The sequence below is a fragment of the Felis catus genome, chromosome A2 (assembly GCF_018350175.1).
Source record: "Felis catus isolate Fca126 chromosome A2, F.catus_Fca126_mat1.0, whole genome shotgun sequence".
Lineage (NCBI taxonomy): Eukaryota > Metazoa > Chordata > Mammalia > Carnivora > Felidae > Felis > Felis catus.
This window is the reverse complement of record NC_058369.1, coordinates 151,306,067-151,450,245: the sequence shown is the minus strand read 5'-3', so window position 1 is coordinate 151,450,245 and position 144,179 is coordinate 151,306,067. Positions and strand designations below refer to the sequence as shown.

At 41.1% G+C, this 144,179-nt stretch overlaps 1 protein-coding gene and 1 long non-coding RNA gene across 2 annotated transcripts; one reads left to right on the top strand and one right to left on the bottom strand.

The window, feature by feature from the left end:
• The first annotated feature begins 45,313 nt into the window (after positions 1-45,313).
• Positions 45,314-103,278, top strand: MTPN (myotrophin). Its single transcript, XM_003983086.6, has 4 exons — positions 45,314-45,671; positions 80,268-80,381; positions 81,232-81,315; positions 101,036-103,278. Exons 1-4 carry the CDS (start codon positions 45,600-45,602, stop codon positions 101,120-101,122), a joined length of 357 nt encoding a protein of 118 aa, XP_003983135.1. The 5' UTR covers positions 45,314-45,599; the 3' UTR covers positions 101,123-103,278.
• Positions 103,279-108,097: 4,819 nt separating this feature from the next.
• LOC123384046 lies at positions 108,098-118,223 on the bottom strand. Its single transcript, XR_006594615.1, has 2 exons — positions 117,952-118,223; positions 108,098-109,701 (listed from the first exon to the last, which is right to left on the bottom strand). It is a non-coding gene; the product is annotated as an uncharacterized LOC123384046 (long non-coding RNA).
• Positions 118,224-144,179: the final 25,956 nt, after the last annotated feature.

Genomic DNA, 144,179 nt, shown 5'->3' with positions numbered 1-144,179 from the left:
AATTACAAAAAAAATAAATAAATAAATAAAATTGACAGAGTTTTCTGGTAGACCACACGTGGGGGAGAAGAAAAAGGAAGGAATCAGTATTACTTTTAGAATTCTTCTTGAAGTAACTGAGAGGATGGCAAGGCCATTTACTGAGATGAAGAAGATTTGCTGGAGGTACCAAGCATCCATTTTCAACCTGTAAATTTTTCCATATATCTGTGTTACATTCAGGTGGAAACGTTAAGGAAGCTGCTAGATCTATAGTTCAGTCTGCAGTTGAGATGAGCAACCAGGGCCAGAGACATCAATTTGGTTTCCAACACTGAATTAGTGTTTGAATCCCTAAAAATGGGTGAGATCCATCTAGAAAGACAATTTGGAAAGGAAAGGCGGTCCTTAAGACACTCTCCACCCCCAAAAAACAAAAACCCAACCATTTAGAGGACTAGTTGAGGAGGGAAGCCAGCAAGGAAGTCCACGAAAAGGTAACGAGTAGAGTAGGAGGAGTAGAGTAGGGTTCAAGAAAGGGTAATGAGTAGAATAGGATGAGAGCTGGAGTGAGAAGCACTAAGAGAAGGAAATGCCCTTCCTTCCAGCTCTAAATATCATGCTCTTAGAAGCCTTGGAGTCCATTGGCCTGTGAAGTCCATTGGCCTCAGGCACATCTATTTGTCATTGCCCCCAGTGTTGATTTGACTTAAAGCATATCCTAAGTCAATGCTTTCCAACCTTTAACATGAAGACCTGTGGGAAATGATAACATGTCTCATTCCATAGTGGGCAAAATGGAGGGTCTCTGGAGCCCTGCAGAGGCTGCTCATGGCCTGGGGTGACCAGCTACGGAATCCCAAACCACAGCAACGTGATGCTGTTGGCTTAGTCTGTGATTAGACCCATGGATCGGTTAGAACTCTCTCGGTTAAAGATGTAGAAAACAACCTGAGCTAACTTAAGCAAAAATGTGGAGAATTTAATGACTCAGGGGTAACTCAAGGGACCCAGGACGGGAATTTGCCAGGCCCGGGGAAGGGCTGGAATGGAGAAACGGAAAGCATCTGTCATTGCTGTTTCTCTCAGTAGCCTGCTTTGTTAACTTTTTTGGCAGAGTAGCCCTCTCTGCTACTCTGTGTTTGTGGCATGCAGGCATCCCTCCCAAGTTCAGAGATTCCTTCTCTACATCTTAATTTCAGATTCCTGGGGAAGGGACTCTGGCCCAGCATGAACCGGGGGTGCATGCCAGTTCTGATCAGCTGAAGCTGGAGGAGGGTGTTACGGTGTGTCAAATGGCTGCAGGGGAGCACTGTGAGCTGAGCACACAATTCCAAAAAGCTATCGCTTTGTCCAACATGCAACTTTCACTTGTCTTGATTGTCATATTATAGTCCCTTGATTCTAAGACACCATCCATTGTAAAAAGCATCAATTGACTGACAACTTCTCCAGAAAAAGCAAAGACCATATTAAACACACATACATTGAAAAGCCTACGGAAGCTTGTGTTTGTTCATTCCAGCACATCCCACTTTCTCCTATCGTTACGACCATCAAAACTTGACTCTAAGTTTCTTTTACAAAGTATAAAAAGAAGTCTGAGCCACTTTCAGACCATAAAGTTATTCTAATTTTCATTACCCACGTCCATTGTCTTGACAGATAGCGACTTTTGGATTAGTAATATAACTGAAAAGCATATCAAAGAATCTGGAATTTTGTCTCCATTTCTGCTTTGATTATGCTTACAGGATTTTTAATTGAATTACATATCTCTGGAATTCAACATGCTTTTCTTGAAAGTCAGCTAGAGGCTTTTATCTGATGTTCTGAGCTTGAGTGATAGACCTTCACAAAATTAGTTAGACGCACCTTTCTCCTAGCTTTGAAAATTCAATAACGTATTCTGAAAAACTTGGCCTTCTCTGATGTCTTTAATTGCATCACATAGCGTGTGATAGGCGGTCTTTGCTGCATGCACAGTAACTTTTTGTTTGGTGCTGTACAATGATGTAGGCTTGTTTTAAGATATTTTTGTCGATTTTTACAATTCCACTCCTAAATTTAATTTAAACGCTGTAGACATGTAGTGCCACCCACAGAACTAACTCAGCTGAGGTGAACGCCTACCTTCTTGGCCCACCAAAGCGGGCACATGAACACGGGGAAGCAATGGTAACTTGGGGTCTCTGGCTACCGCCTAGAGAGTCTCTTTGGAAAGATTTTAAGACACATCCTGATCTGAGAAATGTCAAAATATGGAAAATGTGTATCTTGCAATCAAGCAAATATATAGTTTTCTTTCACTGAGACTGGATACGTGACAGGCCTTTTTAAACTAAGTGATTCAGGCACCTGGGTGGCTTAGCCGTTTAAGCGTCAGACTCTTGATTTCAGCTCAGGTCACGATCTCGCCATTCACGAGCTCGAGCCCCTCGTCGGGCTCTGCGCTGATAGTGTGGAGCTTGCTTGGGATCCCCTGTCTTCCTCTCTGCCCCTCCCCCCCCCCCACAATAAGTAAACATTTAAAAATAAACAAATAAAGTAATTCACATGGTTTAACTCACTTAATCCACATGACAATCTAGCAAGCTATAGCTCTTAGGCCCATTTTATAAATGAGGAAACTGAGGTTGTCAGAATAGGTAATTTCCCCAAGACCACCCAGCCAGTAAATAACTGAGCCAGGACTGGAGGCCAGCCTGACTCCAAATCCCATGTTTAGTGAGTGTATCAAAAGGCTTCCTCATTAATTTTGTGGTAGTCAGCAAGAGTTATTAAGATAAGATTAATTGACAAGATTAATTATAAGATTAATTAATAGCATGAATTTATCCATCTTGCTATTATTCAATTAACTGAGCTGTTTTTCCAAGAAATGTGGACAAGACTACTAAGTAGCTGTTATATGTTTCAATATCATTTCTGGTATAAGTTGGATGAATCACTATTCACATATCCTTGATTTGCTCATCATTAAATTCATGGAACTATTTTAAGTAATAATAATCATAGTGAGTGGGAAACAACCTGCAGCTAGGGTTCTCTGAGATGCTCAGCTCCTACCCCCACCTGCCCTAGGCCAGGTGTCCACAGCAGAGAACTGTTGAGCAGCTAGCTGCCTGAGCCTTGCCATAACTTGCAGAGGCAAGGAGACGGGGCAAATGAACATAGAAAGTGCCCTGTTCTGGCAGGTTCCTGATCCTCTCACATTAGAATTCTGCCTCTGGGAATGGTACCAAGGGGTGGTGTGCGGGACAGCAAGGTGTCACCTCAAAAGTCTTAAAGGACATCCAGTCGGCCAACAGACACATGAAAGGCTGCTCACTATCACTCATCATCAAGAAAATGCAAATCAAAACCACAGTGAGATATCAGCTCACACCTCTGAGGATGGCTAAAATCAAGGACAAAAAAATAACAGGTGTTGGTGAGGATGTGGAGAAAAAGGAACCCTCCTGCGCTGTTGGTGGGAATGTAAGTTGGTGCAGCCACCATGGAAAACAGTATGGAGTTTCCTCAAAAAATGAAAAATAGAAATATCATATTAACCCATAATTCCTCTACTGGGGGTTTATCCAGGAGAAATAAAAACACTAACTTGAAAAGATACATGCACTCCTATGTTCACTGCAGCACTATTTACAACAGTCAAGACATAGAAGCAACCCAAGTGTCCATCAAGAGACAAATGGATGAGGAAAAAAAATATATATATATATATATATGATACATATTTAATGGAATATTACATGTCATAAAAAGGGATGAGATCATGCCATTTGAGACAACATGAATGGGCTTAGAGGATATTATGCTAAGTGAAATATGTCAGACTAAGAAAGACAAATACCGTATAATTCCATTTATAAATGGAATCTGAAAAAAATGAGTAAACAAACAGAAGAATCAGAACTATAAATACAGAGGGGCGCCTGGGTGGCTCAGTCGGTTAAGCGTCTGACTTCGGCTCAGGTCACGATCTCACGGTCCGTGAGTTCGAGCCCCGCGTCGGGCTCTGTGCTGACGGCTCAGAGCCTGGAGCCTGTTTCAGATTCTGTGTCTCCCTCTCTCTCTGCCCCTCCCCTGTTCATGCTCTGTCTCTCTCTGTCTCAAAAATAAATAAACGTTAAAAAAAATTAAAAAAAAAAAAAGAACTATAAATACAGAGAACAAACCGATGGTTGCCAGAGGGAAGGAGGCGAGGGTTGGGCAAAATGGGAGAAGAGGGGAGGGAGATACAAGCTTCCAGATATGGAATGAATGAGAGCCATGGGAATAAAAGGCACAGCATAAGGAATACAGTCAATGATACTGTGCTAGGGATGTAATGGGACAGATGGTAGCTATACTCGAGGTGAACACAGCATAATGTTTACACTTGTCAAATCACTAAGCGGTATACCTGAAACCGAAGTAACATTGTGTGGCAACTATACCCACACTATGTATATAAAATAAAATGGACATGGGGGGGGGGGGAAACGTATTAAACGTGTAGATTTTCTTAGGAACCCTGGTACCATCTGAGAGCATATTTCCTTTGCTTGTTAGGAAACAGCGATGCTGTTTCAACCTAACCTGCCAGGATTTGGTGAAGAGGGTTTTCTTCTAGCCACAGCCAGTAGCAAACTTCTTGCCTATCGAGTACAAGTAAATAAGTAAAGCTCACAGTGAATATTATAATAAATCACATATTATAATTACAGTGCATATTAGAGATGATAATATTATACTATAATTACAGCATAAGGAACATTGAATCTGAGCATAGTAACGCATTCATGGCACTGGTGCCTCATGGGACTTCCTTCCCTAATGCTGGGAAACCCACCCTGAAAAGCTTCATCAACTTTCCAAGGACTGTGGTTGGGGTTTACTTGATAGATTGTTCAATGAACTGCAGACAACACCCATTTCTATTGTTAGAGAACTAAACAGAGGACACAAAAATCTTTATGTGCGGGTTTCAAACGTGTTTTTAACTTGTTTCTCATTTCCTTCTATTATTTTCAGGCTCACAGTTTGCTCGAATTCGCCATCTTTATGATTTCCTCCCCCCGCACCTTATTACCAGTTGTCTATTAGTCATGCTCATCTAAGTGGCTTTTCAGTTAAAACCAAACCTTCCAGTTGATTTATCTTTTCTTTCATTCATTCACTTTCATTCATTTGTGCTGCAAATACTGAGTGCCTACTCTGTTTTAAGTCCTATATGTATATCCATGTGACTAATTCACTGGGAACATTGAAATCAGTTCAAACAGACATGAGCTATATTTAATAACCGATAGAAAATTCAGTTTTACTCTTCCCTAGAATCTTGTTGGTTTCTGAGTTCCCTGTGGGGCATCTTTAGATTAAAAGCTAGATCTTCCCCTTCCTATATCATCATCTCTGCTGTTGAAGGGGAAGCTCAGCAGGCAGAGGCTTGTGGATTTGGGCATTTGGCAAATCTGGTCCAAATTCTGTATCACTTACCAGGTATGAAACCAGAAACAAGTTTGATAAGTTCCCTCAAGTCTTGATTTCCTCATTTACTAAATGGGACAGTCACATCTAACTTCAGGGTAGTTCAAAATCTCAAACACATTATTGTAAGTAAAGTAATGCAGGGTGCCTGGGTGTCTCAGTCGGTTGAGCACCCAACTTCAGCTCAGGTCATGATCTCACAGTTCGTGGGTTCGGGCTCCGTGTTGAGCTCTATGCTGACAGCTCAGAGCTTGGAGCCTGCTTCGGATTCTGTGCCTCCTTCTCTCTCTACCTCTCTCTCTCTCTCTCTCAAAAAGAAATATCAAAAAACAAAAAATTTTAAAAAAATAAGTAAAGTGATGCAAAGAAGTAGTCAATAAATGTTACTTCTCCAATGCCACACCCCTTTCTTACCTATGTCTTCTTTACATTCTGTTACAGATTCAGTCTTTATCCAGTTAGCAACTCTTATGTGCCCTGAACAATGCTATTTTTCTTCTAAACTGGGCTCGAGAAGTTCTAAAAAAGGAAGAGCTTACAGTCGATCTGGATGGAATGGAGACTTGCCGCAGGCTATATTTGCAGAGCAAGCTAGCTTTGTACTAAGAATTTATGTGCAGGGGCAGAGAGCGGGGTTAGTGGGAGTGCTGATGGCAGTTATGCCTCTGCCTACCTGCACCGGCCAACTGTCCCAGAGAGAAGACCGCTTCCCTTGAGGCCTCAGTGATCTGGGCTACCGCAAACCTTCTCCATGCACTGCTGTGTCCTAGGTGCCCTCACTTACAAAGCAGGTGCAAAGAAAGCGCCCCTGCTTCCCGTGTCCTTGATCAGGGCCCCCAACTCTCTTTCCAAACTGGCTCTCAGGCAGGCAACTAATTTCTCTGCTGAGTAAGCTTTTCTGCCCTGACTCTGGATGAGAGACCTCTTCAGCCAGCTTCCTTCTAGCTTAGTCACTGGATTATTTTCCTTCTGCTCACGCTTCCATTGCTTATTTATTATTTATTTCCAGTTCTTCATTCAGTATTGGTGACAAAACCTCTTTCTTCCTTATTTCTTTTGTGTTGAATTTTCTAATTTGGAAGGAAAATATTTTTAGGGGCATATAGTGACTGTTTAGTATTTTTTTTTAGGCTACATCGCACACACGTCATCGCATTTACCTCTTACAACAACCCTGAGATGTAGGCATTACGACCCCTCCTATTTTGAAGGTTAAGAAATCCAGTCTTAGAAAGACTGATATGTGGGAAGGGTCTTCAACTCTATATGCTCTTCCCATTACCCCAATTCGAAGAGTTATTACAAATACTTTGCAAACAAATTCACAAATATAATAGACTATAAAAACAGCGTCTGCAATTGTCGACCGACGTGCATATGAAATTGCCTTTGTTTTTCATTAGCTAGGTCTTCAGTCCTAAACACCTGGGTGTCTTCTGGTCTAAGTTTTGATATTAATCAATTGATATTAATTGATATCAATTGATATTAATTGATATTAATCAATTAATATTTCAACTAATTCATCCATTTCAATGGACTATTTAATAGTATATTTTCTAAGGTATCAGTAAGCAAGAGGACTACTGATAATAGAGTACAATTATTACCATATACATCAATTCTTTGTGTCTGCATTGTATTTATTTACTGACAAAGCCTTTTACCCCCAGTGTCAGCACTATGTCATTAATATAGCTTTAAAAGAGAATTGTATTCTCTTCTGACCCATATATCACTAACAAAATTATTAGCAAAGATCCAATTCTCAATGACAAGCACAAAATAGTCCTAGATTTTAGCATATATCAAGCTGGCGTAGTTCAACAACTATTCTCTGACATTGATGTATTTCATCAGGACAGTCTGTGTCATTAGAAGACTTCGCAAGTTTCCCCAGTATCATATTATCAGGTTGTATTTTTCTTTTGGCTCTTCCAATTTTGCCTTCACATCATAAAATCAGTAATGACCAGTTTTAAAATGTTTTTTATCAATGTTTTTTATTTATTTATTTTTTTTAGAGAGAGAGCGTGCAAGCAGGGGAGGAGACACAGGATCTGAAGCAGGCTCCAGGCACTGAGCTGTCAGCACAGAGCCCGACACGGGGCTCGAACTCAAGAACCATGAGATCATGACCTGAGCCGAAGTCAGACACTTAAACAGCTGAGCCACCGAAGCACCCCAGTAGTGACCAGTGTTAAAGCAGACTTATAAAGGCATGTGTAACTTTGAAATTGACACCTCACTATCAAGGTGGGAAAACCTTAGCAAACTTGGCCAAGAAAAATCCCCTAATTTCATCAGCCAGGTTTTCTGGGGCAACCAGCCTACTTCTTTTTTTTTTTTTTAAACGTTTATTTATTTTTGGGACAGAGAGAGACAGAGCATGAACGAGGGAGGGGCAGAGAGAGAGGTAGACACAGAATCGGAAACAGGCTCCAGGCTCTGAGCCATCAGCCCAGAGCCCGATGCAGGGCTCGAACTCACAGACCGCGAGATCGTGACCTGGCTGAAGTCGGACGCTTAACCGACTGCGCCACCCAGGCGCCCCCAACCAGCCTACTTCTTTACTCTCTTCCACACTAATGTATATCCAACAATATAGCTTATCCTAAACATCACAACATAAAGGTTTGTCTCAGTCGGCTTGGGCTGCTGTAACAAAACACCGTAGATTGGACGGCTGAAACAACACACGTGGGGAAGTCCATGATCAAGTGCCAGCGTGGTCAGGTTCTGCTGAGGGCTCTCTTGCTGGTTTACAGATGGCCACCTTCTTGTTGTATCCTGATGTGGCAGAGAGAGAGGGCGCAAGACCTCTGGTCTCGGGGAGCCTGGATGGCTCATTTGTTGAGCATCTGACTTCGGCTTGGTCATGATCTCACAGTTCGTGAGTTCAAGCCCCATGTTGAGCTCACTGCTGTCAGCACAGAGCCCACATCTGATCCTCTGTCCCCCCCCTCTCTGCCCTTCCCTGCTTGCACTCTCTCTACAAAAAAAAAAAAAAATCTCTGGTCTCTTTATATGGGCACTAATTTTGTCATGAGGACCCCACCTTCATGAATTCATCTAAGCCTAATTATTTCCCAAAGGCCCACCTCCAAATACCATGCATGAAGTTGGGGATTAGGGCTTCAGTATACGAATTTTGGGAGGGGTACATAAACATACAGTTTATAACAGTGCCCTCATCATTTATGATATAATCTGTCTAAAAAGTTTTAAATTGCTGATATTATCACTGGCTCGTGTACAACCCTAACCAGGCCTGAGTAGAGGAAGGGAATAAGGATAATAAAAGAGAATACACAAGTACGAGTCCAGGGACCTGGGATCCCATACAAACTCTGCCACTAATTCTTTGATCTTAAACCACGTCTTGTCCTGGGGCTGTACCTTGCTTAGCAGAAAAATGAGTGAGGCACAATGATCTCCCAAGTATCACCAGCTTTAATGAATAAGTAAAGATTCTGTGACTGTATGAATAACATATGCCCTGGGATCCGTGAGAAAACCCAACATAAGCGTCATTGAGAAAAACTTCACAAAGAATGAATGTGAACAAAGCAGATGACTGAAATCGTCACTTTTCTACCCCACATCTTCATTTCTAGAGGGAATGAACCTACGCGAGATCAACAAAGCTTTCCTATTTAGAACAGATAAAGGCTTTATAAAATCTGAATGGTGATCTGCAATATAAACTGCTTGCCATTTGCTAGACGATTCTACATGCCAACCATTTTAGATACTTAACTCATACAATCCTTAAACCGCCCTGCAAAGCAGACAGCATCCTTTCCATCTTCCATGCACTCCAATACACCAGACCTCTAACAGCCCTTCAGAATCCCCATGCTCACTCCTACATCACCTGGCCCAACACTCATCTGACTTCTCATCATTTGGGTCTCATCTCAAATGTTGCATATTTTCGAAGAGTGTTTCCCTCGTTGCTCTGGATAACATACCAACTCTGTTCTTACCCCAGTCACTTTCCATCCCATTGTCCTGTATTCTCCATGCTACTTATCACTGTGTGATATACTTTATGTGTGTTTTCTCCCTCTCCACTCTCCATCTTAACTACAAGGTGAGCTTTACGAAGGCAGGTAATTAGCTTACTCAAAGCTAGATCCTGAGCAATTGGAACAGTGCCAGCTTAGTTAATATCTGGTGAAGAAAAGACTGTCACCCCCACCTCACAAATATATACAGATGAGGCTCAAACAAGGTTGATGGCTTTCCCAAGGCCACATGCTGAACTGATAGAGCTAAGATTCAAGCCCAAGGTTGTCTAGCTCCAACATCCATGTTCTTTCCAGTATCTCAAAAATTCACAGGCATCAAATACTCTCCATAAGAGTTGTTTTCATTTTGTGTTTTTGTTTGTACAACAATCTAAGACAGAAAAGTGAACATAGTCAACATGATATGGAATGTCACCTTATCACCTCATAAATGAACACTGTTCCACAATTTTAAGTCCTGCCTTTGCATTTGGATTCGCCACTAAGTTAACACTGTCTAAGCAAGTACTAACCAAAGCCTAAGTGATATCATGATATAATATAGGAAATAAAAGATTAATAGTACTTCAAATAGATCAGGAAATAAGAGCTTTACGATATTTCAACAGAACAAAATAGTGGGAGAATATACTCATCATCTTCCTTACAGCGATTGAAACATATCAAATTCAAATGAACATGTATCAGCATCTAGAATAATGACACAAGTAGCATTGTCTGAAGATGGTCCTAAGATCTCACTCTGGATCACCTGTATTATAAAGCAGTTGGCCCTACACCAGACCCAGTTTGGTGGCTACCTTCCCCTAACAAGAAAGTCTGCACCAAAACACGACTCCACATGGGTCCCCAATGTCCCCAAGTAACTGCGTTTCCCAGATGACTCTTCTTTTTTTATTAATTTAAAAAAAATCTAATATTTATTTTTGAGACAGAGAGCACAAGCAGCAAGGGGCAGAGAGAAAGAGACACACAGAATTGGAAGCAGGTTCCAGGTTCTGAGCTGTCAGCACAGAGTCTGACATGGGGCTCGAACTCACAAATGGTGAGATCATGACCTGAGCCCAAGTTGGACGCTTACCCAACTGAGCCACCCAGGCGCCCCTCCCAGACAACACTTTTAAACAATGGATTCCAAATCCAGATATCCCAAGAGTTTGATCAGTCTATTTGTCTCAGTTTTAACATGGCAACTTTGTTGGGTTTATACTATAAAAAGGTAAATAAATAGGGGGCAAAGAATCTTCACTCAAACACCTATAGCATGTCTGGCAAAGTTTGCTAACTCCAACCCATTTCCTTCCAGAGGCAACCAAATGTCTTTCTTCTTAGTGACCCTTACCTTGTAAAAGTAAAGCCTATTTTCTATTCATTCTGGCTGGCAGTGTGAAATTACTTTTGAGCTCTACTACAAGACAGATAGTGATCATGAAAGGAGCCATCTTGAATACCACAAAGAGAGTCACCCTGCACAAGTACCATATTCACACAATGAAAGGTAACATTGTTTTTAACAAACCAGTATTAAATAAATGTTGTAGATTGGATTCTACTGGTTTTATGGGTTGCATGTAATTAGTTTGTAAATTTGATTTATGGTAGCTATATGAGAGCTATAAGCACAAAGCGTTTGTATCTGGTTCCGTATTTATTCATACTTAACCAATATTTTAACAAAGTAATTTAAATCAATACTTCTGCTTGGAATACATTGTTATGTTTGTGAATTCTGGGCTCTGCTCAAGCCCAGGTGAGTAACTCCAAGACTTTAGTAAGCACATTTTTGTTTTCCCACAGGAAGAACTACCTAAGAAGGGACATCTGGTTAAAAACAACTTTCGAGTGTACCACTGTGGCTATTACCTACGTAGCATTCTGAACATTTGGGTACGAGGAAGCCTGAGTGAGAAGGATGTTACTCACCCCTAAGTATTGGAAAATATACTTTGGGCTGACTTCCCCTCCAGTCACAAGTTATACTGAGTTGAACATGCTCATTTTGTTCTCCTAGAGACTGATGGGAGAATCCCTTGATAGAGAACTTTTTTTAGCCCTATACTACTCAGGCAATTTCTGACCTTACAAAAATTAAAGACTCACCTGGAGTTTGGGAAGGGAACAGATATATTGAGATACTCTAGCCTTACTGGAAGACTGAAAATATTCCCTTGAGTTTCCATGTGTAATCAAGCAGTACCAGTCTTTTGTTTTTTTTTAGTTCAAAATTCTTTATTTTTTAAATTTAGATTCAAGTTCGTTAACATATAGTATAATATTGGTTTCAGGAGTAGAATTTAGTGATTCATCACTTACACATAACACCCAGTGCTCATCCCAACAAGTGCCCCCCTTAATGTCCATTACCCACGTAGCCCATCCCCTACCCATCTCCCCTCCAGAAACCCTCAGTTTGTTATCTATATTTAAGTGTCTCTCATGGTTTGGCTCCCTCTCTGTTTTCATCTTGTTTTATTTTTCCTTCCCTTTCCCTATGTTTATCTGCATTTCTTAAATTCCACATATGAGTAAAATCATATGGTATTTGTCTTTCTCTGACTGACTTATTTTGCTTAGCATAATACACTCTAGTTCCATCCATATCATTGCGAATGGCAGGATTCCATTCTATTTGATACTCCATTGTATATATATGCACCACATCTGTTTTATACATTCATCAGTCAATGGACATTTGGGCTCTTTCCATAATTTGGCTATTGTTGATAGTGCTGCTATAAATTTTGGAGTGTGTTTGCCCCTTCAAACCAGTATTTTTGTACCTTTGGGGGAATACCTTGTAATGCGATTGTTGGGTCTTAGGGTAGTTTTATTTTTAATTTCTTGAGGAACCTCCGTACTGTGTTCCAGAGTGGTCGCACCAGTTTGCGTTCCCACCAGCAGTGCAAAAGGGTTCCCCTTTTCCACATCCTTGCCAACATCTATGGTTTCCTGAGTTGTTAGTTTTAATCATTCTGACAGGTGTGAGGTGGTATCTCATTGGGGTTTTGATTTGTATTTCCCCGATGATGAGTGATCTTTTCATGTGTCCATTAGCCACCTGTATGTCTTCTTTGGAAAAGTGTCTACTCATGTCCTCCAAGCAGTCCCGATCTTACTCTGTGATACTAACATTGAGGTTGCCTTAAGAAACTTACAATAGTGAGAGTTATATCAGACACCAGAACAAAACCAAGTAGTATAAAAGTGAAGAATAAAGTCTCTGGACACCCTGGAGTTTGTTTAGCAAATCTACAACCCTGGGGCGCCTGTGTGGCTCAGTCGGTTGAGTGCCAAACTTCACTCAGGTCGTGATCTCACGGTTCATGGATTCAAGCCCCGCATGGGGCTCTGTGCTGACAGCTCAGAGCCTGAAGCCTGCTTTAGATTCTGTGTCTCCCTGTCTCTGCCCCTCCCCAGCTCATGCTCTCTCTCTCTCTCTCTCTCTCAAAAATAAATAAATAAACTTAAAAAAATTAAAAAGTAAAAAAAAAAAAAATCTACAACCCTAAGTCCCATTTTCACCTCTCCCCCTGCCTTTAAAGAGCTCTTGACAAAGATATGGAAATTGAATCATACTGGAAATTAAGCTATAATGACTGCATCTCTAGTCAAGTTAAAGTGGATTCTTCTCTCGTTTGTTTTTCCATAAACCATTTGAGCTTTTGAGTTTTCCAACAAGCATAATTTACAAATTCATTTGCTATTGGGGTTCTCATTATAACCTTGAATGTAATCTTTAATGAACTGGCTTATAGCAATATTCTGAACATATCAAATCTCACTATTGATTCTATCCTAGCATGCTGTGGTCACTCTGTCACCTACCTCTATATTCATTCTCCAGAGAATTAACTTATGAACTGAAAATTTTAGGAGAGGACATTTAACCCCACTACTGGTTGTAAGTTGAAACAAATGCATTAATTGGTTTTACATAGAGATGTAGCATCCAGCTGTAATATTAACGTGTAACATCATCAAAATGCGTAAGATGTCAAATGCTATTTTAATATCCTGATTATAACTACTTAATTAAATGATCCAGATAGTATCAAATACATTAATATTTACACATATTTTAAATCAAGCATGTGTTTTGCACTCTTTTAGGAAAGGGTTTGCATAAGTGATTTCCTGTTTTGTATCGAATCGGATAACTGGATGGGTAGAAAGCTCGTAGGAACTGTTGAGACACGTAGGTAAGAGCTAAAAAATAGAACTATACTTTTTAGTGGTGATTTAAAAAAATATTCCCACAAGGTATTTGAAGGGAATCATTTGAAGCAGCACAGCAGTTTAGTTGTTCCAGAAATGATGCTGCATTAAAGAGGAAAAAACAAGATGATACCAAAGAAATGGAACTTAAAAGGAAACTTGGAATTAAATTTGAAAACGTGATATCATGTCACGGTTCATGCGAAGTCTTAAGACTTCTGCTCAAGTCCTAGCCATGACTGAAACTGAGGTACCAGCCTTCTGATGACCACACTCTTCTCCCCCACAGCAACCCATCACAAGCGTCCCTCCCTGCCCACACTCTTCATTTGCGGGGCCCATGGGAGAAAACTCTGCCTTCACCCCTCCTTTAAGAGAGCGACAGGTCCAGGAACACCCAGGTGCGTTTGTGAAGATTTTATTTCTAAGTGCCCAATGAGCTGCGTGAAAGAAATGACGATGTAACATGTTACAGTTAGGGAAGAGAAAAAGACAAAGGCTTTTTGTGCCAGACAGAAAAAAAACAACTCACCCAGAGAATCATTTTAAATATTGCCTAGAGGGGATAAACACACACACACACACACACACACACACACACACACACACACACACGGATATGAATGTATATGGATATATATAATTGGTGTATCGATATAGATGAATATACCATACATCCATGTGTGTGTACATGAAGAAAGAGAATGCATGCTTTCTTCCAAAAGATTCTGTTCAGTTCTAGTTTGATCTTTCCGTGCATAGCTATTTATATATTTATTGCATATTTTATTTATTTATTCATTTATTTGAGATAGAGAGAGAGTGATAGAGCACGCAGGTGGGGGGAGAGGGGCAGGGGGAGAGAGAGAGAATCCCAAGCAGACTACATGCTCAGCACAAAGCCCCACATGGGACTCGATCCCATGACCCTGGGATCATGACCTGAGCCAAAATCAAGAGGCAGATGCTCAACTGACTGAGCCACCCAGGGGCCCCTGTTGCATATTTTAAAAGAACATCTATATAGATAGGGATACAGCTATAAATGTGTTACAGCAACTGAAATATTCAGCAACTGAAATATTCATTAGCAACTGAAATATTTTTTAAACACCAAGGAATAAATTGAACTAGAAATGAGCAGAACCTTCCTGAAGAATATGTTATATCTCTACTAAGGTCCATAAAAGAGAACTAATAAATCACATACCCTCTTCTTGGATCAAAACCATAAACTTGTAAAGATGCCAATTCCATTTAGTTTAACCTATAAATTTAGTAAGATCCAAATACAAATACTGGAAAGGTTTTTAACCTTGTGAAATTAGAGTTTTTTTTCCTTTTGTACAATTTTATTGGCTAATTATTTCAAATTATTTCATTGTCTCATTTTTTATTTTTTTCATTTTATTTCATTGTCTTGTTTTTTATTTTTACTTGAAATACTTGTCACCATTAGGAGTTAGGCCAGCACTGGATGATATAACACACACACACCGGAATGTTTTAGTTACCTGACATAAACTCAACACTTCTCTATTTTCATTGTACTGAACTTCTTAAAAGGAGTCAATAGAGCTTCTCTCTCTTTCCACTCTTTTCTTGTGGCTTCTAATGCTGCCATCCGCTCCTGCCTTTCCTTCACGACTGTCCTTTTCTGTCTATGCCACTTTAATCTGACATCGAAATATTGCAGATGCCTCAGAGCTTCTCTATCTAAACACCTGCCCATGTGATCTCATTGGGTCCATCTATAGAATCCTAAACTAAAAGAGCCAACCTCAGCGTTCTCCCAAGCTCCTTCTTCATGTCCAACTACCTCATTGACACCTCTATTTGCATGTGAAACAGGCATCATACAATTTACCATGCCCAAATAGAACTCTTACTCTCTCTGCCCCCAAAACTATTACTCAGCTCACATTCCCTGTCTTGGTAAATACCACAACCGAACAGTTGCCTAAGTCAAAAGCTGAATTATTCTTGGTCCTTTCTTCTTAATTTTTTTTTTAATTTTTTTTTCAACGTTTATTTATTTTTGGGACAGAGAAAGACAGAGCTTGAACAGGGGAGGGGCAGAGAGAGGGAGACACAGAATCGGAAACAGGCTCCAGGCTCCGAGCCATCAGCCCAGAGCCTGATGCGGGGCTCGAACTCACGGACCGCGAGATCGTGACCTGGCTGAAGTCGGACGCTTAACCGACTGCGCCACCCAGGCGCCCCATCTTCTTAATTTTTTTTAATGTTCATTTATTTTTTGAGAGAGAAGGCGACAGAGCATGAGTGGGTGAGGGCAGGGAGAAAAGGAGAAGCAGGCCCCAGGCTCTGAGCTGTCAGCAGAGAGCCCGACGCAGGGCTCAAACTCACGAACCGCGAGATCATGACCGGAGCCGAAGTCGGGCGCTTAACCGACTTAGCCACCCAGGTGCCCCAATTCTTGGTCCTTTCTTTTCCCTCATCCCCCATATCCATTTTATTGTCCAGCCCAAAATATCTGAAATCCATTCCTTTCTCTCTCTCTGCTATCACCATCCCGATGATACAAGCCACCATCATTTCCAACCTGGACCATCATGCTGGCCTCCTAGCAGGTCTCCCTGTTTCCACCCTGGGGGTAACCCCCACAGCCCATTCTTCATGCACCGGCCACAATGATTATTTTATAGCACAGGTCACATCTGGTCACTCCTCCGCTTAAAGTCCTTTAAAGTCTTCCCTTTGAAAATAGCAGAAAGTCTAAATTCTGCTCACCACAGCCAACAAATCTCTCCTGGTAGGACTCCTACTTACTTCTCCAATATCAACACGCCACATTCTCCTTTCCACTACAGGCTCCAACCCTCTGCCCTGAGATCTTTACACTTGTTACACTCTTTGTCTTGGTTACCCTCCTTTTCCCGCTCTGTTTCCCATTCTCACACAGAAAATAATTGCCATAAAGAGCCAAATGACAAAAATTTAAAAACAGAGGTCTCATTACCATAGTTGAAGACTATTAAAAAGGTCTTTTAACATATTTTCATGCAATGCTTTTTTAATATATAAGATCCTTATCTTGCTGTGGAAGACTGAAAAGAATAAATAATTATGCACTTTTAATTTCTGCAGAAATCCCAAAGAACTAAGTGTGCGTTGTTTGGGGGGTGGGGGTGGGGATAACGAGTTAGAGTAACCAAGATAATTTTAAAACTAGAGCAGGTGAAAGACATCAGCTTTATCAGATGCTAAGACGTATTTTGGACCTCCAATAATTTAAAACATTAAATAAGGGGTATAACTTTAGAAAAGTAAGGGACAAACATTTGCAAATGATAGGACTGTATACCGAGAGAGCCCCCAAAGAATAAGCCAGATATGTTTTTTTAAATGAGAATTTGGTTGGAACACTGACACTACTCAACCCCAAGCCTTACTACAAAGCTACAATAATCAGGACAGTGCGGTATGGATGAAAGAACAGATTAATAGATCAATACTATAGAACAGAAAGCCCAGAAATAGACCCATATGTATACAGTGAACTGATCTTTGACACAGGAGCAAAGGTAATACAATGGAGAAAAGATTGTCTTCTCCACAAATGGTGGTGTAAAATTGGACATCCACATGCAAAAACAAGATCTAAACACAGACTTACACTCTTCACCAACATTCATGTAAAGCAGATCATAGACCTTAAGGAAAAGACACGGAAGAACCTTAAATGCATCCTTAGATGAAAGACGCCAATCTGAAAGGAATATATACTGGATGATACCAATTATGTGACATCCTGGAAAAGGCAGAACTATGGAGAGAACAAAAATTCACTGGTTGAAGGTGTTGGGGAGACGGGGAAATGAACAGGTGAAGCACAGAGGAATTTCAAGGCGGTGAAACTACGATGGTCCCTTGACTTAAAATTTCTCGACTTTATGATGGTGCTAAAGCAATACGCATTCAGTAGAAACCAAACTCGAAATTTGGAATTTGGATCTCATCCCAGGCGAGCAGCATCTCAGGATGCTGGTCAGCAGCAGGGAGTGGCTGCCATGTGATCACGAGGGTCAACGACGATACACTCACAACCATTCTGTTTTTCACTTTCAGTTCAGTGCTCAACAAATTACATGAGATATTCAACATTTTACTATCAAGTAGGCTTTATGTTAGATGATTTTGCCCAACTGGAGGCTAATGTAAGTGTTCTGAGCACATCTAAAGTAGGCCAGGCTGAACTATGATGTTCGGTAGGTTAGGTCTATTAAGTGCATTTTCGACTTACAATATTTTCAACTTACAATGGGTTATTAGGGCATCACCCTATCATTAATCAAGGAAGACCTGTGTTTACATTTGTCAAAACTCATAAAATGTACAACACCAAGAGGGAGCCCTAACGTAAACCATGGACTTTGGGTGCCAATGATGTGTCAATGTACATTTATCACTTTTAACAAATGTGCCACTCTAGTGGGAGTGTTGACAATAGGGAAGACCACGCATGTATAGGAGCAGAGTGGGTATATGGGTTTATGGGAAATCTGTACTTTCTTCCATTTTCTTATGAACCTAACACTGCTCTAAAAAAATAAAGTGTATTGGAGCACCTGGGTTGCTCAGTTGGTTGAGCTTTCAACACCTGATTTCAGCTCAGGCCATGATTCTACGGTCATGGGATTAAGCCCCATGTCAGGCTCTGGGCTGGGTGTGCAGCCTATTTAAGAGTCTCTCTCTCTCTCTCTTGCTCTGCCCCTCTCCCCTGCTTGGGTGCTTTCTCATTCTAAAAGTAAAAAAAAAAAAAATTAATTTAAATAGAGTCTATTTTTTTAAAAACGAGAGTTTAGTAAAATTACAAAAAAATACAGAAACCAATGAAACATAGAGGAAACTATACTTTTAAAACTAATTCTAAGTAGTAACATATAAGAATGACATGTGTAACATATAGAAATATAACATTAAATGAATAAACAGACCTGCTTTGACTGGTGGTAGGAAGACAACACTACAGAAATATAAATTCTTCCTAATTATCCTCTAAATTCTAAGTAATCTCATTCAAAATTATTTTAAGGCTAATCTGGAAGAATAAACATGTGAAGAAAACCCAGGAAAATTCTTAAAAAGGAATGTAAGGAAAAAGGCCCTAAATTACCACATGGTAAAATGCATCACAAAACGACAGGTCAATTGAGGGAAAACAAAGTTTAAAACATACAAAGTCCTTCACTGTGTGATAAAGGCATTTCAAATCCCTTGGTAAAAGAAGAATCAGAGTGTTTAGTCAACTGACTAGTCATTCAAAAATAAATAGAAACACACAGTCAAATATAAATAAAGCTGGGGAAATGTGATTAAGATTGATGGGTTGTATTAATGTCAATATCCTAGCTGTGATATTATACTGTTGGCTTTTGCAATGTTACCTTTGGGGGAAACTGGGTAAAGTATGCCAGGAATCTTATTACAACTGTATGTGAATCTACAATTATTTCAATAAAAACTTCAATGAGAGAGATCAAAGATTCTGTAACTACAGCAAAATATTTTCAGATGGCTGTTGTATTTAAATATACATATTTTTTATTAAATGTAATTTCCATATCAATAATTTTTTCTCAATTCTACTGTTTATATTCAGTCTTTTTCAATGTAAAGAAATAATGTTTTAGTTTTTTTTTAATTTGAGAGAGAGAAAGCAGGGAGAGGGGCAGAGGAAGAGAGAGAGAAAATCTTAAGTAGGCTTCTTGCTCAGCACGGAGTCCCACAAGGGGCTCCATCCCAAGGCCCTGGGATCATGACCTGAGCCGAAATCAAGAGTCCGATGCGCAATCGACTGAGCCACCCAGGCAGCCCAAAGAAATTAAATTCTAAAGGAGTCCTTTATTTTATCTGTTACCATGTATTTATTCTTAGCTAATACTATATTTAAACAATTCTTGCCCTTGGCACCAAATCTAAACTCCCTTCCAGCGCTTATATTCCACACTTCCCCACCCCGTCAAGTGTACAAAATAATTTTGTTGAAATGAGCTTTCATTTAGTGAAACAAGCAGATAAAAGAAAAACGACATGTTGAATAAAAGAGTAATTCTGCTCTACAAACCAATATTTCTGCTAAATTCTGCGCATGTGCAGCTGTGCTTAGAGGATTCCTTTCAAGGACTGTCATCCAACGGAAGAGAGTTAACCATGGAGCAGTAGGGGTCTTGCCTCCCTTGTCTTACTTCTTTCTTTATTCCCTGCCCTTCATGTTTCCTCTCCTTCTGCCCTTTTTTTTTTTTTTGTTAAGACTTCATTTTAAGTAATTTCCATACCCCAGATGGGCCTCAAAATTACAACCCCTAGCTCAAGAGTTGCACAGTCCACGGATGAGCCATCCAGGGGTGCCTCCTGTTCTTGAGGACAGGAAGCATCAGGACTTATTTTTTAATGCTCCTTGGGTGATTCCCATATGCAGCCCACTTTGAAAACCCCTGGCATAGACACTTGATGGTTGCAAAGGCCTCCTCCTGTGGGCTTTTGATGAGAGAGGTGTTCCTAATGAGTGAAGGAACCAGGAGCCCTCCTGGTTGGTGGCCCTACTTCCAGATACTTTTCAACCCTGTGACTATTTCCTCCGTTCCCTGCCGAAGAACACCCCCCACCCACGCTCCAAATGCTTCCGTCTCCTCACTCAGATGGCAGTCTCCAAGCTGCCGGGGCCCAGTACCCCATCTCACCGTGTTCTCACCTCCTGATGGAAGCTGCTGCCTGCGTCTCTTCCACCCTGTCTCCCTCCCAGAGTGTGGTGGCAGTGTTTTGCCTTCTGAGAAAGTCATTCCCACTTGCGAGGCCCGGGGAACCCAGAGCCGAGCAGCAGAAGAAACACTCAGACGTCGATTACAGACCCCTGGGTGGAAGCGAGCACATGGAATGAAACACAGGCAGAAGACAGGTGTACAAGCAACTCTAAGAACTGAGAGGTTAGTTCCAGACTGAGCGTGGGTGCAAGCACGTGTGTGTGTTAAACTGTGTAAAAAGTGTTAGTGTAACAAGTGTTAGCGGCTTTCATTTTGAATAACTAATGAAAAGAAAACCTGGAACATTTTTGTCTTGATTTTGTAGAAAGGAATACCTAGTAATTGTCACGAATTGTTTATCATTTATGTAATTATCAGGCAGCATGCAGATTGGATATGTATATATAATTTTGTGCTACATGAATATACGTATGTATATATTAGACAAACGTGTGAATTTCACTTTACAGTGATGCTTACTGCTGCTTGTACTACTCATATCACAGGTTATAGGTTTGTAAGATCATTTCAGAAATTTTGGCACATGAGGTTGTTTTGAAGTCCATTGTTTGATCTGTAACATATCCAATCACTGCAAACAGAGTCCTATTCTACCCAGTGCTTCTTCACAGAGGTTTTTACAATATTCTGCCCAACAAGGTGCCATGGTTTTTCTATGACCTGGTCTAAACACAGTCATGATTAATTTTCAGTACACGGTGCATTAACTACAGAGCGTATACAATATTCAATCTTCCAGCAGGGGGCTCTCTCACTATTAGAAGCATAGATGGGAAAAGAAAAAATGATCCACCCCGTTGTTCATTCAATTCATTTACTCACTCAGCAGAATATCACTGAGTTCCTGCGATCTGCCAAATTCTGTTACTTTCCAAGGACACAGTAGGGAGTACTTCATTCTCATGGAACTTAGAATCTAGTGTCTAATTTTTAGCTACCTCTACTGGACACAATCATTGCTTCCCAAGTAAAAGCTGTTATTACTGGGACATTTATGTGGGGAGGAGGTGATCCTGCTGCTGAGAAAGTAAGTACTTTGGAAAAGAGTTTGAGTACACATTACTCAAACTGAGTCTCTTCCACCCCGTCCTCCTCCCAGAGTGTGTTGGCAGTGTTTTGCTTTCTGAGAAAGTCACTCCCACGTCCGAGGCCCTTTGATTGGCTCTCCTCCGTGCTCTGAGGTGTATTCCCTCCTTCAACTAGGAGAGAAATGACCTCTGTTCCTACCATACCCTCTCCTGAGATCCAGCCACTGCTGTATTCTGAGAAAAAAAAAAAAAAGACTAATCTAGTGGGAGAAACTTTCTATGCCAACAACGTCAAATTTCTGATCTTAGTATCCATTATTCTAAGAGCAATGAGGGAATTAGAAACGATATTCAGGGTGCAGACATCATCAACACCATCTAGAGCAATGGTAGTCAAATCGTTTTGTACAAAGACCAATTCAGAAAAACTTAAGATTTTTCAGGTTACATTTTTGTCTTCCTTCCAAATGAAAATTATATCATTGCATCTTACAGGGGAAAAATCATTCTTACAACTTGAATTACCCACTTGAATGAATCTTTTCAATGTGAAAGAGAAGATTGGAACGGCTTTATGGACCACTAAGATCGTAACCTCTGAACATCGCCAAGAAGTAGAACATGGTGGCAGCTTCTAATCTTTCTTCTTAACAATTTAGGCTGGATGCATCCCAAGGACCAAGGAGTGTACATTTTTTATCTAGTGTCCAACCATCTTCTTTTGCTGATTAAGGATCTAGAGCCCAGAGGAGGCAGGACTTATACATGCCACACAGTGAGTTCTCAGGGCATCTTTTTTCCGAATTCATTCTTAAAGATTGTGAAATCATAGCATCTTAAAGTTAAACATTAAAAAAAAAAAGATTCGTTTTATTTATTTTTGAGAGAAAGTGAGCACAAGCAGGGGGGGGGGGGGGGCGGAGGGAGACAGAGGATCCAAGCAGGCTCCACACTGTCAGCAGAGCTCCAGGTGGGGCTCGAACTCAGAAACTGTGAGATCATGACCTGCGCCGAAGTCAGACGCCTCGCCGATTCAGCCACCCAGGCGCCCCGAAGTTAAAATGAATCTTAGGAAGTCAATCAATCCAACCTTCTGCCCCAAGGGAAAGCCACTTTGATAGCACCCCTAAAACAACATCATCCAAGCAGTGACAGATTGCTAATAGTGTTCTACCTCTCAAAGGGGCTCATTCCATTCTGAATTTTCTCATCATATAAAAATCATACATGGGGCCCAAAGATAACTTCTTGTCATCAGTTCTAGCTTTGTTGTCTGCTTCTGTACAAAGAATTGTACCACAGTTGCTCAAGGACAATGATCATAACTCCAGTTCCCTTCTCTGAGCAAAACATATCTATGCTTCAGCCATTTTCCATATGCTGTAGTTTCTCCTGACCTTCACTCAAATCCCAACTAGCCCCTAAAATGTGATGCCAGACGTGAAACTTTTTCAGATGAATCTGACAAGCCATGAGAACAGTGGGATGAACAAAGATACAAAGTGTGTCCGTTTCCCAGAAAACATATTTTATCTATGCAGAGAATAAAGAGTACTACTCACAACTATTCCTTTTCTTTTTTTTTTTTTAATTTTTTTTAACGTTTATTTATTTTTGAGACAGAGAGAGACAGAGCATGAACGGGGGAGGGTCAGAGAGAGGGAGACACAGAATCTGAAACAGGCTCCAGGCTCTGAGCTGTCAGCACAGAGCCCGACGCGGGGCTCGAACTGGCGGACCGCGAGATCATGACCTGAGCTGAAGTCGGCCGCTTAACTGACTGAGCCACTCAGGTGCCCCTATTCCTTTTCTAGAAGAAAAACTGCCTTGTGTGCCATTTCAACCCATGGAAGGCTTTTCCAGTTTAGCCAGTTCTCCAGGGTAAGAAAAAATGAGTTTATTTAGGGGAAAAAAAATCAAAACGTTTCATGCAGATGATACAAATAAAAGTTCAATGCGGAAATTCCAAATACCACTCCCTCCATCCAAAAGTCCCAGGGCCTGAGCTCCAAGTTAACTGGGTGTAAATGGATAGTGAATGCCTAAAGGTTCAGTCCTTCCTTAAAGATACCACATTTTCATGAAGCACATACTCTCCAGGATCTAGAGGTATAACTATAAGAGGTTTTGGGGTTCAAACAATAAGCATATCAAAAACCCACTAGGTAATCAACAATGCAAATCTCTTCTATTAGTAAATAATATATGGATGTGTTGACGCAAATCAGTGAGTACAAAATACTCCTTGCAACGATTTCCAGACTCATTTTCCAACATTTCCTAAAACCAGTTTCAGCTATTTAACCATGGTGGAAACCAATCTACTGCCCTCAATCTTTCTGAAACTCTTTATGGTATTTTCAGCAACTCAGCAGTCACTCAAAAATGGTCCCAGACGATGCCAAAGAGTCAATATTGGCAAATGCCCAGAATTTCATACTAGCCTCCAACAACTTACATGAATTGTCTTCTGTATCTTTTCATCCCCAAACCAACCACCTGCTCACCTTGTGGTCAGTGCCGCAGGGGAAAATTTCAGAGGCTTACAGTGACCATATTCATTGGGTTAAAAATATGATGACTTATGGCAACAATGGAACAAAATATTTTAATTAGTATCTTCAGAAAATTTAGAAGGCACGGTACTAATACCTCTCCCCATGTGGACTTGGGCCATGTTCAGTTTTACCGAGATCATGTCCTCATGTGTAAGCCATGAGAATATTTTGCATATGCTCCATTCACTCTCATTGGAGAAATTTTAGTCCCCAAACGCACGACATGAAGATAATAGCTAATGATGTACTTACTGCAATTTGTTGGGTATCTAACAGAAATTATTTTACCTTCATAAAAAAACTTTTCATGCATGTATCTGCTTCTTCCACGTTCTGCAGATAGGGAAGCTGGGCTTTAGAAGAGTGAACTCACTCGTCTAAGGTGGCTTAGGTGGGGAGGTGAGAAAACTGAGCCTGGATCCCAGGTCTGCCTCCAGAGTTTACGCAAAGTAGCACCATTCAAGAGAAGGCTTCTCACTGAGGAAGGGAGGATCTGGATCATGGCTGAGGATCTTCGACCTGGAAACAGTAAGAAGTACCTGGGCTGGGAAGGACTCATTTCACTTCTGACAATTATCTTAAACATCAAACCAAATAGCTATACCTACTTCCTAAACACTTATTTTTGAAAACCCTAAAACCATCTTCACCCCCATTTTGAGCCCCAAGTCTATCAGTTCTTTCTTTCCCCCCATTAGGAGGACAGCTTCGTGTAATGCAAAATCGCAGAGTTGGAAGTCAGGAAACTGGGTTCTAATTCCAACCTCACCATCCTCAATCGTGGGTAAGCCATTCCCTGGAATCTATTCTCTCAACCCTAAAATGAAAATAGCAGTGTTACCAACTTCCTAGAGCTGCTTCTGAGTATTAAATAAGAATATTGTACGTTAAAAAAAAATGTTTCTCAAAATCCTGTACACGCATTATAATTACTATTGTGCTTTGCACTTGTTGATAACGATTTCTACTCTCTTCGTAGATGGAGCCATCTGGGATATTTTCCTATTTCCCCTTTGATTGTAGTTAAATGAGAGCGAGCTGTCAACAGAGTGAAGGAATTTTCAAACGTTAATTTTCATAGGCCGTCAAACATACAATGATAATGCTTAAACTCGAATTTCCTTAACACTTCATCTTACTTGTTCTAACAAGTACACAGAACAATGAATGTAGCTAACAGCGATTCCCCATTACCTCCCTACCATAAAGCACTCAACTTTTATAATTTGTGTGGAGCGAGTAATAAGCGCAGAGATGAGCAATTGCTTTTTAAGAAGTATTTGTTTTCAGCTTACATTTCAGAGTAATGTGGAGGACTAAATTATTTTCTTTTGAATGGCCTTTTGTCAGGTAGCACTCTCAGTATCACTAATAGATTATGAACCGGCAGCATAGTCATGGGAAAAGGAAAATGAATTTTTAAAAGCGTTAGACCCTAAACGCTTATCAGTATTCATAAACCATAGTGAAGACCACAACAGTCTATTATGGAACTAATATTATCAATCATGTTTTATAAAATTTCTGTAGATAGTTAGACACTGTTATTGTAACAATTTTCAGTGTAGATTTTTTTCATCCAAGACACTCTTTCTCATAATCAAGGAATATAACGCGTGCGTGTCCATCTTGATGCTAACTTATAATTGAATTTCTTTCATCCTGTATCTGCTTATCTTTATGTCTGAAAAAAAATGTTTAGGAAATGCTGTTCAATTTGTACCTTCAGGGGCCTCCCCAGACCTATTGTCTGACCCACGGGTCAGTATGTGACACAAGCATTTCCTCTGCCTTTACCCTCGTCCTGAACTATATTCTGAGAATTTCCTGGCTCGAAGCCTATGATCCTCCTGCCAGATTTTATCTTCTTCTGGCTGCATCCAGCTGTTTGCTTTGGACATCCAGTCATCTGCAGGCCAAACTGCTCCCTTCGTGGGAGCGATGAAAGGTCAGCAGACAGGATATCGGCAATCCTCATCCTCAAAAGAAAAGTCCGGCTTTGGAAACAATCCTGGAATACTCCCTGACCCAAAGCAGAGATGCCAGGTGGTCCTCCGAACAATTATCCGTGCTCAAGTGCATTCGTTTAGAGATCATATAACAAAGCGGAAAAAGGATCGGCGCTAGAACAACATTGCTTCCCCAGCTCTACCACTTATTAGCTGTGTGACCTTGGATGAGTTCCTTAACCCTTCCGTGTGTCAGTGTCTCCATCTAGAAAATGTGGAAAGTAATTGTACCTACCTCAGAGTTACTGCAAGAAGTGATTGAGTTAATAAGTGTACGATACTTAAACGTGCCTGGTGCGGGGCACATGCCTGATATGTTTCCTATTAGCATTACCACCGCCTTCTGGTTTTATTCATTCATTAAATACTTATTGGTCTCTGCAGGTGCTGTGACATCAGGCATCGTAATACAAGCCTGAGCAAAGCAAACAACAAACAGCCCGCGTGGCATCTATAGCAACAGACATAAATCAAATAACCTCGTACGTATGTAATAGTAAACATGATATAAATACACGAGACATGACTGCACCCCTGGAAATCGTGGGCTTCTCTACCAGGTTTCTTAACGTCTGCAGGTCCTCTACTTTTTCCAGGTGCCTGCTCGCTCCCGTGGTCTGTGAGCCAGTACTGACCTGCTTGTCCGGTTCCTTCGAGCCCTGCTTCTGGGAGGAGGCCCGGTTCCCACCCTTGCACTTCTTGGGTTTTTTTTTGCATGGCTCTGTTCGACAGTACCGTCCACATCTCAGTAGCTCAGGGCTGCCCCCTTGAAACTCAGCCCAGGCCCGGATTCTATTTAAATCAGCAGCCTCCCGGAGTCTGCCACTTGGATGGCAGGTGAGTCGTATTGTTTGGCGTATTTGCTCCAGCTTCCCCTGATTGTTCGCATTCCTGCTACCTTCGACACACGCTTTACAGCACCCAGATCCGGGGCGCCTGCGTGGCTTAACGCGTTAAGCCTCTGACTTTGGCTCAGGTCGTGATCTCAAGGGTTGGTGAGCTCGAGCCCAGCATGGGGTGAGCCCTGAGCCCTGCTTCAGATGAACATAAGCCCTACTTCAAGTGAGCCCCTTTTGTCTCTCTCTCTCTCTCTCTCTCTGCCCCTCGAGGGAATCTCTGGCTTGCGCCCTTTCTCTCTCTCTCTCAAAAAAAAAAAGAAAAAAAATACGATACTTGAATCTGGTATCAAATGCTGGCTTTATACTTGTTACTCTGTGAATTCTACTAAATTTGTCAACCTTTCTTGGCCTTTGTAGTCTCACTGGGAAAAGAAGAGTAGAAGTATCCACACCGTAGACTTGAGTGGCTTAAATAAGATAAGACGTCTTACACAACCTTTAGGGTTTAACACTCAGCAAATAAATTCATCCATACAACAGACACTTATCCCCAGATGCTGAGGATATTTATTCAACAAGGACTCATCCCCAAGCACTGAGGATACACGAGGGAAAAAAAGACCTAAGTGAGTTTCTTCATTTGTGAAGATTATATTCTACCGGGAAAGGCAGCTAAAAAGTAAAATAATGTAAATTTTAAGTTCTGTCCAACCTGCCCTTGAGGAGACAGGATAATTCAAGTGGGTGAATACCAGGAGGCAGAGCTCATGGGGGGCCATTTTGGCCAAATGTTACTATTACTACTACCAAATTTTGTGTTGAAAACAGATTTTCTGCTGTTACTGCTATTAATGTGGTTCTTACAAATTAATAGGGTTCTTACAAGTTAGTGACTGGATGGCTGAGGGTTCTTAGTTGCAGGCAGCGAAAACCAGCTCCAGCTGACTTAAGCAGGAAGCGGGGATTATGAAACAGTCAGGAGTGGCTCCCAGAATCATTGGAGGAACTAAAGAATTGGCATGGGACTGAGCAGCTGGCAACACTAGCCAGAATCGTGAGGCAAAACCTATCTGGTAAGACCCCTGCCCCCTCTGTCTCCACTACTCGGAACCTCAGATGTGATGGCCTGCATCACCAACACTCCCGGTCCCAGATGCTGCAGAGGCCCAGCTGTCCTAAGAAACCGAGTCTCCCTCAGCTCCTACCCCCATAGCACTCGGGTCTCAGAGCCCCCACATCACCTGTTCTGGGCTCTCAGCGGGCACCACGTGACTGATGGAGGCTAAGTCTGAGACATAGGTCAAATGAGTAAGGATTTGGCATTTGCTTCCTCTATGGTTGCAAATAGGCCTGCTTCTTTCCAAGATTCATTAGAAGGAGAGTTCCCCAAACAGAAGATGAGCATTCCATTGCTGGACAGCCAAAATAACTTCTAAAAGCAAGGTCCACTAAAGTGGTCATTAATGATTTCTCTACGGTGAGCATGATTTTTTAATCCATGCATTAAAAATTCAGTGAGTTCCTGCAGGGAAGTTCTCTCAAGAATTTCTATCCCTCATTATATTCCTTTCTAAGTTGAAATGATATTCTTGGAGCTAAAATATTGGTCAAAACACTACATCTTTGACTGATTTACTTGTATTATTATTTTTTCACCAATGGATTTTTCCAGAAAATCATTAATTGTACATTATAGTCTCCACCAAGACTTGTGCCCTTTCAGCACTCGGAAGCCGTGATATCACAAGCCTCTTGCCCTAGAAAAAGTAAGATGTCTCTATTCATGACCACCTTGGAAGAAGTTCAACTTCTCATTGTTTGTTGTATTTTAACTGCATTTTTCTAGAAGACAGTCATGAGAGTTTCTCTCATCAGAAATGTCAGATTAGGTGATTCTGAGCCCTTGCGATTCAGCACCAGTGAACTTGATATGTGGTAGAGGCTCCCCCACATGCCAGAGAGGGAGCCTCTGACACCAAGGCCAAGGCCAGATGGTCCTCCAAAAAAGATTGTACCATGTCACATGCCTAGAAACAGCTTAAAGCTGCTGCAAAAGAAAGAGACTCAGGAAATTTCTGCTTTGGGTAATGTTCTACTTCCATTATCTCAAGAATCTAGAATTTTTCTCTAGTCTTTTACCTTAAGGCCATAATTTCCCCCTTTTTTATTTTTCCCTGATAGTACACATCTGTAGAAGTTTGCCCAGGAAGCATACATCTGGCAAGTTGATAATATTGCTTTAAAAATACTTCACAATAGTGTGAGGGGAAAAAAAAATAGAGATGCAATCCATGTGCAGGTTGGTTAATTTGAAGTTTAAATCTTAGTTCCCTAATTCAGCTTGATTCATTTTAAATAATGTTTCTCAACCAGGGGTGACTTGGCCCCCTAGCGAACGTTTGGAAGTGTCTAGAGACATTTTGGTAGTCACAGCTGGGGATGGGGAGGGGTGATACGACTGACGTCCATTGGGTAGCAACCAAGGATGTTGCTAAATACCCTACAATGCACAAGGCGGCTTCCTACAACAAAAAAATTCTCCCACCCAAGATGTCAATCATGCTGAGGTTGAGAAATCCTTATGCGAACCCAGTGACTTTCATAGGTGTTTCCAGTTTCCCTTCCTTACACCATAATTCTGACCCTTCCTGGCATAGAGATACCTCTTCCAGTTCTCAGGTCTTTAAAGAGGCAAGATTCTTCCTGAGTGGTCGCTCCAGATCTCATCCTCAAGCCTGAACTGTGGAAGCTCTACCTTGATCTCCCATTCTGAAAATTCTTTGAGCAAATTTACCTTGGTGAAAACTCCTTGGTTTTCTGAAACACTTCTACTCAATTACGTGTATTTGAACCTGGGACTTGAACCAACTCAACTCCTGCTCTTATCACATTGTGCACGTCCAACCTTAGTTTTTCTAAACATTATCGGTCTAAAGCCCTGACGGGCATCCACCCTCTCCTCCTACAGTCTATGTGGCCTTGGAAAGTCACGTAAGCTCTCACCACTGTATTTTCACGTCTGCAAAATAATATAATACAACTAACTTCACAGGATATTTTGGTCAGATGACATAATATAAAAGCCTTTAATAATCAATAAGACAGGAGAAAGTTTGCTTTTACCATTATTATTCTTTTTCTCTCCACCTCCTTTCCATACCATGCTCGCCTACAGTTAATAATGTATAGAGCTCTCTGAGAAGGATGTCACATAGTGTACCAGTCAGGCATTTACTTTTAGCAACAAAACCAGTATAGCTATAACATGCACTTTTATTACATTTGCTCCTACCCATAAAGACAGTAAACTACATACTCACATGCTCTGGAGAATAGAGAACGCATTGTACTGCCATTAGACCCTTCCCCAATTTAGCAGAAAAAACTATTCCAGACGGGTCAGGATTTTTACTGCATGGTGCCTGGGAATAGAAAATAAAATGAAATATCATAAAATATCATATTTTTTCATAAGAACAATCATGATTTGTGGTTAGAAAAAATGGCATCAAAAAATCAAAGAAAGAACAAACAATAAGTAAACTTCTCTAATCTCTGAAAAAGAAATACTCCACGCCATAGAAAACAAACATAAATGTGTTGCACACATTGACACGTAATATTTTTGTTAGTTTTAACATTTATAGGACTTTTTATTGATGACTTGGGTAGTTTGTTTTATAAAAACACAACTCATGGAAGTTTGAATTGTTGTCTTCTCTATCTCTTAGTAAATTTCTCTGAACTTAGCAGAAAAAAATCAGCCCTTTTCCATCTACCTTGGAGAATTTGACCCATTGAGATCATTATTCAGAGTCACTGCAAGATCTGAGCATTTAAATCTTCCCCAAAGAACTTTAGTTCCCAATTACCTCTATCCTCCAGCATCGGAAGGGAACACAAACCACATAAGGAAACCTGTAACGAACTAAGTGACGAAAAGAATGAGTATAGTGCATTGGCTGTGAGCACTGGAAGATATTAATGAGGTGCCTATTGATGAAACACAGAGCTTTTTGAGGGTTGGACCATGGAGACATAGTCATCTCTCCTCCTCTTGCCACTCCCCTGGTTTTCTGCCCAGAGCCAGTAGCATGAATTACAACTTCAGAGATTGTGCAATGAGTGAGTCTATTCACAACAAAGTGAATTACAGGTGTTAATTACCCGGTTATACACACTAGTATCTATTTGTCTATATCCCCTAGTAACCTTTCAGTTTTATAAAACACGATTCCTTCAACCCACATGTATTCTTTAGTAAGTCTATACAAAGGAAAACATTTCAGAATTATGATACTCGGGAATGTTATAAATGCAGACATTTTGATGTGTGTGTCTTGAATCAAAAATCAATTTCCCGCCAGCTACAAGCATGTTTCTGGGAGTTATTTCTGATGCATATGATCAGACTTTATACAGTCTCCACAACGTTATCTTAATCAGCACTGGCAATTTACCGATGCCTGCTCTTGTAGGCAGATTGTTGTTTAAGGATCCAGTGAGATTTCAATTCTTCCTTCAAGAAGTCTTCAGTTGCATCACAGACTCAAGTCAATGTGGCAGACTTTGCAAGCTCTATCTCTGCCTCCTAATCCATCCAGTCTAGTGAAGTTCCCTAAGGGTCCATTTCAGCAATTGCTGTCACTTGTGGCAGTGTGACATTTGCCTTTCCTATTAGGTTCAGGATTGCAAAGTTAAAACTTCAGAGACTATTCCTGTCAACCCAGGGATGCACCAAGAATCCATGTATTGCCAAAGGTGAGTAGTGGTGCCCAGCCCAGGAATCCGCATAGGTATGGAGTAATAAAATGAAAAACAGCATACTTTTCAATTGATTGTGTTTTGTCCCAACAATGCATGTGTTTCCATAACCAAGAAAATAACAAAAGTTGTCCTGTAATCATTGAATATAAAAAATGACACATAATTCAGAACCAAGAAATGCAAAAGTCTTAGAAGAGTAAGTGTTTACAAATAACAGTCTACACAGTAAGTCTAAGCTCCCTTATCTCAACTAAATGTCTCTTTTTGGTCAAGTTGACTTACCATCTTCCTAAAATAGTGCATCTCCTCTCAGCTAAGCCAGTCAGAGTCTGAGTCTGCTGTTGCCACCATGATCCTGTCCTTGGAAGGGACTTTCTGAAGGATCAGAGCTATAATTTCTGGGCCCCTGATGTTCATCACCATCCACATTGAGGTCACTTAAGCCTCAGCTCTAAAAATGGGTCTAGATCCTTTGAAGCAGAAGGACCTAGGCAGCTCTAGCATCACACTCAATCACTCTGGTTGTGTGTCCATTCCAAATACAGCGGCCTCCCAGATTCATGGCCACACACACAACATGGCCAGGATGCTGGTCCTCTGACCCAGCTCTGGTCTTGGACTATTGCCCACTGACTCATCTGCACTTGCTGCCTGGAACTCAGTGCTGATACCATCCATTTATTTTAGAGGGCTTAATCAGGACACGTTGAAGCACAGGGTTCCTTGAATCTTCATCTTGAAAGTGTTTAAACTGTAAGGGTCCTAACTGTTCATGACACTGAATCTGCATGAGGCACATGACCTAAAGGAGAGCTTGAGAGAAGCAAGAGAAGCAGGAAACTGAATTTTATGCTCAGGTAGACACTCTGTGTGAGGCTAAAGTCATTTTAGTGCTGTGTTGTTCTTCAGCACTGCATTTTCACATTTGAAAAGTATCGGGAAGAAAGCAAGAAATCAACCATACTCCCACAACTCGGAGAATGACACGATTAATATTTGATTCCTTCTAGTATATTTTTCGAAGTGTGGGTATATACATAGACATATACATATATGTGTATGCACATACACACATAATTAAGGGTTCTGCACCCAATTCCACCATTTGTGTGTCATATGGAGTTTGGGGTGGAGGGGTGCTCTCTGTACCAACGAGAAATGTTTGGACACCAGCTAGATGTCCTACCATTCAACTCAATTCGGACACTGTCTACCCAGAAATGGCATCAGATTCCACACGTTAAGGGTTTAGTCCTACAAAACTGTCCCCCCAACACACACGTACAACTTCAGACTCCAGTGCAAGCCCAGGGGGTCACTTGTGCATCTGACTGGCTATAAATTGGAAGGTCCCACGACCCCCTCCTTTGGTTCAATTAATTTGCTAGAATGGCTCAGAGAACTCAGAGAAACGTTCTACTCTAGATTACTAGTTTGTTATAAAATAAGAAAACTCTGGAATAGCCAGCTGGTAGAGCTGCAGGAAACAGAAAGGGGAAAAGACATAGAGCCTCCATGCCCTCTCCAGGTGTACAACCCTCCCAGCACCTCTGGGAGGTTCTCGTCCTCATACTCACCAGCCCAGAAGTTCACCAATCAAGTTCTTTTGGGCTTTTCTGGAGGCTCATTACACAAGTATGGTTGACTAAATCATTAACCATTGGCCATTGATTCAACCTTCAACCCCTCTTGTCTCCCCAGAGGTCAGAGGGTGGTTGGTTCTCTCAGCCACAAGTCCCATCCCTCAGTGGGGTCCCCAAATCACCTCGTTAATGTAACAAAGGACACCTTTATAGCTCTCATCCCTTGGGAAATTCCAAGGGTTTTAGGAACTCTGTGACAGAAACAGACAAAAACCAAATACATACTTCTTATAAGTCACAATATCCTAATAATACTCTCACAGATCCATTTTTACTGTCTCAAATTAAAGGTGCATACTATAGGGGCACCTGGGTGGCTCAAAGTCAGTTAAGTGTCCCACTTTGGCTCAGGTCATGATTTACAGTACATGGGTTTGAACCTCGCATCGAGTTCTGTGCTGACAGCTCAGAGCCTGGAGCCTGCTTCAGATTCTGTGTCTCCCTCTCTTTCTGCCCCTCGCCCCTCCACTTGTTCTCTCTCTTTCTCTCCCTCTCTCTCTCTCAAAAATAAATGAACATTTAAAACAATTGCATACTATAGTTCACTATTTCTGCAGAACACTATTGGTGGTAATCTACAGGAAGTTAAGAGGTGTGGTTTATGGGGCGCCTGGGTGGCTCAGTCGGTTAAGCGTCCGACTTCAGCCAGGTCACTATCTCGCGGTCTGTGAGTTCGAGCCCCGCGTCTGAGCTGATGGCTCAGAGCCTGGAGCCTGCTTCCAATTCTGTGTCTCCCTCTCTCTCTGCCCCTCCCCCGTTCATGCTCTGTCTCTCTCTGTCTCAAAAATAAATAAACGTTAAAAAAAAATTAAAAAAAAAAAAAGGTGTGGTTTAAGAGAGAGATCACGGACTGCAAGAAAAGGTATTTTCACATTTTACTCCACATACCATGATGCTTTCTTAAAAATTTAAAAATAAACACGCATTTGTGTATTGCTTTTGTAATACGAAAATAAAAGGACATGGTCCCGGTTAAAATTGTCATGGCCCTCTTCAAGATTATGATTTTGCGTGTGTATGTTGAAGCAGGTCTCAAATTCTTTTAAAAAACTATTCAGACCCTGTTTACATGCGTTGTCTTGGCTCACCACCATGAAAAAGTGAGATGAGTATCTATTCAGGCATGAATCTTGGTTGTTAGTTAAGGTTCTGAATTATACTAAGACAATTAACCCATACGATAATTCAAGAAATATTTTGAGCACCTGCTAAGAGTCAGTGTAGTGATAAATATTCAGTATATAACTTAGAGCAAGATAGACAAGGTTCTTGTCCTCATTAAGCCTATCTTCTAATGCAACAGGCAAACAATAAATTGGTGTTCTATTCAGAATATGCTAGATTATTCTGTAATGATATACAATCCCCCAAATCCTAGTGGCCCAAAACAAAAGGTTTATTTCTCACATGCCACATGTCTATCACAGCTTGGCAGAGGAATTTGCTTCTAACAGATACTCAAAACCCAGGTGGAGGGTTGCCTGTTGGAAAAAAAAATACATGGGAGGAGGTCAAAATGGCATTTAAATGCTTAAAAGTTCTGACCTAGAAGTGATTTCATATCATTCATGTTCATAACTCATTTGCCAGAACTAGTCACATGGGCCCATCTAACTGCTAGGGGGACAGAAAGTGCTCCAGTGTGGGAAGCATGCGCAGATGAGACTAGTGACAGCGGCCTGCCCTTCTGATCATTCTTCCCATGTGCAAAATATATGCATACCCTCTGCAGGGAAATAACCCCAAAAGGTTTATCACAGTGTCAAGCTCAAAGTCCAAGATCTCACAGTACTCGGGCCTAGACGTATCTTCTCTTGATCTGGAGACATATCCACTAAATAAAATGTCTGCACCATTATTCCCACCTCCCCACGCCTCCCACCCCACCCCATCCTATTCGGAATAGGATAACCATCATAAATACTCCATCTGAAAGCAAGAAGATGATTATAGCCATCGTTAGTCCATGGCAGTTGTGGAATTCTGCCAGGCAGACATTGAGGTCCTAGACACTAGGGTGAGGAATGTTCCTTGGTGAAGCACCAATTCTGATCCATGGTAGTCTTTCGTCTCCCATTGCCTTGTCTCCTGTGGTCGTTAGTTCCACCTTCCACCTTCTAGAAGCCTTCTTTTCCATTACCCTCCATGTCCTTAGATTAAGTAAGCATTGGATGGGGCGCCTGGGTGGCTCAGTCAATTACGCGTCTGTCTTTGGCTCAGGTCATGATCTCACAGTTCGCGAGTTTGAGCCCCGCATTGGGCTCTCTGCTGACGGGTCAGAGCCTGGAGCCTGCTTCCGAATCTGTGTCTCCCTCTTTCTCTACCCTGACCCCATTTGTGCTCTCTCTCTCTCTCTCAAAAATAAATTTAAAAAAATTTTTTTTAAAGATTAAGTGAGCATTGGAGAATATGTCCTTCTTGGTTTTTGAACAGCTTTCTCAGACTACTTCCAGCCCACAGAAAGTTGAGGCCCAAGGGTCATTTAAAGTCTCATTTACAGTTTCCTTTAGCACTCGCTGCTCGATATTTCGGCACCACCCTAAAAATTGTGGTCAATTCCTCCTACATTTGATTCAAGTCCCTTCCATGTGCTATCATCACAGCCACTGTGCTTTCTGAGACACAAATTTTTCTCTTGTTTAATTTTTCTATTTATTTGGGTAGCTTGAACCCATCAGGCTTTGTCAGTGAGAGGCCCTGTGCCGTTTTATTCAAATGAAAGGCTTTACTGGGTACCACTTTAATCTACTCAGAGGCTTTCGTCATGAGTGTGACTGTCATATCCTTGATTTGATCCTTGCCACAAGGCTGAGGTCTAATCGGCCTTTTTGCTCTTCTCAGTTTTAGATGAGAACCATTTGTATCTTCCAAATGCAAGCTTCCAGATCTCTGGACGCTATGATCTCTTTCAGTTGTAATTGAAAGCTGGACAATTACTTCTGTTTCATGTCTTCCTGTAGTATCTTATGTATTCAGGAGTACCAACACCCAAATGGACCTATCAGACACATGCAGAATATCCCATCTGGCAGCTGTAGGATATGCATTCTCATCAAGTGCACATGAAACATTTTTTAGGATAGATCCTACATTAGGCAACGAAACAAGTTTCAACAAATTCAAGAAGATATGAATTATATGAGATATCTTTTCCAACCATAGAATGCTTTTTTTATTCATTTCTGAGAGACAGAGAGAGACCGAGCATGAGTGGGGGAGGAGCAGAGAGAGGGAGGGAGACACAGAATCTGAAGCAGGCTCCAGGCTCTGAGCTGTCAGCACAGCGCCCGATGCGGAGCTCGAACCCACCGACCGTGAGATCATGGCCTGCACCGAAGCTGGACGCTTAACTGAATGAGCCACCCAGGTGCCCCTAAACAACACATTCTTGAACAACCGATGGATGAAAGGAGAAATCAAAAGGGAAATTAAAAATAATCTGAGACAGGGGCACCAGGGTGTCTCAGTCGGTTAAAAGTCCTACTTCAGCTCGGGTCATGATCTCACGGTCCGTGAGTTTGAGCCCTGCATCGGGCTCTGTGCTGACAGCTCAGAGCCTGGAGCCTGCTTCAAATTCTGTGTCTTCTTCTATCTCTGCCCCTCTCCTGCTCACTCTCTCTCTCTCAAAAATAATGAATAAACATTAAAAAATTCTGAGACAGATGAAAAGGGGAACACAACATACCAAAACTTATGAGATGCCACAAAATCAGTTCTAACAGGAATGTTTATAGCTATAAATACATAAATTAAGAAAAAAGAAAGATATGTGGCACCTGGGTGGCTCAGTCAGTTAAGCGTCCCTCTTCAGCTCAGGTCATGATCTCGTGGTTCTTGAGTTCGAGCTCCACATCCGGCTCTGTGCTGACAGCTCAGAGCCTGGAGCCTGCTTCCGATTCTGTGTCTCCCTCTCTCTCTGCTCCTCCCCACTCGTGCTCTGTCTCTCTTTCTCTCTCAAAAATAAATAAACATTAAAAAATTAAAAGAGAAAAAAGAAAGATCTCAAATAAGCCGGACATTATACCTCAAGGAACTAGAAAAGAAGAACAAACTAAGCCCAACATTAGAAGGAAGGAAATAATAAAGACTAGAGCATAAATAAATTGAAAACAATAGAAAAGATTAACAAAATAAGAGCTAACTCTTTGAAAAGATAAACAATTTGTGGGTCATAAATACATACAAAGGGCCATAAGAGACTATTACGAACAATTACATGCATAGGTTGTTCTAGGACAACTTACAAGAGTGGATAAATTCCTAGAAATATACAACCTACCAATACTGAATCATGAAGAAATAGAATATCTAAACAGACCAATAATAGGTAGGAAAGTAAGAGATTGAAGTAAGAGATTTGATAACTTATCAAAAACCTCCCAACAAAGTTTAGGACCAGACGATTTCAGTGGTAAATTCTACCAAACACTGAAAAGATTAATTACAATCCTTCCCAAGCTCTTAAAAAACAAAGAAATGAAGAGGAGGGAGTATTCGCAAACTCATTTTACAAGGCCAGAATTACCTGGACACGAAAGCCAAATGAGCACACTAGTAGAAAAGGCAGCTACAGGCCAATATCCCTGATAAATATAGATGCAAAATTTCTCAACAAAGGACTAGCAAACTGATTCAACAGAACGTTAAAAGGCTCATACACCATGATCAAGTGGTATTTATCTCTGGGTTACAAGGATGGTCCAACATACACAAATCAGTAAATGGGAAACATCACATTAGGAGAATGAAAGATAAAGATCCTGATCATCTCAATCGATGCAGGTGAAGCACAAAATTCAACATCTTTTCATAATAAAACTCTCAACAATTGGGTATTACAAGAATGTGCCTCAACATAATAAAAGTATATATGACAAGCCCACAGCTAACATCACAGTCAAGGGTGAAAGATTGAAAACTTTTCCTTTAAGATCAGGAACCAAAACAAGGATGCCCACTTTCACCAGCCAGAAAACTCAGGCAAGAAAAAGAAATAAATACAAGACATCCAAATTGGAAAGGAAGAATTGCAAGTGTCTCTGGGTGCATATGGCATGATCTTAGATATAGAAAACCCTAAAGACTCTACCAAAAATGGTTAAAACTAATGAATTCAGTAAAGTTGCAGGGTGCAAAATCAACATATAAAAATCAGTTGCATTTCTACACATTTAACAATGAGCTGTCTGAATAAGAAATAAAACAATCCTATTCCCAATAACATCAAAAATTATATAATACTTAGGAATAAATTTAACCAAGGAGGTGAAAGATATGTATATTGAAAACTAGATGACATTGGTAAAAGAAATTGAAGAAGATACAAACAAATGCAATGATGCCCATGTTCATGGATTAGAAGAATTAATACTGTCAAAGTGTCTATACTACTCAAAGCAACCTTTACATTTAATGCAACTCCTATAAAAATTCCAATGGCATTTTTTACAGAAATAGAAAAAAAATCCTAAGATTAGTATGGAAACACAAAAGACCTCAAATAGCCAAAGCAATCCTGAGGAAGAAGAACAAAGCTGAAGGTATCACACTTCATGATTTCAACAATATTACACAACTATAGTAATCAAGACTGTATCATACTGGCATAAAAACAGACACGTAGAACAGAATAGAGAGCCCAGAAATCAACCCACACATGTACAGTCACCTAACATTTTAAAAGGGATCCAAGAAGACGAACTGGGGAAAAGATAGTCTCTTCAATTAGTGGTGTTGGGAAAACTGGACAACCACATGCAAAAGAGTGAAATTAGACCACTATCTTACACCACTTAAAAAGTAACTTGGAATGGGGCGCCTGGGTGGCTCAGTCGCTCGAGTGTCTGACTTCGGCTCAGGTCAGGATCTCGCAGTTTGTGAGTTCGAGCCCCGCATCAGGCTCTGTGCTGACAGCTCAGAGCCTGGAGCCTGTTTCAGATTCTGTGTCTCCCTCTCTCTGCTCCTTCCCCGCTCATGCTCTGTCTCTCTCTGTCTCTCAAAAATGAATGAGCGTTACAAAAAAAAAAATTAACTTGGAATGGATAAAAGACTTAAATGTAAGACTTGAAACCATAAAGCTCCTAAAAGAAAACATAGAAAAAATGCTTCTTGACATTTGTCTTGGCAATGATTTTTTGGATATGATACCCAAAACACAGGGAGCAAAAGTAAAAATAAACAAGTGGGATTACATCAAACTAAAGAGCTTCTGCACAGAGAAAGAAACAATCAACAAAATTAAAAGACAATCTACAGAATTAGAGAAAATATTTGCACATAATAGGGGCTGATATCCAAAACATAAATGGAACTCATACAACTTTATAGCAAAATAACAAATATCCAACTTAAAAATGGGCAAAAGACTTGAATAGGCATTTTTCTAAAAAATATATACAAATGGTCAGCAGTTACGTTGACCAACGTTGAAAAGGTGCTCAACATCATTAACCATCAGAGAAACGCAAGTCAAAACCACAGTGAGCTCACACCTCACACCTGTTAGAATGGCCATTTTGAAAAAGACAAGAGAGATAATAAATGATGGCAAGAATGTGGAGAAAAGGGAGTCCTTGTATACTGTTGCCGGGAATGTAAATTGGTGCAGCCACTTGGAAAACAGCATGGGGGTTCTTCCAAAAATTACAGATAGAACTACCATATGATTCAGCAATTCCACTTCTGGGTTTATAGCCAAAGGAGACAAAATCACTATCCTAAGCTGACATCTGCAGCCCCATCTTACTGCAGCATTAACTAGAATAGTCAAGAGATGGAAACAACCTAAGCGTCCATTGACAGATGAACAGATAAAGAAAATGTGGTATATGCACCCAACAGATATTATTCAGCCATGAAAAAGGAAATCCTGCCATTTGAGACAACATGGATGAATTTGAAACATATTATGCTAACTGAAATAAGTCAGACAGAGGAAGACAAAAACTGCGAGGTCTTCATCTTACTTATATGTGGATCTAAAACACCCAACAGGAAACAAACAAGCAAATGAACACACAGACGATTGGTGGTTGCCAAACGCTAGGGGTGGGGCAAATGGATGAAAGTGGCCAAAGGGTACAAAAATTCTAGGTATAAGGTCAATAAGTTGTGAGGATCTGATGTACAGAATGCTGACTACAGCTAACAATACTGCATTGCATCTCTGAAAGATACTAAGGGAGTAAAGCTTAAAAGTTCTCACCACACACACACACACACACACACACAGTAACTTGGAGGTGATGAACGTATTTACCATCCTTACCGAGGTAATCATTTTGCAATATGTGCATATATCAAGTCATCCCACTGTATACCTTAAATTTACACAAAGTTATATGTCAGTTATATCTCAGTGAAGCGGAGAAAAAAATTAAAACATGTCCCCCCCCCCCCCCACCGCCATACGCACACAAAAAATAGTTACCAACACATGCCACCAGCTTTCCATTTTCCAGTCTCTTCCACTAGAGCTCCAAATGTACAGGGTACATTAGCTGCCTTTCAGGCTTTACTTTGCTACCGCAGGAGATTGTTTTGCCAAAGGTTTCACTCCTCTAGGTATGATTCATCATCCTTATGGCTTCTAATATCACTTCCTTTGTTGTGTACTACCTAGCCCTTAAGTCAATGCCATCTATTGAGGTGTTTTGTTCTAGTAACAGCTCTCTTCTGACAGTAATTTCTGTATCAGTCAAGATAGGCCCAGTGTTGGCTGCGGTCGTAAACACCCAGATCTCAGCAGCTGAAACGTTTAATTATTATTTTACTACGTATCCATCGTGGGATGGTAGGGGAGCTCTCCTCAATACAGTCACTCAGGGACGCGGGCTGACTATAGCCACTGCCTTCAATGTTCCTGGTTGCCGTAGCAGAGGGAATAAAGAGCTCTGAAGGGTCTCGTATTGGCAAGCATGGAAATGACTATTACTTCTGCTCATAAATAATAGGCCAAAATTAGTTACATGGCATTACTCAACCACAAGGAAGCCAGGGAGATCAATTCTCTCTTGTGCTCAGAATGGTAGACAGAAGGAAATATTTGTTGAGTGCCATGAATACCTACCAAAATAGGTAAATAACAACAACGAAATAATGCAAAATCCGTGAAAAGCGGGGCAAAGGGGGGGGGGAAAACTGGACTATCTGGCTATATTTGCCTTGAGACTTCAAAGTTCAGAAGGAGTAAGCAAGAAGGAAAAGAATATTCCAGACAGGAAACAAGGACAATGGCCCTCGGGTGGAATGAGCTTGGTTTTTCCTACAACTGATTAGAAGACAAGATTTTTTTTTTAAATTTTTTTTTCCAACGTTTATTTATTTTTGGGACAGAGAGAGACAGAGCATGAACGGGGGAGGGGCAGAGAGAGAGAGAGACACAGCATCGGAAACAGGCTCCAGGCTCTGAGCCATCAGCCTAGAGCCTGACGCAGGGCTCGAACTCACGGACCGCGAGATCGTGACCTGGCTGAAGTCGGACGCTTAACCGACTGCGCCACCCAGGCACCCCGAGAAGACAAGATTTTTGAGGAACTGAAGAAGCAATACGGGAGGGAGGGGAGTGTCATAAGATGCGAGAGACATCAGAGTCAGATCACAGAGGACCCACCATAGCAAATCAGTAGAATTTTATCCTAAATGCAATAGGAAGCCATTGAAGGGCCTTAGGGCAAAACGTGTCTGTTGGATTTCTGTTTGAAAAAGGTAGCTCTGGCTAGGTGAGGGATTCCTGGGAGAAGGGTAGGAGTAAAAATGGGGAGACCAGCTAGGAGGCTACTGTGGCAGTGCAGACAGAGATGACGGGGCTGGGAAGGGTTGTGGCGGGTCATCAGTAGCGAAGATGGGAAGTGGTGAACAATTTAAGATACATTGGGAAGGACTTACTGATGGATTGAATAAGAGAGAAAGATTGGGAATGATAGGGGTTATTTATGACTTCCAGTGTCAAAGATGATCAAAGCTGCACAGTTAACATGATAAGTGGTAAGGACAGATTTTTTTTTTTTTTTATCAGTAATAACTTGTTAAAATCAAAGACAGAGACCAGCTTTGAAAATTCCCTGAGCAGACAGTACCAGTTTAGTGATATGAACAAAGATTAATTTAACGTATTTTGTAAGCCTAACTTGACCTCTGAAAATCACAAGCAAAGCTTAAACTGTCTCCCAAGGTTGATATGAGGTAACCCACTAACCGGTATCTTATCATTTAAGCAAATTCTAATACTATAACCAGTCACTGTGAGGAATAAACAGTCTGCTTTGCCACCATATAAGCTGCTTTATACAATATACCCCTGAGCCTCGTTTCATGTTTTGGTTTGAGGGCTCCTGGCTTGCAAACTAGCTTTTTAGCATGTGCACAATAAACTTTTACTAATTACTACTCCTAGTGATTCAATTGGTTTTACTCCTTTTATATCTGAACTTTTGGCAAACTAGTGCCGTAGGGAAAAGAATCCAACTTGAAATGAACTCAACTTTGACTTGTACAGAGATGATTGGGTGTTTTAAAGGAAGAATGGGGGAGTAAAGGGGAGCCAAGTAGGGGCTCAATAGAGTTAATGCAAGTAGGCCAGCTGTGTATGCCAGCTGGCAATCACTGAGGTTAGGATTCTACCTTCCAACAGAGATGGGGAGACAGAAGCCCTAACCCCAGGTGTTGGCTGGAATGAACAGTAAAAAAAAAAAAAAAAAGTGGCAGCTTTGAGTTTTCTCAGGCAGGCATTTTAAGGGGGACTGGGGTCATCTTAGGATGTGGCCTTGAGCTGTTAGGAATTACGTTAGTGTTTGTTCAACTTTTTAGAGATCAAGGTTGAGGCATGGTTGAGAATAGGGCTCAGAGTAGCCTGGCTACAGTTGGGCCAAGGAGAGAATCTTTGTCACCATGCGTTCTAGTGACGCATGGTTGCTGGTGTCTTTCACAGAGAAGGGGGAGTCTATGGGGACAACTAGGTTTAGATTCCAGAGGAGATCAAATCCTATGTTGGACATGTTAAGTTTGACACATTTGAATGGCTAAGAAGTTAAATATAAGAATGGATCATAGTAGAAATCTGAGCTAGAGATATAAATCAAGAGCTGTCAGCAAGATGTAACTCAAAGATCACACAGGTGGGAGTGGGAGATCAAGAAGACATAGGGACTCCAGGATTTGCCTTACAAATCACTCCTTGAGAGTTATTTGATACAGAAATGTATCACCATTAGGTAGATGGATCTGTGTTTCTAATTGTCAGAAAGTGAAATTAACAGAACATCAATCAGGGTAGCTGTTAAATATTTGGAGATTTTTATTTTGATTTGAAACCTCTCTCTGCTATTTCTTTTTTTTTTTTTTTTAATGCTTGTTTATTTTTGAGAGAGAGAGAGAGAGAGAGCACAAGCAAGGGAGGGGTAGAGAGAGAGGGAACCAGAGAATCCCAAGCAGGCTCCACACTGTCAGCAGAAAGCCCGATGCAGGGCTCGATCCCACAAACTGTGAGATCATGACTGGAGCTGAAATCAAGAGTCGGGCACTCAACTGACTGAGCCACCCAGGTGCCTCTCTATTTGCTATTTCTAAATCATAGCCAAAAAATTACATTTATTGAACACTATTGTTCACATTTAACAAATTTGGAAAACCAAATGGAGAAGGGTCAAATAATTTTTGTCTTACAAAATTAGTAAGGGTTGGATCCTGTATTCAAAACTAAGCAATCTATTTCCAGAGGCTATAATCTGAGTATTACTATATGGTAAGCATAGTAGTTTGGCTTCTTTATATAGTGGGTTGTAAATAATAGACTTGATATATATATACATTTATAACTATTTATATATATACATTTATATATAACTATATATATAGTTACATATATATAGTTACACATATATATGTATATAATTATATATAAATGTATATATATGTGTATACATATATACATACGTATATATACACATATATGTATGTATATATGTATACACATATATGTAGTTATATACAAATGTATATATAAATATGTGTATACATATATATGTATATACATATATATTATATACCTTATATATTTATATGTGTGTATACATATATGTGTATATATATTTATATATATAAATATATAAGTATATAATATATATATATACGTATATACACACACACACACATATACATATATATGGAACTATATATATATATATATATATATATATATATATATATATAGTTCCAGTAAGTTTTTTTGAATCTTTGTTCATGTGTGCATGTCTGGGTCATCAGTGTTGGGGCACAATTCACTTGGATTCTGTGCCCCAAGGTATTACACCCAAACTCTAGGAAGAGTAGAACCGGCTTGAGTAGAACCGGCTTCACTAGAATAGTCCAGAAGCTTCAATCCACTGAAAACAAACAGAAAATTTAAAAAACACAAATTATACGGGACAGTTGGGTGTGCTCTGGCCTATGGCACCAAACTGAATTCTTAGTCCTGGAAATAAACTCATTGCATCTTTTTTTTATTAAATCCTCCGTGCCTAGCAGAATCTGGCATGGAGGAGGAGCCCAAGGGATGCTTGATAGTGGAGAAAGAAAGGGAAGGAACAAGAAAGGGAGGAAAGGAAAAAGAGAGGAAGGGTGGCAAGGAAGGCAGGGGGAAGGAGGGGGGATGAAAAGGAAAGGAATTCAAATCAAACATTCCTACTGCACACTTTTAGAAGGTGAGCAAGATGCCCTCCAAGGTTGTGTTGTAAAGAAAAAGTTCTTCCCACGTGTAGTGTGCAGAAACGTCCTGGTTCCACCTGAAATACCCCAACCGCCCCTGCACTCGCTGCCCTCCCCGCCTGCGGCCTCGCTACGCTGGCCTTTCAGTCCCGCCCACTCCCGACCCCGTCAGCCAGCCTGCCTAGCCACTGCGCCTGCGCCCACGGAGCGCTCCGCTGCGCGCCGTCGGGGCGGGGTCGAGAGCGGGGCGTTCCGCCGAGGGGAAGAGGAAGAGGAAGTTGGGGGAGGATCCTAGCTGGGAGTGAACCGGAAGTGTAAGCGCTCTTGCTTCTCTTCGGCCAGGCGGAACCTGCTCTGCTGGGCCCGGTGGCCGCAAAAGAACTTTCTATCTCCCGCCCCAACGGTCGCCGCGGCCAACTGCCTCGCCCGCCTGGCAGCCTTTCCCGCCTTCTCTTCCCTTCGGCTCCGCGCGGCCCTGTCTCCCTCTCGCCCCGCGGTATCCGCTTGCTGCTGCCACCGCCTCCTCGTCTTCTGCCCGGCCGAGCGGCCCGCCCCGCTGCAGTGATGTGCGACAAGGAGTTCATGTGGGCCCTGAAAAACGGAGACTTGGATGAGGTGAAAGACTATGTGGCCAAGGTAAGCGGCGACGAGTGGAGTACGCGAGAGCGCGGAGGTGGGATGCCGATGGATGGGGCTGAGGAAGCTGACGGGAGCTGGGTTGGCGGGGGTGGGGGCGGCGGGGGGTGGGGGGGAGGAGAACCAGCCGGGATGGAGGTGGCACCGAGGAGAGAAGGGAGTCTGGGAGCGTCTATATTGAGGGAAGGGGTCCTGATGACGCGGTCGCGTTGCGTGCCAGGTAAACTGCTCGGTGGTTCAGTCAGGCTCTTGTCTGCCTGCCTCCCTGGGGGGAGGGGAGGAGTGGTCACCCTCTGTTAGGGTCCCTTCTGAGCCTTGGTCACTTGAGTCTGGCCCTCTTCTATGCCTGAGTTACTTAAACCTTGCTTTGAATGGGGTAATTCTCCATCTTGGACCTGCCGGTTGCTGAATGAATCAGAGGAACGTCTTCTTGAACTTTGAGCCGGTTAAGAATTTAAAGTAGTCATTGACCGTGAAAAAAGAGTGCCGAAAATAGCAATGGTTACAATTCTGAAACTTGGTATCACTTCACTGTGAAGCCTTCGCTTTGGGTGTGGCCTTTTTCGTCTCCCACACTACCACACATACATCCTTGCTTCAAGTGGTAACGTTGTCCATTAGCGCCGGGGGGTGTTTAAGATACAGAATAGTTTTCCAGCAGGCACGTTGACTTCAGTTACTCCATGTTGATCCTTGATCCCATCTGAAGTGAAATGCCTAAACGTGTAATAAATAGTGTGCCGTTCATTCACAGTTATATTTGGGGGTGGGAACATGATGAGGAAAGCTCATCTCAAACCTACACTCAGAATGCAAAATTGAATCTGCATGGTGGTGGAGTGGTAACATTCCAGGCCGACCTGCCTCTGGAGCCCAGAACTGTGCCTTTTGTAATTAGGAGAGTACTTACGTGTTTTTTGTTTTGTTTAATTCGGTGGTAATGTTAAAAAAAAAAAAAAAAATCCCCAAAGTGTAACCTTAAGACATAACCTTGGAGGACATCTTCTAAAAAGTGTCACTTTAGGACATAGCCGTGGGGGGCATCTGACTCACCTTCTAAGAGTGTGAGAACTGGTTCTGGATTTTAGTTCTTCAAAGGATATGCCCACCGATGTGCTGCTTTGCCTCCAGAGATCTGTTAGGAAGCAACTAAGCAGAAGCAGAGTTTCTTAAAACTTGCAGGATTGTGCAAGGCAAGCTGCTGCTGGTCTTTACTCTGTTTAATAAATACCATTACAGTTTAGACTTTCTGCTTGCAGATCATGTGTTTAGCTATTTGCAGTGGATTTGTAGGACGCCTTCTCACCGCCCTCTCAGCTAGTGGTAGTCTGAAACCTAACTTACGGGACGTTTCAATACAAAGTTTAAAGGAAGAAATTACTGGGGCGCCTGGGTGGCTCAGTCGGTTAAGCGACCGACTTCGGCTCAGGTCATGATCTCGCGGTCCGTGGGTTCGAGCCCCGCATCAGGCTCTGTGTTGACAGCTCAGAGCCTGGAGCCTGTTGCAGATTCTGTGTCTCCCTCTCTCTGATCCTCCCCCGTCCATGCTCTGTCTCAAAAATAAACATTAAAAAAAAAAATTTAAAGGAAGAAATTACTGAGACACTTCAATGCCTGGTACATTTTTCAGTGATGGGACGCCACAGTACTCGGGAAGTTGAGTGGGCTCTTGTTTTTCTGTTATGGAAGAAGCTAGGTTATTTGGTTAACTTGAAATATACAAAGTTGGTAAGTAGTAAGGGAGCTTACATCTACAGAACCAACACCATTTATGTGGTGTTTTCCTGATACATTATTTTATATCATTCTTGTGAAATACTTTTATTAGTCCTGTTTTACAGAAACGCAGAGTACTTAAGACAAAAGTCCAAAGTTGCAGAGATAACAAATGAAGCCAGAACTGGACTGCTGGCTCCAAAACTTAGGCTCTTTAACTGCTGCATGCAGCCTCCCTGTATAAAATGTAATTGTGAAAGCATTTAACGCCAAGATTTCTAGTGGGGCATTCCCAAGGTCTGCCTCAGGCAGATGAGTTACACCCACAGTTCTCAGTTACGCAAAAACACTCACGTTAAGATAATGATGGATTGATTTTTGTTGGTTTGTTTTGGAATCAGGTCATTGTGTTGAGTTTAATTTTGTTTTTTCCCTATTACTACCAAACTGCCTATTCTCATCAAAAGAGATGTGCATGAGGGGTGCCTGGGTGGCTCAGTTGGTTAAGCATCGACTCTTGGTATCTGCTCAGGTCCTGATCTCACAGGTTGTGAGATCGAGCCCTGCAGCAGGCTCTGCACTGACAGCATGGAGCCTACTTGGGATCCTCTCTCTCTTTCTTTCTCTCTCTCTCTCTCTCTCTCTCTCTCTCTCTCTGCCTTTGCCTTGCTTGTGCACTCTCTAAGTAAATAAATAAACATTAAAAAAAAAAGATGTGCATGAGAGGAAAACTAGACATTCAAAGAAAAGGAAGTATTAACTGCTTTATCCGAAAAGGTTTGACTGTCGTGTAGTCCTAGGAACAGTGAGCTTTTTCCTTAGTTTTATTGAGTAATTTGAGTCTCTTAGAATACCGTTTGTTTTGTTAATGAAAAATAACAAAAACCGAAACCGCCAAAAACCAGCACTCCAGTTTTTACTGACTGAGTTCCCTTCAGGTGTCTCTTCACACTCTCAGGTGCTTATAACATAGTTTCTTCTGTTCTGCAGCCGTCTTGCCTGCTTACTCATTGACTCATCTTTTTCATCCGCCAGTTCATGGTACTCTACTCATTATGACACTCTGAACTTACGTAATGTGCATTTATCTAAGTAACTGCAAAGAAAGTGCATAAAGCACCGTTTGGAGTCCTCTAGTTTTCCTTGTAAGCGGTAAGAACCTTTAAAATATTCTTCTCTACTCCTGTGAAGATGTCTCGCATAGTTAGTATACACGAATGGACCTGTAGGTGAAGCATTTTAGTATTCTCCCTCTTTAAAACTAGTATTTAAAAAAATCAGTAATTTTACTTTCTACCTGCTTCTGACTTATATACAGAAATCTAAATATGGAGAGCCATAAATTACTGGTTTGGGGTGAGTTCATGAACTCTGAAAACCAAGTTCAGAGTCCCCAGACCATTGAAAATTGTCTATCTCTAAATGGAAAAAGCATATAGAGAAGATTTTAGGTTAATCCGTATTAAATGTTCATCTGTAACATTAAAACAATGTCTGAGACAGTTTGGCTTCTTGACTGACCTAAAGACCATACTTGGTTCATTCGTTTTTCGTGGGCACCTTTCAGGTCCCACGCACTTTGCTAGGCCAGGCCTGATAGTGAAGAAATTGGACACAGTGCTCAGGAAACTTAAGCATCTGTATTCAGCAGACTTGTGTGGGAAAACTGTCGTACTTTTAAAGAAGTTTGAAAACTGTAAGTAACATCTCACATAAAATTTGGTTTGTCCATTTGGAAAACGAGAAAGCCGGAAAGTAAGATAATCATGAGCAGCAGTAGTAGATACTCGTAGCCCCCCATTTTCAATCTGTATACATCTTCTGGGTGACATTACCCTTGCCTTGTCTGCCATTTTTCCCTGTGTGTTAATTTCTTCCATGGGACTTCATTCTGCTCTCACCTGAGCTCCAGACTTTCTAATGGATAGTTCTGTTCAGATATATTCGATTGACCCCACATTGCCCTCTCCAAAACTGGTTTCATTTTTGTTGTCTCCATTTCGACTAATGACATCACGACCCAGCCGTTTCCCCAAATGAGAAATTGGGGGATCTTCCCAAATTTCTGCGTGTTATCAAGACTACCTTCTTAGTCTCTCGTCCATTCTTTACTCTCCATTCTTATCACGACCTTAGATTAATTGCTGTGTCTTTCCCACCTGGACTGTATTTTCCTTGACTATAGTGTTCCTCTCTTTCCTCGTCAACTTGCACATCTTAGGGGAGGGGATCTCTCTGTCACGTGAATTCTGGGCATGTTGTCTTTTTCGGCCAACCTCCTTCACTGCTCTTAAAATACTTTTATGATTCCCCATTATTAGTTTTTTAAAAAGCCATCTCTTCCGTAAGTACACTCTGATCTGGCCGGGGCCTGCCTTTCTGCAAGCACTGTCTGCAGGTCCTCTGCCCCAGACCCTGCCAGCTGTTTCTTACTTGTACATCTTTCTGTGCACTCTTTTCTTCCTCCCCGAGCAGGTCTGCTCACCTCAATCCCTAACCCCCAACCTCGTGAGCTCCTCTTAGTGCACATATCACTTCATCCAGAAAAACATTTGATTTCAGATGGTACACTGCTTCTTTTACTGTTTCACTTACCACGTTGCTGTGACTTTGTTTCCATGTCTGTCTTTAATTAGGCTCTGAGCCTCTGGAGCTTAGATATTATATTCTTTTTCATCTTTGTATCTCCAGTACAGTGCCAGGGAATTTCACACATTAAAAGCATATGTTCTGAGAAATTCTTTGTCTTAACTTAGCTACAGTTTCAACATACTTCATTAGCAATATAATTGCTATTGATTACCATTGACAGAGTGATTTATATTGCCAGGTACTAGACGATACTCTGCAAGATCTTTACCAGAATTTTCATTTGCTTTTTACCAAAGCATTTCAATATAGCTAACAGTATCCCCATTTTAAGGATGAGGAAATTGAAACCTCAGAGAAGTTAAGCAACTTTAACAAGGCCACAAAGTAGCACAACTGGGATTTAAACCTAGAGCTGTCTGACTCTACAGCCCATATTTTTTTCTCACTGTATCAGTCTTCCCTGAAATGGTTATCTGGTGTCTTAGCTCAGAGTAGCTTAGCATCAGCACCTTAAGAAAGAGAAAGGGGCTTATAAGAAGTAGGCACAAGTTATCTCTGATTATGAATAATGACATAGAAAAATGGCTACACTTAGCAGTTTGGAAATAGCATAGAAACAGTATCTCTTATAAACTTTAAATCTCACTGGGGGCTATCTTTGCTCAGTGTACATCTATAAAGAGATGGATAGTTTGATAGCTTATGGAAACTTGTATTTATAGTCACACAGTTTTGGGGGCTTTTTTAAAGATTTTTTTTTTTAAGTTTCTTCTACACCCAGTGTGTTACTTGAACCCACCACTTTGATACCAAGAGGTGGATGCTCCACCGACTGAGCCAACCGGGTGCCCCACATAGTCACACAGTCTTAACAATTTATATGTGTAATTATGATCCTGCGCGGTACAGAAAAACTTAAATTGTGTCTGTTTGCTTTAAGAAACAAAAGTTAAGTATTGAGATTTCTTTTCAGTGGTGTAAATTAAACAGACTGCAGGGGCGTCTGGGTGGTTCAGTTGATTAAATGTCCGACTCTTGATTCCTGCTCAGGTCATGATCTCATAGTTCATGAGTTCAAGACCCGCATCGAGGTCTGTGCTGACAGTGAAATGCTTGCTTGGGATTCTGTCTCTCCCTCTGTCTGTGCCCCTCCCCTGCTCGCTTTCTCTCTCTCTCTCTCTCTCTCTCTCTCTCTCTCCCTCTCCCTCTCTCCCTCTCTCCCTCTCTCCCTCCTTCTCTCTTTCAAAATAAATAAACTTTAAAATATATATAAATTAAACACATTGTAATTTTTTCAAAAAGTATGTTCTTAAAATTTTGTATGTTTGAGCACTGTGATGCCAAGTGTAAGTATAATTTCACTTACACATCATATAATTTCATTTACTTATCACATCAACCCATGAGCATAGTTAATGTTGCTAACCCCCATTTTAGAGACTAAGAGACTGAAGCAAAGATTAAATAGCTTGCTCAAGGTCATAAAGCTCTTGACTAGTGAAGCTGAGATTTGAACTCTGACTTCATAGTTCCTTGCTATGATACTTCAGCATGCCATTGACCTCCATTTCTCAGTAATGCTAGGTAACTCAGGAGATGCTGTATTATTGAATATACAAGTGTTAAAAATAATCACAGCAGGATGCTAATTATCCATTGAGACTACTTAGGGGTGACTTTTTTTGGTAGATTTTGAGGATCCAGCTGTCCTAGATAGAGGTGAATGCTTATGAGATGTATTGATAAGTTGTCCCTTATAATCTCCAGCAGGTCCCATACATGTAGTCTCTTGTTTACATGTGCTTCTTTTTCACTTGCTGTGAAATACTATACATCAGGTCTGTAACTTCCCTTTCTCTGTGGTTTCCCTTCTTTCTCTGGCCCCCATTCTAATTACATCTACCTTTGACACCCTGGTAGGTTTTAAAAGCAACAGTTGTGCACTCTTTGAAAGGGTAGGATCTCTTGAACCTGAGAAAAGTATCAACTCTAATCTTGAGAAATTGCCAAGACTTATTGGGATCACTTTTCACTTTCCTAATAAAATCGGCAATTTAAAAACAGTCCTAATTCAGTCTGTCTTGCATTTATTCATTTTAGGTGGTTTCCCTTTTCTCCATTCCTTTTTTAAATTGCCAGTTTCTTACATCGAAAAGATTTGTTGCTGTGTTATGTATGCCTTTCTGCATCAGGGCTGGTGACTCCGTCAGAAAGCAAATGTATCAGCTTGTATAAATATAGGTGCCCCCAGAAGGTATAGAACGCTTAGTGTAGATACTTTTTTTTCTATTAGTCTGGTGTTTTGTTTTGTTTTGTTTTGTTTTGTTTTGTTTTGTTTTGTTTTAATGCAAAGGAAGACCTTTCTTATATTGGGAGGCTCCTGTTCACTCAGATGTCCATAGGCTATATATAGTGTTTTGCTCTAAAATTTTAGACAGGATCCTTACACTAGTGCAGACAATTAAAAGCGCAATAAGTTAAAGCCAATTTAATTATAAAAACAACATAAGCTTATTATTTAAAAGACAACCCTGTGTTGAATAAAATAAATTGAGACGAAGTCTCTCATTGCTCACTCCTCCTCCCCAGGTGGTTTCTTTAAAGTATGGCTTGTCAGGTGCCTGGGTGGCTCAGTCCATTAACTGTCTGACTCTTGATTTCCGCTCAGGTCATGATCTCATGACTTGAGAGTTGGAGCCCCATATGGAGCTCAGTGTTGACAGGTTGGAGCCTGCTTGGGATTCTCTCTCTCTGCCCCTCCCCTACTCGCTCGCTCTCTCTCTCTCTCTCTCTCTCTCTCAAAAAATAGACTTGAAAAAGAAAATAAAATATAGGTTGTAGTAGGTATTTTCAAGACAAAAGCATAAAAAAGACAAAAATTGACCTATAATTCTACTATCTAGATAATTGCTGTTAACTTTAAAAAGTGAAATTAATTCAGGAACAGATTAAAAAATGCATCAGCTATGGCTCCCTTTCCAGGTCTCTTTGAACAAAGTGAACCATTCTTAACAGTTTCACCTAATTGCAGAAAAGCACTGGAAATTTACTTATCTATTTCCCCACTTAAAAAACGATTCTCTATATACATACCTTCTGCACTTTGCTTTTTTTAATTCCTTTATAATTCATCTTAGGTTCCACATTGAAATTTATTCATCCTCTCCTTTTTTTTTTTTTTTTTTCTTTTTTTTTTTTCCGGTGGGACACAGCGTTCTGTTTTCTGTTTCATCGATGTACCATAGTTTATTTGACTAGTGTTCAATGCAGACATTTTTTCCGGCCTATTTTTGTAATTAAACAGTGCTGTCATGATTACCTATGTATAAACCTTGACAGCTTTTGAGGCTATATCTGTATTACCCTCCTGAGAAAGTCTTACCAACCTAGCCACAAATCAGTAAGCACATAAGACTAATTATTCTCTCACAACATCAGCAGCACTGGCCATCATGACACTTTGTAGTTTTTGCTGTTTGAATAGGTGAGAAATGATACGTTGCTTCAAATTGCATTTCTTTAATAAGAAAATCCAACATCAGATCTTTAGCATTTGTGTTCTTTTCCCCCAATTTCTTGTTTATTTCTTTTGTTCAGTTTTCTGTTAGGTAGTTGGTCTTTTTTTTATTGATTTGTATGAGCCCTTTATAAATTAAGGAATTTAGTTTTTTATCATATGTTTTGCAGATATATTTTCCAGTATGTCTTTTGACTTCATCCATTTTGTTTTTCTATAACAGTCTTTACTTTTCATGTGGTAAATCTCACTTTTTCCCCTTGTGTGACTTGGATATTTTCTATTACAGAGATCTCTTTCTTTATAAGATTATAAATTTGGTCTTCTAGAACTTTTTCCTTTTTTCTTTTTGGCATTTTAGGCAGTTGATACTTCTGTTATTTATTTTCAAGTAAGCCACAAAACAGGAATAGTTTGTGTGTTTTTCTGACAGTTTGTTTCTGTACCATTTATTGTGTAATTTTTTAATTTGTTCCTGAATTAATAATCTGAACTACTGTCTTCATCATAAACAGAATTCCAGTATGTGTTTGGATTTCTTGCTCTATTTCGCTCCATACTAAATTGTTTTAGTTACTGTAGCTTCATTATTTAGTATGGAGTAGAGCCATTTTCCTCTTACATCCTTTTTAGAATTTTTGTAGAAAGGTTCCTTTAAGATTTTTTTCCCTTTTCTTTTGTCTCAGGGAAAATGGGAGCATTTTTTGAATGACTTCAAACTTAACCCTTATGTCTCCATAAGCATTAGACATTTTTTTTCCTAGAATGCTGGTATCATGTAATCTAAAGACCATAACGCTTTAGATTTTAATTCATTATGAACTATCTTAAGATCAGAGGATATAGTGCAGCATGGGAATATTCTATATCAAAGTATTTGTAACAGTGAAATTGTGTTTAGGCAATCAAATCACAGCTGAATTGATAATTAAGAGTTAATAGGTACTATAACAAAGGCTACCTTACGGTAAGAAATATGACTGAAATTTTTTTGCAACTGTATCTTTATTAATAGTTCTGATAAGCTTGGGCGGTTGGTTTTTCTTATTCTTTTTTCTTCTCTTTTCTTTCTTTTCTCTTTTCTTTTTTTTTTTTTTTAGTCCACAAAACATTACAAAGATGGAGAGGGGCTGTGATTACTGAAAGCAATGAGAGAAGAAACAAAAACATGAGCGGACCCGAGAAAATGAAGGGCCAAGAGTCATATTACCTTAAAGTTCTAGAGGCCCATACAATAATGAATATGTATGAATGTAACTGTGAGCTTCATGAATAGTTTAAATTCGGTCCACTTTTCTCTTATTTAAAAAATCGGACACGTGTATATTTTGGAAAGATTTCTATTTGACTATATAAAATAAAGAACGTTTTGATACTTAGATCTAAATTCTTGACCTTCTGAAAAATTTAGGCATCCAAATAAGGGGGTTTTAGAAGCTAAAACACTCTCCTTAGGGAATTTGGAATTTCATTGTTGATTTAGCTATCATGTTAATGGCTTTGGAATTAAACCCTCTAGCTGTGGTTCTCTTAACTAACTGGATCACTTTGAGTGAATGAGTTAACTGCTCAGAATCAGAGTTTCCTCACTTGGGAAAAAATGAGGATGTTTATAAGACCCTCTTGATATATTTAAACTGTGTACCTTTTTCCCTGGCATGTGGTGAAGTGTTAGCCAATAAACGTTAAGCCGTTGTTACTCATGATAGTGACCATAAATATGTTTAGAAGCAAAGCTACTTAAATATCCATCTAGTCCACCTCCCTTATTTTGTAGAGGAGGAAAAATTAGATGTTAAAGGGCTTGACCCAGATCATACTGCTAACAGGTATTAGGATTTTAATGCAGTTTTCTGGAACCAGAACAGATTTTTTTTCACTATATTATGGTATTTTATAATAAAGTACTTTATACTTTATTACGTCTGATGGGAATATTTTTTGCCTACCCTATCTGCTTAGTAAATTTCTGCTTATTTTTAAGTTCTTGTTCCGCATAGCATTCACTGTGCAGTTAATTCCTCATTTATGCCAATGTGGTATCAAATATAGATATAGAATCTAATATAGAATATAGATATCTAATATAGAACTTTTTCACTGTGTTTATTGTAGTGCAGTGTTTCTTACACCGGAGAGCTATGGGCTCCTGATTTGACTGACAAGTCCCTAGACTTGAATTTGAAAAACAGTGGTTGAGAAACTCAGATCTTGTTCTGTAGAACTGTTGCTCGTGTCTTTAAGTTTTGAATGTTCAAAAGAGTTTTTGTCTTACTGGTTTAAAAAAAAAAGGTGCATGTGTAGGAGTGAATCGCTTGTTACCATTTAGATATTGAATAGTGCCTCTCAAACTTGAGAACTCAGAGATTACCTCCCCGCAAAATATGGTGTAGATCTTTTTTTATAATTTTTTTTAACGTTTATTCATTTTTTGAGAGACAGAGAGAGGGACAGCATGAGCGGGGACGGGGCAGACAGAGAGGGAGACGCAGAATCCGAAGCAGGCTCCAGGCTCTGAGCTGTCAGCACAGAGCCCGACGTGGGGCTCGAACTCACGGGCTGTGAGATCACGGCTTGAGCCGAAGTCGGACACTCAACTGACTGAGCCACCCAGGCGCCCCAATATTGTGTAGATCTTGATTTAACGTGCAGTGTTTGTAGTGGGGCTTTTGTCTTTTTAGGGGTGGAGGTTCCCAGAATTTGAAGGCCCTTCCTTCTTATATAGTAGGAGTCTTGGTGAAATGCAAGGCTTGGCTCCTACCACAGTAAAAGCCAAAAAGGACAAATAACTTGCTTCTTCCTGCCTGCACTTAAGAAATGGGCCCATAATCCATAACCCTAATTGGATGCTTTTACCTGGAGCTGATACAAAGACTCAGGCACTGTAACGGATGCGGTGGCAGCAGTAAAACCTGCAGTTTCAAAAAGAGAAGTAGTGTTGTGTCCATTGTGGCCTCTCTTCTGTGCCCAGATGATTCTCTGAACGTTTTGGTTTTATTTCTTGTTTTTAAGCCTCTTTCATTGCTGTACGTTTACTCAGCTTGGTTCTTCAACCTTCACAATAATTCTGAGAGATACTTTTATAATTTGTTTAATGCATTCCATTTCTGCTCATCATTATGAATTGCTTTCCACTGCTTGTAATTAAGAGCCCCGTATGAATTTTTACCTGCCTATTCTCCATTATTATGCCGTGAACTTTTTGAAGATAAAAAATCATCTTGTGTTTCCAGTATTTATCACATTGTCTCTTTTCTGCCGTATAGTTAAGTTTGGGTTGAATTGGTATTCTAGGAACTAACCCTTGCTTTGTTGTTTCCAAAGTTGTTTTACCATGTTCCTCTTTGTGACAGTTGTTTTTCGTATAAATGATGTTCCTTCATTTCCTCTCTTGAAAATGGCTGTTTTCAAAGTCTTTGTTTTAAACTCAATAAGTTCCACCCAGCTTTTTCACACTATTACAATAGTTATGGAATACAATGATAGTGACGATAGTTGCCTAGATAGAACACCACCTTCCGCTTGTAACCTCTCATGGCCATCACTTTAGAATTTCAGTGATGAATTTTTAAAACCATACAGTCTGAGTAAAAGTGAAGGTAGTTTTATGCTTGTTTTCTTGTGAAGAATAAGCAGCATCATTGCTTTTTCACTGGTAATAATGAACAAATATTAAAATCTATACTTAATGCCACATTGCTTAAAACAGTATGAAAGCACGTGGACCATCAAACCAATAAAATTGAAAGCTTTCCAGCTGCAGACCAATTCCTTGGAAAACACCTTTATTATTTACTTTAAAGCTCTTCAGAAGAGTAATTATACTTTCACTTTGCATTCCGGCACACCTGGGTTTGAGTGCCAACCCTACCACGTACTAACTTTGACCAAGTTGATTAATTCCATGAGCCTCAGCTTTCTCATCTGCAAGTAGGGATTGTAGTAATAACCAATTCAGATGTTTTATCTCATTTTTAAAAGAGATACTGAATGTAAGATTCAGCATAGCATTACCTAACAGATTATAACTGCATAGCGCATGTCTGCTATTTGAGTTGCTTTTATGTAGATCCATTCCTAAGAGGAGTCTTAGGCCAAGGCTGTCTTAGGTTTTGTGAGCTCTACAGTCTCTATTATCAGTATTTATCTCTTCAGTTATGCAAAAGCAGCCATGGATGATATATAAGCAGATAAGCATGTCCCTGTTCCAGTTACACTTTATTTACAAAAACAGGCAGCAGGCCGGATTTGACCCATGGGTCAGAGTTTGCTCATCCCTGTATAACACCGAAGTTACAAAAACTGGCTTGTCTAATAAACTAAATTTTATTTCTTTCTCCTCAAGATTTTGAGATCTAAAGTAATTAACATGTGTGATCAAACATAACACTTATTTTGGGGCTCAGTATTTCCGAAAATATGATTCAGAAATCTTTCTACTGTAAAGATATTGAAGGAAGAACAAGACTTGGAAAAGCCACATGTAGATAAGGGGATGAGAAAGAAAGTTCAGTGAAATTCTCTAAAAGAAAAAGCAGAGTCTTAATAGTAAATTTGAAGCTTAGGCAAGAGGCCTAGAATTATTCTGAAAAATAAGAATCATTGCTTGTATACATGCAGATAAGAACTGATTTAAATCATTAAACTGAAAGGGAATTCTACAAAATCTTTTCAGTTATCAAAGGTCATTCTTCACCAGAATGTTCCAGCATTATTCTCTCTCCAGTCCTAATGCCAGTCCCACAACCTCACTTGATTTTCAAACTCTGGAAGAGAAAGAGAAGGCTAGTTAGTACAGTTTTCACTGGTTCATACATAATTCATTCAGCAGATACCATTAAGCACTTATAGTGCTTAGTAAGCATAGAACTTAACAACAGTGAATATTTCTGAGGATCCATTTTCTTCAGTAGGTTCATTTAAAAGGCTGTACAGGATAAACAACAAATAAGGTAGTTGTATAGGTTCTGAATAAGTTATTTTCTATTTTAAAACATGGCATACAAATAAAACTTAGAAAGCAACTATACAAATGTGTTTAAATTTTACAACTATATAAAAATAGTAGACTGCTTTAAGAGCCAAGAAGTAGCCATATTTGATTGCAGTAGAGAGGAGAATCAGTGCTATAGAACATCAAATTCAAAACGGAAGATAATGGGGCACCCGGGTGGTTCAGTCAGTTAAGCATCCAACTTCAGCTCAGGTCATGATCTTGTTGTTTGTGAATTTAAGTCCCATGTCAGGCTCTGTGCTGACAGTTCAGAGCCTGGAGCCTGCTTCGGATTCTGTGTCTCCCTCTCTCTGCCTCTTCCCCGCTCACACTCTGTCTGTCTCTCTCTCTCTCTCTCTCTCTCTCTCTCTCTCTCTGTCTCTCTCTCTCAAAAATAAACATTAAAAAAATTTTTTTTGAAATGGAAGAATGGGAACAGAATGCCTTCTCTTTGAGTACTTACCCTGTGCAAGGTATGGTCCTGTATAATAAATTAATATAGATACGCATATAATTTAATCTCACATCTACCCAGGTAGGCTTAATCTCCATTTTATAGTTAGAGAAATGAAAATTAAGCAACTTGCCTGAAATCCTACAGCTCGTAAGTAGAAGGACAGGATTTGATCTGACCCATCCAGGAGAGTACTCTTTTCCCATCATTTGCATTGAAATTTTTCAGAGCTACAAATGAAATAGATAGGGGGAAAATTGAAGATTATTACAGTAGGTAAAGCATTGAGGTGGAACCAGCAAAAGATAGGGAAGAACATACAAGTTTGAACCGATAAGTAGAAATTCAAGTTTTCACAACTGAAAACACCCAAAATTGGACATACAGGGTCCCCATCTTTTATTCAAAATCAGTAAACACAAATGAGGAACAAGACACATCTTAGATAAAATGATTATGAAGTTTTTTTTGTTTTTGTTTTTTTAAGTCTGTATGCTCATGGGAAAAATTATAACATTAATTTTAAGGGGTTACATCATCTTTCCTTTATTTTTTTTTAAGTTTTTTTTTTTTTTTAACGTTCATTCATCTTTTGAGAGACAGAGACACAGAGCGTGAGGAGGGGAGCGACAGAGAGGGAGACAGACTCCAAAGAAGGCTCCGGGCCCTGAACTGTCAGCACAGAGCCCAACGCAGGGCTCGAACTCACAAACCATGAGATCATGACCTGAGCCGAAGTCAAATGCTTAACCCACTGACCCACCCAGGTGCCCCCCTTTATGTTATTTTTGATGGTACTGGAAAACAGTGAAACAAGCGTTTGTGTCAGGAGTAAAACCTATAACATGAATTCAAGTTGTCACTCCTGTACGATGGTGACAGAAAAACAAATCTTAAGAAAATATGTACACCCTCCCCTTCCCACTCAATAGATTTCTGTAGAGATTGCGTTTAAAATTGTAGGAATTGAATTACTCTTCCCCTTCTTTCTCCCTTGCTCCCTCCTTTCCTTCCCTTCTCCCACTCCTTTCCTATCATGGGTTTATTTACAGATACAGACTTTAGGAATGTAAATCATTGGATCCTGACAGAAGATATTTCCCTGGCTACCTAAGATTTTAGGAATAAATTCCAGCTGTGGAGCCATGAATTAGTTTTCTTGAAAATGAGGCTAATTTTTGATCATATTAATTTTTCCAAATTGAGATACTAGTAATAATGTTTTGAGTGGATTTTTAAAATTTTGGTAGTCTTTCTAAATATAAATACATGCATTTTGTAAAAATTTCAATTTTATACCACCAGTAAAAATTTTAATACTTCACTGTTTTCATAGGAAAATTTCTAAGTGTGACTAATGGCTTTAAAACCTGCCAAAGAAGAGGGGTAATTGGGTGGCTCAGTCGGTTAAGTGTCCGACTTCGGCTCAGGTCATGATCTCATGGTTCGTGAGTTTGAGCTCCACTTCAGGCTCTGTGCTGACACCTCTGCCTGGAGCCTACTTCAGAGTCTCTGTCTCCTGCTTTCTCTGCCCCTCTCCTGCTCACTCACTCTCATAAATAAATAAATGTTAAAAACAAAAAATTAAAGAAAAAAACCTCCAAAGAAGAAAAATAAAGTGAGCTTTTATTAAGTAAATCAACTATATAAAACTAAGTGACTGAAATAGTCATCTTGAAAAAAAAAAAAACAAAAACAAACTTACATTAAAAGTTCTATGTAGGGGCACCTGGGTGGCTCAGTTGGTTGAGCATCCAACTCAGACTCAGGTCATGATCCCAGGGTTGTGGGATCAAGGCCTATATCAGTCAAGCTCCACAATGAGCATAGATTGTGCTTAGGCCTGCTGAAGATTCTCTCTGCCTCCCCCCACCCCCCAACCCCTGTCCCCTGTTCACGCTCTTTCTCGCTCTTTAAAAAAAATAACAGAGTTCTTGTAATATATAGATAAGGGAACATACCATAAAATTTGGGGCCTTACCTTTCATGGACCTTCATTTAAAAACATTTTTTGTTAGTAAAGAAGGTAAATGCTTAACACTTTTATTAGTTAAAAATACTTAAAAAAATAAAAAGTTACGCATTACATTCGCATTTAAATTTTTCTCTGGTTCATATTTTATTTGATTTTCATTAGTTCTGTGTGATACTGGCGAGTAACTTAATGAACATGAATGTCTAATTTGAACATATAATTCCAGAACCTTGAATAGTCCTAAATTAAGAATCCCAGAGACAGAAAAACATAGCTATTTACATGAACTATGTTAAAAACACAGGACTTTGGGTCACCTAGGTAGCTCAGTCAATTAAGCATCCGACTCCTGATTTTGGCTCAGGTCACGATCTCACCATTCATGGGATCAAGCCCCGCATGACAGTGAGAATCCTGCTTGGGATTCTCTCTTCCCGTCTCTCTGCCCCTCCCCCAAATGCACTCTCTCTCAGAATAAATAAACTTACTTAAACAAAACAAAAACAAAAACGCAGGGCTTTGTTTTATTTTGTAGTTCTCATCCTTAAACAAATTATATGTGTTTTGTTTGTTTTTTTACCATGAGCAGGTTCTTTGTTAAAAAAAATTTGTGCCAAATTATCAGGCATTATGACCATTGAAGTTTCTTAACATTACTACTATTTTGTCAGTAGTACAAATCAAATGATTTTGTCAGTGAAAATAACCCTCAGTAGGTAACATGTCTGGGGTGACTGATCCTGGTAGCTTTTAGGTGACCACTTTGGTCAGGATCATCTGAGTAATGGTTTTAACTAACTAGTAATAAGAAGCTATTCAAAACAAATTTAAAATGTTTTCAGTGGATGCATTATTACATATTTACTAAATAGGTGCCCATTAAATAAATGATTATTATGGGTATTATTACTGTTCATTACTTTGAAATGAGTTCGTATTTATAATATTGAAAGTTTGATGCATTTGGTGTGGCAGATCTCTTCTGTTAACTTTAAAGAAAATATGTAGAAGTAAGAGCAAGTTGATTATATATTTCTCAGACCTACTTTTCTGTTGTGCCATCTACTTATATAATCACCTTTTTTTATTTGCTTTGCCTCTCAGTGGTAAATTATACATGTGAAGCCATTGCTATGTTGTAATTTATAACTCTGGTTCTTTTTATCCATTAATGTCACCAGTGCAGTAATACATGATTTTTATGTTATGTTATGTTATGTTATGTTATGTTATGTTATGTTATGTTATGTTATGTTACTGGCAAAGTTATATCCTAAGGCAAGGACTTTTAACCTCAAAGAGCAGGGGAGAGAGGACAGAGGGATAATTGTGGGAGGACGGGCCATAGCATTCATCCAATTTCTTAAAGGCTCTGTCATTACAAAAATACTAAATACCATAGTCTTAAGGAAACTCTGAACTCCAAGTGAGGAAACATAATAAATACTTAGCTGTAACTGGATTACTGGGAACATTGACTCAACATTATGGAATTTGTTAAATTTAATAGTTTTATGCATTCTTCTATCAGTTAGGTGTCCAGTATTAACTTACATGCTGTGCTACAAAATGGTCACACATATGCTAATTTAGTCTAGTCTCTGTTAAGTAGTTTTTGAGGACACTGGTTTCTTGTGACAGAACAGTATGTGCTTATGCCTTAGAACTCAGTTGCAGCAACATGTAGGTATCTTGGAGATCAAAGGAAGCAAATTACTTGCTTCTTTTCCCCTGAAAAAAGTCCTAAAAAAAGTTCTCTGCAGGAGTCAGATGACCGTTCCATTTGGAAATATTACGAAGAATGTTATCTCAATCTGAATATTTATTATTCAAATGAACCTAACGTGTAGTAGAGGCCTGAAAGAAGGTCTGGATCTAGTAAATATCTCCACCAAACCATACTTCTGAAAAGCATATAAAAGGTTTGCTATTACAGACAAGACATCTGAAACTTTTCAACAGTATATACATATTTGTAAATGTGTTTTTATTGCATATTAAAACCATTTAGGAGACTAGATAAGGCAAACTTTTAAAAAATCTGGAAGAATCTAGTGAGAGCAAGATTGAGACATGCACAAAAATAGAAATACTAAGTAAACTTCACCAAGTAAATTGTACTCCTCTGTTTGGACCGTGGATGTTAGAGTTGAGCACTTCCTATCACAAAGCCCGTTGAAATTTTTTTATTCACTATTGTACCTAACCTGTTGTCCCTTATTTGCCTTAAACTTCCAAAAGCTATACTTAAAGTGAAGTAGTATTAGCAGCCCACCAGAAGAAATTTACTCTCTGGACCACGTAAGTGATTAGAATAACAATATCCCTAGAATATAGATAAAGCACTAATACTTGCCCTGTGTTACAAGTTATGTTTCTGTGTTACATATGTTACTGTGTTACAAGTAAACATAATGAGCGGTGCCTGGGTGGCTCAGTTGGTTAAGCATCCGAGTCTTGATTTTGGCTCAGGTCATGATCTCATGGTTCATGAATTCAAGCCCTGCATCGGGCTCTGCGCTGACAGTGTGTAGCCTGTTTGAGATTCTCTCTCCCACTCTCTTCCCCTCCCCCATGCGCGTATCCACGTGCTCTCTTCTCTCTCTCAATAAATATTTTAAAAAAACAACAAATAAACATAATGATACTCTAATGGCCACCATGTAATATTAGGTTATTTGCTGAGTACTTTGTCTACATTTTCTTTTAATTCTCATAAACGTTTGATTTTAAAAAGATACCATGAAACATGGTTTTTATGGGTAATACCGGTAAATGAAGATTGAAGAAATTTAAGTAATGTGCCCAGGGTAACCAGGCTAGTAAATGTCAGACCAAGATTTGTCTCTAGATCTGTTGGATTCCATAAACCACTCATTCCATTATATGATGAGTATTTTTGAAAGACTGAGGGGAATAGAGAAATGTAGTTTCGGTTTTTGTGTGACTTAGTACAAACCTGTCGTCAAGAGAAAGTTTTAGAACCACGGTGACCGCACAGCTCATGCTATGTGAATGACAGCCATTACTTGACCTCATGAACTTGTCTTTTTTGTTCACTTCTGTACATTTCTACCATGTAGAATGATGTCTAGCTGTTAGTGGGAACTCATAAATATTTGTTGAATAAATGACCAAATAAATGGCTAGTGAATGAAAAATATCTTTAATGCTTGAAGGTTTTAGAAAAGATCTAGAGCTGTGCATATGATGCTAAGAGTTTATATAGAAAGAGCTTGTAGCTATTCTCTATCCAGAAGATGAAATCAAGGATCAGATTAAGGAGTATCAGCTTGAGCTGAAAGTCACTGGCAAGATTTGGAATCTAAATGGCAGGAAAAGAAGTGTCCACATTCTGAACAGGAAGGAAAGTGTTAACAGAGACAGTGAACCAGTTGACCTTCATCTTGGCATTAGCAAACTGGCAGAAAAGGGGTCTGGATCGGGTGGAGGTGGGGGAAGCTGGGACACTGTCTTGGGATTTAACTCTTGTCACCCAGTACATTAGGGATGTTCTGTGTTCATAAATGCTTTTAACTGCTTCTCAGGTGTAATACAAAAAATAAAGAGATCAAATAAAAGAGATGCCAGGCCACTTTGATTTAATCATGTAAATAATCATTTCAAGCTTCATAATTAAAAAATAGTTTGTCATTATAAGACCTCTTTACCTTTGACATAGAACATTGCTCACTGTTTCTTTTATAATTTGTTATTCAGGAGGAACCCGTCCAATTATTAGAGTACCTCCAAACCAGGTATTAGTTGGCCAGTTTGCTTAAAATGAAAGATGAATTCAGCACCTGCTTGGACTCCTAGACTTTGACTCAAAATATTAAGACTTATTTTTTAAAATAAGCTTGGAGATTTCTGCAGTTAGTCCTGAAAGTGTTGTACATTGTTCTTAATTTTTGTTCGTTCCACATGCTTTTTATAAGGATATATTTTGAGTAGGTTTGTGAATAATTATTCTAAAGGAAATAATGGAGTGTGTGTGTGTGTGTGTACATATAAATACTGGATTTTTTCCTTAAAATTGTTAAATGAACTCTTATTATTGATTTGTACAAAACTAGAAAAATAGACCTTTGAATTTGAATTCAGATGTTGTGAGATTAATTTTCTTTGGAAACAAGATGGATTGGATGAGGTTTCTGTACATTTTTTAAAATGGATTTTTAAATTTGTAAAAATTGTCATTACCTTGTAGCCAATTTGGAAAGTTATCAGAATTAGTACTTAGAATTTTTGTTGTTGCAAGATCGTGGTAAAATTATAAATGTTTTCAAAGTCCAGTGTGAAGCAAAATACTGACTTTTTAAAAATTTATTTGAGAGAGAGAGAGAGAGAGAACCAGTGGGGGAGGGACAGAGAGCGAGGGAGACAGAGAATCCCAAGCAGGCTCTGTGCTGTCAGCATGCAACCGGACGCGCAGGGCATCATCTCAGGAACCCATGAGATCATGGCCTGAGCCGAAATCAAGAGTTGGGTATTTTTTTTTTAATTTTTTTTTAATGTTTATTGATTTTTGAGACAGAGAGAGACAGAGCATGAACGGGGGAGGGTTAGAGAGAGCGGGAGACACAGAATCCAAAGCAGGCTCCAGGCTCTGAGCTGTCAGCACAGAGCCCAATACGGGGCTCAAACTTACGGACCGTGAGATCGTGACCTGAGCCGAAGTCGGATGCTTAACCGACTGAGCCACCCAGGCGCTAGAGTTGGGTATTTAACTGACAGAGCCACCCAGGCACCTCAATAACTGACATATTTTTAAAAGCCATGTAATTTTACATTAATTTAACTAGCATTTCACAAAAGCTGTGGTTTTCCACGGTTTTGGGTCTATCCATAAGTAATATTCTTACCTTTAATATAATAATTTAATATTTTTACCTTTATTTTCAAAATAGTAATTCCAGTATTAAGCTCTTCTTTGCTTCATCGGTAATTTAGAACATTTACTGTTGGTTTGGTTGTGTGTTATTTTTGTTTGTTCCTTTGGTTTTTTTGGTCCAGATTTGTGTTTGTACTAAAGCTTTTAGTATTAATTTTTAGTTTTTATTGCATTGGGATTAGAGAACCATAGGTTCTCTATGGTTTAAACTTTGGAATGTATTGAGGTTTTCTTTGGTCTGTTATAATCAAGTTTTGTTAATCAGTGGAAGTTAAAGGTGTAGTTTCCATAGAGCACAAAGTTCAATATATATTAATTCCATCATAGTGATTATTAATCACGCCTGCCATATCCTCACCCACCGAAGACTGAGCTTATTGTGATAGTCCCTCGCTACCATGCTATTTTTGTCACTTGTTTTCTTGGTATTCTTCAGGTAGATTCACGACTAACAAACATTTTTAAAATGTTGAATGGACATCTTTTTTGCATATACTTTCCTTTGCCTTGAATTTAACTTTGTTGTATATTAATTTTTTTTACATTTTAAAATTTATTTTTGAGAGAGAGAGAGACAGAGCACAAGTGGGGGAGAGGCAGAAAGAGAGAGGGAGACACAGAATCGGAAACAGGCTCCAGGCTCCGAGCTGCCAGCACAGAGCCAGACGCGGGGCTCAAACCCACAAACCGTGAGATCATGACCCGAGCTGAAGTCGGATGCTTAACTGACTGAGCCACCACAGGCGCCCGTATTAATATTAATTTTTTAGAGTATGTGCCTGATATATTTTTGCCTATTTGTTTATGTTTTTCACACTTTCTCATATTTTGTTTGTAGGTGTGCTCAGGTAGCAGCTTCTATTTGGATTTCTGTTTGCCTTTCTTTTTGTTAATGTTACTTAACAAAATCCAAGATTCATTCTTTATCTTTAAAGATAACCTGACCTAGTTGCCTTTTTTGTGGAGCAAAACCCTGCAAGTTATTAATTTGGTTATTCAGACCTTGGGTATTTGGCAGATATTTTCTTTTTTTTTAATTTTTTTTTCGATGTTTTATTTATTTCTGAGTCCAAAGGAGACAGAGCATGAGCAGGGGAGGGGCAGAGAGAGAGCGAGACACAGAATCTGAAGCAGGCTCCGGGCTCTGAGCTGTCAGCACAGAGCCTGACACAAGACTCAAACTCACGAACCGCAAGACCATGACCTGAGCCGAAGTCAGATGCTTAACCGACTGAGCCACCCAGGTGTCCGGGCAAATATTTTCTTGAAAATGAAGTTAGTGAGCCTGTCAATTCAAGGAAAACAGCTAGTAGTTTTTATAGCCAGTGGTAAAATTCAAGCTTTAAAAGAAAATTCAAATTTTGGAACATTTATATCTGCCAGCTAGAACCTGACAGCTTTCCAATACTTAGTTTACTGATGAGATTGGAAGTGTCATCAATGAATATGATTGTTTTGATATTGAAGAAAGAAATGTGTCAACATTTGGAAGATCTACATCACTCAGTAAACCAATATTTTCTAAATGACCAATGCATGACATTACAAAATCATGCATATATAAAAGATCCATTCAAATTGTAAATTGATGGTTTTAATGTAAGAGCATGAAATTCATTGATACAGTGTCAGATTTCCACAATGTAAATAATTAACAAGCTACCACTTGTTGAGTTTTGGTGTAGTGTTAGAGAAAAGCCATAATTAACTGAAAAGGTTGTTAAAAGCATGTTGAATTTTTTACTTGTTCAACTACATATCTGTGAGAGGCCAAATTTTCATCATATATTTTGGCCAAAACAATATGTCAAAACAAATTGAATATGGAAGCAGATATGAGAAGGCAGCTGCCCTCTATTAAAACAAACATTAAAAAGATTCCCTGCCCCCCCAAAAAAAGTAATACAGTAATACACCCTTCACTTTTTGGGGGGAGAAGGAGAGGAGGAATATAGTTATTTTTTATTTTTAAAAATTTCATTTATGTTAACATGCAATGTGCTGCTTTTTGTTATTTCTAAATGAATGAGTAAATATTTTAAGTTTTTTACTTTAATTTCTAACTTGATAAATAACCATAGATATAACCATTATAAACAAAAACCCTTTGGGATGCTGAGAGTGAAGTGCCCGAGACTTCACTGCACTAGACGTCTTAAGGTACCGCTTACCTCGTCCTTCTCCCCTCCTGGGAACCGCAGTGGTGTATTTTCTGATTTGCTGGTACCCAAGGCTGCCTTTGCCTTCACATGAGTGTTGATTTGCTTGGTGTGGAATGCATGAGTCATAATTTATTCTCTCTCAACTGCAGATCAGAGATTCTCAACCTTCTGCCTACCTTCAACATGTCTAAAGGACACCTCATACATCCCCCATTAGTGTTGCTGTCAGTAACTCTCCTCAGAGGGTTATACCTGATCCCCAAGTCCTCTCTGGATATCATTACTATACATAGCTTCTTTCTCTTGTCCTCTGGAATCCAGTGTTGTAGAGAGAGACCAGACTAATTTAATTTTCTTTAGAGTTAATGTATTTTTTATTTTATTTTATTTTATTTTGTTTCTGTCCTTGTAAAACAGAAATTGCAAAACTGTATTACTGGGCAGGGGGAGTGGAGTGGCGGGGGTGTTCTATTGAATTTTGTCCATAATACAGTGAGCTTTTACGATCTGCAGATCTGCGGGCTCAGGTTTTTTGTTTGTTTGTTTGTTTGAGCCCAAAAAAGTTTACTTTTATAACTGTTTCCCTTTGTTCTGACTTTGTATCATTTATAGATTTTTACTTTACTGTCTTTATATCATTTTAAGCATTTTCATTTATCACCTCAGTATTCTGGGAGAATTTCTTAAGCTTATTGTCAATTCTTTAATTACGTTTTCTTAATTTAGAGTTGGTAGGGCTGCCCAGCTCTCCTGATGTAAGTGCAGATTTTAATCTTTCAATTGCAGTTTTAATTCTCCTGCCAGATTTCACTTTCTCAGCCAGCTTCCTGTTTCCATCATCCTGGATCTCATTTTGTTCACTTTGCATGTTTGCTTGTTTTCTTCTTAAGATACTTTTTTCATAGAAACAATGTTTTTTGGATTCCATCTTGATCACTCTGAGTGCTTTCTAAAATTAAGTTTCTTGAGTCTTGAGTATGATTTTTCTTTTGCTGTAGTTTTCTTGTAGTTTTCATACACACACGCCCCATATTGTTTTTCTTCTGTTACTTATCCTTGAAAGGGGAAGAAAGCTGTCCAGACTGAGGGTGTGCAGACACACAGGATGTGAGGATTGCTCCTGACCACACATATCACCTGTCTTACACTAGAAGAATTCTAGTTTCTGGTGGCTCTGTTGGCCTGATGTGATATCTTTTATATTCTCTGTTGCCTCGTTCTAAAACACTACTTAAAAAATTCTAACTTGAGGCAGGAATGTGCCTTCGGTCTCTCTGTGACTCTGTCTCCACATAAAGTGGTTGATCCTTCGTGGGTAGAGAAATAGTGGATCACTTTTGTTTTCCTCCAACGGAAGTGGATTCTGCCACTAAGAGGAGACAGTGGGGGAGAAGAAACTTGTAATAAACCTTTTCCCAGAGGGAATAAATGATTGAACAAGAGAGTGACTTTTTTTTCTCTCTTGTAAAAGAAATCGAGAAGCAGGCAGTCCACGCCTGGTGCAGTGGCTTCATGGTCATGAGGTACTCAAGCTCCTTTTTGTGTGAGGTACTTGAGCTCCTCCGTTCTTAGTCACTTCTGTCTTCAGGATCACCTCATGGTCAGAATCGCTGCTGGAATTTCAGCCACCATTCTCTCATTCAAACAGGAATAAGAGAAGTAGATCTTCCAGTAAGTCTTTGAGGCACCATTCAACTTGTGTTCTCACCTATCGGCTCCTCCTAGGTACTGAGTTGCTGGGAAATGTGTGGTAGCTGAGCACATTGCCAACTTAATAAAGTCAGGATTTGTTGATAAAGAGGAAGGATAGAATGGTGATGGAAGAGGTAATCTCTGCCGCAGTTCACTATAGTAGGGCAACATGTAAGTCAATCACAAGCGCATGCTTCAGTAACACTGTGTAGTTCATGTAGTTGGCCAATACAGTTGGTTTTCTGAGCTTTTTTGAGTTGTCTGTCTCTGTTTTCACAAAAGTTGAGGCAGGCACATCAGGAGTGTGTCCCTGAGAATCTATTACTTGTACTGGACGTCAGTCTGCTTTCCTTTTCAAGTTTGTGGACACAACTTGGATGAAGTGAGAACTTCCAGACATTTAGGATTAGCATTGGGGTTTAATGTGTTCCTATTGGTTTTAATTTGTTACTATTTTCATTACATTGTGGTAACCATGAGTTACCAGAGTGGGGTAACCATGCCAAGGAAAGAAAATATGGAATATTCTGGTTTAATTTAATGTGAGCAGGTCTGATTTTCTTGGAATTTCACCATTTTATGTTCTCCAACTTCAGCATAGTATAATTCTGTACTACAACACATTCTGGTATTTTGACCCAGTCATATTTTAGTTTCTGTCGTAAAGCCAGGCATAGGCAGTGACTGTTCTTGTTTTTCTAAAGCACATAATCAACCTGTAAGTTACCCTTCCCCCTTTTCACCAAGGCACAGTGGTAAGGCTTTCCTCCACCACCACCCCCGCCCTGCATTTTGTGACCCAATTTCAGAGATGTTAAAATACAGGAAAATGTGTGCTTTTGAACTGATGGAATGTGATATTGTTATGTTCTATAAAATAAGAACTTCAGTGGTATAGGGTATTTGGTATTAATCTACATGTCCAGAATTAGGAAAATATTTAGGTAAACTGGGCACATCTGCTTGACAGAATATTATGTAGCTTTCAAGAAAGATAGCAAGGTATCTCATGATGTATAATAAGTAGTGTGATTATAACTTTTTTAAGTAACTACTTTCACAGGAAAAAATGTAAACCAAAGTACGGCAAGGTAGTAATAATGGTTGTATTTTAGATGGCAAGACTCACTAGGAGAAAGATCTTTTATTTTTCCAAATTTTATTTAATGACCATATTACTTTTTTAAGTGTATTTGTGGTGGTCATGGGGTTGTTTGTAACACTTACGAAGGGATCAATTAGAAATAAATCCTGCTATGCTAACTTACCTTTTTTTTTTTTTTTTTGTAGTTCCTAGACCATTAGATAAAGGAAATCTCAAACATTTCATTGAAATTTTTATGTTTTAATGTTATGCTTGGATGAATGATGGTAAAGGATGGTTGGATAAGAGTGTAGTGAATGAGATTCAAGACTGAATGGCGGTGGTATCTAAATGAGTTCTTTCTTTATGTAGCGAACTGAAGGAAGTTTCCTGAATACTGGTGGGGCTCATTCCTCAGTCTTTTCTCTTTTTCTAATAAATGTCTTAGGTCACATGATGAAGATACGTGAGGTACAACTAGATGGAGGGTGGGGATCAGAACTAACAAATTCCTTTTAATAAGAATCTAGAAAGAACTTGGCAGCCTAGAAAAATAAGATGACCATTATAAGATGAAATTTAAGAGCAATTAATATAATGTCCCTACTTGTATACTCAGAAATATCAGTAACTGAAGGTCAGGATAACAACAAATCATATAAAAAGATTTCACTTTAGTTATAATGTGATACGGCTGCTAAACATAATTGGTATATTATACCTGTTCCATGAATCCCCAAGGAATAGAATTAGAACTGGTAAACAGTGGATTTTCCAGCATTTTAAAGGAATGAGCTGATCAGTAAGATCTTGAATTGCCTTTCATTAGAGAGGTTCAGTTTTAGGTTGGGCATACACAGGCAAGGATTCAAACACAGAGTGAGTGGTTGGGTTGGATGACCTTCAGAGTCCTTTCCAACACTGAGACTCTGACTTTCAGACACACTAATAATGTTTTTAAAATACCTCTATGGGGAGTGATAGTTGTTATGGTAAGCAACAGGTTCCATAGTGTGACAAAGATGGTGTAAATGACTGCCCCAATTCATTAAAATGGGCTGTAAGGCACAAGTTGCCCATAGACATTACATAGGCAGTATATATAAATAAGGCATGGCCCTTTTTTTAATGGAGTTTTCATTGAAGTATGTAAGTAATAAATACATGATTGAAGAAAGGTAAATGTAGTGTAGTAGGAGACATCAACAAGAACTTTGAGGATTAAAAGGAGGGAATTCTATATCAAGAGTATCAAGGAGAGAAAAAAGAGTATCAGGTAAAAGTGTGACAAGAGAAAAACAGGTCTTGGAGAGTAAGTGGAATTTTAGCAGATCAAGACACGAACGGAAGTGGGGTGACCATGCCAAAGAAAGACAACAACATGAAGTTTCCCGGAAGTGGGAAAGCACTGATGTGTTGGGAGCATTGTGTATATGGGATGAAACAACCAGAATGGCAAGTCGGTGTTGAATGGAAGATGACTTGAGTGTCACGCTGAGGATTTTCTGTTCAACAAAAGGGAGGAGTTGAAATTTTTTGAGTAAAGGAGTAGCACGATCAGTCTTACTTTTTAGGAACATTGATTAACGTGATTCACGTTTGTTGAATTGTTGAATGTGGAGAAATTGGGTAGAAAGCTATTCAAATGAGAACGGTTGAGGCCTCTATTAATATTAATAAAAGCATTTGGCATTATTGAGTGCTCACTATGTGCCAGGAACTTTACATTATTTCAGCAAAGACTCACAAATGTCATGGGATCCATACTTTTCCAAAGTATCACCTCCTAGATTTCTGGGAGGAAATTCCTGTGGGAAATCCATACACCATAATAATTAATCTCTCCAGGCATATTCTCTTGTATACACATGTGCTGCATTTACCCACACTCTCCAAGTTATGTCTTAATATGGCGTTTTATAACCTGCTATCATAATAATTTAGCAATCACAACAAATAATTATTGAGGTTGAGAAGTACCACATTTGGCATTGTGGTAAAAATACGTGTAAGATGTAGTCTCTGACTCCTAAGGTAGGCGTAGACCCACAGTTCCACTTTTTTGTACCATTAGCATGCCCAGCTAGGAACATGGCTTCTTAGTAAATACTAGCTGATTTATTGATATTAAAGATAGAACTAGACTGTTACACCATTTTCTAGACAGATAAGAACATATCAGAATAACAGAGGCTCTTAGTTATTGAGAACAGTGATACTTGAGAAATGAAGCATGGTTATCTTTCACAAATGCCAGTAATGTCATTTAATTTTCAAGAAGTTGGAAAACCTGTCCAGTGTCCAGCCCTAAAATGTCATGCTCTAGCATTGAAATAAGTGATATAGTAATTAAGTTCTTCCCTTAATATAGACTCACCAGTGTATTGACATAAATTAGTCATGCATTATCACTTTTTTTTTTTTAATTTTAAGAATAATTTTGATTAAGGAGCAAGGTAGAGTCAGAGAAGGTAGTCTGCAGTTTGTTAGAATATAGGGTAATCTTAAAACTCTTCTTGGGTTCCATTTGATTTAGAATTTCACAGAGACTTTTTCCTCCACCATAATCTAAACCCCCCATATTTGAGAGGCACCAGGAATCAACCTGTCCTAAAGCATTTCATAGTCACTAACGTGGTTCTGGATAGAATGTATTAATTTAAACTCTCACCAGAAAATATTGTGAAGTAGAGGGCGCCTGAGTGGCCCAGTTGGATAAGTGTCCAACTTCGGCTCAGGTCATGATCTCACGGTTCATCAGTTCAAGTTCCACGTCGGGCTCTGTGCTGACAGCTCAGAGACTGGAGCCTGCTTTGGATTCTGTGTCTCCTCCTCCCTGGCCCTCCCCCATTCATGGTCTGTCTTTCTGTCTGTCTCTGTCTCTGTTTCTCAAAAATTAACATTTAAAACATTTTTTAAAAAAATAAAAAGTATTATATCTGTAGTATATATTACTTACATCTATTACATATGTGGAATATGCCATATATAGAGAAAATAAGAATAGCTTCATAACAACTTAAGAGAAAAATAATGGCAAAATATAATTTTAATAAAAATCTTTGTTGTGTATTTAACGGTTAACAGGCTTCGCTGTTGCAGTAAAGAAAAGAGAGTAAAACAAAACTGGATAAATTACTCTTGCTAAAAGGGAAAGGTGAAGCTAGGCAAGCCTTGATGTGATGATAAATTAGGTTTGTCAGTCTGCATTACCTCAACTGTGTATGGTAAACAAAAGCTTTGTGCAGAGTTATTTGTGACCTGCATGGTTCTTTACACACATACCATGATGAGAATTTTATTTCTGCCAGACTCTGTGACACAATATTATTGCATGGTAATGTCTTTAAAAACATAGGTACGCTTTGTTGCCAAGGAACTGTTTTGTTATTCCAAAAAACTTTATAGTCAGGGTATTCTGATGTAGATACTGTTACAAGACTGTATAAGGATGACTGAACTTCTCAGCTATTTAAATTATATATGATGAAAATCTGAACTCATAATCACGATTCCCCAAATTTGTTTTAAACACCTGGTAGACATGGGTGAGTCAGGAAACAGAAGCAGTAGTCAGGTAGGAAGAAAACTACCAACAGTGTGGTGTCACTGAAGCCAAAAGAGAGTCTGTTTAAAAAAGGAAGAAGTGATCGACTTAGTCACTTTTGGGAGGTCAGTTAAGGTGAGTACTGAGGTAACCTCTGCATTTTGCAACAAGGAAGTCATTGACCTCAGCAAAAGTGGTTATGGTGTAGTGTTGAGGGTGGAAGTCAGATTAGAACGGAAAGTGAGAAATCGGAGATAACAAATACAGACGATGCTTTTGGAAAATTTAGCCACGAAAGGGGGAGGAACAACAATAACTAAAAGGTCTAGGCATGGGTCTAAGGAGAGGTTGATGTGTTGCACTTTGCTTTTTTAGTCAGAGAGTGTGTGTGGCAGGTACTGATGAAAAAGAGCCAGTACAGGAGTAGAGGTTGAAAACACAAAAGGTAGCAAACAAAGAAGTAAGTTTTCTCAAAAACCAAGAAAGGATGATATCCAAAACATAGATGAGAGATTGGCCTTAGATAGGAGGAGAGGATTTGTCAGCTGTAGGAAGGTGAGGTGGAGAAAAGTTCCTGAGAGTGCCTGTCTGAAGGCAGTCTTCTGTGTAAAAAGTATATGATGAGGTTATCTGCTGAGAATGAAAGTGAAGGAGGAGATAGAGAAGTCTAAGGTCTTTAAAAAGTGAAAGAAACTTAAAATAGTCTCTGTGGAAAGTGTAAAAGCAAGGGAAAAAGGAAAACATGGTAAGATTGCCTTGTAATGCTAAGGGACCCCTTGAGATTGTACATCTTTCTCTAACCCCAGAATCTGGGAGACAAAATTTGTGTTAGATTTTTCTCCTTAGCTGGTAATGTTTCATTAAGTTGGAATCAAGATTACAGAATAGGTGTCTAACTTCTCTCTGGTGGTGTCACTAATGTCTACTGTGTAGGCAGAGGGTAGGGAGAAAGGAGCTAGATACAGGACTATCATCCTTCCCTATTTTACAGCGACTACTGCGGTTACCACGTATCAAGACTGCTGAAAACCTAGTGAAATTGTCATTCAGATCCCCTACATCAGTAAACACGCCATTCATCTCAAGTTACTGCTGCTGCTACCGGATAACTAATGTATTGTCCGTGTCTGCTTGAAACGGAAGGTGTTGTCTATGGCTTACTTCCAAATCTAGTACTTGAGCAACCTCACCATTTCTCCAAACGAAAGCTTTATTATATCAGTGTTCACTATATGTTAGAAACTATACTAGGCATTGGAGATGCAAAAGTAAATAAGAGAGACGTGGTATCTGACCTGTGTTCATAGAGGATACAGAGACAGACAGTTTGCGTAGAATGCGGTAAGTGTTACAACACGGGGAGATGCAAGGTGTCTTGGGCACACCTGTGAGCTCACATTACTCCAAGTTGAGAAGGTTAGAGATACTTTCCACGAGGTTTATTAAAAACCGGCTTCTGAAGGACTAGTAAGAGTTAACAAAGGACAGGGGTGGGGCGGTGAAGTCAGTTCTTCACTGTGAGAATTGAAGTTGAAAAGGTAGTCACCAGATCACTCTAGATCTTCTGAACTGTGTTGTTCGGAGCAGTGAATAGTCATCAGAGGACTTTTTAAAAGGTAATGCTGTGATCACATTTTGTGTTTAACAGGTTCCCTGTCGTTGCCTGTAGTAGCAGTTTCCCTGTAGTTGTAGTAAAGAATCGAGTAGGCAAAATAATGCCAGAAGTACTGATAAGGAGATTTTTCCCAGAAGTTCAGACAGTTGTTTTGTTCTCTGAAGCTAGTAGGGACCACGTTGATCTTCTCTCATACCACTTTAAAACTTCTTGTTCCATATAGTTAGTTGAGGTATAGGACACAGAAGGCAAGAGCTTTCCTTTCATCACTACCAGGGAAGGAACTTGACCTCAAATAGCTTTTGCTCTTTAAGTCTCCCATGAAGATTGTTAGTCTCCCTGCCCCCATTCTACCTCAACTGTTGCTTTGTTAGCATCCCATTTTGTAACAATGAGCCACAGAAATTTGATTTCAGGAAAATCTGTTATTGAGGTATAATTGAACAACAGACAGATGTTAAGTGTACAATTTCATCAGTTTTGACGTGTGTATATTTCTCTGAAATCATCACCTCAATCAAGATAATGAACACATCCATCACTCTTACTGCCTGCCCCTTCGTAGTCCCTCCCTCCTGTTGTCCTTCCCTCCCCTTCCCCCAGGCAACCACTGATCCACTTTCTTTCACTATACATTAGTGATAAAAGTTTGCCTGTTTTATAATTTTATGCCAATACTGTGTTTTCTTGATTAGTTTTTAATAATTCTTGGAATCAGGCAATACTACTAGCCCTCCAACTTGTTCTTTTTCAAAGTGATTTTGGCTAGTCTAGATTCTTTGCATTTCCAGAGGAAATTTAGGGTCATTTTGTCAGTTTGTTTAAAAAGCCTGCGACGGTTTTGACTGGTATTGCATTGAATCTACACATCAATTTGGGGAGAATCAACATCTTTACAGTATTAGGTCTTCTAACCCACAGACATGGTATCTCTCTCCATTTCTTTAGGTCCTCTCTAATTTCAACAAATTTGGTAGTTTTCCGTGTATAAGTGTTCCCCATTTTTGTTAATTTATCACTAAGTGTTTCATCTTTGGATGTTATTGTAAATAATATTGATTTTAGGTTTGATTTGCAATTATTCATCAATAGTATATAAAAATGCAGTTGATTTGGTATGTTGGTTGTTTTGTCCTGCAGCATTCCTAAAGTTACTTATTTAGTAGCCTTTTGGTAGATTCCATAGAATTTTCTACATAGATGATTGTGTCACCTGCAAATAAAGATAGTTTTACTTCTTTTTTCTAAAATGGATGCTTCTCATTTTTTGGAAGAATTGATATTACTCTCTTTTCTTAAATGTTTGGTAGAATTTACCAGTGTAGCCCTCTAGGGCCTGGGAGTTTCTTTGTGGGAAGATAATCAGTAAAGTCTGATAGTAGCACTTTGTGTCTTCACTGTTTATTTTTCCGCTCACTCTGCCTAGAGATTTATCAATTATACTGATCTCAGAGAATTAGCTTCTGATTTTTATTCTTTTTCTGTTTTCCATCTCATTGGTTCCTGCTCTTTTTTCTTGCCTCTGGCTTACTTTGAATTTAATCTGCTTTTCTAAAAATAAACTTTACTTTTTGGAGCATTTTTAGGTTCACAGCAAAATTGAGTAAAAGGTACAGAGATTTCCATATACCTTTTGTTTTCGCCTTAGTTTTTTTTTTTTTTTCCTTTTTCAAGTTTTTATTTAAATTCCAGTTAACATCAGTGTAGTTTCAGGTGTAGAATTTAGTGATTCATCGCTTCCATACAACACCTGGTGCTCATCCCAGTGCCCCCTCCTTAATCCCCACCACCTGTTTCCCCATCCCACCCCGTCCTCTCTGGTAAACATCAGTTTGTTCTCTGTGGTTATTAAGTAAAGGGTCTGTTTCTTGGTTTGCCTCTCTTCCTCTCTCTCTCTCTCTCTCTCTCTCTCTCTCTCTCTGTTCATTTGTTTTGTTTTTGAAGTTCCACGTATGAGTGAAATCATCTGGTATTTGTCTTTCTCTGACTTATTTCACTTAGCATAATACTCTCTAGATTCTTAAAGTGAAAGCCCAAAACTCATTATTTTGAGGCCTTTCTCCTTTTCCATTGCAGGTCTTCCAGTACCATAAATTCCTCTCTAAGTACAGCTTTTGCTAAGGCCCCACAGAAGCGGACCCTTTCTTTCCTGTCAGTCATGCAGAGCCTTTCTGGTGTCGTCATTTTTTGTCTGCCAAAATAAGAACTGTAAAGGCAGTGTCGGCAGCGATCAAGGAGAAAGTTTAAGCTCACAAGTCCATTTCATACGCATTTTCCAGGCTCGTACCAAGTGGGGAAGGAAGAGGTCACTTACTTGGATTTGGGAAAATATCTTTGACAAAGCCCTCTTATCGATGGCTTACTACAAGTAATACTTTGCTTTTCTCACTGAAAAGACCTATCCAGTTAATGCTCTGTAGTTAATAATGGAGGGGACCTATTACCAACGTAAGGGGAACTAGTTTCATCGAGAATTGTTTAAGCAGTGTCTCTTTCTGCCTCAAAGGCTCCCATTTGTGCAGCTGTGAATAAAGGCTAAGGTGGTACGCCAGATTGCGCAGACTATTTAAATTTGTTTCTGGAGAAAAAGTATATTACATTCAATCATACCTTTAAATTTCAGCTGTTCTGCAGAAACCTGCCTTAACTCAATTTTGGAATAGTCTTTTAGGGCCAGTATAAACCAACATCAGGGATCCACAGAAATAATAGTTAACCCTCATTGGACATTTTGCCATGTGTCAGGACCTACGTTAAATATTTTGCGTGGGTTGTCTTAATGATGGTGTAAAACCTTATGAGGTCTAAGCATTTTTATTCCCATTTTACAGATGAGGAAACAGATTTGGAAAGTAACCCGTCTAAGTCCCACAGCTCAGTAGTAGAGTCGGAGCTGCAGCCCAGCCTCTACTGGCATTAGGCAAGTTGTACACCTGTCTCCTATATCGGTGTTTGAAAAGGCAGCTTGTAGTGGCCATGAAATGATAGGGTTCTGAGCTGCTTGAGTCAGAATATGACTTGATGAGTTAACCAAACCAAGGTAAGTGATAATATAGTAGTTGAGGATATAAATTCCTTCAGGCATTTTGCTACTCTAAAATCTGAACTTTCCTTAAGAAACAAGGGGAAAATATGGGGCGCCTGGGTGGCTCAGTCGGTTAAGCGTCCAACTTGGGCTCAGGTCACGATATCACGGTTTGTGGGTTCAAGCCCCGCATCGGGCTCTGTGCTGACAGCTCAGAGCCTGGAGCCTGCTTGGGATTCTGTGTCTCCCTCTCTGCCCCTCCCCCACTCTCACTTTGTCTCACTCTCTCAAAAATAAATAAATGTAAAAATTTTTTTAAAAAGGAAAGAAGGGGAAAATGCTGCATTGGGGGCAACATGGTGGTATAGAAAGAGAATGAGTTTAGATCTCACTTGTTACTAAGCCCCATTAAAAAATTAGTTAACCTCTTTTCGCTTCAGACTTTTCATTTATCAAGTGGAGATTTTCTCCTTTTAGGATAAAGATCAGAGATTATGTGTATAGCACAGTGCCAAACCTGTATCAGCTGATCAGTAAAGAGCCCGGTTGCCTTTGTTATTGTTAGAATCTGTTAATTCTCAGTGAATGAAAACTTTTCTTTTTTTGAGGCCTTAGTAAGTTCATTTTCTGACACAAGCCGCTCCCCATCCATCACCAAGATTCAATCCTGTTCTTCTGATAAGTGTTTGTATCAAACACTGAGTTCCTTTCCTTTATAGTAATTCTGTTTTGACATTCTGTTTAGTCCTGTGATGAGCCAGTGAATGTCTGCCTCGCCACACTAGATAGTGAGCTCTGTGCAATCAGAAGCTCTGATCTTGTTCACCTTTGTCTTCTGTGCACAGTGCTTGCCGTATAGCAGGCCTTTAGTCAATGTTAAACGAGGGAAATGATTCTTAGTAGCAGTACTGACTACCTTGTGATGATGATGTCTGCTTCCATCAAAGGAGTGATGCTTTCCTTAAAGTAGAAGACAGGTCCTGTGATCTGGGTAAAATCTCAGTATTTGAACTTACCAGTCTTTTCTGGCCACATCTTAACATTATGCTGATTGAACCCCTTGGAAATAGAGCGCGGTAACATATTTCATTACATTTAGCATCATTGTCTGTTTCCTGTTTGATCACGATTGAATTACTGCCGTACCGTGTATGTGCTGTTGCACAGAATTTAATTTCAACTTCTTGGTTACTTATTTCACTTTGCAGGAAATGTGATTGTTTCATGGAACTCTTAGGCTTTTAAGAAAGTGAAAATACTGGGGGTATCATGTCCCATCTTCCATCTACCATCCATCTAAATACCATTTTCATTTGGCTTCTCTTATAAGGGAGAAGATGTCAACCGGACACTAGAAGGTGGAAGGAAGCCTCTTCATTATGCAGCAGATTGTGGGCAGCTTGAAATCCTGGAATTTCTGCTGCTGAAAGGAGCAGATATTAATGTATGTAAAGAACGTGGTCATTCTAGAAAAAAAATCCTGTTGTATGCCTTGGGTAATTGTTTTCTAGTCTTGTAAAATAGAAATATAGTCTGAAATTATACCAAATTTCCTGTAACCTAGAAATATATAGTTGGCATTTTTTTTTAAATAAGCAGAACAAACAGACTTTCTTAAATGGATAAAACCATGAGTTAGGATGCTTCATTTTTAAGTTCTACAGCAACTTGAGAGTTAACACTGTCACTGTCTATAGGTGGCAAATGGCTGTCATGCAGTGGAGGATAGGACTATGTAGTCCTAGAATAAATCCAGACTGGAGTTTTGGACAAAGGTCAGTAGGCAGATGGTCAGACAGGAGCGGTCACCTCCTGGCTCTTGCCTTTTACAGCTTTTCAGGGTTTTGGAAAAATGTTTAGCCATGACAGCAAGTGAGATGAACTTTACACATTTCAGGGGACACTATGTCACCCGGCCCCATTGTGGCAGCCTTGTCCCTCTCATTGGCTATTTTCTACCCCCTCCCTTCCCTTCCTGGGCCTCATTCGCATTCCTACAACGTCGTGAGGACTTGGGGCTGAGAGAGGCCAAACAATTGGCACAGTGTAAGTGGCAGAGCCAAGGTTTGAGCTGAAGTCCAAGCCCTGTGCCCTCTACTTCACTATGCTGATACTCAAGGAGACGCTGCTTATGGGCTTGGGCCCCGGCAGCTCTCTAAGAGGCTGAAAACTTGTAGCCTTGAAGGGATTTTGTGTAACAAGGCAAAGAGGTAAACGTTGATAGTTCTCTGATCAAATCTAGAAGGAAGGAAGAAATGAAAACTAAAGTCGTTTTTTAATCTCTTATTTCATAGGCTCCGGATAAACATCATATTACCCCTCTTCTGTCTGCTGTCTATGAAGGTCATGTTTCCTGTGTGAAATTGCTTCTGTCAAAGGTGAGATCAGTTGCTAATTGTCTTAAAGTTTTTATTTAAAATTCCAGTGAACATCCAGTGAACATCAGTTTCAACACTACTTCATATATCACCTAGTGCTCATCACAACAAGCGCACTCCTTAATCCCCATCACTTATTTCACCCTTCACCCTTCCCACCTCCCTTCTGGTAACCATCAGTTTATTCTCTGCAGTTAAGAGTCTGTGTCTTAGTTTGTATTTCTCTTTCCTCTCTTGGTCATTTCTTCTTTAAATTCTACATATGAGTGAAATCATATGGTATTTGTCTTTCTCTGACTCATTTTGCTCAGCATAATACTCTAACTCCATCCATGTTGTTGCAAATGGCAGGATTTCATTCTTTTTTATCGCTGAGTAATATTCCATTGTATGCACCCCGTCTTTATCAATCAGTAGCCACTTAAGCTGTTTCCATAATTTGGCTGTTGTAGATAATGCTACTGTAAACATCGGGGTGCATGTATCCCTTTGAATTAGTGCATTTGTATTCTTTGGGTAAAAACCTAGTAGTGCAGTTGCTGGATCATAGGGTGGTTTCATTTTTAACTTTTTGAGGAACTTCCATACTGTTTTCCAGAGTGGCTGCCCCAGTTTGCATTCCCACCAACGGTGCAAAGGGGCTCCCCTTTCTCCGCATCTTCACCAACACCTGTTTGTTTCTTGTGTTGTTGATTTTAGCCATTCTGACAGGTGTGAGGTGATATATCATTGTAGTTTTGATTTGCATTTCCCTGATGATCAGTGATGTTGGCCATCTGGATATCATCTTTGGAAGAATGTTCTTGTCTTCTGCCTATTTTTAATCAGATGATTCGTTTTTTGGTTTTTAAGCTTTGGAAGTTCTTTATATATTTTGGATACTAACCCTTTATCAGATAAGTCATTTGCAAATATCTTCTCCCATTCTGTAGGTTGCTTTTTAGTTTTGTTGATGGTTTCCTTCACTGGGAAGAAGGTTTTTATTTTGATGAAATCCCAGTAGTTTATTTTTACTTTTGCCTAAGGAGACATCTGGGGAAAGAAGTTGCTATAGCCGATATCAGAGAAATTACTTACCATGTTCTCTCTTAGGATTTTTATAGTTTCAGGTCTCAAATTTAGGTCTTTCATCCATTTTGAATTTATTTTTGTGTTATGGTATAAGAAAGTGGTCAGTTCCATGCTTTTGCACTTTGCTGTCCAGTTTTCCCACCGTCATTTGTTGAAGACATAGTCTTTTTCCCGTTGGATAGTCTTTCCAGCTTTGTCAAAGCTTAATTGACCATATAGTTGTAGGTTCATTTTTGGGTTTTCTGTTCTATTCCATTGATCTATGTGTCTGTTTTTGTGCCAGTACCATACTATTTTAGTTACTACAGCTTTGTACTATAATTTGAAACCCAGAATTGTGATGCCTGCAGCTTTGTTTTTCCTTTTCAAGGGTGCTTTGGCTATTCGGGGTCTTTTGTGGCTCACAAACTGTTACCAGTTCATGATGGATAAGAAGGTTGGGCTAGAATAAATCAATCCAGCCTCCGTCATCAAGAGTATCTTGCGATGAAAAAACAAGTTAGCCGAACTAAGCACTGTACTTAGTGATGTAGAAAATATTCTGGACTCCTAACCATTTGCAGACTGGTACCAGGTTTAGAGACCACACTTTAAGTAGCCCTCGTATGAAATTTGTAAGCTCCGTTTTCTGTCGTGCATACTGAGTGAGATTGTTATTAGAGGCAGTTTGCTGTAAATAGGAGCGCTCCAAGTCGTCTGGTGTCCTGATGTGCTTGAGGTCCTGGCAAATTTGGAATTTTCTGGTGTTCACTCTTAGAGGGCGTTCAAAATCCAGCTTCAACAAACCAGTCAGTTGCAGCATTTCTAGCCATGTTACATGGAACCTGCAGGTGTTGGAAGACAAGAAATCTTTGTAAAATAAGGCACCAGGATTAATCCTAAGCTTGTCGTTTCATTGGCATAGACTGGAAAATGCTCTTTCTAGCGTTTCACTTGGGATTTTAAAATAAGTCCTGTTGAAGGAAGAAAGGTGGAAAAATGAGTAAATGTATATAAAGCATTTTGCCACAGTGCCTAACACATAAGTGTTCAGTAAATAGTAGCTTTTATTTTAACTAAGACTGAGGAGGATTTTTAGCTTCATAGAGATAGCTTCAGTAAGATTTAGAAAAAATTGGGAAAGAAGGTTAGCATGTTTGTCTCTTAACACTTTATTGATAATTTTTTTAATTTACCCATAGCTGCATGTTATACACAATTACTGAATTTCTTTAGGTGTGTGGTTGTTACTGGTTTGGTGTTGGGTTTTTATTTTGGGAGAAGAGATACATATTAATAGTAATTTTTAGATACTACACATTCTATTGATAGGAATAATGTGGTTCTCCCAAAGCCAAAACAAATGGAAATATTCTTGGTTACTGTAGAGGATCTAGAATCTGTTGTAGGATGTGCTCCCCAAAATTTCCAGTCACTATGTCTCCTCACTGTCCATCCCTCCCCCACACCCATGACAAGATTTTTTTAAGTACCTTTGAAAACTACTGGATAATTTCATCCCTCGGAGAATATTTTTGCTTACCGTATTCAAAACTGGTTGTCACAGGCTGCAACTATTGATTTACAGTTTGTTAAAGATTTGTGTAATTCCAATATTGTATTAGTTAGGACTCTTTATATTGCAAGTAACTAAACCCAGCTCAGATAGGCTGAAACAGTAAAGAGATCTTGTTGACTCACATCACTCTACCGTTGAGGCACATAGCCTCACCCTGGGCTTGAGCCATGTTACCAGGATCTGATTTCTCTTTGCCTCTCAGCTCTGTTCCTCAGCATAGACTTAATTTAACGCCCTTGGCCTCGATATATCTGCTAAGCGTATAGTAAGAGAAACCGTAATATTACTATCTTGTGTATTTGAAAATTGCTAAGAGTAAATCTTACAAGTTCTCATCACAAGAAAAAGACTAACTCATGTGATATTAACGAAACTTATTGTGATAATCAGTTTGTAATCTGTGCATGTATCAAATCGTTGTTATAACATTTGTATTAGTTTAAGGGATACATATGTCACTTATGCCCAAAAACTTAATTCGTAAGTCACAGTAAAAGATAAAACACACTTTCTTCCTCCCCCTTTCACTCTCCGTGATATTTTTCTACCCAGCTAAGGTTTTGTTCTCTGAAAATAAAAACCTCCATGGGATCCTTTTTAGCTTAGGCTGTATCTAATGTTTATTAAATGAGAGGCTCCTAATAAGCATGCCCTTTCTTCTTAGCCGTATCTCAAATTCTGTATTTCTTTCTGGTAAGTTTCTCTTTCCTCACAGGACAAACAAAAAAACCCAGTTATGGTCATGCCAGAGAAGTCCTGAAACCCTTGTTCTGTATTCCTTATTCCCAGAGCATGGTGCTCCAGGTCCCTGAGACATGACTGTAAGATTCCATTGTTAAAGAATCTTCTGGCTTGATGTGTATATACATTAGGCCCTAACATGGTTTCTTAGAAGGGTCTCTGTAATTATGTACTCTTCTGCTAAATTATTGGTTGTAAGTTGAGTTGTTTGACTTTTAACTAGCTTATTTATTTTTACTTGTAACTGTAATACTGTTATTTTATTTGTGTGTGAGTCTTGATTTTTGGAGCTAAGTGACATTCAGAGGTGGCTCTGTTGATGGCAGATCAATTGTACCCATGCAGAGCTATTATTTTAGATGAAAGGGTTTTTTTTACCTTTATGAAAGCAGCATAGGAAAATTTAGTTCTGCTTTTTCAAAATTACTTTTTTTATTATTGCATAACCTTCTTTAATGGATACCCTATAGTTTTGTTAGCCCGATTTTTTTTTTTTTTTGGAAATTGATTGTGCTTTCAGAAATCCTTAGTTGCTAAAATAAAGCTATTCCAGTGCATTTTTTTTTTGTTACGATCAATGCTTGTATTATGAAATCTGGTTCTGCCTTTTATCAAAAGTTAGAATCCTTATGGATTATTACGAATTTGTGTTAAAAGTACTTAGTTTGAGAAGTTTATCAAATTGACGTTTTTAATTTATTATCCAGCTGGTATATCATTAGTATAGGAAAAAAAAAAAAGTTAAAAACTCAGTGTGATCACAACTAATAGGGAAAAAAGAGAAAACCACTAAAACAAAAGAAAGGAGGGTTACTAGAATGATGTCAAATCAGTAAGTGATAGTATATCACATAGTTGGGACAAGTTTTCGTGTTTGGTTCTCCTTTAGTGCAGTGGAAGATGAAGTCTGTGACACAAGTGGGAATTTAAAACATTTAATCCTTGATTGTCCATATAGTAAAAGAAAAAACTTTTACAGGGATAGTTATGAGAAATGTAACACGTATATTTCTGTACGTAAAAGTTATTTGGCCTGATTTTTGAGCTAGAAATTTAAAAAAAAAGAAGAAGATCAATACATGTGGGACTTCCACTTCGAGATGGAGGCCTGAGCACATGCCATGGTATGAGGTTCTTTAGAGAAGACATTGTAATGAATCCTTCAGACACAGAAAGCAGAGGGGATGGCACTGAGGAAAATAACATGCCCCGACACGAGCAAGAGAGTGTCATTGCAAAAGTAGGAACTGATCTAGGGTGGCTCCAAGCCTTGAAGTGGTTAGTACCCTGAGCAAGAAACAAGTGAAGACTGGATACACCATAAACCCAAAGAGAAAAACCGAGAGGCAAGAAGGATCGTAAGAAATTAGTATATGAAAAAATCTAAGTGAATATTAAAATAAAAAACAAACACTAAAGTTAAAAAAAAAAATAAGCTAGGAAAACAAAATGAGGTAGGGGCGCCTGGGTGGCTCAGTCAGTCAAGCATCCCACTTCGGCTCAGGTCATGATCTCATGGTTCATAGGTTTGAGCTCCGCGTCGGCCTCTGTGCTGACAGCTCAGCCTGGAGCCTGCTTTGGATTCTGTGTCTCTGTCTCTCTTTGCCCTTCCCCTACTCTCTTTCTCTCTCTCTCTCAAAAATAAATAAATGTTTTTTAAAAGCTAAAACTACATAATTGCTGAATGGTAAGATGGTGATCAAAGTTCCTGGTACTTCCACAACATCCAGAGCCCATGAAAAATACTATGCAAAACTGGTGAGGAGAGACAAGGGAAAAGAGACAGAACAGGTCAAAATGCAGGCTCGAGAAGCCTCCTGAGTAGCAGTAGCAGAGGAGGAAGAAGCCCAAGCAAGAGTGTGAAACACACATCCAGGATAGAGAAGTGGCAACCAACGAGCACAGCAGCAGTGACAAGGCCAGACCTGATAAGACAAGACTTCTACCTGTTTTTATCAAAGCAAAACAGACTGTTTAAGTATATATCGTTTTGAATTGTAATGATCTCAGTTGAATAAAGGTTTTTGGGTTTTGCCTTTAAAATCTTAACAAGTGATACAAAAATATCCTGTGGTCCAGAGGTTGGCAGACTTTTTCTTAAAAAGTCATGTATGACTTTGAAGACCATGTGTTTTCTGGCCTAACTCTGCCACTCTAAAACTGCCATAGACAAACTAGAACAAATACTGAAATTTGTGTGGAATCACAGGAAACCCTGAATAGCCAAAGCTGGAGGCATCACAGTCTCTAACTTCAAGATACCTGCTACAAAGCTTTAATAAAACAGTATGGTGTTGGCACAAAAATACACACATTCTGTCCAGTGGACTAGAATAGAGCCCAGAAACAAACCCATGCTTAATATGGTTAACCTTTGACATTGGCCTTAGCAACATTTTCTAAGGCAAGGAAAGGAAAAGAAAAATAGACTACTGGGACTATACCAAAATAAGAAGCCTTTGCACAGTGAAAGACACTATTAACAAAATGAAAAGGCAACCTACTAAATGAGAGATTTACAAATGATACATTCAATAAGGGGTTAATATCCCAAATATATAAACCTACAGCTCAACACCAAAAAAAAAAAAAAACCACTACACAAATAGACACTTTTCCAAAGAGCACATGTAAATGGCCAATAGACACATGAAAAGATGCTCAACATCATGAATCATTAGAGAAATACAAATCAAACCCACAGTGAAATAATACCTTAACACCAGCCAGAATGGCTAGTGTCAAAAAGACAAGGAATAACAAACGTCAAGGATGGGGGGAAAAGGTAGCCATCGTGCATTGTTGGTGGGAATGTAGATTGGTATAGCCATTGTGGAAAACAGTATAGAAGTTTCTTTAAAATTTTTTAAGTAGAACTACCATACAATACAGTAATTCCACTACTGGGTATTTATCCAAAGAAAACCAAAATACTAATACAAAAAGGTTTATGCACTCCTGTGTTTATTGCAGCAATTTAGAGTCCCTAGATTAATGGATAGAGGAGATACACACACACACACACACATAGACACACAGTGGAATATTACTCAGCCATGAAAAAGTATGCAGTCTTGCCATTTGTTACAGCATGGATGGCTCTAGAAGGTATTATGCTAAGTGAAGTCAGTCAGAGAAAGACAAATACCATGCGATTTCACTTATAAGTGAACTTTTTTGCTAAAAAGCAAAACAAAAAAGCAGAAAGAGTCATAATCACAGAGAACAAACTGGTAGTTGCCAGAGAGGAGGGAAAGAGGAGGATGGGCAAGGGGGGCAAAAGGGAGTGGGAGGTATAGGCTTCCAATTATGTAATGTGTAAGTCACAGGGATGAAAGGTGCCGCACAGGAATATAGTCAGCAGCGTCGTCATAGGGTTTTATGGTGACAGATGGTAGCTGCACTTGTGCTGAGATTCCATAATGTATAGAGTTGTCCAATCACTGTTGTATACGTGAAACTAATATAACATTGTATGTCGACTGTAATTCTAAAAAGCTGTCCTAGACAGTACAGAAATGAACAAGCATGGCTGCATTCCAGTAAAACTTTACTTACAAAAACCAGCATCTGGGTCACAGTTTGCTGACCGCTGTTCTAGCTCATGAATAGTTTGGAATTTATAGTGCACGTCATGTTAAGGTTCTAGCCCTCAGTGGGAACATGACCCTTCCTAAGTGATGCAAGTTAAGAATGTAGCTGTCATTCTGGATGCTTTTTTCCAACTCTGCTAGTGCTCATTTGTTGAAAAGTTTTATCAACTAGTGTAACCAAACACGAGCTTACAGGACAATGATCTGGAATTTTCACTGTTTATTCCTGATTAAAATCTCATATGCCTGAGAAATAGCATCATTTCATGAACACATTAGTTAAAAGGTTAAGCATGAAATGATACTCATGAATTAAAATATTAGCCAGTAGACTTTCGTAAGTCCAAAATTAATTTCTTTTTCACAGCTGTATTTTGATATACATAAAATTGGTATCTTCTAGTTTGGTTAAAGATACAATTCTCTGAGAGAAATGTTTGCCTGCAGCAAACTCTCCGTTAGACATTTCCCATAATATTGTTATGGTATATAGTATCTGACATCTGTCAACATTTCTACATTAATACTTACTAAAATTCCTTATAATTTATGTAATGCCTTATAATTTATATGTTCATAATTGGATTTTAAGAAGTATCCTTGTTTCCTAATCCTAGAGAAAACCATTTCGAAATAAACCAATGTGGGGGAAAGGGAAATATTTAAATGTTTGCTTGTATACCTCATTTAAAGGTGTTAAGTTTGGGGCGCCTGGATGGCTCAGTTGGTTAAGCATCCAACTTTGGCTGGGGTCATGATCTCACGGTTCATGAGTTCAAGCCCTGCATCAGGCTCTGTGCAGACAGCTCAGAGCCTGGAGCCTGCTTCGGATTCTGTGTGTGTGTGTGTCTCTCTCTCTCTGCTCTCGCTCTCTCTCTCTCTCTCTCTCTTCCTCTCTCAAAAATAAACATTCAAGAAAGAAAAACATGTTAAGTTTGCTACAATGTAGAATGTAGACAGATAAGCTATGTCATTTACTCTGGTGTGTTCATATTGTCCTCATGTAAGTATATGCTATTACTAAAAATGACCAACTTCCTGTGAGAACAAGAATTCTTTTAAAGAGAAAAAGTTGTACCCTAGCATGTGAGAATGAAAATCTTGTGAATTGAAAACTTAGCGAAAGTTTTATTTATTTAAAAAAAATTTTTTTTAAGGTTTATTTATTTTTGAGACAGAGAGAGACAGAGCATGAACGGGGGAGGGTCAGAGAGAGAGGGAGACACAGAATCGGAAACAGGCTCCAGGCTCCGAGCCATCAGCTCAGAGCCCGACGCGGGGCTCGAACTCACGGACCGCGAGATCATGACCTGAGCCGAAGTCGGCCGCTTAACCGACTGAGCCACCCAGGCGCCCCTAGCCAAAGTTTTAAAACACTAATTACTGTTTTATTCCTAGATTACAAACCTACAGCATACTTAAATTATTATTATAAACTGTCATTTGTTATTAGTGATATTTAGCACATTAAGCTATAACTGAGAGGAGGAAATCCAAAGAAAATTTGGCTTTGTTTTCCATTATTTCTCTGCTTCACATTGTGTCAAAGAAGTTACCTCCTTAGCAAGTCTACTGTAACCATACAACAAAACAGGTAACCGCTAATTGTGCGACACCAATTTTAGTGACTCATAGCTGTGTAAAGAACACTCTCGAAGTTACTTGCTTCTGTTTGAGTAGGATAAATGAGTGAGGTACAGACACAAAGGTTTGCTCAGCTACCTTTCCTTTTATTAAAAGGAAGTCAAACTACTAATGTTTTACATAAAGTATGTCTTAGAGTAAAAAATATGAAAATTTAGAACATTGATGTCTTTACTGAACATATTTGTGTTCTATTTAAATACCAAGCAGCCAGTTAATGATAAAAACTGAATACCCCCCTCAAATGCCAGCATTGTCAAACCCTCCAAGTGTCTGTGGTACTGATTTTTGCCGCTTGAACTGAGAATTAAATGTGTAAGATACAAAGATTGGGAAGTCACCCTTCTCAGCATAAACAAATATGTACTTGCAGTTAGAACCCTTTTTCGCTCTGATTACTCACTGCCCCATTCCCAGAAAAACCTAGACAGCTTTACATATGCTCAAGCTAGGATTTTATGATTGCTCGGAACCCCCAAGTTCTGTTCCATCTAACTTAGGCAGGTTTGGTTTTAAAAGCATTTCAGGACCAGTGACCCTCACTGAACTCAGCGATGCCTTTCTGAATTACTTTAAAAAGAAACTGCATTGTCAGAATTGATCCAGCTCTGAATTTCACCACTTAAATCACGGAGAGACCAGTTGTTACACTGTTGCCCAAATCCCCTACACAAATGTACCCGTTGTAAGCTTGTTATTTTAAACCATTTAGATCTTTCAGCCTGGCGTCCTTAGGAGGTAGTTCTGGTCAGTGACCTACTTACCGGGTGCCTTGGTGCCACACACACCACCCCCAAGTTGAGTTCTCAGTTCTGCCTCATAATCACTTTGTGGTTTTGAGCAAGTTCCTTCACATGTAATCCTAAGCTTGCTCTTCTGCAGCACAGAGCCAGTAGAGTAGTCCCCCGCCCGCCTCATCCAGAGTTTTGCTTTTCATGGTTTTAGTCACCCTCGTCCAGCCACAGTCCAGATTCAGGTGATCCTCCTTCTGACCGTCCTCAGAAGGGCGTTCGTAGCCGAACGCCGTGCGGCCGTGCCCACATCGTTCACCCCGTTCATTACGTCTCCCGAGGCATCTGATCATCTCCCGTCACCACACTTAAAGGGACCACCTGCACCTCTTCCTTTCCCTTGAACACTTAGAGGCCAGTATAGGCTGACTGATTGGCCCACTTCAGTACTGTTGTGTTTCAGGGGGCAGGGAGGCCGGAGGATCGGGAGAGAGGGTAACAGCCAGGCGGTGAACGGTCAGAATACACGTAAGGTCATCTGTCGATAAGTTTGCCATCTCACAGGGTCACAGTGCATGGTGTGCCAAAACAGTTACAGTGGGAACGAAGATCACTGATGCCAGATCCCCAAAACAGAAGAAATGAAAAAGTTTCACATACTGTAAGAATTACCAAAATGTGACACAGAGACAGGAAATGAGCGAACGCTGTTAGAAGAGTGGCACTCATAGACTTGCTTGACCCACGGTTCCCACGAGCCTTTACTTTGTTAAAAAACAAGAACCCTGTATCTGCAAAGCACACTGAAGCAGAACACATTAAATTGAGGTGTGCCTGTATTTACCATGCTGACTTATGTTTGCATACGCGATCCTTTCCTTTGTCCTCTCCAGATTATGAACATAAGAGAACCAGCCTCTTGTTCTCTTTAACGCCCCAGGATAGGAGTTGACAGTTTCTGCAAAGGACCAAAAATAAATACTTGAGGCTTTGCAGACCATACGGTGTCTGTCCCAGCCACCCAGCTCTGCTGTTGTAGCACAAAAGCAGCCATAAGCAACATGTTAAAAAATAATAATAATAATGAGCATGACTGTGTTCTAGTAAAACTGTATCAAAACGATGTCCGGTAATTCACAGAAACGTTATGAATGTTTGTTGAAGAGACTTAGGAATTGGTTGTCTCTGCAAATGTTCTTTAGCTTGAAAGGGTTCAACAGATGACACACTGTATCTATAGTTGTACAGGGTTCTTCATTTCCCTGTAGCAGGAGACACAGAAATGTTGAGAATACCTAAAGTTAATAAATTGTAGAATCTGGGTCTCATCCTAACTTTTTTAGGAGAAAAGCCATAGGTCATTTTTTTTTTTTTTTTTTTAGTTTATTTATTTTGAGAGAGAGAGTGAGGGAATGGCAGAGAGGGAGAGAGAGTCCCAAACAGGGCTCAAACCCACAAACCGTGAGATCGTGACCTGAGCCGAAATCAAGAGCCAAACACTCAACCAGGTGAGCCACGCAGGCACCCCAGCCCTCGGTCATTTTTAACTAAAGCTGGCACGGAACACGAGAGGTGGAGTCAGAAAGCTCTAGTTACCATAACTTGCTGACTGACTTTGGGGAAGTTTCTTAACCTCTCTGATCTTAAGTTAAATCTCTATTAAAAAGATAACAGTGCCTACTTTACAGGGCTGCTGTGAGGATAAAATGAGATGATATGTATGTAGTATTAGGTTAAAAACTCAAAACTGCTACAAAATTTAAGAAACCTAACATTCACTGTGTTGAGTATTGTATTAGGTTTTTGGGGTGCCCAGAAATATTCCTTACTGTGGTACCTGTATCAACATGTAAATTAAATGCACGGTTAAATCCTGTACCAGTAAATAACATTATACGACATGTGTAAATGTAGGTATTTGAATAATTTTTTAAATGTTACTGTTTTTAGTAGATTCCATAATTGAATTGTGTAAGTTCTCTAGTAATGGTAATATTTAAATGTGTATTCAAACAGTTGAAAGTTCCCAGGTTCTGAGCATCTTATCATATTACAGTGTAACTATGAACAGACGCCCCAAATCATGAGATAATTCTTGAGAAGCAGTATCTCAAGACAGTTCTAAAATGTGTATGAATTGACCGATTCAAAATAAGGAATTTACAGTATTCTAACACAGTGACTAGCTTTGGTGCATATATACACAAGATGGTAGGAAAGGTAGTTTTTCCTTTGAATGTGGTGAATATATGTGATCACTGAGGGTGACTGATGTTACTAATACTCGTTTGCACTGTGACCCACATGTAAATTTTTGTTGAGCATCTGCTGTATCCCAGGCGTCATCCTACGTGGTAAGGGTACAGAGATGAATATGACAAGACCCCCGCCCTCATAGAGCCCCACCTAATTTGGGAGGGGACAGGTCTGTTAACCTAATTAACAGACTGTGGTAAGAGCCTTAAAAGAAACAGAGTCCAGCTATAACCAAAACTACCACGGTGATTTCAAGAAAATGACTCATAACAAGATGTCTGAAGGGATGCAGTCCGAGGCTGGGCATCAACGTCCCACACTCCCTTCTCCTCCATCTTCCCTGTCTTCGGGTCACAAGAGGACTGCTGAACCTCTAGGCATTGCGTCTGTGTTTTGGATGGGAGCAGGAGAAGAGAGCTAAGGACTCTTTGCTTTTCAGGAAAGCCCTCCATCGGGGAGACCGAATTGGTGTCAGATGGCCCTGTGTAGCTCTGAGGGAGTCTGGGGATTCAGGATTCAGTTTCTCTCCCACCTCTGTAGCAGAGGAAAGCCAGGAAGAAGGGGGTGCACTGGACACCAGCTGAGCCAAGCCCCAGTATCTACTTTGAAGTAGAATCAGCAAGTGCCAGAGGTATACAGGGGAGGGGAGAGCCAACTGCCTGGGAAATTCGGGTCTTCACAGAGAATGGAACAGTTGAGTAAGTTCAACTCGGGTGGTGAAAGGGGGAGAACAAAGCACTTTTTTGTTCCTTTTTGAATTTTGAGAGTCCTTATGAGACCTGTAATATCAGATAAAAGGAAACATGCTATATTCATTCAGGCATTCATTTTGTGTTTGATTCTAATGAACTTTCTGTCCAGAAGTGAGTTGACTGTCCACACCATGGTTGCTGAATTTTTATGTTTTTAGCTAGCTACCTTGTAGACTATTCTATTCAAGGACAGAGGTAGCAGAACTTTTTTTTTTTTTTTTTTTTTTTTACAATCCCTGTATTGTACTATTTAGTATCAAGTAATACTTGATTATCTAAGCCTGTGACTTTTCAAGATCAAGAAGTTACTTGTAATGTCTTAAAGCTTTTACTCCCTAGAATGGTAAACGGCCTGCCTGTGTACTTGGGCCACTTGGCCATAACGACCATTTCCTTCTTCAGGAAACGTTAGTCACCTGAATCCTGCTCTAAATATAGGCAGATGAGCCTAGTCCTGATTCTCTAATCAGATGTCAGAACTGAAGGGTCTCCAGTGTTGAAATTACCTGAAGATAATTAAACATTTTATATATTATGCCTAATGAGCAACCTGTTCACAGTGGCAGTACTTTGTTGATCTGCTTATAGTAATTTGTAACGAATCATTTTGTTTCTTCCAGTCCCTTAGTGTGTATGTATATTCCCTATCTTTATCAATTAATTTAATAAACATTTATTGACCGCCTGTTAACTGATCCTCTGTAAGGCCTTGGGAATCCCAAGACTTACAAGCTTGGTTCCTGCTGTCAACGTATTTAGTCTAGTAGGGGGAGAGAAAGACCTAAAACAAGCGCATTGAAGTGTTGTGATTGCTGTGGCAGGAATTTATATGTGACATAGTAGGGATCTGAAGGCAGAAGAGGTCAAGTGTGGTCCTAGGGGTCAAGGGGATAGTGTGTTTTGAGTAAGAATGCCATTACAACTTAAGGCACCATGATTCATAAAGCACCTGTCATGTAATTTATAAAAAGCATTTGACACTTGAGCTGAATCTTAGACACTTTTGTCCAGGAATCTAATAGAGAAGTGGGGTACCATTCTAAAGAGAAGCAACAATGTGAGAAAAGTCACAGGGACACAGAGAGACTCTGCAACGTTAGGGTAAGGTAAAAAAAAAAAAAAAAAAACAAGCTCACAGCTACAGCATTCACTATAAAGGATTTAACAAGAAATAGGACTAGAGAGGTCAGTAGTGAGCAGATTATGCCTTGTGTCATACTATTTCTTTTCATTCTCTTCTTTGAGGATGCCATTAAGACTTTTTTGGTAGGTGAGTAGTCGTGTGATCAGACTTGGATTTTAACGAACATCACCCAAACAGATGTATGGAGTCTGAATTAAAATGGTGTAAGAAGTGAAAAAAGATAGGAGATTATTGAATGTCGTGGCTGCAAGGACATATGAGAAATGTTAAGAATAGTCTCCTCTAAAGACTTGGTCAATTTATGGAAAGAGCCTAAATGTCCATCAACTGATGAATGGATAAAGAAATTGTGGTTTATATACACAATGGAGTACTACGTGGCAATGAGAAAGAATGAAATATGGCCCTTTGTAGCAATGTGGATGGAACTGGAGAGTGTGATGCTAAGTGAAATAAGCCATACAGAGCAAGACAGATACCATATATTTTCACTCTCATGTGGATCCTGAGAAACTTAACAGAAACCCATGGGGGAGGGGAAAGGAAAAAAAAAAAGAGGTTAGAGTGGGAGAGAGACAAAGCATAAGAGACTCTTAAAAACTGAGAACAGGGGCGCCTGCGTGGTTCAGTCGGTTGGGCGGCCAACTTCGGCTCAGGTCATGATCTCGTGGTCCGTGAGTTCGAGCCCCACGTCGGGCTCTCTGCTGACAGCTCAGAGCCTGGAGCCTGTTTCAGATTCTGTGTCTCCCTCTCTCTGGCCCTCCCCCGTTCATGCTCTGTCTCTCTGTCTCAAAAATAAGTGTTAAAAAAAAAAATTTAAAAACTGAGAACAAACTGAGGGTTGATGGGGGGTGAGGGAGGGGAGGGTGGTTGATGGGTATTGAGGAGGGCACCTTTTGGGATGAGCACGGGGTGTTGTATGGAAACCAGTTTGACGATAAATTTCATATATTGAAAAAAAAAAAGACTTGGTGATTGATGACATGCGAAGCAGCAAGAACTACATGGAGTCCGCACATTTTCCAGAAGATGATGGTGGTCTTTATCATTATAAAAAATACTGAAAAAGGGACAAGTCTGTAGGAAAAGATTAATTATGGTGGAGACAAATGTAGAGGTGAGCTTCAACCAGATGATGAGGACAATAACATGGGAAAAGGGACCTACATCCTTAAACGATCTTACAGGATAGAATGATCCTACCAACTTTGATACTCTTAGCACTAGACTGTCTGAGAGAATAAAATTAATTTACATTGTTAAAACTTACATAAAACCCAAAGTGATCTACTCAGCGCAACCCCAAATCCAGTGGTACTTTCACAGATACAGAACAGACAATCCCAGACTTTATATGTGGAACGACAAAAGACTCCCAATAGCCAAAGCACTCTTGAGAAAGAAGAATAAAGCTGGAGGCCTCACACTTCGTGATCAAAACATTATAAGGCTTATAGAATTTAAAACAGTAATGTGTTAGCATAAAAATAGATTCACAGATCTGTGCAACAGAATAGAGCGCCCAGAAATAAACCCGTATCTATATGGTCAATAATTTACAACACAGGAGCCGAGAATATACAGTGTGGAAATGGCAGTCTCTTCAATAAATGGTGCTGGGAAAACCAAACAGCCACATGAAGAAGAATGAAACTGGACAACCATCTTACACCTTGCACAAAAACCAACTAAAAATGGATTGAGACCTGAAATCATAAAACATCTAGAAGAGAACACAGGGGTCAATAATCTCCTTGACATTTGCGTTGGCAGTGATTTTTTGGATTTGACACCAAAAGCAGAGACGACAAAGCAAAAATAAATGCATGGGATTGCAGCAAACAAAAAGGCATCCATACAGCAAAGGAAATGAAGAAAATGAAAAGGCAGCCTATGGAAAGAGAGAAAATATTTGCTGATCATGTATATAAGGGGTTAATATCCAAAACATTATACAGAATTCCCATAACTCAATAGAAGGAAAAAAATCTGAATAAAATACAGATAGAGGACCTGAACTTTTTCCCAAAGATGCCACACATGCCAGCAGGTACATGTAAAGTTGCTTCACTAGTCATCAGGGAAACGCAAATCAAAGCTGCAATGAGATACCACCTCTCACCTGTTAGAATGGCTGTCATCAAAAAGATAAAACAGCAAGCGTTAGCAAGGATATGAAGAAAAGGGAGCCCTTGCATACTGTTTGTAAGAACGCAAATCGGTGTAACCACTATGGAAAAGAGTATGGGAGTTCCTCAAAAAAATTAAAAATAGGACTACCGCATGATCCAGCAATTCTGCTGCTGGGTATGTATCTGAAGGCAGTGAGATCACCATCTTGAAAAGATGCCCACAACCCCTGTGTTCAGTGCAGCATTGTTGACAGTAGCCAAGACATGGAAACAACCTGAGTGTCCATCGAGAAATAAATGGGTAAAGAAAATGTGACTTGTAATGCACGCACACAGGAATATTATTATTCAGCCATTAAAGGAAAGTCTGCCATTTGCAGCAACATAAATGGACCTTCAGGGCATTATGCTAAGTGAAATGAGTCAGACCATAGTATAGAGAGAGAACCAATACTATATAATGTCGCGTGTATGTGGAATCTTTAAAGAAACAAAATACTGTGCTCATAGGTGCATAGAACAGACCGGTGGTTGCCAGAAGTGGGAGGTTTGGGGCAGTGGGCGAAATGGGTGAAGGTCGTCATAAGATACAAACTTAACGGTTGAAAGATAAAGAGTCCTGGGGATGTAATATACATCACGGTGACTATAAAGGCTAAAAAAGAAACTTTTTACAGAACAGAATATAAAAGCTCGTCTTGACAAAATAAAAAAGCTGGCAAGTTAAGAGATAGAAGGAGTGATGGGAAGGCAGAGAATCTTACAGAGGGATGAGATACTGTCAGAACTGATGGAACAAGAAATAAAGGCTTAAATAAGTGTCATTGGTCACACCTGGGTGACTCAACTAGTTAGACTCTTGACTTTGGCTCAGGTCATGATCTCAGTTTTGAGATCAAGCCCCGTGTGGGGCTCCATGCTGAGCGTGGAGCCTACTTGAAAGTCTCTCCCTCTGCCCCTCCTCCCCCAACCCCCACGCGCACACATGTGCACACTCTCAAAAAAATGAGAGTTATAAAAAGTTAAAAATGTCATTTAAATTTATGAAGAAAGAGAAATTGGTGTTTTAAATACAAGAAATTGGGAGAGTCTGGAGAAGAAGGTGGTGGTGAGCTAAAGCCTCACCCATGTAGCAGGAAGTAAGAAGGTAGTATCTAAAGTTAATAATGCAAATAGTACCCTGAGTATATTGAGAGCTACGAAAATCATCACTAGAATTAAAAACAAATAATTAAAAACAGTTTCTTCAAATCAAATACACCAATTTATGTAAGTTTTTTAGTAACTGCATTAAGTACTAAAAAAAAAAATTTAATTTTCGTATCCACATTGACAAAACTGGTTCATCTTTTTCAGAACTGGTTTGACTTCGTTAAATTTATTCCTAAGTATTTTTTTTCTTTTTGATGCTATTATAAATGGAACTGTTTTGTCGATTTCATTTTTGAAATTTGAATAGTCAACCTTTTATCTTATGAAATGCCCATCTTTGTAATAATACTGGTTAATTTTAAAGTGTCTGTTGTCTGATATGTAGTCACTCTAGTTCTTCTAGGGTTCCTCATTTATGTTTAAAAGACCTACGTTTTCAGCATATGCTTATTTTTAGAACACAAGTGTAGAGAAACAGTAAAATGTTAACAAAAGTGTCTTACAGACTTACGAGTTTTTTGGGTTTTTGTATATTCTGAGTTCTGTGATGAGTCAAAATTAGGGGGGAAAGTGACTTCGGTGAATCAGCTAGATTTTTTTGTTGTTGCAAATGGCAGAAATTAACAGGTAGATATCAGGCATTTTTTAAGACTAGTCCAGAACCAACAGGAAAGCTGGAGGACCAGGCTCACGGGGGCGGGAAGATGGCAGCTGCAGGACTCCAGATGGCAGGAAGTCCTCAGTGGTCTCTTTCGGGTTATGCCACCCAAGAAGTGAGCTCTTTCTATTCTCTCTTTTGATCTCCAGTCAAGATTCAGAGTTCAGAAGTGAGAGTCCTGCGTGTGTCAGGTAAATCTTTGACACTCCACAGTGAGGAAAGTACATGGCACCTTGAGTTACATAGTCCCAAGACTCCACACAGTGGGGACAAAGGATTCCCCAAAATGAAATCCGGATGCTGTTTTCAGAAGAAGGGAAATGAACTCTGGCCGCTAAAGTGCAACAGATGTTCGCTATAATATTTAACTTTTTGTTAGTGCCCGATTATAGTTTATAATGCTAATCATGAAAGCAGCTGGGAAGGGAGACGGTTTGAACAGAGCGGTCCCTAATTACTGCCGCACAACCTGTGGAGGACTTACCCCATCGAAGTTCTCACCCACACATTTCTCTCCCAGTTGACTAGGAGTTCGGCTGTGTTCCACCAAGCGGTTAAGTTCAATTACAAAATGAGGAAACAGAAACTGTTACAATCGTATTGGGGAGGACTTTACAACAATTTAACTAACACTTCCTAGAATGCCATCTCCTTCTTGGCTTACCTAATCAACTTGTGCTGATTCATCGAGACTCAGCTCAAGCATTACCTCCTCCAAGAAACCTTTTTCCCTTACATCCTCCTAGCACATCCCATTGTGGTTAACAGATCACTCTTATTCTTGTCCCCTCTGTCACAGTGGTTCATGTGTCTGTCTCCCACTAGTCAGACTGCCAGACTATCTTGGTTTTCTTGGATTCTCCTGCTCCTTACAAAGTGTCTACACATTCCCTAAATATTTGTTGAATGAGTGAGTGGCTGTCCGAGCAAAGGGGGAAGGCATCTTGTATAGAACCCAAGATGTATAACGACATGATGAGGGGGCCCTACGACTAGAGCAGTGAGACATAAATGGGAGAAGAGACCCCTGGGCTTGACTAGAGTTGGTCTCTAAGTGACCATTTCTACCAAGTTTAGAGAATTCTGTAGGTCTTACAGAGGAACAGTGGAGATTGGGCAGGAGGAGAAAGGTGAGACGCTAGAGGCTGGTTGATGACTAAACACTGGTTGGGGCTGTAACTAGCGAGGAGAACCCCTGGATGGTGGAATATTGGGGTCTCTGGGAGTTTAAAAAGTTCCGACCTGGCTTGGGAGCAAATTCACCCCCCAGGTGATTGGCACTTTTGTAGGTATTGGGAACCCAGCGGTAATGAATACAGATGGATTCACCCTCCCACGGAGCTTCATTCTAGTAAAGCAGCTAAAACAACAGACACAAAGGGGTGTGTGTGTGTGTCTGTGTGTGTGTGTGTGTGTGTATGCCGTCTCAAAACTGAAATGTGGTGTTCCAAGTGAAATATTCCAGAGCCACACTCTCCAGGTAAAGCTTTGGAGCAGGCTGGAGAGGATTTCCCTAGGGTACAGAAGGGACCTCCTTCCATAGCCCACATAGCAGTCATTTACTGCTCAGTTTTTGTAAACATAATGACCAATATTACACAGTGTTCTTTAGGATTGTGTCTAAAGTAAATGGTTTGTAAGCTCTGAATTTTAAAAATGTGCCATATTCATGCACTCTCCACAAAGTGTTACAAAGAAAAACAATTTTGTCACAGTAATACTTTCTTCTTTAGCAAAGTGATTCCCCCATTTTTGTTTTTGTTTGAGAGAGAGAGAGAGAGACAGAATAAGCAAGGGGGGATGGGGAGGGGGCAGGGCAGAGGATCCAGAGCAAGGTCTGCATTGCCTTCAGAGAGCCCAACTTGGGGCTCAAACTCAGAAACCATGAGATCATGACTCAAGCCGAAGTCAGCTGCTTCACCGACTGGGCCACCCAGCTCCCCTCCCCACTGTTGTATATTATAGACAGAGATGATCTTTTAAAGCTTAACGGGTGCATATGGTAGTATAAAATGAAAGGCAGTCATTGCCTGTTCTTGGCAAGTTGTGTTTGTAACTTACAGTTCGTAGTGCCCAAAAAATAATTTGGTATTTTTACCACTTAATCTTACAACCTAGCCAAGTACTTGGGGGTGGGGGGGAAGGGGGGGTGGGTTTCTTCAGTAGAAGGCACTCCATTAGTTTGGGGATTATTAATTCTGGACATAAACATTAGCCTGTGCAGGTAATGGAGTTCTCTCTGTCACGGTGGACTCATTTAGTATTAACGCTCTTCCCTCTCTTTTCAGGGTGCTGATAAGTCTGTGAAAGGTCCAGATGGACTAACTGCCTTTGAAGCCACTGACAACCAGGCAATCAAAGCTCTTCTTCAGTGATGGACGGATGGGCTGACAGCTCTGGAAGAAGGGCTCTCCTGTGGCCTCACACTGCTGCCTGTCTGTCTGTCACTCTCTATCTGCCAGCTTCTTCAGCTAAATACTTTACGAGGGGTGAGGGGAGAGAGAAATTCATAACAAATCAGACTACCAGAAAAAAACATGTTTTGGAAGAGAGGAGAAAACCGTGATCAGGCTTTTACTCGGATTCCTGATCAAGTCCGTCTCTTTTCCATTTCCAACAAAATATACCGCTCATTCCCAAGGGAGAGCCAAGACAAAATACGCCAGTAACATTTGACCTTTTCAGCTCCCTAGCTAGTTTATTCATTAGGTTGTGTCGAGGGTCTGACTATCCCGAGGCCAGCTCTCCGTGTGTGCAGCCCTAACTGTGCGAGCAGCGGCGGCTGCTGAGACGTAACTCTGGGTGCTGAGATCAGCAATCGGCTCTAGCCTTCTGCCTTAAGACGCACTCTCCTGGGGGCCTCCTGGCGGAGTTCAGAGCGCTGCCCGTGGTCGGCGACCAAATCTTCCCTCGGCGACTTTCAGCTTTACGTGGGAGCTCAGTTAAGGTGAGGGGGCACACTCCTAAATTGCTGGATGACTCAACTTTGGATTTCCTCTCCCCTTTCACATGGGTGTCATGTGTCTTTAGATAAAACTGACTAGTTTTATTTATAAAATCTTAAATTTTGGAAGCCTAAAGGAGAAATCATTCCAGTGTGCATATTTTTTTTTCTCCTCTAGATTCAGACGTTTTTAGAGCATTCAAACACTTTCAAACTCCTGCTGGTAGTAAAAGGGGATTTAAACATAGAGTCATAGCCATAGCCTGTGAGTGTCATGCAGAGGACAGTTGTCTTAGTACCTACGGATTTTCTTCATTTGCTCTTTGAATGGATTGGCCTCGGTTATGTTTGGAGAATCCAGGAACATTCTTTGGAAATCCTCTCTCAGACCCACCTTGGATGCTGATTGCTCACTGCACCAAAGCTGTCACTGGGGTGAGATTTACGATCTGGACAAGTTGAGCCCCGTCCCTTCAAAAATACGCTTGTTACCAGGTTTCCCCAAGTTGTCGATAGGCTTCTGCTGAACATCTGCCAACCCACCTACATGATCTATTTTTGTTTTCTAAACCATTCATCACATTAAGTGTGACATCTGCAAAATGTATTCCATGTTCTTAAAATGCAGTGCCCTAAAATGGGTGTTAAGACCTGCAGGAAGTATTCAGACACATGTTCCAAGGTTTATTCCATGAGCAGTGCAAGTAATTAAAACATATACCCTTAAATTTGCTATCCTGCATTTAAAGTATTGATTCCTTTGACTTGCCATCCATAAAAGCTTGCTAAAAATGTTAGGGTTTTTTCCTTAGCCAAATCATGCAATAATTGAATGTACCTCAAATTTTTAAAGGGGGGGGTTGGGTTAGGGACTTCTATTCAGATTGTGGATAACAAAGAATTCATGATGATTTTTTAAGGTAATGTAGCATTCTAAAACAGGGTTAAACTACTATCAAGAATAGCCAGCTAATAACAAATCTTACTGATCGATTGCTGATTGGTTTGTTAGGGTGTAGATTGATGGGTGTGTGTGGGGGTGTGTGTGTGTGGGTGTGTGTGCGTGCACTCTCGTGCATGCACGTGCATGCGTGCGTGTGTATTTTTCCCCCGTGGACTTTTTTTTAATCCTGTGGCTTTTACGCTTACAACTAACTAACCCTGTAATTTTCCTGCATCCAAGAAAACAATCACAAACAAAATGGTGGTTTAAATACTTTGATATATTTGGCTAATTCTCCACTCTTAACGCAGCCTATTCGCGTTGGAGTCAAAGTCAGTAAGCAGTACTTTATAACATCACTGAGCAGAAACAGACCTATCCTCATTGAAGATGGAGGGCACTTTATCAGTTGGTAGCAACAAGGTGTTTTGGTATCTTTGTTTTCACCTCTTGGCAGAATGCTATGGAAAGGCTTGGATTTTACCCTCTAGAATTTTCACCTTTCCTTTCAAACCTGTGGTAGTTGGCTGTTGCAGAGAGTGCACTGTCCTATCGTTCCTAAACCTGGTCTGCTCTCTCCCGTCATCAGGTGTGGAGACCATGTGCTTCTTTGTACAGTTGAGCCTGCGTTTCTTGTAGTGCAGTAGAGGCTACCCCGCCTTCCCTCTTCTTTCTCAGCCATTTCAGAAGCCCCATGGTTTTGGAGCAATTGCTTGAGAAATAACATAAACATAGAATAGACTGGCCAAGATGGTTGACCGTTTTTTTTAACTAGTTTATTTATAATGTATTTCTGAACCACTTGGCAGAGAAATTCACAACACTTAATGTTCATTTTTTGAGTAAAGGAAGCTAAAATCATGTCTGCTTTTTGGTACTACATGCATTAGTAGAAGGTTAAGTTTTGTTCTCCACTGAATATTTAACATCTCAAGAAAAACCTTGCATGTTCTGTAGTTTTGTATGGAGTCATTTTGTATGCACTAGATCAAGTAAAAACAGGTGGTGTGCCTGTTCACGGTAGTGTACTAACAAATTCGCCCTCGCAGCTTCGGACCTGCATCCGCAGACCCAGAGTTGGTGCACAGCACCCGAGAATCCCCAAGTAGCTCTTCTATGCGTCGCTCACCTTCCACAGCCAGTGGGGCACAGAGGAGAGGTAGTTGGGTACAGTGGGTGCGAGCTGCAGGCAAGTAAGGCCCTTTCCTCGTTGATTTCTTTCCCCTCAATAATGGATCCTCAAATCTCTATGTACTGACTTTTTTTTTTCCTAAAACTTCAACTGAGCTGCTCTTTACTTCATGCAATATTGTGTACTCGATTGTGTATAGAAGAAGCTGGGGAGAGTGCCCTCCTACATAAGCAATTGCAGTGTTTTGCATGCAAAATTTTAAGAATTTAAATCGTCCTGATTCTATTTTGTAAATGGAGAAACAATCATATCTTTCTAAGCAGTAATGGAGGAAGACTAGTGCTTTGTGCATTTTGATATATTTGAGTTCGTTTTTTCCCCCACAATGTAATACTTTTGACACAGTTGGGTTTCTCATATTATCCTAGTCCATGTACATCCGAATGCTAAATAATACTGTGTTTAAGTTTTGTGTTGCAAGAACAAATGGAATAAACTTGAATTGTGCTACAAGGAACGCGTCAGCAGCATTTTTACCCCCCCCCCCCCCCCCCCCCCCCGCCTCAGTTACCAGGGCCTTTCTTTGCCAGGCTCCTGTACTACTGTACAGGTCCTGTGACTGACTCTAACTCTTGAGTCATCTCAATTTCCCCCTGCCTCCCACCTCTAGAAAAAACTAAGTGGAAAGAAACTAAGACATAGGAAAGATTTAATTGAAGTAGAGTTACTACTCATGTGGAAGTTTTGTTTTTCTGTCTCCTGATACAGACCGTCTCACTTACAAATGTTCGGTAATCCTCCCGGCTTTCTAAAAGCAAGGTACAGCCAGTATCCTCTAGAGCACCAGGATCTGACCAGGTGCGAAGGAAAACCGGGTCATGGGAAATCACGCCCATCTTTCGTATGCTCCTTAAGTCACTGCATATCCCGGTGGTTCACATTTGCCAAACTTCCTTGACCGTGAGCACTTCCTTAGAGTACGTCTCAGAACAATGTTCTGATTTAGTGTTAAATCACTTTGAACCTCAAAAAACCCATCAAGGTTATCTCTAGTTGGGTTCTGTACTAATCTTGTCAACAACCTAAGACTACTGCGTATTTTACTTTTGAAATGGTCTGAGTAGTAATACACGAGGTTGCTAAGTGAAGCAAAAGCTACCTTTCGAAAGGTTTAGGTTGCTGACTGAGGTTTCCGTGGGGGGTAGCAGGTGGCTGTAGGTGGGAGCGTTCAGATATTTTTAATCCATGAAACTTCCGTTTTAAGAATTGGGGTTCATCTGAGTGTTTGAATCTAGTATAGATTTTTAGTCAATGGGAGACACTTAGAGTTACTATGAAAATCTTTTGTGATTAGAGATCAGCTATCACAGGACTCCAGCACGGAGTCAGATGGGTTACAAGGGTTTTTGTTGTTGTTTTTACTTCTACAAGACCAGTGATTCTCAAAATGTCCCTGGCCTGGCGACATCACCTCAACCTGATTCAAATGCCCAGCCCAGGCCTACCAAATGCCAGTCTGGGCCAAGCCCATCCGTCCATGTTGTAACAAATCTCCAGGTGATTCTGATGCACACTGGAGTGTGAGGACCACGGTGAAAGACCACAAATTGTCTAAAAGCCTATAAATGGGAGGTCATCAGAGTGGCTTCCTAGGGACGAAGCAAATGGAAACCTTGAACACGTGAGACATAGGAAATTCGTGGGTGGCCACAGTTCTGCTAAGATGAGCTTCAAAGCTACACTCTGGGCAGAAGTAGTGAGGGTAGGATGTAACAAGGGCTGCTACAATGACAACACTGAGGTGAATGACCATGAGGGATTTTTTTCCCCACCGGATGTCCTGTCAGTTGCTGTGGATAGGATTTCCCCAGGGTCGGAGTCCCCATGACGGACTTGCTTGAATTCTGCCCACGTTCCTCCCTCAACTCCACAGAGGGTTGAGGAGGCATGCAAGGCATTTGGGAACATGGGTCTGGAGTCTCCATATCTTGGGCTCGCCACACTGCCGATACCTGGGGATGCCCCACTTAGGGGTGTCCCTGCTGGTTTCCGCCCGTCAGCCCTACAGCAGGAGCGCGCCACACCGGGAGGCCAAGTCCCGCTTTCTCAACCCCTGTGCCCTGTGCCGGCATCGGCGCTGTGAACACGGACGCTCCTCTGCTGTGGGTGCTCGCTGGCTCCGGAACAGCCCCCCCCAACCATCGTCTGTTCACCGTTAACAATCTTTCCCAGACGCTAGCCAGATCATCACGCATCGGCCAGAGGGTATTTTCCTTCAAGGTTCTTATTTCATTGAAACAGAATTACCGATTGAGAATAAAAGTGATCAGCAGCTTTCACAGCCACCTGCCACCTGGTAGACATCGAGTGTTATTTGTTCTGGAACTACTAACGTCAAGCCATTACACAAATATGAAATAAGCTCTGTTTCAGTCACTCCTGACTGAAGGATGGCTGTTAAGACCCTGGGGCTACACTTAAGCGTCCTTGTACCTAACTATTGGCCAAGTAGCCTTATAAGTGCTACTGGTAACCTCAAACCCAAATCAATGAAATTAAGACAAATCTTACAGTGACCATGATTCATCGAGGAAATGCTGACCGTGGGATCAAATGCAGGTCACTGAGCCATTGTGACCTATACTAAAGCACAGCTATAAATAGAGAAGCGAAACAAAGGATGGTCTGGCCACCCTAGCAACTTCTGTGCTTTCAGTAGCTGCAGCAGAAGATAGTCTTATCTACACGGTCTGGATAGAATGATGGGTCACACGTCTGGCAACATTCACGGCCACAGCATCTTATTACACAAAGGAAAATCATGCATAGACAACTCCTGATCGCTGGGTGGTTTTGACGATACTACTAGATAAACATTAAAACAACAACAAGAAGAAGATTTTAGTTATTTTTGAGAGAGAGCGAGCACGCAAGCAGGGGCAGGCAGAGAGAGCGAGGGAGACAATCCGAAGCAGGTTCCAGGCTCAGCTGTCAGCACAGAGCCCGATGTGGGACTCGAACCCACCAACCTTGAGATCATGCCCTGAGCCGAAGTCAGATGCTCCACTAAAGGAGCCACCCAGGGGCCCCTAAAACCTTTGTAAGAACCATCATTTTTCTGAGGTTTTACTACTAAGTTGGAAAATGTATTAGGATCTGTGTGTCGCTGCCTGAACTCTAACTTGTTCCAAGCGTTCACGCACATCTGCTGCAGCTGCCCAGTCTGGCCATGTTGCCAGTGCTTAGGATTTACTCGTCTGGTCTGCTTTTCAATAGGCTGGAATGGGGGGGGGGGGGGGGGGAGGGCACCTGGGTGGCCGACTTGGGCTCAGATCATGACCTCACGGTTCATGGGTACAAGACCTGCATTGGGCTCTGTGCTAACAACTCAGAGCCTGGAGCCTGTTTTGGATTCTAGGCCTCCCTCTCTCTTTGTCCCTCCACTGTTCTCTCTCTCTCTCTCTCTCTCTCCGAGTAAATAAACATGAAAAAAAATTTTTAATATAACATTCAAAATAAATAGGCTTGAAAGTACTCAGATCTATGCTGATTTCACAACTAAATTCTTTAACATTTATTGTATGCAAGTTAGGAGCTAGGCATTGTGCCAAGGACTTTTTTTTTTTTCTTTTACACCCCATTACCTTACTCAGTACTCACAGTAATTTTAAAATGGAAGACTAAGAAACCAACACTCCATTGTCCCTTACCCCAGTCACTGGCAACTGCCATTCTGGTCTCTGCTTCTAAGTCTTTTTTTTTTTTTTTTTAAGTTTGTTTATTGGAGAGAGAGACAGAACTGGAGAGGGAGGGGTGACAGAGAGGGACAGAGAATGAGGGAGGGAGGGAGGGAGGGAGGGAGAGAGAGAGAGAGAGAGAGAGAGAGAATCCCTAGTAAGCTCCATGCTGTCAGCGTAGAGTCTCATGAGGGGCTCAAACTCAAACCACGAGATCATGAGCTGAGGTCAAGAGTCACCCTCTTAACCAAGTCACCCAGGCACCCCCTACGAGTCCATGGTAAGTTAGACCATGCAGTATTTGTCCTTCTTTGTCTGGCTTAGTTCACTTAGAATGCTCTCAAGGTCTATTTGGACACCCTGTTTGAAGGCTGAGTAATGGGACGTTGTCCATCTTTACCATGTTTTCCTTATCCATTTGCCTGTTGACATTTAGGGTGTTGGCCAAGCTTGGCTACTGTGAACAATACTGCAGTGAACACGGGAATGCAGATGAGAGCTCTTTAAGAGCTAGATTTCAACCCCTTTAGATATACACCCAGAAATAAGATTGCTGGCATCCCCTGTACACTATGAAGGCACTTACACAAATTGTGTCTTTCCACCAAGGCAGCTTTATTCAGTCATGAAGTAAGGTTAACATAATTATAAAGCCGACTCAAGATTCCCGACTCAATGACCTACAACTTGGCTTCGTACACATCGCACCAACTACAACGTGAAGTCACACAACAAAGAAGATATGGTGAGGCATAAGAAGTTAACAAAGCAAACTCAAGGTGAGTCTATGAGTGTTCCCTGAGGTAAGGACCCTGTCTGCTTCCCGGTCAGCTCTCGGCACTCACTGCTTATTCTGTTCAAGCAGTGGAGAATCTTTACTATGTTCACAGACCAGTTGGGCAGAGCCTTAAGCAGCGGCTGCCTCTTTAGGGCCATCAGATGTGGAAGAGTACACATCAAGAGTCTGACAGTCCGACAATAGGTGATGCATGCTGCTGAAACCATCCCTTCTTAAAGGGGTTTAATCAGCCTTGGGCCTTTGCAAACTTCTTCTGGTCCTCATGATTACCAGCCCTCAGTTCTTCCAGGCTCTCCTGGCTTTGATGGTTACCAGTTCTGGGTGCCTTCAGCCTGTGCAGGTTTTGGTGATAACAGGTCTTAGCTGCTATGCCCTTGGCTGCTTAGGTCCCTGCTTGACATGAGTGACTCCATCTTGCTCTCCACAGCTGAATTAAGTGTTAATTCTAGTTTTAGTATTTTAAGAAACCTCCACATTGTTTTCCATAGTGGCTGTACTAATTTACTTTCCCACCACCAAGAACATCGTTTTCCCTACTTTCCCCAAGACTTGTCCATTGTTATTTTTTTCTATAGATATAATAACCAACCGTAAAGGAGGCAATAACTTACTGTTGTTCTGATTTGCCTTCTCCTGAGGATTAGTGACATGAAGCACCTTTTCACATACCTGTTGGCCATTTGTAGGTCTTCTTTAGAAGGAATTGTCTTTTGGCCAGAAAAGGTCTTATTTTTTTAATTCAATTGCTTGGTTTTATTGCTGTTGAGATATAGGAGTTCTTTATATATGTTGGCTACTAACTCCTTATCAGATAAATGGTCTGCAAATATTTTCACCCACTCCATAGGTTGCCTTTTTGCTTTGACGAAGACTCCCTTTGCTGTACAGCAGCTTTTTAGTTTGATGTGATCCCATTTTATTTTTGCTTTATGTTGCCTGTGCTTTTGGTGCCAAAAGAAATAATTGTCTGGCCCAGTGTCAGAACCTTTATCCTGCTTCCTTCTAAGAGTCTTTTGTTTCAGGCTTTACATTTAAGTCTTCAATCCACTGTGAGCTGGTTTTTGTTCACAAGGGTCCAATTTCATTGTCTTTCGTGTGAATATCCAATTTTCCCCAGCATCCTTTAACAAAGAGACTTTTCCCCCATTGACTGTTTTTGGCTCCCCTGGTCAAATATTAGTTGACTCTATACGCGAGGGTTTATTGCTGGCTCTGTATTCTGTTCCATTGATCTCTAGGTTGTTATGCCAATACCACATTGCCGATTGCTATAGCTTTGCAATATTTCTTAAAATCAGGGAGTGGAATAGCGCTTGCTTTGTTCTTCTTACTCAAAATTGTTTTGGCTGTCCAGGGTCTTTGGTAGCTCCAAATCAATTTTAGGAGTCTTTTTACATTTCTGTAAAAAGATCATTGTGATTTTGTTAAGGATTGCTTCGAATCCATGTGTTGCTTTGGGAAGATTGGTCCCCGTTTTAACACTAGTAATTCCTCCAGTCAATCAACAGGAGGTGTCCTGCGTTTGTTGTTTCTTCTACCAATTTTTTATAGTTTTTAGCACACAAGTCTGTCACCTCCATGGTTAAGTATTTTATCCCCTTTGAAACTATTGTAAATGGATTTCATTTTCTTTTTGGATAGTTGTTCTATACAGAAATAGAACTGATTTTTATATCCAGGGACTTACTGAGTTTTGGTTCTAACAGCTTAAAGGTAAAATTACAAGTCCTTGTTATACCACAACACTATGAGCCTGGAAACTTTCATATACCTATGCTTATCAAAAAACTACCACTTAAAGGAGTTAGTTTCAGGATATTTCGTTGTTTGTTTCACCATTTTAACTGAAAATTTACTATGATCTGAGCACCATTCTAAGTATTTATGTGAACAGACATGTTTAATGTTCATAATAACCCTATGAAGTAGGACTATCATCATCCCTATTTTCAGAGGAAAAAACCAAAGCTCAGAGAAGTTAAGTAACTTGCCTGTGGTCACACAGCCAGTGAATGGTAGAGCCCGGGCTTGAACTCAGGCAGTCTGCCTAAACTTTGTACTCCCTATACCTTATTATTTTGCCTCTTCAACTTTCACGGAACCAACTCATGACATTTCAATTCTGTGAACAGTTTTTACCAAGTTCTCAAAAAGATACTTAAAAACACAACGGGTTTTGAATTTTAAACAGTCAGGTGGGAAATATTAGGTAACATGCATTGAACAATCATTTCTCATGATGAAATCAAGTTCTACAAGGATGACAATTTTCAAGTCTGAGAGGCAGCAATACTTGAGTGTAATGTACATTTTCTTGGCAATCTACAAGATTAGGATATAAATAATCAGCCATCTACAGTCCACAGGCCAAACCTAACACACCTCCTGTTTTTATAAAGTTTTATTGGAACACAGCTGTACCCTATTCAAGTACACATATATACAGCTGCTTCCACACTTCAACAGCAGAGGGACTAGTTGCACACAGCCTATGTCTTACAAAGCCTCAAGTATTTTCTGTCCAGTCCTGCACTGAAAAGGTTTGCCAACTCCAGATGATAGAAGTTTAGGTGAAATAGGTTGAGAAATACCCTCCGGGTTTGGACAGGACCTAGTTATAGAGTGATTAGCAAAGTCATGAGAGAATGTAATAGGTCAGTAGGAGCCACTGAAAAGTCAAGCCCATGAAGAACGCATCTCTTTATAGCTGTGATAGATGGTTCCAGTAACCATCCCCAGTGAATCATGCCTCCCAGGACATATGGCCTCTTGTAACCCCTCACGCTGATGCTTGAGCTTGGCCATGCTACTTCCTCGGGCCAAATGGGGTGAATGTGAAACCTGAAGATGCTTCAACAGGTACTTCCTAGTTGGGGTTTGCCCCCTTGGATCTCAGCATGAGGAAGAAGTCCCGAGTTACCCTTTAGGAGAGGCCACACAGAGAACTGAGCTGTCCCAGCCTACAGCCCCGGCTAATCACCATTCATGTGACTGAGGCCATCTTGGGCCGTTCACTTCCAGGCATGTGAGTGACCTCAGGTGAGACCAGCCCAAAGACCTCCAGCTAAACGCAGTCCGAGCTGCACAAGTGCCAACAAATTGTGGTGGTTTTAAGCCACCAGGTTCCGGGGTGTTTTGTTTATGCAGAATAGATACCTGACGCAACACCCTAGCTGAAGCGCGTAGGGTCTGTGGCATCACCTAGGGACGAGACAAGGTGTCTGAATAGCAAGTGGAAAATTATGCACATGCGCACACACACAGCAAACACTAAATACCATTAGGGACCCCGGATCTCCTTTTCTTTCCAACTCTTGAAAGGAAGAACAGATTAAGAGAAAAAAATCTTTGCCTTTCTGTTTAGCAAAGTTGAGGCGCTCTTAATAATAAACTCCTGCGCCTACAGAATCCTTATCCCTCTCTTCCCAGACAGAACAGGGGTCTCTGACGTCCCTGCCGGTTTTTCTTTTCGCCTCCTGGACAAAGAGGCTAGTGGGGATTTACTGGCATGAGTCAGATACCTGTGCCAAGTTAGTAGCTTTAAGGCAAAAAAAGAAAGCAGCGGTTTAAGTAGTGTGGGCGGGAGGGCACGGGGTGGGGAGGTTGGAAAGGCGGGGGACAGCAGAGAAAAAAGGGGAGCCACCAGGGCTCAGTGCCTTCCCCCGAGATTCCCACCCAAGCTGCAGGGTGAGCCAGTGCTGGCTTCCCTCACAAGGAAGGCGAGGATGCCTCCGTGCTGGCCAGCAGGGGTGGGGGGCCTGACAGCTGGAGAGCAGGATCCTTCACTGTATCCAAGCATACTGGCTCAACCCAGACCTGGGAAATCATTTTGTTTCTTTTCTAGTTTTTTTATTTCAAGAGAGAGAGAGAGTGAGCATGAGCAGGGGAGGGGCAGAGAGAGAGGGGGACAGAGGATCTGAAGCAGGCTCTGCACAGACAGCATAGAGCTTGATGTGGGGCTCGAACTCACACACCCTGAGATCATGACCTGAGCTGCAGTCCACGCTTCACTGACTGAGCCACCCAGGCATCCCTGCGGCATCATTTCAAAGCAGCCTTCTTGGGACCCATGCCAACCACAAGCCAAAATATATATAGATATAGATATAGATATAGATATAGATATAGATATAGATATAGATATAGATATAGATATAGATATATAGATGCATGCCTCTGATAGCTCTAAATGCCTCTGGTGCAGAGGCAAGAAGGGAGCAAATAGCCACTGGTCAGAAGGAGGAGAGACGTCATCATGGGGGATGTAACCAACAAAGAGACCAAACCTCCAACTACGCAACAAACTGGGCCCATTTCAGCTCAGCATGAATTTTATCAAGGGAGGCAGTGAGGATCATCCGTTCTCTAAATTGTGAGCTCCTTCAGCCGGTCAACACACATGCGTAGCCTAAAGGTGTGTGGCACCACTGTGGGCACCGCAGATAGGGCATCAATACTCCAGACAGGACTCCTGCCCGGGCACGGCTTACCTCCTACGAGGAGAGGAAAACACAACAACCATAACCAAACCACAGAATCTACTCATGAAATCCCTACACATCCTGAGGGGTGCTGGCAGGAAATAAGCTGGCTGGGAGCACATTCGCGGGGTGGTGGAGAGGGCCACCCTGCTCCTGGGGGGGGGGGGGGTGACGGCGCCTGGGGCTTGCTCAGGTCCACGCCTCTCATGGTGTTCATGCCCCCAAATGAAGCGTTTTGGCCTCAGGTGAGCCAAGCTCCAGGGGTCAGACTCTCCACGTTTCTGTTTGTGGTCTCGTGGAACACTGATGCAGGCCTAGACACAGGGGATGGAGGCGGGTCACAGCAGCACTGGGAACCAGAGTAGATGCCGAGCCAGCCCTCCAGGGACACTGCCTGGCACCCCTCTAAGGGTCCCACCCGCAGGACGGGGCGGGGAGCCGCGCTTGATGCTGGAAGAAGGCCGTCTCTGCACAAGGAGCATTCAAGGACCAAGAGCCAGCAGCAGCCCCCTGGGCTGCTGCTCCAGAGCTCTCTAGATCATCCTCGTGGGACCAAACAGGAGACTCAAGCCCAACCTCCACCAGAGGGAACTAATAACACTCCCACTCCAGGGGAGGACAAGGAGGAAGGTGGTCCTTGATCGCCCTGTGGAGGATGGGTTTCTAGCATCTACTCCTCACGCTAAGCAGAGAAGCACTCAAGACTCGTTTTTCATCTTCTCCTTGCCCCCTACCCCCCATAACCAATTTTTTTTTTCCACATGCCATGACCTAATCCTGTATTTCAGCTCATTCCCAGAGCTAGGAGTTTACATCTTGTTTTGTGTCATTATAGTAGCAACTCTTTTCACAATGATAAGGACTAAAAACCCCAAATGAAACCTGGACGTCAGGTGCCCAGTTGCTACATGAAACACAACTCTTCACTCAGAAGATATCACTGTGTTTTGATGGTGCAGAGGAGGGGGGTGGGGAACAATTCATCTCTGAGGACAATCAGACCAACCGCCTCTGTTTTGGTTGTGTGACCCAGCGGATTATCTTTTAAAAGGGTTCAACACACTTATTACAGAATATGCAGGAAGCAGGACTTCGAAGGAGATCTTCTAGAGTCAATACCTCTGGCCCAGGAACTTTCATTTGATTAAATTTCACTTTTTGAGAGATTACCTACTGAGTGTCAAATTCATGATTTAATACGCCTGCTAAATGACAGAGTGTTGCACACAGGGGGATAAAATCTTTCTTCTCTTGCCACAGTTACTTGGGTTCAAGATTGCCTTGTGCTTCCTGACATACGTTAAGAAAGAATTCTGTTAGTTTTGTCATGTCGTGAATCAACTTGACCATCTTGGCCTCTATGGACCTGGCATCACACTCTTTGAAGCTCTTGCCTCTTTGTCAAGAAGAAATATATGCTTTCATGAGCCCTTGGGCTAATTATGTCAAAGGGGAAGGCAGGGAAGCAGATTCCAAATATAGATTGATGGGCTGTGTTGAGGTTGAAGTCAAGCTGACCACAGTGGTGTAGCACTTCCTTTCTTCGCCTTGTGTTACGGTCTTGCCTGCACTCACTGAGAGAGGGCAGTTCTGAGCATTCAGATGAACCTGTGCTCTAGACGAACTTGCCCACATTGCCTGTGCTCACATTTGGCTGAGCTGAAACTCTTTACCAAGATGCAGAAACGCTTCTGACACCGACAACCAAGTCTCTTCTCTCCCTAAATCCATCCAATGAAAACTGAATTAAAAAGGTCATCATTGCTCAGTCGGCTTTATCCCCTGATGCTTGATGTGTCCAAGAAGATTCACTGAAGGCCACCCTGCCGTCCATGGACTAAATGGACTAAAGGAACAGTACAGGCGAGCTAGATTTAAACCACGGTGACTAATGGAGTCAAAAATACTATGGATCATCAGGCAAGAAGAGAGCATGGAGAGCCTGGGTACAACACCAATTTTCTGGTACCAAATGGTTATTAAAGGATTCAAGAGGTTTAAAGACAGCATTCTGAGAAAACAGTTAGTGGTGGGAGATCTGAAAACCTCCGGTTTCTACTCCCAAGAGGTGAGGCTTCCAGAAGTGTGGAAGGATGAAGAATACCCTAGAAATAACAGTTTTAGACCAACTTGATACTGTCCTTCTGCATCCTGACTCCTCAAGTACATTCATCTCCTCTTTGAGAATTATCCAAATAAGCCCACCACACCGTCAACGAAATGCACCTGGTGTTCATTTGTTATGACGGGAGTCTGGACGCTATTGGAGAGAGGAGTTGCAAACAACCAGAAGAGTTTCTAACACAGATGCTCAACACCAAAACAAGAAAAAAAAAGCCAGGTCAAGGGGTACAGGCCAGGAGTCAAGGGCTCCAGGAGCCCTCTGGAGGAATGACTCCCAAATCCACATCTTTCCTGAAACCTCCTCCAAGCTCTGGGTCCTTCTCTCCAGCTACTTCTTCTGCATCCAAGAATTCACTATCTTAATGAGAAAGAATGAAGTCTTGCCATTTGCAACAACACGGATGGGACTAGAGGGTATTATGCCAGGGGACTTAAGTCAGTTAGAGAAAGATATAGAGATCACATGTTTTCACTCCTATGTGGAATTTGAGAAACTTAACAGAAGACCATGCAGGAAAGGAAGGGGAAAAAAATAGTTTCAAACAGAGAGGGAGGCAAACCATAAGAGACTCTTAAATACAGAGAACAAACCAAGGGTTGATGGTGGGGGGGGGGGGAGGCGGGGCAAGGGAGAGGGGAAAATGGGTGATGGGCATTTAGGAGGGCATTTGTTGGGATGAGCACTGGGTGTTATATCTAAGTGATGAATCATGGGAAGCCAAGAGCACACTGAATACACTGTATGTTAGCTAAATTGACAATAAATTATATTTTTAAAAAACTCACCATCTTCCCTGCCCGCCACCTCCACAAAGAAGGCATTTCTTTCCTTCCAAATATAATGCACACTTAAATCAATTAATTCAAATGATGCCACAACATTTTTTTAATCATGTAGATTTGAAACCGACTCAAACTCGCTGGATTACACACTCTGTTTCATCCTCTCCCGCAGTCATTTCTTCTATTAAAACCCTCCACTGCCCAGCTGAACCCTCCATTCACACTACCGCCCCCTGTTGCGGGTTGAATCATGTCCCCAAAAAGCAATCTTGAAGCCTTAACCCACAGAACCTCAGGATGTGACTTTCTTTGGAAATAGGATTGCAGATGCGGTTAGTTAAGATGAGGTCATACTGGAGTAAAAATGGGCCCTCGATGTAATGCAGCTGGTGTCCTCAGAATGTGAGGACAGAGGCAGAGATCAGAGGGACGCGAAAAGTCACGGAGTGCCAAGGACCGACAGCCAACCACCTGAAGCTCTGAAAAGTCCAGGACAGGTCCAGCCAGAGTCCCAGAGAAAGCAGGGCCCCACGGACACCTGGATTGCTGGCCTCTATCTCCAGAACCTGAGACAATACATTTCTGTTAAGAGATCCAGGCTGTGGAACTCTATCAGCCCTGGAAAACGAATACAACCCCCTTCCTTTCTAAAAACCTTCAGTGGCTTCCTGTTCCCATTTCAAGTTCCACCCTTTGGCCAGGCTCCTGAGGCCTGTACTTGCCCAGCTCATCGTCCCTTTACAAATACATCTCCCACCATTTCTTCATGACTTCTCTGGGCTACAACCTACATGGATCTCTGCCGTCTTCCGAGTGCTGCTACCCATGTTTCCAGTAAAATACCCTTTTACTCCACCAAGTGTGTTTATTTCTGCCTTCCCTATCAGTCCACAGCCCCCCGAGGGGTGGGCTGGGACTTACTTTCTTTTGAATCCCCCCTGAGCACACCAATATTTTTTTTTTAATTTTTTCTAACATTTATTTTTGAGAGACAGAGGGAGGGGCAGAGAGAGAGGGAAACACAGAATTGGAAGTAGGCTCCAGGCTCTGAGCTGTCAGCACAGAGGGCAACACGGGGTTCCAACCCTAAGATGGTGACCTGAGCTGAAGTTGGACGCTCAACCGACTGAGCCACCCAGGTGCCCCCACAAATACTCCTGAGGTACTGGTAGATGAACTGATACAGTCACCTTGGCACACGTGTTGCCCTTGACCTCGAATGCTGGGTAGGCTGTGAGCTACAAGCCGGGTACCACTATTTCAATTTTTGTGTCTCCAGTGACTAGCACAGTGTCTGGCATTTCATAGACTTTCAATAATTATTCTTAGTTCATTCATTTTAAAGCTCGAACCTCAGGTAGGTCTATTCTGGGTTGATCCCAGGTAGAACAGTATCCACCTTCTTTAAAAGGACTTGCTAATGAAATACCTTGAAGTTCTTCAGACAAAAGTGGCTGAAGAGGGAGAAAATGCCATTCTCTTTCTTCCGCAACCTCACTAATAGGTCCTTAAAAGGGCCCCAGCCCGAAGCCCCAGGAAGCCTTATTAGTCCTCAGGACCCATCTGAGAGGGGAGACTTCCTCCCAATTATCAGGCTTCCTGTTTATTAATACATGACAGGGCTTGTTCCAACACCTCATTGTTACCTGTGTTTCCAGAGCCCTTCGAAAGCATAAATAAATGATAGCTGGCTGGTCTCCTTTCCCCAGGATTTTGTCAATGCTGAGCATGCTGACAGTTTTCCAAGACATGATTTGCCACTACAAATGCCAAGCGCTCCTGTCCTCTCCTATTTATAGAGATGCTTGATAATTCAAGGTGCCAACTCCTTCCAACAGAGACAGACTAATGCTGTCACAAGTCTGCAGGTCAGAGCTATGCTGTGGGCTTTTCAAAGAGCCCAAGCCTTGGCAGTGTAGAAGCCTCCTGCTCAGCAGGTAAGCCATTCAGATCCCCAAGATGCCAGGTACCCAGAGAGCTTGCAGAGGCCACAGGGTGACTCTGGTGGGGGCAGAGCCCAGAGAAAGATTATTCCGTTCCAACCCTGCCTGCCATTGCCCCTTTATACCCCCACCTCACTTTTTCTACACATATTTTCCAAAACATTTGAATTAACTGCTCTGATAGTCATTCCCTATCCCTGAACAGACCAAAAAACCAACAACTCTTCTTCGGTCGGGTAGAGAAGTGAGGACATGGGGCAAACCACTGCCCCCGAGATTCGAAAGAAAGATAAGCAAACACAGAAAAGTAGGACTTACCAGAGGAGAGACGGCCCTGGGAACCAGTGCTGGGCAGGAAACCTGGAACCATAATTGACAAATTGCTGTAGGCTCCAAGTGGACAAGTCCAGGAGCTAAAAACTCCAGGGTGATCCAATCATGGGAAACCCCCAGAACAATGAGATTTACCTCCGGGAGTTTGACCAGATTCCCCCTAGTAAATACCTGAGAACTACTCCCTCAAGCTTCCAGCAGGGGTAGAGGGAAAGGAGCCATTTTTAAATACACCAGAGCATGCTTTCTCAACAAGGCCTGCCCTCAGGTGAAACTAGTTAACCAGAGGTTAACCTGCTGGGGTATTTCAGAGCCTAATCAATCTGAGTTAGGGAAATACCCAACTCCAGCTGGCTCTAGCCATCTCATCCCACCTAAAAGAGAAAAAACATAAGAAATACCTGTAAAGCTCACAATGGTGAGGCACACGTTCCTTAAAAGACTGAGAATTATCGGGCTGTAGAACACCCCCCTCCCTTCCCCACATCGCACCAACACATTACTAAAGACCTATTTACAGCGGTCCCTTTTACCTGATACATCATGCCCAGCTATCAAGAAAAAATTACAAGGACACCAAAAGTAAAAAACAAAACACAAAACAAAACAAAAACAAAAAACACCACAATTTAAATAGAGCGAGCATCAGAACCAGATGTGGGAGGGACGTCTGAATTACCAGATCAGGAATTTAGAACAACTACGATTAATGTGCTAAGGGCTCTAATGGATAAAGTAGACAGCATGCAGGAATAAATGGGCAATGTAAATAGATGAATATCCTAAGAAAGAACAAAAAATGCTAGAGATTAAAAAGCACTGTAACAGAAATGAAAATGGCTTTGATGGGCTCATTAGCAGATTGGACGTGGCCGAGGAAAGAAAGAATCTCTGAGCTAAAGGATCTATCAATATAATCCTCAGAAACCAAAAACAACAGAGAACAAAGACTGGGAGGGTGGGTGGGGCCGGAAAGCAGAATATCCAAGGTCTATGGAACAACTACAAAAGGCATAATATATGCAAAATATGGATATCAGAAGAAGAAAAAGAGAAGGGAACAGAAGAAATATTCGAAAGGACAATGATTTCCTAAATTAATATTAGACATCAAGCCACAGATCCAGGAACCTCTAATCCAGGAACCTCAGAGATCACCATAAATGCCCCCCAAAAGTACACCTGGGCATATAATTTTTTTTTTCAACGTTTTTTTTTTATTTTATTTATAGGACAGAGAGAGACAGAGCATGAACGGAGGGGGGGGGGGGGGAGGGGCACAGAGAGAGGGAGACACAGAATCGGAAACAGGCTCCAGGCTCCGAGCCATCAGCCCAGAGCCTGACGCGGGGCTCGAACTCACGGACCGCGAGATCGTGACCTGGCTGAAGTCGGACGCTTAACCGACTGCGCCACCCAGGCGCCCCCATATAATTTTTAAATTACAGAAAATCAAGGGCACCTGGGTGGCTCAGTTGAGCGTCTGACCCTTGATTTCAACCGAGGCCATGATTTTACAGTCCTAAGATCAAGCCCCATGTCAGACTCTGTACTGAGTGTGGAGCCTGCTGGGGATTTTCTCTCTCCCTCTCCCTCTTCCCCCACCCCCAACTAACTCCTTCTCAAAAAAATTTTTTTTAATAAAAATAAATAAATAAATAAAGGGCAGAAAATCAAACATAAAGAAAAATTTTGGGAAGAATCCAGAGGAAAAAATAATTACATCTGATTTCTTCTCAGAAACCATGCAAGCGAGTGAAGTGAAATATTTAAAGTGTTGACAGAGAGAAAAAAAAAAAACCCACCATCCTAGAATTCTGTACTCTGAGAAATTACCTTCAAAATTGGAGGAGGAATCATGACTCTCCAAACAAGCAAAAATTGAGGGAATTTTTTGCCAGTAGATCTGCCTTGAAAGAAATGTTGAAAGAAATTCTTTAGAAAGAAGGAAAATGATATAGGTCAGAAATGTGGATCTACATAAAGAGCCCTGAAAAAGGAATAAGTAAAGGCAAAATAACAACTTCCATTTTTTTTTAATTCTTAATTGATGCAGCAGTTAATAACAACAATACATTCAATTAGGTATACTTATGTATATAACTTATGTATATTTTATATGCTTGTGTATATCTATATATGCTTATGTATATACCTTGTGTATATTTATGTATGCTTATACATAAGTAGACTGAATGACATCAGTGATACAAGGGGCAGAAGGAAGCAATTAACGTTATTTTGTTACTATAAGGTGCTCACAGTACCCATGGAATGGCATGGTGTTATTTGAAAGTGGACTTGGATTAGTTGTAAATGTATATTATAAACACTAAGGCAACCACTAAAAAGGAAAGAAAGAAGGAATGAAAGAAAGAAGGAAAGAAAGAATGAGAAAGACAGAAAAAAAGAAAGAAAAGAGAAAGAAAGAAAGAAAGAAAGAAAGAAAGAAAGAAAGAAAGAAAGAAAGAAAGAAAGAAAGAAAGAGAAAGAAAAAGAAAGAGCGGCGCCTGGGTGGCTCAGTTGGTTGAGCGTCTGACTTCAGCTCAGGTCATGATCTCACGGTTTGTGAGTTCAAGCCCCGCGTCTGGGCTCTGTGCTGACAGCTCAGAGCCTGGAGCCTGCTTCAGATTCTGTGTCTCCCTCTCTCTCTGCCCCTTCCCCGCTCATGCTCTGTCTCTCTGTCTCTCAAAAATAAATAAATGTTGGGGCGCCTGGGTGGCTCAGTCGGTTAAGCGTCCGACTTCGGCTCAGGTCATGATCTCGGGTTTGTGCTGATGGCTCGGAGCCTGGAGCCTGTTTCGGATTCTGTGTCTCCCTCTCTCTCTGACCCTCCCCCATTCATGCTCTGTCTCTCTCTGTCTCAAAAATAAATAAACGTTAAAAAAAAATTAAAAAAAATGAATAAATGTTAAAAAAATTTAAAGAAAAAGAAGGAAGAAAGAAGAAAAAGTATAACTGATATGCTAAGAAAGGAGAGAAAGTGGGGTCATATGAAATGCTCATTTAATATTACATAAGGCAGAAAAGAACAGAAGACAAAAATAATAATGAAGAGCAAGGTCAACAAACAGAAAATAATAATGAATATGTTAGATATTAATCCAGATATATCAGTAATCACTTTGATTGTTAATAGTCGAAGTGCATTGATTAAAGGGCAGAGATTGTCAGAGTGGATCAAAAAACAAGATCCGAGGTGCATGATGGGTGGCTCAGTTAGTTACACATCCAACTCTTGATTTTGGCTCAGGTCATGATCTCACGGTTCGTGGGATGGAGCCCTGCATTGGGCTCTGTGCTGAAAGCAAAGAGCCTGCTTGTAATTCTCTCTCTCTCTCTCTCTCTCTCTCTCTCTCTCTGCCCCTCCCCCACTCACAAACACTCTCTCTCTCTCTCTCTCTCTCTCTCTCTCAAAAATAAACTTTAAAAAAAAATCCTACTACATATTGTCTACAAGACACATATAGATTAAAAGTAAATGGATGGTGGGGGTGTCTGCGTGGCTCAGTCAGTTAAGTGTCAGACTTCAGCTCAGGTCATGATCATGGTTCGTGGGTTTGAGCCCTATGTTGGGCTCTGTGCTGACACCACAGAGCCTGGAGTCTGCTTCCAATTCTGTGTTTCCCTTTCTCTCTGCCCCTCCCCACCTCGTGCCCTCTGTCAAAAATAAATAAGCATTAAAAAAAATGTTTTTAATAATAAAAAAAAGTAAATGGAGAAAAATATGCCATGCTAACACTAAGAAGAAAGAAGTGTAGATTATCAGAAGAGTTTATAGCTGATCAAATGCATTTGAGAAAGAAGAAAGGAGCTGAGGTCAATTAAAGAATCAGAAATATATGGTAGGGCAAATAAGGGACAGAACTTTGTAAGGGAACATTTAGAAAGTGGATATCTAGGCCTATGATAGCTTGAAATAAGTTACTGAGGTTGTTCCCTAGATATTTTTGCCAGTTCTCAGCAACTTTCTGACCCAAAATACTCAAAATATCGTGTACATTCCCGGAGTGAATGAGTCCTACTCTCTGTTTAGGGAATGTAAAAATGTGAGATGCCAAATAGATCTGGCCTTGGGGATGTGTGTGAGTGAACTTTAGCAATTATAGGTGAACACCCACTTTCTCTTCAGTGTCCCCCCTGTCACCACTTGTCATGGCTGTCCTCAGCCAGGAGGCTGCTCCCGGCCTCCTTCACAAGGAACCTGCTTTTATCTAGTGTTATATCCTCACATCATCTTACAATCCCGAAATGTCCACATTTTAACTGGGCACCGAACAACCTTCCAGACCCAACTGTCTCTAAGGTAGCTGAAGCATAGCAGGATGACTTATTTTCAATCGTGCGGTTTTCTGGAAGTCTCAAAATTCCAGGCACTATGGCAAATGAGAGTAAAGAAAACTATGTTTGGAAGGGAAAATGTCCCTTTATTGTTGGCACCCCAGTAGCCACAAGCACACCTACCACCCAGATCTTGGTTTCTAAATACCATTCTCCAACAAAGGGAACAAGAGCTCTTTGAAGAAGTAGTTGATTCTAGGTCTGGGCAAAAATAACACAAGATGATCCTGGACCATCTTGTGATGCCAGAAAGTAAGGAAGTACTCAAAAAGGATGAGGACATCTTGAAGGAGCCTAGCAACCAATCTAAAGGTGTTCCCAATGGCCAAGGCTGAGCAATAAAATAAATAACAATACTTAATTGCAATCCATAGAATAAAGTAAACAAGCATGAGTCTATTATGACATTTAAAAATAATTGAACAAATAAGTACATTGCCAATAAGGCATAGCTCTTCCTCACAAAAAAAATTTTTAATTATTAAGTGTAGAAGGAAAGAAGGAAATATAAAATCACCATTAGAATTCCACATTCCAGGTAATGGGGTACCTGGGTGGCTTCGGTGGTTAAGCATCTGCCCCTTGATTTTGGCTCAGGTCATGATCTCATGGTTCGTGGGATTGAGCCCCATGTTGGATTCTGCGCCGATAGCATGGAGCCTGCTTGGGATTCTATCTCTCCCTCTCTCCCCCCGCCACTCCCCTGCTCATGCTCTCTCTCTCCCTCTCTCTGGCCCTCCCCGCCTCGTGCATGCTCTCTCCGTCTCCCTCTTTCTCTCTCTCAAATTAAAGAAACGTGAAAAAAGAAAAATTCCACAGCAATAATTACCGTGGGCATAATAATCCACCAAAAGCTATTAAGATTAGTGGTCAAGAGTTTGAGGAAATGCAGAATATTTGTATAATCTAAAAGTATCTCCCCCAAGATATGTATTAATTGTAAGAAGAGACACAGTAACTTTACAGTTAATCCTTTCACACCTACCTTAACTCAATGACAGAGGAAAAAGCACCAGTAATAAGAACCACTGATATCATGATTAGGACCCCACACTTATGACCTCATTTAACCCTAACTACCTCTTTAAAGGCCCTCTCTCCAAATTCAGACACATTGGAGGTTAAGGGTTCAACATAGGAATTTGCAAGGGGGAACAATTCATCTATAGCACTTGAGAACCACAATGTAATCATGAAAAATATTAGGCAAACCCAAAGCATCCAAAACAACTTATAAGTACCCTTCAAAAGTGTCAAGGTCTTGAAACACAAAGAAAGACGAAGGAACCACCATAGACTGAAGGATCCTGGAGACATGACAGTTAAATGCAACATGGGTCTGGGATTGAATCCTCTAATAGAAAAAGGACATGAATGGGGAAATGGACTAAATCCCAATAGAGTCTGGAGTTGAGTTACTATTATTGTATCCATGTGAATTTCTTGGCTTTAATTATTGTACTACGGATTATATAAGATGTTAACATTAGGGCAGCTGGGTGAAGGGTGTACTGAAATGCTCTGTGCTGTTTTACAACATTCCTCTGAAACTATTTCAAAATAAAACGTTTTTTAAAAATATCCCGGGGCGCCTGGGTGGCTCAGTCGGTTGAGCGGCTGACTTCGGCTCCGGTCATGATCTCGTGGTCCGTGAGTTCGAGCCCCGGGTCGGGCTCTGTGCTGACAGCTCAGGGCCTGGAGCCTGTTTCAGATTCTGTGTCTCCCTCTCTCTCTCTGACCCTCCCCCGTTCATGCTCTGTCTCTCTCAGTCTCAAAAATAAATAAACGTTAAAAAAATTTTTTTTTAAATATCCCTTCTCATCACCCTCCTTGTAATGTGGTGGGAGTAGAGAAATAGATCCTTGAACGTGTTCTCTTTTTTGCGGGCACAGGGTGGGGAGACTTTGCAGAAGGGAATACCTGCACAAACCCCCCCCCCCCCGCCCACCCTCCAGGAAGTGAGAGAGAGCAGGAGGTGGGAAGATTGAAAGTGAAAGATTTTTACAAGCTGGTTTCGTGGAGACAGATGCGGAGCACAGATGCGAGGGGAGAGACAGGAGTTGGCCTCCTTCCAGGTGTCCAGCTCAGAGACCGATCACGCACCTTTATTTTAAGACCGTCAGCTGTTTGTGTCCACAAAAGAGAAAGGGAGGACCCTGCGTCCACACCAACAGCGCAATGGATATCCACCGCTGGCTGCTCTCCCCCCCAGCTAGTTGATTCTGTGGCTCTGAGAGCTTCGAGGCTGATTATTGTAGGGATTAGCACTTGGCAGTCTGCACAGCCCAGATAATTCCTTTTATTTTAGACGGTCCACAATAAAGTGGATGGCCAGCCCCTCACCCACCTCCCACTCTCTCAGCCTCTTTTAGCTTCGTGATTCTAAGCATTTTTGTTCTTGTTCATTTTACAATGGCTTTTTTTTTCCTGAGTGCCTACCTTGTTTAAGGCATAAACAAGCGCCAGAAGATAGAAAATAACTTCTTAGATAAGAATAGAGTGCTAACACATACTAGGCTTTCAATAAAGAATAGACTGGAATGCCCTCTGTGGATTCCGCCCAGAGTTTTTCTATACTTAGATTGTGGTATTTCTGTCCATAATCTCTCCTATGCACAGTGCCCAGAATATAATATATAAATTCCTGGGCAGAGGTGTAGCTGCAAAAGTTTCTAAAGATTTTTTTTTTTTTTTAGAGAGAGAGAAAATGGGGGAGGGGCAGAGGGAGGGAGAGAGAGAATCCCACGCAGGCTCCATACTCAGCACACAGCCCGATTCGGCCTCGATCCCACAACTCTGGGATCATGACCTGAACGGAAATCAAGAGTCCGACGGTGAACTGACTGAGCCACCCAAACGTCCCCATGGTGCATCTTGCATAGAAGAGTCACTCCGTTAAAGAGCACATCTTTAGGAACTTTAACCCAGTATGCTCCCCTTCCCTTCCTATTCCTCAATTCTGTTCCAGCCTTACTGTGGGACTTTGGGCAAGTCTTTTCAATTCTCTGGACTCCTGATTACCTGCCTATGATATGGGGATAATAATCCCATCTTGCCCACTTCGAAGAGTCAATTACACAAGGGTCAACACAATCAAAGATGAATATATAATACATCACAATCAGCAAAGGGGATCCAGAGAACTCTTACCATGATGAGCACTGAGTCATATATAGAATTATTGAATCGTTATATTGTACACCTGAAATTAATATAATACTGTATGTTAATTATACTCCAATTAAAAAAAAGTTCTCTAAAATTTCTAGGACTCTATAGAGAGACCCCACCTTTGACCATAATGCATAATGCAATTATGAAATCAGCTACAGAAATGATAGTTGAAATTTGTTTTAAACTAACATGCTCATAAATAAGTCATGGGTTAGAGAAAGTTTCATTAAGATAATGAATTTAAAAAAAAAGATATAAATCCACAAAATCTAATTCCTAAGCTGCAGTGAGGAAAACTGAGAAGCAGCCTTTTTTTTTTACCCCCTTCAGGACTCCCAAAGATTTGGACATTATAGGAACCAGAAAGCTCTGGAAGCAAAGATGGAGGAAAGTCTGGAAATAGGAAGACTGCTGGAAATCAGTGTAGGAGGCACTTAGACCTCAAGGCGCCTTCCCCTCAGCACAGCCCGACAACAGCCCCATTCCCATTCCTCTCCCTAAGCAGCTTGGATGTACCTTTTCTGGAAAGAGCAGGGCGGGGCTGGGGGGGGGGGTCTCTGGTCAAGGTCACACCAGGCCATGGCTCAAGTTTCTAACCATACTTAAAAGAGCAGGTGCAGCGGGAACTTATCGTGAGTATTCACACCCTCTCCTCCCAGTCTTCTTCCCAGACTTTCTCTTGGAACCAGCAGCCAGGTGTGTATGCTTCGGGCAAGACCTTCGAAGAAGCTTCGCGACAGAATCTCAGAATTCTGAAATCCAGGGTTCCCCACGACCTGGCTTAGCCAGAACTCCTTACAGTCAGTCAACCTTACCAACGGGCTCAGGGCTTCCAGCCACCGTTTTTTCCCCTTTGTGGTAAAACTATATATTACGTGACATATACCATTTTAGTCATGTTTAATTTTACAGCTCAGCAGCATTAAGTACCTTCCCGATGTTGTGCAGCCGTCACCACCCCATCTATTCCCACAACTTTTCATCACCCCAAACAAACTCTTGACCCTTTAAGCACTAACTCCCATTCCACCTCCCTCTAGCCTCCGGTAAACTCTATTCTACGTCCTCTCTCTAAGAATTTGCCTATTCTAGATATTTCATATAAGGGGAATCATGTAACCGCTGTTCTTTTGTGTTTGGCTCATTTCACTCAGTATAACATTCTCAAGATTCATCCACGTTGTGACATGTATCAGAATTGCGTTCCTTTTATAGCCGACTAATATCCCCTTGTATGGATATACCACATTTTACCCATTTCTCTGCGGACAGGCTCTGAGGTTGTTTCCACCTTTCATTTTTAATCTCTTGTCATCATAAAGTGACAAGCCAAGGATCCCCGGACATTTGAGTAAAGCATGTATGATGAAAGACAGAAAACACGAACAGGAAAAAAACAACAAGTGTTTTTTCAACTTAGAGGAGACAAAGACTATGCAGAGAGAAGACAACAACGCATAACAAAAAATAACGTATATCCTAAGATAGATGAAAAGAAGATATAGCATCTATAAAGTAATAAAATAAGAATAGTGTGCTGTACACATAAAACCTTCGGAGAACAAAGAACTTCTCAGTAAATAAATGTCTGAGAGCAGAAATAAAAGCTCAATAAATACATGTGTAAAAAGCTAAGGAAATCACTCAGAAAATGAAAATGAGGACAAAGATAATAAAGGAACGTGAAGAGGAGAGCTAGCGCCTGAACAAACGGAGGCTCTCTGGATGAGAGAGAAAACAGAAAGTAATAAAATAGAAAGCAATAATAAAATACTAAATAATAACATGATAGAAAATGAACTATTATTATCACACTCAAAATTTCCCAGAACCCCTGCACACTGTTGTTGGTGACGCGGTTTGGAGGGTTGGGACTCAGAGCCAATGGCCAAGAAAGAATTCTTGAGACGTCTTTGGTGCAAAAAAGTGGTTTTATTAAAGCACGGGGACAGGACCTGTGGGCAGGAAGAGCTGCCCAGGGTTTGTGAGGAGTGACTGATTACACGCTTGGGAGTTGGGGGAGGTAAAGTCCAGCAGAAGTTTCCAAAGGGCCATTCATATGCTAAGAAGACTCATAGGACCCTGGAGGCCTATTTATTGCCAAGCTAAGGTTGTTTTTCCCTGTAGCAAAGCATGAACATTAAGACTGTTGGGAGTTCTTGAGAGACTGCCCATCTAAAGTATCTGTCCATGGGCTGGGTGTTAGAAGGGAATTTAATTTTATCTACATTTTCTTCTGCCTTTGTTTCCCACATCAGTGGCATTGAAAACTGGTTCAGCCACTACGGAGAAAGGTATGGAACCTCCTCAAGAAGTGAAAAACAGAACTACCCTGCTGTCCAGCAATCCTGCTTCTGGGTACATCTCCAAAGGAGATGAAGACAGGTCACACGAGAGACATAGGGGCTCCCATGTCCATTGCCCCACTGTCCATAATAGCCAAGATATATAAACAACCGAAGCGTCTGTCAATGGCAGAATGGGTAAAGAAGATGTGGTGTATAAATACAGTGGAATACTTTTCAGCCTTGAGAAAAAGGGAAATGGTGCCATCTGCAACAACATGGATGAAACCTGAGGACGCTATGCCGAGTGAGGTAAGTTAGAGAAAGATAAATACTGCATGGTATCACTTATATGTGGAATCTTTAAAAAAAAAAAATTGTAGGGGCCCTTGGGTAGCTCAGTCAGTTAAGCGTCCGACTTCAACTCGGTCATGATCTCACAGTTTGTGAGTTCGAGCTCCACGTCGGGCTCCGTGCTGACGGCTCGGAGCCTGGAGCCCGCTTCGGATTCTGTGTCTCCTTCTCTCTCTGCCCCTCCACCGCTCACGCTCTGTCTCTGTCTCTGTCTCTCTCAAAAATAAATAAACAGTAAAAAAAAAAAAAAAAATTATTTTCAACTGTAAAACCAGAGAGTAAAATGGTGGTTACCCGGGGCTGAGGGGTGGGCGGCTGGGAACGATGTTTAAGGGTACAAGTCTGCAACTAATAGATGAATGAAGTCCTGTAGACCTAATACACGGTACAGCGATTATAGACAACAAAACTGTATTATAATCGTTAAATTTGCTAAGAGATCAGATGTTAATTGTTCCCCCCAGAAATGATAATTATGTGATGTCACGAGATGTTCGCTACCACTTACAATGGCAATCATATTGCAATATAGATGCGTCAAATCATGCTGTATGCCTTAAACTTACACCCAGGGTTATAGGTCAAATGTATCTCCATTTAAAAACAAGAAAAGAAACTTTCCCAGAGCTAATACACACAAGAAAAGGCCCACCGTGTTTCCAGCACACGGGATGAAAATTGGCCCACACCAACACACGTCATCATGGAACTTCAGAGCTCTGAGGACTAACTGTAGACCCTGCCAGCCGATATGGGGAACAAAGGCAGACGGAAATGTAGATAAAATCACTGTTTCCTTGTAACCTTCAGCCCACTGAGGCAGGCCCAGTATAAGAATCTTCCAGAAACTCCCAACTGTTTTAATGTTGATGTTTTGCTAGAGGGAAAAACAACATTAGCTTGGCAATAGTAGGCCTCGAGGATCCTAGGAGCCTTTTTGCGCTAGGAGCCTTTTGCGTCTTTACCTCCCCCAACTCCCAAGCGTATAATCAACTGCTCTTCACAATCCCAGTGCAGCTCTTCCTGCCCGGGGTCCTGTCCCCGAGCTTTAGTAAAACCACCTCTTTGCACCAAAAATGTTTCAAGAATTCTTTCTTGGCCATTGGCTCCGAACCCCAACATTTCCATATCACAAGCTTCCAGAGAGGAAAACAAAATCATTTATGAAGGGTCTAAAATCAGGGTGACTTCTGACTTGTCCCAAGCACTCGGGAAGCTAGAAGACAATGGAGTAATAGCTTCAAAATGCTTAGGGACAAAGATTTCTGACCTAGAAGTCTTTATTATTAAAAGCAGTTGTAGCCCATGCAACCAGATATGAGATTTCATCGTGGCAGCGTTTCCCCAAAACTTCATAAATTCATGCACTGCCTTCATGACTTTGACCTTAACCACAAACGACCTATATTATTTTTTATTAATTTTTTTCTTACATTGAGTCTTTTTTTTAAACTTAAAAATTTATGGAAAACCAGTTTTCACTTATGATAAACACAGAGTAACTATGGAAGTAAATACAACCAAAGCAATGATTTAAAATTCCGACTGGCTCCCCAGTCGGCTTCCCCGTGGCTCAGCCTGGTGCCCTCTCTGCCTGAGAAAGGAAAATTAGCAACAGTGCGAGAGGTGCTAAAGACCTACATGCCTGATAAGTCTTCGGATGTAACCGAAAGGATCGAAAGAGATTTGAAAGGACTGATTGTCTGAGTGACTGTGTTCTATAATGCCACCTCAGGGCTCCTCCTACACCCCCACACCCCCAACCATTCCACCAGCATCTCGTCTTGGAAATGTTGCACTGTAAGTACCCCCAGGCCACCTCCCACTCGCTGGTGAGTCTCAGAGCTGACAAGGTGGCCTGTGTCTCTGTATAGAAAAGCGTTAAGGGCCTGGAGCCTCCATCAGGCTCAATAGCTAAGATCAGACAAGAACACTAAACCCTGTTTTGGTCTTTAACACCTGTCTCTGCTCTTCAAAGCTCAGAAACTGAAGGGGGCCTTCTTGCAAAAGGGCAGATTTCATTTGTGAGCCCAAAGCAGGGCTTTCACCAACCCCCCACTCATATCTCCAAGTTTATTTAAATCATCTCAATTTGCCATTTCACAGTGTGGCCTCTACAGGCCACTTTCCCAGCAGAGTTGGGCTATGTGTGAATGGCGGCTTCCTGGACTTCTACAAGCCTTGGTAACACTGTGCTCCTCTGCGTTAACACAACCGCAGAGGCTAGTCTCTGGCGACATCTAGACTTGCTGGTCCCTGAGATGGGCTGCTTCGTAACCATAGGTGGCACGTGGGCTCAGCACACTCTCTGGCAAGCCTAAGCCGGGTCTCAGACTCCAAGACTCTCCGTGGTCTGCACCGTCTGCTGTCCATTACCCGCTCTGGCCAGGAGACAAGTAGAAGCCAGGTCCAATAGTCAGGAGACCAAGCACAAGTCCCAGCAGTTGTGGTTACGTTAAGTCAACAAGAAACCGAAAAACTTCTTCCGGGTCTGACTTAACAATAACCACCCCAGCTAAAGACAATAACTTGGAAACCCATGTGGAGTGACCCCTACAGCTCCCTTGCAATCTGGATTTTTTTTTTTTCTGAAAATGTTAGAGCACCGTGGAGTTCCTCCTTAGCCATCTCTCACTTTTTCCATTTACCCTCTCGCCCTTGTCATATCGTCCAGCTTCACGGTTCAAATAAGATCTACCTGCGGATGCCTCCCAATCGTGTATCTGCAAACCGGAACCACTCACCTGACATCCAGGTGTGCATATTCACATGCCTTCTCAGCACTCCATTTAGAACATTTATGGGCATCTCAAACGCAACATATCCCAAACACCAGGAGCTCCTGGTGTTCTCCCAAAGAACTGTGCCTCCTCTGGTCTTCCCATCCCGATAAATGGCCACCGCATGGTGTCATTTGCTCTGGCCAAATACCTTTCAGTTAGCTTTGACTTTGTTTCCCTCTCACACTCCCTCCACCACCTGACCCAGCAGCAAACCTTACTAGATCTACCTCCAAAATATATCCAGAGTGTGACCGTTTCTTCAGCACCTGCACTGCTCCCACCCTGGTCCCCGTGGTTATGGCAGCAGCCTCTGCTGCTGCCCTAACCCCAGTCTATTTCAATGCAGGGTCTGTAAGTCAGACCACACCACTCCTGTGACTTCCATCTCCCCCCAGAAGGAGAAGACAAAGTCTTCACTATGACCTGCAAGGCCGTAGAATCTGCCCTGTTACCTCTATCACTTCTCCTTTCCCTGTCCTCCTGTCCACTTGGTTCCAGCCACACCGGCTTCCTTACTGTTTGTGAAATAAACCAGGTATATTTTCACCTCAGGGCCTTTGCACCTGTTGTTCCCTTGGCCTAGAACACTTTTTCCCCAGATAGTCACATGTTGCCTCCCTCACCTCCTTCAAGTCTTTATTCAAAAGTGACACATCAGTAAGGCTTTCCCTTGCCACCTGCTATGAGCTGGATTGTGCATCCTCCCCCCCACCCCCAAAAATTCATACACTGAAGTCCTAACCCCCAGTAGCGTGGAATGTGACTGCACTCAGAGACAGGGTCTTTAAAGAGGTAATTAAGTTTAAATGAGGTCATTTAATCCAATAGGACTAGCAAGCCTGGAAGAGGAAGAGTTTAGCACAGAGAAGACACAGGGAGAAGGGCCCCAGCTGTAAGTGGGGAGAGAGGCCTCAAAAGAAACCACCCTGACACCTTGCCCTCAGACTGCTAACCTCCAGCATTGTGAGGAAATAAATTTCTGCTATTTAAGCCACCCAGTTAATGATACTTTATTATAGTAACCAAAGCAGACTAATACATCAGCCCATCTACAAGGGTCCAACACTTCATATTCCCCTTCCCTGTTTTTCTCCCTAGCATTTGCCACTATTAAACATGCTATAGGGGCACTTGGGCGGCTCAGTCAGTTAAGTGTCTGACTCTTGGTTTTGGCTCAGGTCGTGATCTCCTGGTTCGTGAGACCGAGCCCCACGTCGAGTTCTGCACTGACGGCGTGGAGCCTGATTGAGATTCTCTCTCTGTCTCTCTCTCTCTCTCTGCTCCTCCCCGGCTAGTGCATGCTCTCTCTCCCTCTCTCTCAAAATCAATAAATAAACATTTTTTTAAAAACATGCTATAGAGTTTTCTTATTCCATTTATTATCTGTGCAGTACAATGGGGTATCTCCAGGAAGGTGGAGATTTTTATCTGTTTCCCCCACTGTATCCCCAGAACTAGAATGGAGTCTGGCACATAGTGGGCACTCTGTAATCGTCAGCTGAATGAGTGAATTTTTACTGCTCCCTGCACCCTGTGAATGTGAGCTTGTGTTTGCATGCAGATGCATATGTGGGTGGGGAAGGCTGGGCCATCTTGAGGGTGGTGCCATGGCTACGCATGCTGCGAGGTTTGATGAGCACCCACTTTCTAGAAGATGGGCACTTTAAATTAAACATGTTTTAATATTTTCTTAATGTTTATTTATTATTTTGAGAAAGAGAGACAGAGACAGAGCATGAGTGGGGCAGGGCCAGAAAGAGAGAGGGAGACACAGAATATGAAGTAGCCTCTAAGGCTCCAGGCTCTGAGCCCAGCACGGGTCTCAAACTCATGGACCCCGATATCGTGACCTGAGCCAAAGTCGGATGCTTAACCAACTGAGCCACCCAGCACCCCTTCAATTAAACATCGAAGTAGAAGGTGGCTCCAGTTTGGTGAGGAAGGTGAGACAGTATATCAAATAATTATTGACATAGACACAAATAGCCTGGTCTCTGGTTCTGATGGAAACAGAAAACCTTGCTTCAGAGGTTGCTATAGTGTGCCATACAATGGGCTGCGTGCTGGACTTTTTCTCATCCCCCCCAGTTACTTAGTGAAGTAAATATTATTCTTATTATTCCCTTTCCCTTTACACAGGAGGATCCAGGCTCAGAGAGGAAGGTTAAGTAGCTTGATCAAGGTCACCTATCTACAAAATGGCCAAGTACTAAACTGGAGTCCATTTGGTGTCAAAGTCTGTGCTCTTAACCACTATTCCAGAAGGATGTAACTGACTCTTTGGGGTCTTATGTCAATCTGGGGTAGTCAACCCATTGGGCTGCCCTTGGGTATTTTTGCTCTGATGGACTCTTTTGCCCTTTCCCACCCAACAAGGAGAAGATCCAGCTGAACTTCAACTCCAGGAACACAGCCTCTCCTACTCACCAGCCTTCACACTATGGGCTCCTGAGCTGGTTGAGCAGCATTGTTGCTGCCAGTCGTCATCCACCAGCAGGCAAAGGCCAGTGAGCTCTGGCACCAAAGTCTAGAATAACCATCTCATCCCAAGGGTATGCTAGTGCTCAAAGCCAACACCCAGCCCCAGTGCAGACTGACCAAGGTCAGGAGCAGATGCATTCATAGGATTTCACAGTGGTATTGGAGGAGGAGGCCCCCAAGTTATCTTGAAACAATCTTCGGTGGTACCTGTGGCTAAATCCAAGTGTCACAGTGGAGAGTGCCAGTCATTAAAATGTGTCTGGCTTTTCAGAGCTAGTGAGGTCTGCTGTTTGACACCTTCTGTGTGTTGGTCAGCAGTGAAATGAGTCATGATTGGGTACAGGAAGCGATGCAGGAGCCCCAGATATATATGTAATCTCTGTTGACTCCTAAAATTTTAAGTGAAACTAATGTCTAATGGGGGCCTATTATATGCCAGGCACTTTATCAGTATACTTCATCTCCATAATCTGGGAGATGGGTATTGATATCCTCACTTTGTAAATGAGAAAACAAGGCTCAGAGAACTTGCAAATGGTGAGGACCAGCTTCAAATAGAGCCTGTCCATATCCTAAGCTCAGTGTGAACTTCCTGCCACATAAATGTGCCTTACAGGAAGAGAAGAGCCCTTTAACTTCAGGACTTTATATGTCAGGAAAGTAAGATCTTTCTAACCACATATGTCCACAGTGGTACCCAAGTTCCAAAACAATAAGAAAATCACGTACCTAACTGGAAAAAAAAAAAAAAGGAGTTTCCATTGGAGAGCTCTGAACTTGGAGCAGAAGAATGGCCCAGGGAGGGGTGAAGAGCCCACGGTGGCAAGAAAACCCTTTTCCACTTTAGAAAGCTGCTCCTGTTATCTCTCTCCACATCCATTACATATTCCTGTAGGTTGTTTAAGATGTTTATGACTGCAAGAGGCTTGCAACATTCTCCTGCTGGACTGACCCCTGGGCAGAAATTAATTAATCTGGTTCCTAACTGCTGTGACTGCTGAGAGGACCTAGGTCCACAATAGGAAGGGGGAGAGGAATACATCTCGAGAAGACTGGAAGCACTCATCAAAATTGGTCTTGTCCTACCAAGTTGGCCTGCCCACAGCTCTGCCAACAGTTCGCTGAGTCACATTTGCATCTCTGTGAGTGCTGTGTCTCAGGACCACCATCTATAGATGAGAGAAGCCTCCCTCCAAAGGGGCCACCACTGCTCTCCACATAGTAGAAGAGGGAGCCATTCTTGAAGGTGGTTTCTCAGCTCTGCTATAAGTACCTTCCAGGGGCTAATCTTCCCATAAAGAAATTCTTCCTTCTGCCTGATTTCAGTTTCTCTAGGGAATTTCCAGCTTCTTTTGTTCTCTGTGAAGATGGAAAACCCTTTTCACAAAAGATTTAAATATATTCAAACAACATTTCAAAATCAGGAAAATATGTAAAATATTTATTCATAATCCTACCAGCCTACCTTCCTTTTCATTTCTCTGTATCCCCTTCCAAAGTTTATCCTTACGTACAAATATTGACAATAATTATAATCCTAACATAGGCACCATTTTGTAGACTCCCCTTCTCACTAAAACACTTCTTCACACACTATCTAATCTTCATCTCCATCCTTCAGGCAAATCCTCATTCATGTGCTGTCTTTCCTGCACAGATTATTCCTGAGTCCTCATCCATACTCCAGAAAAGAACGGATGATTGTTTCTGTTTGAGGGATGTGTATGTTTGCCCATTAACAGATGGGATTCATTAAGCCAGTTTACCTAGTCTTGCCATATCTCCCTTGAGCCCAATAACATATATGACATGGATGGTTGAGGTTATGCCAAGGTTTTCTTACATTTGGGTAAGTGTTCCTGTTTCTTGACTCCTTGATTTGGACCTATAATTCACCTGCTTAGTTTCCAGTGACCATGAACCTTAATGGCTATTCCATGCTATTCTGCAAAGGAGTCAGAGAACTACAGGCAATATATTATACCAGACTTCCTGCCTAGTCTTCCCCAAAATAGTGCTTAGCATCTAAAGCAGCTCTATCTTGACATTACAGGTCTGCTAAATTCTGAGTCTATGGATGCTTCAACTTCACTAAGGACTGGTTCCCACCTAACACTGATGTACTGCTGAGGGGGCAAAATATGCACGAAACATCCTTTCCACTCCAAGTTCTTACAGTTTTTTTAAAATGTTTATTTATTTTTGAGAGAGAAGAGAGAGAGAGCAGTGGGGGAAGGGCAGAGAGAGAGGGGGACAAAGGATCTGAAGTGGGCTTTGTGCTAACAGCAGAAAGCCCTATGCGGGGCTCAAACTCATGGCCCCGTGAGATCATGACCTGAGCCAAAGTCGGACACTTAACCAACTGAGTCACCCAGGAGCTCCATCAAGTTCTTCCAGTTAGACGTCACATAGTCTATGGCCAGGGTACAAGATTGTTCTTAGTATAACTCACTGGCTGCTACAGAATTGAATGTATCACCTTCCATTGTGCCTTCAGTTACAGTTAACTATGAGTAAAACAGTAGTCCCTCTCTGAGCACATCTCAGGAACAGATTTTTTTAACAAAGGTAGAAAAATTAGAGTACTAGCCCACCCTTAGAAATAGCAACAAGAGATGAATACATATCTGTAGGAAAGAGATGGCAGCCCAGAATTAAAAGTTGATTTCAGTTAAAGAGCATAAGACCAAACAAGAGAGACTCCACCGATCAGCATATGGAACCCCACCTCACTCCCAAACTTCCTTCCACCTGGCACATAGGAAAAGACTCCATTTCTCAACTTGGAACAATTCTTATTGGCAATCCAATTTCTGAGTGTCATTGTGTGCCCTCTGCAAGCATAAAAGAATGATGACTTTCTGGCAGAAGGCCCTGGGAGAGTTGTCAGACATCCTGATAAACAGGAAGCATCCCTAGTCTCAAGTGTTTGACCACACATTTCAGTGCCAATCTTCTACGACTGTCTGATGTCCACAGTGACTTTTCCCAATAGCCAGGCATGGAGCCAGGAAAATGCGTGAGCATCTCTAGCCCTGACAGCATAAATCCTGCTTCTCTCAGAATAATGGACAAGGAGGCATGTTCACAATGGTGTGCTAGAGCCAGCTCATAGTGGCTCATGAGAGCTGGATGTTAAATTTTCAGGAATTTGGTGAGCAGGTTGATACCAACTTGAAGGCTAGAAATCAGCCACAGTGAGATTATTTACACCACAGAAATTGGCAAACACTACAAATCAGTGTCCATTGTTTAACATTTACCGGCACACCATTGCTTATTATTGAATCCCTGGAATTTTATAGACATTCAGAAAGGGTCAGAACTTGAGCTACCTCATTTTTTTATTCTCCCCAGAAAAGACCAGCAAAGATAGAAACAGAGAGCCCTAAAATGTTGGGATTAGAAGGGATGCGAGAGGTCACCTGGTGAAAATACTGTGACCAAGAGAAGTGACAAGAATGTCACACTGCTGGGTTCCAGAAAAAGGATAAGACCCAGCTCCCTGTGTCCTCCTCACCTTTGGAATGTCCCACACAGATGCTACAATAACAGCAAAAGACAATAATTGCTTTCCCTCCATTGTTCTGGAAGCCAATTTCCCCACCTTGAAAACGAAACATTTGGTTTTCACTGAGAAGCACGTGGGTCAAGCATTTTCCAAATGTTTTATGGAAAAAAACCCACTTCCTGCTTCAAATAGTGAGTAAGAGCTATTCTGAGTAGGAAGCCCAGAGCAGATGAAGTGTCTGCCTCTGGGCAATGGTCTCAGTCAGTAGCTGCTATGACCAAGCAGCACGGACTAAGTGACTCATAAACAACAGACATGAACCTCCTGCAGTTCTGGAGGTTGGAAATCTGAGATCAAGGGGCCAGCCTGGCTGGGTTCTGGCAAAGACCCTCTTCTGGGTTGCAGACTGCTGATTTCCCATCTTATCCTCACATTGTTAGAAAGGGAGCAAGAGAACTCTCTGAGGTCATTTTTATAAATGCACCAAACTCATTCCTGAGGGCCCTACCCTCACGACCTAATCGCCTCTCAAAGGCCCCACCTCCGAATACCACCACAGTGGGACTTAAGATTCCAACATCTGAATTTGGGTCTTTTGGAGGGTTAGTTAAGGTCGCAGAATAGTCACGTTCTCTGCTATCACTGACCTTATAGTAGGATTGTGTTCAGCCAGACAAGCTCAAGAGTTAATACCAAGAGTCTTAAGAATTAATACCAAAGAGATACCTCTGAATTCAAACACCACTGATTTCCCTAAGCTCCTAGTGGTGCTGAGGAGACAAGGTCCCTACCCCTTCCTCTATTGTAAGCGGACCTGGCACAGCCACCCTCAAGCTCTGGCAATGACCACCCACGCCTGAGGGACACAGAGTGACCAGAGTGTTGGGACCTGGGAAGCACATCAGAATTGCTGCCTGTGAGAGCCCCAAATCTTCCTCAGCCTGACGGTCTGAGAAGCTAGGACATTGAATGGGCTCCTCTTCCCATTTTGTGGATTGTGGAAGAAGAGGGGCAAGCAACCCAACTTGAGTTTATAATAAGACAAGGCCAAAGTGGGAACCTGTGACCTTATGGAGTTTGTTAGGCTGAAAAATAATTGAGAGCATCTCAAAGGACAACAGTGATGTGTTGATGAGCTAATTAGCACTTGTGCATGGTTTGCTAGCAGTTCCCATGTGGACAGAGTACCTGCCTTTGGCACCTAGAAGTTGCTTCTTGACGCTTCATTAAATAGAGTGTTACCCATTCAAAGGAAAAAGTTAGGTGTTAGATTATCTGGGCCATGTTTACGAAAAAATTACAGAGTATTCCATAAGAAAAGGACATTTGAGTCGATTCAGTGTGAATTTGCTGAAACTCTAGCTGTTAGGCTTATAGTAAATAGAACTACTCTTTCTGTGTTACTCTCGACAGGTGTCACCAGCCATGCAGTGACAGACACGTTCAGTGCACCCGTAGCATCTAGTTTAATCCACTTTGGTGAAGCTAACTTTGTGAGTTGGATCTATTTTGACAAAAGGAAATCACTATTGTGCTCTGAGGAGTCTGGACTGGGTTGCTGGTTCTGTTCAGTTCAACATTCAATGAGAGCCTCCTGCATCCAAGACAGAAGCTAGCTTCTCAACTGTAAGGTGCATAGGCAGCTCCTGGGAACCTTGCTGCTAAAATGCAAATGCAACCAAGTTCCCAGGTGATGCCTGTGCTGCTGGTCCAAGGCCCAAACTTTGGTAGCATGGAGCTAGACGACGGAAATACAATGATCAACAGGACATCTTTGCATCTTAGGAGCTTATAGACACACATGCAGGCAATTTCAATACAATGCAGCACTGTGATAGAGAAACCCAATGCCACCTGCTAGGGCAGAAAGAAGAGGCATGGAACAGCTAGGGAAGTCTTCTGGAGAGAATAGGAGGAATAAACCTGAGATGGCCTTGAATCTGTGGCTATAGTGTTTAGAATTGTTTGATAACCATTGAGTAGCCATGGAGGGTTCTTGAGTAATGGAAGCAATATAGCGCGGACTACGTTTAGAAAAATCACCCTGGAGCCACTGATGGAGGTTGGAGAAGACATACTGACTCTTTTCAAAGCCTACTGGTTCTGCATCCAAATGATATTCCAATTCCTCCACGTCTTTCCATCTCCACTGCTGCCCCCTTAGGCCAGGCATCATCTTTTCTTTTCTAGAGTCATGAAGTTACCTCTTAACTACTTCTAACTCTGCTCCTGAAACCTATTTTCCATATAGCAACTAGAGCAATCTGCCTTGGAGGTATACCAGACCATGTCATCTTCCCAGCAAAAATCCTCCAATGACTTTCTTGTCAAACTCTAAGTTCCCAAACCATCTCATGGCCTCTTAGGCTCAACAAAATCCTACCTCATCCCAGACTGTTTTTCTCTTCACCTGGTATCTGCCAGCCACACCAAACATGGAACTGCTCAGAGCCCTTCTACTTGCTGTTCTCCCCACTCAGAATGCTCTTCCTCTGCCAGATCTGCCACAGACTGGTTCTTGTTCTTCAGTCAGGTCTCTGCTCAAATGTCACCTGCTCAAAGAGGCCTACTCTGAATATCCAAATTTAATCCACCCCATCAGTCAGCTTTTAAACTATTATCTTGTCTTTGGAGCACACAGTGGTATCTGGAATTATCTTATTTAATACAGATTCACACACACACACACACACACACACACTCACACTTACCATAGTATAGGGTCAGTGACAACAGAGGACTGATTCTGCTTACCACTATATCCTCAGCCCCCAGTACATATGGTAGGTGCTCTATAAATATGTGTTGAATGAATGGATTTGTGGGAGGTAAGATGGGCACCACGGAAACCTATTAGGAAGCCTTTGGAATCAACCAGGCAGGAATCGAGGAAGCCTAAACTAAGGTATTGGTAACAGAGTTGGAGCGATAATAGCTTGAGGAATATTTAGGAAGTAGAATCAATAGGACTTGGTGATTAAGGAGAGATGGAACACGTGAAAGAAGGAAAAATAAAGATGGCTTGATGGCTTCTATCTTCCACACGTAGTGAGTGGCAGTGCTCACTGAGGTAGAGACCCTCAGAAGCAGAAAATGATGAACTCAGTTTTGGATGTGATGAATTTGAGCTTCTTCTGGAACATCCAGGTGGAGAGAAATACATGGGTCTGGAGCTTGGGAGAGACATTCATGCTGAAGAGAGAAACTGAGGAGTTATCGGTATCCTGTTAGTGGTTAGGCTGCTCAGGGACAATTTGCGGAACAAGAAGATGAGTACACAATGGGCAAAATCTCGAGGTACGCCAACAGCCAGAAAGTGGAGCCCACAGGGAACAGCCAAATAGAGATGAGGAGAACCAGGGCATTTTTCTGTGTCGTGGAAGCCAAGGGGACATAAAAGTTCCCAGGAAGCAGGAGTGATCAATGGTGTTAGGTTTCGCAGACAGGTCAGGGAAGATAATGGATAGAAATTGCCCATTGGATTTCCAATTAGGTGTTCATAGGCACCTCACATTCAACAGAACTGCGTAGGTGGAAGTCAAATCGCAGTATAATGAAGGCTGAACCGGAGGTGAGGAGATGATTAAAACACAAGCCTTTCAAGAAGTTTCAAGGAGAATGGAAGGAGAAAGAGCTGCAGCTACAGAGGCCACCGGAAGTTTCTGTTGAACATTTTTAACGACGGGAGAGACTTAAAATACAACGTGTTTGCGCAGTAAGGGAGAGAAGCCCGCAATGAGGGGGAGGTTGAATATGGGAGGAGAGAGAGATGGGATCCAGGACACGGGTTGTGGCGGCAGCCTTCAGCAGAAAGAGGGATAGGTTATTATTATCTGAGGCGAGAGAGAAGGGAAAAGTGGAACACAATGAGCACATGAGATTAAGGGAATATAATGGCCTCAACTTTCTCAATAGGCAATAGATGGGCAGGTTAGATGTTTTCTTATGTTTCATGTATTTATTTTTAGAGAAAGAGAGACAGCACAGGAGTGAGCAGGGGAGGGGCAGAGAGAGAGAGGGAGAGAATCCCAAGCAGGTTCCATGCCGTCAGCACAGAGCCCCACGCAGGGCTCAAACTCATGAACCATGAGATCATGACCTGAGCCAAAATCAAGAGTCAGATGCTTAACCGACTGAGCCACCCAGGTGCTCCAGTTTATATATATATTTTTTTTTTAACACAAGCAGCGACATAAAAAGATGGGAGCCGAGGTCAGGAACTGGAAGCCTGTGTATAATGTACTGTTGCAAGTGGGCCGGAGGCAGGGAGGCCTGAGGGGAGGCTGTTTTGCTCCAGCATGAATAGACGGAAATAAGAACCAAGATGACTCGCGATGTCGCATGCAAGGCAGAGTGCAGCCCACATCACAGCATCCCACGGGAACACAGATACTGAGGTATCGTGAAGATTCGAAATTCATACAAGACACAAAATCACCCTTGCCTTTCTGTCCTGCCCTATCATGCCTTTTCCCCTGATTCATATGTCTCAGGGTAGGGGTACGCGTAGAAAAGAGTTAACATACCGGGCCTGAGACTGCTACCCTTCGAAAGGTCTGCTTGCAAGGTTGGCATCTGGAAACCAGACCCACGTAAGGCTTCCCTGAATGATAAGGGAGGTTTACAGGGCTCGGACTATTTTTGTGCAAACAGCGTGGCTTATGGAAGCCTTGAATTTGGGTACGAGCTATGCAAGTCCCTAATAAAAACCTGAAACCGTGAGTCCCCAGTAGAATTGCCTAGGCAGAAACATCACACACGCTGCTGTCTTTCGCTGATGGGAAAGAGTGAGCCTTTTGTGACCCCTCGTGGGAGGGATAGAGCAGAAGAAAGTCTGCAGGTGGATTCCTCCAGACTCTGCCTGTGTCTTTTCCCTCTTATGATTAGCTGTACACCCTTAATGCATTACTGTTATAAGTCTTAGCAATGACTACAATATCTGCTGAGCCTGTGAAGGCTTCTCTGTCACTGACCATGCAGGAGCCTGGGGACTCTGGACACGTGGCCCATACCTTTCACCCGCTTTGTTGTCCCCTTCCATTGACCCTGCCACCAAATGCAATCCCGCTATCTACAGCACCTCACTGAAACAGCGCTCACTGCGCCTATCGCCATTAAACCACGCTACAGGAGAGCCTGGGTGCCACAGATACATCAGGAATGTCAGTGTGGCCAGTGCCGCCGAGGCTTTCCAACCTCCTGAACCGTGTACTTTCGTGTATGATTCAAAACGTGTCTCTAGCAGTTGCTTCAAAAACCCAGATGGCTTCGATCATCAGTCCCATGACCCAAGGGCTAAAGTGTAGCTTGCATGACTTCAGTGAATGCTGACTGATAGTGTCAATCCTAGAGCGGGAGTCAGCAAGTTGTGGCCTGGAAGCCAAATTCAGCCCAATGCTTGCCAATAAAGTTTTATTAGAACACAGCCACACCCGCCTGTTTACCTAGTGTCAGCAGCTGCTTTGGCACTACAAGAGCCAGTGGCGTAGTTCCAAGGGGAACCCGATTGCGCAGAAAGCCCAAAATATTTACCTACCTGGACCTGTATGAAAAATACTTGCTAACTCGTGCCTTAAATGAATGCAGTTCTGCAGAAAGAACCGAGAAAAAGAGAAGGCAGAGACAAATTTCTCCCATTTATACGTCTGCCTCCGCCTGGATTTTGAAACTTATTCCATTTTTCTGTTATATTTGACTCACAAAATGTGACCTTAAGCAAGACAGGAGGTCACAGAGATTGAGCGAAGGCTCTTCATTTGCTTGGAGGAAAGGTCTTGCTCCAATAAGCATGAACTGCTACATTAAAATTTTTTTTCTTTTACTACACGCATTGATTGATTTTTTAAATTTATTTTTTATTTTTAAAATTTTTGAAATATTTATTTATTTTGAGAGAGAGCGAGAGAGCACAAGCAAGCAGGGGAAGGGCAGGGAGAGAGAGAGAGAGAGAGAGAGAGAGAGAGAGAGAGAGAATCCCAAGCAGGTTCCACACTGTCAGTGCAAAGCCTGACGTGGGTCTCAATCTCATGAACTGTGAGGTCATGACCTAAACCGAAATCAGGCATCGGATGCTTAACTGCCTAAGCCACCCAGGTGACCCTACAAGTATTTTTTGTTCAGTTTTTCAACAATTTTGGTTTTATTCAAGTTTTAGAAATACACTTGAACATTTTATAACTTAATAAAAAATAACAAATTCTCTGAACCACTCTTTATTATTTTTTAAAGTTTTTATTTTAATTCCGGTTAGTTAACATACAGTGAAATATTATATTCAGATGTACGATATACTGATTCAACACTTCCATACATCATACGGTGCTCATCACAACAGGTACTCTCTTTAATTCCCATCACCTATTTACCCATCCGCCCCCACCTCCTCTCTGGTAGCCGTCAGTTTGTTCTCCAGAGTTAAGAGTCTCTTTTTTGATTTGTCTTTTTTTCCCCTTCGCTCATTTGTTTTGTTTGTTAAATTCCCATATGAGTGAAATCATATGGTATTTGTCTTTCTTTGACTGACTTATTTCACTTAGCGTTGTACTTTCTAACTCCATCCATGTCATTGCAAATGGCAAAATTTCATTCCTTGTTATGGCCGAATAGTCCATTGTGTGTATACATATCACTTCTTTATCCATTCATCAGTTGATGGGTACTTGGGCTGCTTCCATAATTTGGCTACTGCAAATAATGCTGCTGTAAACATCGGTGTGCATGTATCCCTTTGAATTAGGGTTTTGTATTCCTTGGGTAAATATCCAGTAGCACAATGCCTGGAGCCATATTTTTGATTTCTCCATTCAATAAATGACTACAGAGCAGCAAGATCTTTGTACGTGTTTTGCAAATATCTCCCTGTATATGGCCAGCCTTTTCATTGTCATAGCGATGCCTTTCAAAAATATTTCTTGAGTATATCCAATTCATTTTTTAACTTGTGTCCTATTTAAGAATCTTTGTCAAATATAAAGTTGCTAAGATCTCATGTGTTTTCTGCTGGAAATTTCATAGTTTCATTTCCTCTATTTGGGTGTCTGATGCGTGTCAAGTTACTGTTTAGAGACTGTGTGAGACACGAATTAAGGTGCTTTTTGATTGGTTTTGGTGTTTTACCTTCAGGTACCCAGTTTCTCCAGTACTATTTGTTGAAAAGATTATTCTTTCCCAATTGAATTGCCTTGACACTTTTGTTGAAGAGCAATTGACATATAGATGAAGGTCTATTTCTGGACTCGGGGTTGTGTTGCATCGATCTGTAGGTCTATCCTTATGCCAATACCA

Coding starts and splice junctions, on each gene's coding strand:
- MTPN (XM_003983086.6), top strand. CDS start 45,600: ATGTGCGACAAGGAGTTCATGTGGGCCCTGAAAAACGGAGACTTGGAT. Junction 45,672..80,267: donor TGAAAGACTATGTGGCCAAG/GTAAGCGGCGAC, acceptor TTCTCTTATAAG/GGAGAAGATGTCAACCGGAC. Junction 80,382..81,231: donor TGAAAGGAGCAGATATTAAT/GTATGTAAAGAA, acceptor CTTATTTCATAG/GCTCCGGATAAACATCATAT.